Raw genomic sequence first — 144,179 nt, 5'->3', positions numbered from 1 at the left:
TCCCCGTGAGCCCCAGCTCCGTCCGCCGCGATTTGGGTTGTGTTGGAGAGGACAGCGGCGGCGCCGACGGCGTGGCCACCGCCGTCGCCGTCACTCCTCCCCTGGGGTCCCGCACAACAACGGCAGCGGCTGCCCTCTGGGTGACTGCGTCGCGGCGGGTAAGCGGCTTCGCGACGAGGTGGGCGCGCTCGTTGTGGCTGGATGGGGTGTCGGTTCTTCGGCCGTTTGATGAATGTTTGTACAAAGACCACCTGCGGTGTATGAAACCGAGGCCAGTGTACTCCCAAGAATAATAGAGGCTGGGGAATGAATATGTTTTACAATCTTCTAATAGGGGTTTCGTACATATTTAGGAATGTTTGCACCATCAGCAAGCGAAATCAGCGCAATATTGAAGGCAACCTTACTTCTTGATGTAATACTTATTAACAAAAAAATTCGGTAATCCGAAGCACAATCTCAGGGCTTCCCGCTCAAGCAGAACAAGGGGGCATAACCAATAAGCTGACGCACCAGAATATAGTACGCATCCAAATTCTAAAACGGGCCGCACATACATTTTATATATCACAAGTTGTGGGTCTCTCCGCATCCCCGACTGACTGTTGCGTAACTGACATCGCATGCCAGCTGCTCTCACTCTTTTTTTTAACTATATTGCCAATGTGGCCAAACGAACCGAAGGAACATTCATTGACTACGCCTAAGTATTTCACCGTCTACACTTGAGGTATAGACTCGAGATGGTAGAATATCGATATGGTAACGGGATCATTAAAAGAAAGAAACCAATATCGAACACACTCCAATGTTAAGTGAAAGGCGAATCTTTTTTAACCAGATTTCTATGACATAGAGCTATTTCTGCAGTCTATAATATAAGGAATGAATATCACTGTCTGATGCAAAGAAAGCAATATCGTTTGCGTATGCATGTTTGTACATCTGGTTGCCGCGGAATGGAACTCATCAGAACGCGTAAATAGTAATGACGAAGTGACAGCGCCTTGAGGAACACCACGTCATTGATTACGTATGCACGAAGAATAGCCTCCTAAAGAACAGTGGAAGTTCCTCACATTTAAAAATTTGCATATGCAGTTTACAATATCATTTGGAAACTCTAGGTTTCCTAGTATGTCCAATAAAATTACGTATTCCAGGCTATCGTAGGCTTTGGAGTTGTCTAGTGTCACAGGCGCACTTATCTGCCTTTGGCGCCATGCTAATTATTATTCTATTTCATAATTCCACGTAAGCATGCCCGATTGAACATGATGGTCGGAATCCAATTTCGCAGGAATTAAGCAAGTCTTTGTTCTGTACAAATTTAAGCATACGAGCATATAGGATTCCTTCAGTTCACCAAATTTTCACCAAAGTTACCAAAGTGCAACCGGTCTAATCTTACTTGTTGTATATCCTTCGCCATGATTTTCAAGAATTTGAATTATTTTAGCAATTTTTCATGCAGATGGTATCTACGAAAATCTATTTGAGCGATTTACAGTAGTTAAAAGGTCGTCAGGAGCATCCTTAAATAAAATGCTCATCATGACAGAGGTTACCCTATCTGCGCCGGGCACTGAATCTGGCAGTCGCTCCATGATTTCAGACAATTCTAACATGGTAATTTCTACAAAGTCATTTGATGCGCTTTGTAGGCTAGAACAATTTGGCAAAACTGAAACAAATCTCATGTCTAATCCCTTCTCAATTTCTTCTAGTGATTGGTTCATTTCATTATGACTTAAGACTATGGAATCAATATTAATTGGACGCGGCAGAGCTTTCCTACTGAAGAGGAAACTGAACAACGCTCGTTCATTTTTATTGTTAGTGAGGAAATTGCTAGCAGTCGTATTCGTCTTCGGCTTTTGGAAGTGTATGTTTAAAGACGGCTCGAAAAAATTTATAATAACTCTAATTTTTGGGACTCTGGTTATGCAATAATTATTTCCAAGCGGCTTTTCTCTTTCTGTAATCACGAGCGCATTCTTCATTCCACCAAAGGCTGTATGACTGTTTGTTATTTAGACAAATCTAAAAGTCATATTTTTGTGTGAACTTTCCATAGCCGAAAAGATAATTTCGGATTTCTGCTCAGTGCACGCATCATACAAAGATGAAAGAGCATTTTGTAAGCATTTAAAAATTTTGTTATTAATGAAAATTCGCACTTGATCAATCATGTTACAGGGTGTGCTACTTCAAAAATTTCTGGAAGGTGATCACTTCGTTTCGCACAATGAATACTTGGCAAAGAAGATAGGGAGAGACTCGGGCTACAGAATGTAAGATCTATTGCAGAGTGAGATCAACCCCGCATAAACTTAATAGATCCGGAGTTTACGCACGGTAGCCCACTGTCCAATGACCAGTTCCAAAATCTGGTGCTTCACAAATCTGTTCTTAATCCCCATGATATATGGTGAGTATTGAAGTCACCTGACAGTAGGATGTCCCGTTCACAAGAACTAAGAATCCTATCCAGCGTGCGTGTGCCCTGTACGCCAAAAGGGATATATGCACTTACAACGGTAAAGGGGCAACATCCAGGGAGATTCAGCTGTGTCGCTAGGATTTCACGCTCAGGAGTAGAAAGTTGAAATGGAATTTTGGCCTAATGGCAAAATTGAAACGAAATTAATGTAATTAATCCGCCACGTCTAGTAGGACGGTCCAGACGAAATGAAAAATGATCTGCAAAGCTTTATTTAAAAATGTTTTGCAGAATTTGAACAATTTTTTGTAAAAGAATTAAACCAGGATTAAGTTGAGTAGTTAGGCAAGATAAATATGCTGAAGCAGAAATAAAGAGCAACAGTTCCACTGAAGCACTTTCAGCGACCCTATGGTTTAGAAAATGCCGCAGCCGACACTGCATTCTGTAGAGTGCTTTCTTTTGGTATAGCACTGCGCTGAGTTTTCTTGACTTTTGAGTGAGGACCGGAGGAGAAATCATTGACGCTAGAACATTTTGTTCTACATCCGTCATTTACAAATCTGTGTTAACCAGATTACCATTAGCAGGCCCCGCGGAAGAGGAAGGCGAAGGTTCGATACCGTCATTAGAAGGATGGGTACCTGAGTTTCTATCACTAGTTTGTGGCTTGGGATCAACTGTTTGGGTCATTGCAGCACTTAGGCAGTTTGCATCAGATGAGATGAGTGACTAGAGATGTCCTGCGATATACATTCCCCAAGGCTCATTGCCAGCCGTTCCATGGCTTTTGTAACTGCCTTTTCCACAGCGGCCTCTAGTTGCTGTTAGCAATACGTCCGAGGTAAGCGTTTGTTTTCCGTGTAACACTCGCATAGCCAAGCGCCCTTTCTTTCAAAATGGTTATCGTCCCTTCCTAGAGCAACATCGTCTGTCAATCATTTCAACCACCTGCAATTCATGAGCCCTAACAGAGCAGTTAGAATAATTAGCTGGGTGACTTTCACCACAGAGGCAGCATCGCTCATCTTAGGCACTACAATCACTTTGAGCGTGGTCTTCCACACATTTAAAACAACGCTGACTTGACTTGCACCTTGCATTATGACCGTGTCGCCAGCAGTTACGACATTGTAGCGAACGCGATGCCAGATGTTCAACTCTGAGCACAAGGGGCCACATCTTTAGTTCTGATGGATAGGAAGTTCCTGCAAATGTTGCAATTACTGATTCCGTTGGGACCATTTTATTGTCTACCACTCGAGTGCAACGATAAACAGAAATTACTCTAGTCGCAGACAATCTCTTTAATGTTTCTGATGGAGATAGGTCAGCGTCGACACCTTATTCCCTTAGTGCATGCGAGTTGAGCAGAGATGAAGGCACTCACCGGCAGTGACGCGAATGATGAACACTTAAGCAACGCCACAACACAGGTCTGGCCTGGTGATCTGCGCACGGTAGCTCCGCGACTAAACTGTCTCACTTTTGTGATGTTCTGGCATGCAGAGGTAGCAGCACGTAGATATTTCTGGATAGCCTGGGGTTTGTTCAGCCGTATAGAGCCTCCGCTGGATGGAACCAGAGACACCGGGATGCTACTCACGCCGGTGCGGATAAACAAGTCCAGAGGTAATTCGTCTGTCGGAATAGAGGCCGTACAAGGGGAAGAACCCTGCTGGGGAGTTTTTGGACATCAGCCTAAAATGACTCAGACCCAAGAATAAATTAGAAACCAACCAACAAGCCTAGACAAGTCTAATACCACCCAAAACCTGGCGAAGTAACAGGAGCCGCAGACGTGTCCTATAGGAACGTTCGAACGCAGCTAGCGATGCTTTCTTCGCGAGCCGTCAGGAACCATCAGCACCTTCTTTTTCCTTCCTCCACGGTCGATGGATGTACTGGATGTAGATGGATGTATATGGCTGATGTACCCGTGAGCACAGAAGCCTTCAGTTCTGCAATATCTAACATTAACAGGGTCAACAGCTCTACTGACAGGGCTAAAGCCACTCTTCAAAGGTACAGCCTGATAAAAAAGGCTATAAAACGCTGCACTCTAGAGACACAGAAGAGAATGTGGGAGGACTCACAGCATTCTGGAAGGCATGCATCAGCCACCGTGAAGTCGAGGTGAAATGTGGCAGACGGTACAAATCACAGCAGGAAGGACCCCCTTAGAGCGCGTGTCAGCCATCGTGTAGTCGAGGTGAGACGTGGCAGCAGGCACAGTCAAGCAGCGACAGTGAGAACACCCGGGAAGCGTGCGTCAGCCATCGTGAAGTCTAGGTGAGACGTGGCAGCAGGCACAATCAAGCAGCATCAGTGCGGACGTCCGGGAAGCGTGCGGCAGCTGTCGTGTTCTCGATGTGAGACGTGGCAAGTGGCTCTGTCATGCAGCAGCAGTGCGGACGTCTGGGGAGCGCGCGGCAGCCGTCGTGTTGTCGAGAGAAAACGTGGCAGCGGGTGCAGTCAAGCAGCGGCATGCAGGAGACCTGGGAAGTCTGTGTCAGCCATCGTGTAGTCGAAATGAAACATATGCCAAGTGGCACTGTCATGCTGCAGCAGTGCAGACGTCTGGGGAGCGTGCGTCAACCGTCGTGTAGTCTAGGTGAGAGATGGCAGCGGGCACAGCCAAGCAGCAGCAGCACTGAGGACATCTGGGGAGTGTGAGTCAGTCGTGCAGTGAAGGTGAGACGTGGCAGCGCCTACAGTCAAGCAGCAGCTGTGAGGACATCTGGGGAGCGTGCGTCAGCCATCGTGTAGTCTAGGTGAGACGTGGCAGCAGGCACAGTCAATTAGCAGCAGTGAGGACACCTGTGGAGCGTGCCTCAGTCATCGTCTGGTGTGCCAGCTTACTGCAATGGCTCAATGCCAGAGAGTTCCGATTCAGACGTGCTGTTGTCACTTCCCCGGTTGATCATGATTGGCTCCATCTTGTCAGTATAACCACGCATCTGTCAGAAGTGTTTCAACTCCCTCACATGCTGCACAGCCTTGGCCCAGTTCTCTGGTGTGATTTTCTATACTTCAGCAAGCAGAAGGTTGCGCACAACCTTGTTCTAGAATACGTTGTTCATTGCCTCAATTACATCTTTAATTTATGGCCAAACGAGTGCTGCGCAGTTAAACTCACAGTGATATGGAGAAAGCCTGAAGTCAAGAAAGCCAGCTCTTTCAGCTGCCGCATCAGCCTGTTACTTGATAAATTTAGTCTTGACGGTGGCAATAGTGTCAAGCAGCTGCTTTTTGGTCACGGCGGCATGGCACGAGATCACCTTCGAGGCCACCCAGTCTTGGATGCCATGACAGCGACGCGATTTCATCCACGTGTCTGGAGTGGTAGGACGCTTTGTCCATGAAAATGACGCTTCGCAGAGTCAGCCTATTGACGACTGAGCTGAACCACGTCTGGAAGCGGTCACTATCGATTTCTTCGTTGTAGTCACCTGTTTTCATTCCCAGGAACACATCCAGGCAACCATAAACAAACCCGTCCTCACTACCAACATGAGTCGCGATCAGCCGCTGTCCTTTTCCTGACGGCTGCTGGAGCCTCGTTTTAAGCTGTGCAAGTACGCGTCGCGTGACGACTTGACTGTCTTATCAGCTCGGACCTCACTCACTGTGTGACCAGCAGTGACGCATGTTCCATCAAAACAGAATATCTTGCACAGTTCTTGTCTGTACCGTGCAATATCGTAAATATGCTTGTCGACCCAATGCAAAAAGTCTTCCCGCTTAATGAGCAAGGAGTTCCTCCCACCTTTCTCGCTTTTAAACCCGATGTCCAGGAGGAGGAGGCGGATGGACCACGGCTGAAGGGTAAGCAGCTCATCTGGGTTCGCAGATGCTAATTTCGCAGCGATCTTCTGCACTGTTGGGATCTCGTTGCGGCGGAAAGAGCCGTGAATGAAGTTTCTTAGTGCGGTCAGTGTGAAGCTGTCGTAAGTATGTAGGCGCCTCTTATAGCCTTCACCTCTAGGCCACTTCCGTGGAGGCGTCCGTAGTTCTCCTTCCATGTCTTTGCAGTGCATTTGATATAAAAAACTCCGTGTAAGCTCACACCGGTTAGTTTGCTCATTCTCTCGCAGATCTACGTGATCGCAACATTGGGTTGCTCTTTTTGCAGCTTCATATACACATTCAGTTAGATTTGCTGAATGCCACTGCTGAGGGCAATCCAACTGCTGTTCTTTTTTAACTGGCTCAATATCGTCCGAGTACCTTGGTACGTTTGAGGCCTCCCTGATGACGGTGCAGTGGATAAAGGCGAGCTCGATGAAGCAGGAACGACAGATGCATAATCGCTCTCAGCGACAAACGCTTCCGCAGGAGAGACGTCCATGTTGGAAACTGGAGTATGTCTAAGCCCCGATTCGCTTTGTTCAGGTAATTTTTTTTTATAACGCATAAACGTTAATAATATGTATTGGACATACACGTTTATTGTTAAAAAGTTACAGCATTTGCAATCTTGTACAAAACTGTGACAAATTGTAGCTTTTCCTTCCTATGAATATTGACACGTGTACTTGTTTATCTTTACGGGCGACCGCGTTTCACCGGTTAACAAATATCGCACAGCGCAGGACGCGCCTGCATGTATCGGAAGTTTCTGGAATGTTATCGCTGGTTCCATTCGATGTCTGTCACCTAACCTTGTTTAATCTGATTGCATGTATGCACTATGCGAATAGTGTCCAACTTTCTGGAAGACCCGCGGGTCCCAGGAACCCATGATTGCGTAGTGTACCCGTGATTTCCATTGCGTTACGATGTTGTAGCATGTATGTTGTGGTGATGACCGAAGTCGGAACGTTCGACGAATGATTTATAAAAGCCGACGCGCTTGACCCGCTGATCAGATTTTCGACGATCGCCGACTGTGTTCGCCGATTTCGTTGAGCATTGAGTGTAGTCAGTTTTTTCTGGGCAGAGGTAGGCCCAATAAAGTTAATTTTTCCATTCACAGTTTTGTTGCTGTGTCCTCAACCGTCACTACCACGTGACATCTGGTGGAGGTGCTGGTTCGCTCATGTACCGGACGCCTCTGACAAGCCGCGATCCAAGCCGGGACCGCAAAGACAAAACCTACGTCGTCCCGGAACATCAAGCAAGTCCGCCGACTGCAACAGCTACCCCCCGAACACGAACTTCTACCTGAAACGACCAAGAAGATCTTGACCTAGACAATCCCAATGGCTGCCCCAGCGTCCCCCATTATCCTGCCACAACCTCGGCACCCACATACCTTCCATGGAGCAGCGAATGAAGACCCGGGATGCTAACTGGAGACCTACGAACGAATCGCGACTTTCAACAACTGGCACTCGGACTACAAGCTACGGCATGTATATTTCGCCTTGGAAGACGCCGCCAGAACGTGGTTGAACCGGGAGTCGATCTTTACAACATAGGACCAGTTCCATAGCGGCTTCCTGCGCACCTTTACGAGCGTCGTGCGCAAGGAAAGGGCCGAAGCTATGCTGGATGCCCTAATGCAGCTACCTAACGAGAACGTTGCCATCTTTACGGAAGAAACAAGCCGTCTGTTCCGCCACGCCGACCCACATATGCCCGAGGAGAAGAAAGTCCCACTCATGCGTGGTGTGAAGGAAGAACCTTTCGGCGCAATGATACGAAGCCCACCGAATACCGTAGAAGAGTTTCTTCGCGAGGCCACCAGCATCGAGAAGACACTCGAAACGCGGAACCTGCAATTCAATTAACCGCCGCATCAACTCTACAAACTACGCCGGAATTCAATCGCTGGGCACCGACGATCTGCGCGATACTATCAGAGCGGTCGTACGGGAAGAGCTGCAGAAGTTGTACCCGATGTCGCAGTCTCAAGTGGCCTCAATCGCTGAAATCGTCAAAGAAGAGGTTCAGGGATCCCTTGAAGTTCCTTGGTGCAACCAAAATCATTGTAGCTCCAGCCGGAAGCGATGACCTACGGCACCGACCATACACTGGCCCAGCCCGGGGCCGGTCTGCGAGCACATACCCGGAAAACTAAAAGCAGCAACCGATGGAGGCGCGGTTGCTCTTCGTCGAACTGAAGAAAATGCTCCGCCGCCGACGAAGACGCCGAAGAGACAACCTCTACGACATAACATTGACACGCAGCCGCCCCGACGAAGTCTGGAAGAAAAGAATACGCCGACGAAAGGCGACCTGATGACGCCACGTACCAGCCACAGGTCAACGCGACGCAGCCGTGATCCGACGCCAAGACCTAACTGTAACGCAAGACAAAGAACCACCGATCTCGACGTGCTTCTCGACGGCCACGTCGTCACCGCCTTAGTAGACAGGAGCCGATTACTCCGTCATGAGTGGACCCATCGCCGCCCAGTCGAAGAAAGCTAAGACTGCATAGGAAGACCCTCAAATTCGGACCGCTGGAGGACACTTCATCACGTCGACTGGAATCTGCACGGCAAGAATTACCGTTCATGACCGGACTTACCCTGCCACCTTCATTATCCTCCAACAGTGTTTACTAGACGTCATTGTCGGCATGGGCTTCTTGAACCAACACGGCGCAATCGTCGACCTGAAGTCGAGGTTGATTACGCTGTCGGAAGATGCGCTGGATACCGCCGGAGAGCTCTCGTAGTCACTATAACTTGAGTATGCTCGAAGATCAAGTGAACGGCCCGCCTCACTCCAGCATTGTCATTTACGTCGGCACCAAAACACCTGCCGACGCAGAAGGCGTAATGGAGGTGACCAACGTCTACTGCTAGGCCGTGAAATTTGCGGCGCAAGAGGGATCGCTCGACTGCACGGAGTAAAAACGAAAGTGTTGGTGGCAAATTTCAGCCAGGAGTTTAAGTACATCAACAAGGGCACGACGATCGCGTAAATCGAGGAAATTCTGGAAACCAGCAATGCCTTTGTCCTCTCGGATTCTCCCGCATCTACCCCGACGACCATAGTTCCCGAACCAGGCTTCGACATAAATCCAAGTCTTCCCATAATTAAGCAGCAAGAGCTCAGAAGTCTGCTCCGACGATACAAAGACTGGTTTTCGACGTCAACAAGGATTCGACAAATACCAGTCGCAAAGCATCGCATAATCACCGAAGAGCGCGCTCGACCACTACGCCAGAACCCTTACCGAGTTTCGACGCGAGAACATAAGAATATAAGCTATAAGAGAACAAGTCGACAAAATGCTGCGCGACGACATCATCCAGCCATCGAAAAGCCCATGGACATCCCCTGTTGTCTTGGTGAAGAAAAAGGACGGAAGCTTACATTTCTGCGTTGATTATCGTCGACCGAACAAGGTCACAAAGAAAGATTTATACCCCATACCACAGATAGACAACGCATTAGATCGGCTCTGCAATGCTAAGTACTTCTCGTCGATGGATCTCAAGTCTGCCTTCTGGCGAATAGAAGTCGACGAGAGAGATTGCCAAAAGACCGCCTTCATCACGCCAGACTGCCTCTACGAGTTCAAGGTCAGGCCATTGGGACTGTGCTCGGCATCTTCATTGTTCCACCGCGTCATGTACATGGTGTTAGCAGGATTGAAGCGGCAGACCTATCTTGTTTATTTGGATGAATTCATCGTCTTTGCCGGAAATTTTGACGATCACCTTAGGCGGCTTGCAACAGTACTTAGAGGGCATGAAATCATCAGGGCTCACTCTGAAGCCGGAAAAGTGCCGCTTCGCTTACGATGAGCTTCTGTTCCTAGGCCACGTCATCAGCAAGTCTGGAGTCCACCCCGACCCACAGAAGACTGCTGCCATCGCAATGTCCCCACAAGATGGCAGTGCGTCGATTCCTTGGCATGTCTGCCTACTACAGGCGCTTTGTCAAGGACTTTTCACGCATCACTGAGCCGCTGACAAATCTAACTAAATGTGATGTCGAGTTCAAATGGGAAACGCCGCAGGCCGACGCATTTGAAGAACTCAAACGACGCATGCAGTCGCCCCCAGTACTTTCGAACTTCGACGAGGACGCCGATACCGAAATCCACACTGACGCAAGTAGCCTAGGCCTCGGTGCCGTCCTAATCCAGAGGAAAAACGGACTTTAACGGGTGATATACTACCGGTCGCTGTCGAAAGCGGAAGGCAATTATCAGTGTCCAGTCACAACTACGCGATATGGCACCATGGAACCACTTTGTGGCCTCTCAGCAACCTGCAGGACCTCATGAGGAATAGCATAAGTCGGGCAATATTCCTCACGTCGTAAGTTGCCGAATCAGTTTCGGTTTATTTCTGTAGTGTGCCCATGAGTTACATTGTGTTACGATGTTGTAGCATGTATGTTGTGGTGATGACCGAATTCTCAGTACATGGGCAAGTGGAAGTAGTGCTCTGCGTTGCTGTCATCATCATCATCATCATAAGCCTGGTTACGCCCACTGCAGGGCAAAGGCCGGGATTTTGGTATCGACCTCCACTGCCTTCTCTGAGGCGCTGGATGATCGATAGCCAGGCGCGGGGACCCGCATCTCGGGCCTTGGCATTCGGTTTAGCCTTGGGACCTGCAGAAGAGCTGTCTTCAGGGCCGTCTTCGGTGATGGTGGAGCAGCCCTGACTGCTGCCAGCAATGGGGCAGATCGAGTTGCTACTGGACCACTGACTGTGACCCCTGTAGACTCCTGTGACCGATGTGGTACTACCCCCTGCCGCGCCACATTGGCATAGCTTATTTCTGGTAAGAGCGAAAGCCTTTTCCTCGCTTCCAATAATTAAATATTTTACTGTGAGGGCAATCAACACTTTCTTTCAACAGGGACATGATCGTGAATAGGATGGATGATCCCCTTTGGAGTTTACACAGCGTAGGGGAGCGTTGCAGTTTACAGTCGGATGGTCGTCGGCACTGCACTTCGCGCATGTTTCTTTGCCTCTGCATGATTGTGATGCATGGTCGAACTTCTGGCACTTGAAGCACCACCTTGGGTTCGCTACCTATAGTCTGACATGGGTTTTTACATATATCCTGCGTCGAGAGAGGTGGGGAGAATGCTAGTACAAAAAGTAAGAATCTCATGTTTGGTGGGGAGTTCATTGTTGCTTTAAATTGTAATTCTTTGAACTTTGATCACATATTTTTGAACCCCTCCTGGAGATCCTCGTCACTCAAGCTGACAAAATATTCCTCTGAGATAACGCCCCTGCAGGTGTTTAGAGAGCGATGGGGGAAAATCGTGACTTTAATTTCAGCAATACTGCGAGATCTGACAGCTTTTGCACTTGTTCTCTGTATATTATTTCTATTACAAGGTCTCCACTGGTCAATTTCGAGGCATTGTATTCTTTACCAATTTTTTTCTACGAGGCATTTCGTTACAAAGAAAGGGGATAGCTTATGCATACTTGTTTCTTCACTATGCAAGACGTGGTATCGTGGGAAATTGTCTAGGTCGGTTCGCAGGGTGAATTAAAAAAAGTACATGGGCGCGGCCTCTTTCCAGAGGCCCATCCTGAAGTCGGGGGCGCTTCTGCAATAACACGCTTTCGAAATTTGGCGACGTTGGTAGCCACCATCCACCGAGCCCAACAAGGTGACGCTGCAAGTTCCGAGAAACCTGCAGACGTCAGCTATGCACCGCCACTATAACTTAATGTATATACCCAGCACTGGATAAACAACAGACGGTTGACCCTTACCACCAGGAACTTCGGAAGTAAGAAGTGAAAAGAAGACAGGAAAGATGAAAAGGCTAGAGAAAAAGACGAATATTGGAGAGGAGGATAGGAAAAGGCGACTGCCGATTTCCTCCAGATGGGTCAGCCTGGAGGCTCCGTCTATTTGAATCAGATGCCAAAGGTATTTTTTAACACAGTGCTGTTGTTTCTAGCTCCGATTTATTTCTGTGAAAATCTAAGTGCATACGCTGGCCCTCGCTCCCTGCTCGGTCGTGATGGAAATGGACAACCCCGCACGTCTGCCGGTGACGGCGGCGTTAGCGGCGGCTGCCTCCAGGAAGCTGATTGGTCAACAAAGCGAGAGCGACAGCGAGGACACATATGTTTACTCCCTCAGCAGTGAGGAGACTTCGCTCACGAATTCCAGCTTGTGCAGAGCGAAGAGAAGGAACACCAGGACGTATTCATCGTGAAACACGCAAACAGGAAGACACACGCAGAGACCGGACGCCAATACCATCATATTTGTGCCCGTGCTTCCTACCATCAACATGAAGCTACTTAACAGTCAGTCTGCGTCAATGTCACTGGAAGCCTTGGTGCCAAACGAAATATCGGACATTCGACTGAACACCTGAAAAAAATATACTGGCGGTTGATGTCCGCTCTATGCATCATAACAGACCTCGATGGAATTCAGGTGCGCTCTTACATCCCTCTGGGATCTGATGTAGTCACTGGAGTTACCTACGACGTAGACGCGGCCATCCTTAATAAAGACTTGCCGATGCTTGTCAAGCCAGCAAATGATGAGGCCATTGTTGATGTTACTCGGCTAGGCAGTTGAAGCTCGGTGAAGCTTTCATTCAAGGTTAAATGTATACCCTCGCATGTTAAGGTGGGACACTTCAAACATGCTACGTGGTGTTTCATTCGGAAACCTCTTCATTGCCGCAAATCAATGAAACTGGGACACGTTAGCAGTGTCTGCGAAAATCAGGCGGCATGCCCGCGCTGCGTCGAGCCCCTCGCTGCAGATACATGTGGCGTTACTATAATGAGGTTTTCGAACTGTGGTGGGTCACAAGAAGCTTCATCGAAGAATTGCCCACATATTAAGAAGGAAATGGCCGTCTTGAAAGAGATGGTGACAGATCATTCATCTTATCGCGAAGCCGCGGATAAAATCAGGAAGCGACTTTCCCGTAGCCGACGTTCCTCAAGGAAGGCTGTTGCCTCGGCGACGCGCATGCCACTTCCTACAACACCACCTCTTCCTCTGCTGCCTAGGCCAGGCACTGTGGAAAGGACCACAAAGAACAAGGCCACTGAGAAGACCACATCTTCCGAATCTTGGCGGGCTATACAAAAACGAGATCAATCACCAACAGAATCACAGCAAACTTTTCATGCACAACCTCCGGCGTCTGCTGTCGGTGATTTGTGCGATCAGGACACGCAGGTGGCTAAGTGTTGCACTCGCTAATTAATACAATCCGCATGATACTTAAAAGGCTGCAAACACCAGCAGCTCGAAGTGCTCTGCAAACATTGAATGTACTGAATCCGGTGCTTGCTAGCATCGTTTAAGCAGCATGCCTCGACCAATAGTCCCATTCCGCACTGAACTTAAAGGTACGCGTCGATTTTTCAGTGGAATGTCGAAGGTCTCAAGGCTCGTATAGCAGACTAGCCTATTCGTTTTTACAAATCGTTTTCCCAGACTGGTCATTTGCGAACCAAATACATCAACATCAACTTCACTCAGGGTGTCTGGTTACGAATCTTTCGTCTCATCCACATGCGGTGCGCGCACCAAAGTAATCATTTACACACGGACGGAGCTTATATATGTCGCTAACGCAGTAGAGTCTCAGGACGACAACCAATATGTCTGCCTGCATGTCGAAAAGAAGGCTGACGTCTCATCTGCACTAATTGGAGCCTACATATCCCCAGCGGGTTACTTTGACGACAAAAGACTTAAGGAAATATTACTAAGGGCCAATGGTGTGTGGCTTATCACAGGTGACTTTAACGCGCATCACCAGCTATGGGCAACCACTAAAACTGACTCGAGAGGCAGGAGTTTTGCCTCCTTTGCTGCCGACCATGATATGCGCTGTGTGAATGACGGCAGCCCTAGATTTCTGCGAGGCACGACCTAAAGTAGCTGCTTCGAATTAACTTTGGTGTCACGGCGCTTTGCCTTGCGCGTCCAGTAGTTTACGGACATAAAAACACATGTAAGCGACAATATTCCCACATACATAATTATTAGTGGAATTAAGCAATGCTCCTCTACTCTCTTGCGTACAGTTGATTGGTCAAGGTTTAATGGATGACGCAAGCGAGAAGGCCTTTCACACAATATCGAAGATGCAATCACAGAAGCAACGAAAACATTCATCGGCTCACTTACAAGGTCAGCAAGGCGAACAGACTTGGATATAGAACTGGAGAGGATGCATGCGGCACGCCGACAGGCGGAAAGGAGGTATCAGCGCACGAAGTCTGTTTTGGATCTGAGTGCTTCTCGACGCATACAAAAGAAATTCCAGCGTCGAATGAATTGGAACACAAGCGATGGAAAACTTTATGTCAGTCGCTTCATTCCCGAAGATCGCTATCACACATATGAAGAACGGTTAGGTGTCTTAGCTCATGTCGGCATCAAAGAAAGCCCTTTGCTGCTTTGGCCCTCTACCAACACCGCTCGCAGCTTGAAGTGGCTGAAGAGTTCTGTGCTCGGGTTGCTGGGCCCGTGGTCATCCGTACTGACGCAGCACTGAATGACATCCCTGAAGCACATATACCAGAAATGAACGTGCTATTTTCACTTGAAGAGCCCGATGCTGCGTTGGCGACCTACAAGCGTTCTTTGTCACCAGGACCAGATGGCATCACGTAAAGTGCCCCATACCACCTTGGACATGACCTACGTGGTGAGCTGCTCAACTACCACAATGAGCCTTGCCACAACGACGCCTTCCTAAACAACGGACATTGAGCCACTTGATCCCAATTCGGAAACCTAGAAAGCCTCTGCTTGATCTATCATCATATCGTCCGATTGCGCTTTCCAGCTGCGTCGGCAAAGTGATGGAAAGAATCACCCTTGCTCGCTTGGAATGGCACCTCGAGCGATTCAATATCTATCCGGACGCCATGGAGGGCTTTCCTCGAGGTCCTTTGTCCATCGACGTCATTTACATGGTTACCTGGGTTCAAGGACAAGAAAACCTCAAATGCGTATCAGTGACACTTTTTCTAGATGTCAAAGGAGCATATGACAACGTCGCCCATGAGGCCATACTGAACTCACTTGAGGCTGTGGGAGTTGGTGCCGGATGTATCAATGGATTCGGGACTATGTGACTCAGAGGAGATTTTTTCTTTCTTACAGACCGGAACATTACATCTTCATCAGAATCGTGATGAACCCCCGTCGAAACGTCAATAAATCGCCTCATAGGCGCGTCTACTTCAATATATATATCTACATGGTGTTTCAGTGCACACTTTCAAAATGTTTTAAGGGTTGCCTGTGGCAGATAGCTCAGATCTAATTTATGAGCCGGTCTACTCGAAGCGGCGTACTCTATTTGCACAAAAATTGAAATCCAAAGTCGACTAATTAACAAGAATCCGCTAATTAACTGTTTAGCTAATTATCTTATGACCCATATTGAAATTTACAAATTCTAGCAGTGGACTTCGCAAGCCGGATCCACTTGGAACGAATTCTCAGGACGACACCAGTTTGGAGATATAAATTCCCTAACTTTGCGGAGAAATGCATTGGCGTTCCAGTTGTGAGCTTCAGTGCATGAAACGACGTTTTGTTAACAAATTAACTGGAGTGCCAGTGCATTTCTCCGCAAAGTTATGGAATTTATATCTCCAAACTGGTGTCGTCCTGAGAATTCGTTTCAAGTGGATCCGCCTTGCGAACTCAACGGCTAGAATTTGTAAATTGCAGTATGGGCCATTATGTAATTAGTTACAAAACCTAATTACATAATTTTTATTAATTAGTCGATTTAGCCTATCAATTTTTTGTGCAAGCATTGTCTGCCGCTTCTAGTAGATCAGCTCATAAATTGCAGTTGTGATATCTGCCACAGGCAGCTTTTAAATATTTTTGAAAGTGTTCGCTGAAACGCCCCGGATATATTGCAACGGACAGTTCATCATCATCATCCTCATCATCATCGGCCTGGTTACGCCCACTGCAGGGCAAAGGCCTCTTCCATAATTCTCCAACTACCCAGGTCACGTACTAATTGTGGCCATGTTGTGCCTGCAAACTTCTTTATCTCATCCGCCCACCTAACTTTCTGCCGCCCTCTGCTACGCTTCCCTTCCCTTGGAATCCAGTCCGTAACCCTTAATGGCCATCGGTTATCTTCCCTCCTCATTACGTGTCCTGCCCATTTCTTTTTCTTGATTTCAGCTAAGATATCAGTAACTCGCGTTTGTTCCCTCACCCAATCTGCTTTTTTCTTATCCCTTAACGTTGCACATATCATTATTCTTTCCATAGCTCGTTGCGTCGTCCTCAATTTAAGTAGAACCCTTTTCGTAAGCCTCCAGGTTTCTGCCCCGTACGTGAGTACTGGTAAGACACAGCTGTTATATACTTTTCTCTTGAGGGATAATGGCAACCTGCTGTTCATGACCTTAGAATGCCTGCCAAACGCACCCCAGCCCATTCTTATTCTTCTGATTATTTCAGTCTCATGATCCGGATCCGCAGTCACTACCTGTAGATGTATTCCCTTACCACTTCCAGTGCCTCACTACCTATTGTAAACTGCTGTTCTCTTCCGAGACTGTTAAACATTACTTTAGTTTGCTGCAGATTAATTTTTAGACCCACCCTTCGGCTTTGCCTCTCCAGGTCAGTGAGCATGCATTGCAGTTGGTCTCCTGAGTTACTAAGCAAGGCAATATCATCAGCGAATCGCAAGTTACTAAGGTATTCTCCATTAACTCTTATCCTCAATTCTTCCCAGTCCAGGTCTCTGAATACCTCCTGTAAAGACGCTGTGAATAGCATTGGAGAGATCGTATCTCCCTGCCTGACGCCTTTCTTTATTGGGATTTTGTTGCTTTCTTTATGGAGGACTACGGTGGCTGTGGAGCCGCTATAGATATCGTTCAGTATTTTTACATACGGCTCGTCTACACCCTGATTCCGCAATGCCTCCATGACTGCTGAGGTTTCGACTGAATAAAACGCTTTCTCGTAATCAATGAAAGCTATATATAAGGGTTGGTTATATTCCGCACATTTCTCTATCACCTGATTGATAGTGTGAACATGGTCTATTGTTGAGTAGCCTTTACGGAATCCTGCCTGGTCCTTTGCTTGACAGAAGTGTAAGGTGTTCCTGATTCTATTTGCAATTACCTTAGTAAATACTTTGTAGGCAACGGACAGTAAGCTGATCGGTGTATAATTTTTCAAGTCTTTGGCGTCCCCTTTCTTATGGATTAGGATTATGTTAGCGTTTTTCCAAGATTCCGGTACGCTCGAAGTCATGAGGCATTGCTTATACAGGCTGGCCAGTTTCTCTAGAACAATCTGCCCACCATCCTTCAACAAATCTGCTGTTACCTGATCCTCCCCAGCTGCCCTCCCCCTTTGCATAGCTCCCAAGGCTTTCTTTACTTCTTCCGGCGTTACTTGTGGGATTTCAATTTCCTCTAGACTATTTTCTCTTCCATTATCGTCGTGTGTGCCACTGGTTGTGTATAAATCTCTATAAAACTCCTCAGCCACTTGAACGATCTCATCCATATTAGTAATGATATTGCCGGCTTTGTCTCTTAACGCATACATCTGATTCTTGCCTATTCCTAGTTTCTTCTTGACTGCTTGTAGGCTTCCTCCGTTCCTGAGAGCATGTTCAATTCTATCCATATTATACTTCCTTATGTCAGCTGTCTTACGCTTGTTGATTAACTTCGAAAGTTCTGCCAGTTCTATTCTAGCTGTAGGGTTAGAGGCTTTCATACATTGGCGTTTCTTGATAAGATCTTTCGTCTCCTGCGATAGCTTACTGGTATCCTGTCTAATGGAGTTACCACCGACTTCTATTGCACACTCCTTAATGACGCCCACAAGATTGTCGTTCATTGCTTCAACACTAAGGTCCTCTTCCTGAGTTAAAGCCGAATACCTGTTCTGTAGCTTGATCTGGAATTCCTCTATTTTCCCTCTTACCGCTAACTCATTGATCGGCTTCTTATGTACCAGTTTCTTCAGTTCACTCCCCAGGTTTAGGCTAATTCGAGTTCTTACCATCCTATGGTCACTGCAGCGCACCTTGCTGAGCACGTCCACATCCTGTATGATGCCAGGGTTAGCGCAGAGTATGAAGTATATTTCATTTCTAGTCTCGCCGTTCGGGCTCCTCCACGTCCACTTTCGGCTATCCCGCTTGCGGAAGAAGGTATTCATTATCCGCATATTATTCTGTTCCGCAAACTCTACTAATGACTCTCCCCATCTATTCCTAGTGCCTATGCCATATTCCCCCACTGCCTTGTCTCCAGCCTGCTTCTTGCCTACCTTGGCATTGAAGTCGCCCATCAGTATAGTGTATTTTGTTTTCACTCTAGCCATCGTCGATTCCACGTTTTCATAGAAGCTTTCGACTTCCTGGTCATCATGACTGGGTGTAGGGGCGTAGACCTGCACGACCTTCAATGTGTACCTCTTATTAAGTTTCACAACAAGACCTGCCACCCTCTCGTTAATGCTATAGAATTCCTGTACGTTACCAGCTATATTCTTATTATCAGGAATCCGACTCCTAGTTCTCGTCTCTCCGCTAAGCCCCGGTAGCACAGGAAGTGCCCGCTTTTTAGCACTGTATATGCTTCTTTCGGCCTCCTAACTTCACTGAGCCCTACTATATCCCATTTACTGCCCTCTAATTCCTCCAACAGCACTGCTAGACTCGCTTCACTAGATAACGTTCTAGCGCTAAAGGTTGCCAGGTTCATATTCCAATGGCGGCCTGTCCGGAGATATATGAGCGGACAGTTAAGGGAGTCCAGATACAACTATTTATTGTGGGCTAACTTGTGCCCTGGGGGTAAATAAAAAGCACTGTCGTGTTCTAAACAGGGTATCAGTAATGCCTTCTTCTCTCTCGAACGTCGCTTCACTTTGTCTTCTTCTTGTAGGCGCTGACAACGGCCACCTGCGATGCGAGTGCGTGCGGCGAAAACACGTGCCATTATTTCGTCGTCTTTTCCTCCAATACGCCGTTGTCCTCTTGAGGGAGCGCACGAACCTGCGCTCGTTGTTTAAATATGTTTCTGCCTTGTATCATTATCCCCCCTAAAAAACGCATCGTCCCGATGCGTAAAACGACGAAATTGTTCACAAGCTGTTGTCCATACTAAAGTGGTATATGGCACAGAATAGATGTTTGGTTGAATATTCACTGCCTGTCATAATATGACTTCAGTCTGACCACATGTACAGTTTCTGTGCGACGCCGGCATCGTGATGAGCTCACTTGTCCTTCTGGCATAACTTCGTAGTTCAGGGGACTGATGCGGCGAAGTACTCGGTAAGGGTCGAAATAACGGCGCCAAAGCTTTTCGTACAGGCCGCGCGTCCGCACGGGAGTCCACACCCATACTTTGTCGTCTGGTGCATACTCGACTTCCCTGCGCCGCAGGTTGTATCGGTCCGCGTCGATGCGCTGTCTTTGTTGAATGCGATTTCGCGCCAGATGACGTGCTTCTTTGGCCCTCTGTGTAAAGTCGCTGATGTCAGGGTTCTGTTCTGTACTGTCGATGACAGGCAGCATTGCATCCGAGGGTGTGGCAAGTGTTCGACCAAAAACAAGTTGGAATGGGGTTACTTGAGTGGTCTCTTGCAATGCGGTATTGTAGGCGAATGTTGCATAGGGTAGGATCTTGTCCCAGGCACGGTGCTCTAAGTCTACGTAAATTAACAACATATCGGTCAGCATCCTGTTCAATCGCTCGGTTAGCCCATTTGTTTGAGGGTGATAGGCAGTTGTTTTCCTGTGGCTGGTATGAGTCAGTTTTGTGATGGATTGCGTCAAATCGGCTTCGAACGATGTTCCTCCGTCCGTGATAATAATTGCAGGGGCACCGCATCGTAATACTATCTTGGTGACAAAGAATTCAGCCACTTCAACGGCCGTTGCACTAATTAGAGAGGATGTCTCGGCATATCGGGTTAGGTAATCCGTCGCTACTACAATCCATCGTTTCCCTGATGACGATGTGGGAAAGGGACCGAGCAAGTACATTCCTAATTGTTCGAACAGGGCTCCTGGGGGTTCTATTGTTTGAAGGAGGCCTGCGGGTTCTTATGGAGGCGTTTTGCGTCTTTGGCAATCCCGACATATTCGTACATAATGCTGTACTGAATTCAATAGCTTTGGCCAGTAGTACTTAGCATGAATTCGGGCGAACGTTCTGCTCACTGCGAGGTGTCCTGCTGATGGGTCATCGTGACAGGCTTCCAAGATTTCGGATCGCAAAGCTGAAGGAACGACGAGTAGAAATTTCTCTGTGCTGTGCTCAAAACTTCTTTTGTACAGGACGCCATTTCTCATCACATACGAGACAATCCCCGGCAGAAAACTCGCGGAACATGGACGGGGTGTCCCTTGAGGTGCCTGATCAGTAGGAGCAACTCGGCGTCAGATTGCTGGTATTTGGCCATCTCAGATATGGTCACGGCTCCAAGAAACGGAAAGTCGTGTCCATCTTTCACAGGAGCAGATTCGACCGGCGCACGTGATAAACAATCAGAGTCACTGTGCTTGCGACCTGACTTGTACACGACCGTTATGTCGTATACAGGCAGCCTCAGGCTCCATCTAGCAAGTCGTCCAGAAGGATCTTTCAGGTTTGCAAGCCAGCACAATGAGTGATGGTCGCTGATTGCTTGGAACGGTGTACCGTATAAATATGGTCGGCATTTTCCTATGACCCATATTACTGCGAGGCATTCTTTTTCTGTGGCTAAATAGTTGGTTTCAGCCCTCGGAAGAGTGCGGCTAGAGTATGCAATCACTCTTTCCTCTCCATTTTGCCATTGAATGAGGATGGCAACGAGTCCTAAATTGCTGGCGTCTGTCTGGATGTCTGCTTCCGCTTCCTCATCAAAGTGCCCAAGGACCGAGTGGTTTTGAAGTCGCCGTCGCAACTCATTGAATGCATCTTCTTGTTAACTGTGCCAAACGAAAGGCATATCTTTTTCCTTAATCGCGTTAACGGCTCGGCAATCTTCGAAAAATTTTTGACGAAACGCCTGTAGTAGGCACAAAGTCCTAGGAATCGCCTAACGACCTTTTTATCGGTTGGTCTAGGAAACTTTTCTACTGCTACGGTCTTCTCAGCCAGGACAGATGCCTACGGAGGTAATCACATGGCCGAGGAAAAGGAGCTCATGGAAGCCGAGGTGAAATTTTTGTGGCTTTGTCGTCAGCCCTGCTGAACTAATAGCTTTGAGCACAGTACGTAGTCGTTCCGCATGCTGAGCAAAGGTGGTTGAAAAAATCACGACATCGCCTAAATAAACCAGACAGGACTGCCACTTCAACCCGGAGAGCATAGTGTCCCTCAACTGCTTAAAGGTGGCAGGTGCGGAACAGAGGCAGAACGGAAGTACCTTGAATTCGTATAGTCCGTCTTGTGTGACGAATGCTGTCTTCTCACGATCCCGTTCGTCGACTTCTATTTGCCAGTATCCACTTTTGAGGTCGCGAGAGGAAAATAATTTCACATCCTGTAGTCTATCGAGGGTGTCATCGATCCTCGGAAGTGGATAGACATGCCGTTTTGTGACGACGTTTAGCTTCCGATAATCAACGCAGAAGCGCAAGATCTGATCCTTTTTCTTTACCAGCACCACAAGCGAAGCCCACGGGCTGGTCGATGGTTGAATTACGTCGTCTCTAAGCATTTCTTCGACTTGTTTGCTGATGATCTCTCTCTCCTTGGGTGACACTTGGTAGGGATGCTGGCAAATAGGCCTCACAGCTTCGTTGACAATGATACGGTGTTTGGCGATGGATGTTCTCTGGACTTTCGATGTCGTTGAGAAACACCAGGCGAATTCTCGTACAAGGTTCTCTATTTGCTGCTTCTGGCTCGGTGATAGTGCTGCTTCGATGTTGACAAATGCGAGTATGGACTCTACGTTGTCAGACTGCAGTAGTGCAGCATCGGAAGGGTTCAAATCCGTAATCTGTTCATAATCATTAGGGCAGTCAATGACGGTTCCCTTCGAATTATGCTGTACTTCATTTCCAAGATTAGTCAGGAAGACATTTGAACACCAGTCACGCAGCCATACAGATTCCTTTTTCGAGTAAGAGCCCAGTGTTACTGTCTGCTATTCCTTCATAGTCGCTGAATACGGTGCTTCTTACGGCGACAGCTATGCTGGATCTTGGGGGTATCGTGACGTCGTCGTCTATAATCTGAAGCGCATCGAATTGTTCTTCACATTCGAACTTCGCGATGGCGTGCTTCGTTTAGAACGACACACAGCATTCCTGCAAGTTGATAACTGCACCGTTCGCCTGCAAAAAGTCCATTCCAATAATTAAATCCCTTGAGCATTCTGATAGGACAATGAAACTGGCGACGTATGTAAAGCCGCGCATTCCGATTCTGGAAGTGCACTTGCCCACCGGGTTGATAAGGTGTCCTCCGGTGGTTCGAATTTGCGGTCCTCTCCAAGGAGTCAGCACTTTTTTCAGTCTTCTGGCAAGTACTTTACTCACAACGGAATGGTCTGCGCCTGTGTCTACTAAAGCAGTAATTTCGCAGCTGTCTACAAATCGGAAGTTATGTCACTCTTTTCGCAACTGCTCTCGCGTCCGTCGTCATATTTCAGAATCAGCGCTGGAGGCTGTGTTCTTGTGTCGACAGCGTCCTCACCTCCACAGGTCGCCGGTATTAGTTTTCCCGACGTGGGCTTTGGGGGCGTCGCCTTGGGGAGCTTGAGGATGGACTCGGGCTCGGTGATCGATACCTCAGCGGCACTATTGACCGAGGTTGGTGTTGGTGTGAAGTCTGCGGGCTTTGGCGCGTTGACAAGTACTCCTGGATCTCGAAAGGGCGTTCACCGTTTCTTGGGCAAGGAGCGTTTACGGAAAACCACCGAAGTCCCGCTCTGCGGTATTCGCACATCCTGTAGAGGTGACCAGCTTCGCCGTAGCGTTAGCACAGTGGGATTCTATCAGGAGTGCGCCATATGTCAGCCTTCCGGAATCTCGTCTCCGGCGGAGACGGCAAGAACCGAGGTTCGGGTACATACGTAGTTGCCGCAGCGAAAGTACGTCCAGGAGATCCTCTGAGTACCTCGGCGTACGATACCGTAGGCCGTACCGGTGAGGACGCTTGCGGCTGTGCTGGCCGGTGCTGTTCGCGGACTGCTTGTCTCACTTCTTCGCGAACCACTTCTGCTAACGAAGAGACCGCTGTGGGGCCGTTGTTCAGCTGTAGCCTCTGGAGCTCTTCTCGAACCACAGATCTTACGAGTTCTCGTAAGACCTCGACGCTGTTCCCGAACATTGCCGACATTGCATCCATAGAGGCGACATTCATACCGTGGTTGTAGAGTCTCGCACGCTGTTGAAGAGTCCTTTCCATAACTCGCCTCGGAGTGGAATTCGGCGACGGTGCGTGGAGGGCTGCGAACCAAACCAGCAAAAAGATCCTGCGTCACACCGCGCATCAGGTGCCGAAGCTTTTTGTCCTCGCTCATGCTCGGATCGGCCCGACGGAATAAGCGGGACATATCTTCGAGATACATTGCCACGCTTTCGTTGTTTCGTTGGCTTCTTGCTTGCAAAGCGGCTTCAGCTCTTTCCCGGCGGTCTGTGCTCGGATACGTGGCCAACAGCTCCCGTCAGAAGTCATCCCACGACCTGAGGACAGCTTCGTGGTTTTCAAACCAACGCGAAGTAAACGTTGCGTAGCTTCCGGTTTTCGTCCCATCCATTGTAGTCAGCGACGCGCTCGAAGCCTTCCAACCACTCCTCGGCGTCTTCGAAGGTGTCGCCGTGAAAAGGCTCGGGTGTTCGTGGCTGATCAACAACGATGCGGGTTGAGGCGGTCTGGGATGTCATTTCAGTACTGTTTGCTGCTGCTGTTATAGTTTGCTCAGGCAAAAGAGGAAACTCAGGCGGCTCACCACGTAGGCGACGGCTCGTGCGCTGGTGGACAGACGTGAGCTCGTTGCGTCTGAGATGGCGTGGTTCCGGGCTGCTTTCTCCAACTCGAATTGGGCTGGAAATCATTACCCAGCACCTCAACCAGAATTGTAACGGACAGTTAAGGGAGTCCAGATACAACTATTTATTGTGGGCTAACTTGTGCCCTGGGGGTAATTAAAAAGCACTGCCGCGTGCTAAACAGGGGATCAGGAATGCCTTCTTCATCCCTCTCGGGCGTCGCTTCACCTCGTCTTCTTCATGTAGGCGCTGACGACGGCCACCTGCGATGCGAGTGCGTGCGGCGAAAACACGTGCCATTATTTCGTCGTCTTTTCCTCCAATACGCCGTTGTCCTCTTGGGATGCGCGCGAACCTGCGCGAGTTGTTTAAATATGTTTCTGCCTTGTATCAATATATAATGATGATGATGTGTAGTTTTATGGCGCAAGGGCCAGGTTTGGCCAAAGAGCGCCATGACAAGTGGTAGTGTTAACGATGTATTATGGAAGATGCGACTTGGCTGTAAAGTGGCCTAAAAATAGTCGCTGTAAAGTGCGTAAAATCTACGTGCTATAAAATTATGGCGATGATTAATGACAAATACTATGAACATTAAAATCAATCGTAGGAGAATGATGCAAAATAGAAAAATATAGGATGGTAAAATTACTTGGAGCACTGCTGCCTCGCCAGAGCCCTTGAAGCACAAGAGCCTAGAGGCATGTGCTGTATGAAAGAGCTATCACAGCGGCATCCTCTGAAGGGAGGACCCGCTACGAACATGTGGGGCTAACAACATGCAAGACAACATCTTTCAGAAAACTTAGGACTGTGTTGGTGTTAAATAAAGGTTCTGGGCCGAGTAGCATTACGGGATGTAGGGGGATGTGCTGCCGGTATGCTAGGGAAAAATGTTTCCTTCTCTCAGATTCGGCTGCCCGACACTCCAGGAGGACATGGAGGACGGTCAGCCTCTACCCGCATCTACCGCAGGTTGGAGGCTCGTTTCCCGTGAGTAAAAAGTTATGTGTGCCAAAAGTGTGTCCTATTCTTAGACGGCAGAATAGGACATCTGTCCGGCGGGATATTGTTACAGGAGGCCAGAAACCTTATTGTGGCTTTATTACATGCAGTTTATTATTTATTTCTTCGTCCCACATGCGTTGCCAGCGGTTTCGTAGTTTCCTTCTTAACAAAGGCTTCAGGTCTGTGACAGGGACCGAAGCAGTAGGGTTAACTGCATGCAATGAAATTGATGTGGCCATCTGGTCGGCGAGAACGTTTCCCTCGATGCCCCTATGTCCAGGCACCCAGCATATAATCACATGTTGGTTAGATATGTATGCTTTACATAGTGCGGAGTAGAGTTCAATAAATACTGGATTTTTGTGATTACAGAAAGACATCAAGGCCTTCACAACACTGAGGGAGTCCGTATATATAACTGATTTCTGGAGTTGTGATTTATTTATATGCTTTACGGCCGACAGCAGTGCGTAGGCCTCAGCCGTAAAGATACTAGTTTCCGGATGCAGTACGTCGGATTCCGAGGAGGATGGACCGACGGCTGCATAGGACACCCCGTAGTGTGACTTCGATGCGTCTGTCTAAAACTCCGTGCAGGAGTATTTGTGCTGGAGTTCTCGGAAATGCATTTGGATTTCAATCTCTGGAGCGTGTTTTGTAACTTCCATGAAGGATATATCGCACTGTATCAGCTGCCACTCCCAAGGAGGTAGCAGCTTGGCTGGATGCATTGGGCGAAGCTCGAGGATTGGGACACGCATTTCATCACTAAGCTCCCTCACACGCAACCAGAAAAGCTGTCTTATGGAGGGACGATTATGAAAGAGTGTAGCATATGTCATCTCGTTAACGGCAGTATAGCAAGGATGTTGAGGATTAGAGTGGACTTTAAGGAGATATGTAAAGCTGATGTATGATCTCTGTAGGTGGAGAGACCATTCATAAGATTCGGCATATAAGCTTTCAATCGGGCTTGTTCTGAAAGCGCCCGTGGCTAAACGGATACCTAGATGGTGAACAGGGTCTAGCATCTTTAGCGCGCTCGGGACGGCAGAAGGATAGATCACGACACCATAATCTAATCGTGACCGAATCAGGCTCTTATAGAGATTCATTAAGCACGTCCTGTCACTACCCCACGTAGTCTGCGATAGGAGTTTCATTAAGTTCATTTTTTCAGACACTTTTCTTTAAGATGTTTAATGTGTGGGACGAAAGTGAGTCTACTGTCAAGTATAACACCTAGAAATTTGTGCTCTTTGTTTACAGGTATCTGTTGTCCACACATTTCCAAGCAAGGATCCGGAACCAGGCCTCTCTTCCTTGTAAACAGCACGCAAGAACTCTTTTGAGGATTGATTTTAAAACCATTTTTCTCTGCCCACCCTGACACCTTGTTCAAACCATGCTGCACCTGTCTGTCGCATACTGCGAGCTTACAGGATTTGAAGCCTATTTGAATGTCGTCCACATAGACAGAGTAAAAAATGGCCGGTGGTAAGGAAGCACGAAGCGTTGTCATCTTAACAATAAAAAGTGTGCAACTGAGCACGCCTCCCTGGGGTACACCAGTTTCTTGTGTAAAAGAACATTGCCGACTTTTACCCGGAAGGTACGATTGGACAAGTAGCTTTTTATTATGTTTAGCATGTTACCGTGAATGCCCATTTCTGACAAATCTCTCAAGATTCCGTAGCGCCATGCTGTATCGTACGCCTTCTCCATATCGAGGAATATCGATAAGAAAAACTGTGTACAAACGCGTCACGAATATGTCCTTCAATACGTACAAGATGGTCGGTTGTGGAGCGCCCTTCTCGGAAGCCCCACTGATAGGGATCAAGCATTTTGTTTTGTTCAAGGAAATGGATGAGTCGCCGGTTTATCATTTTTTCAAATACCTTACACATGCAGCTTGTGAGGGCTATCGGGCGGTAACTTGCCACTGAGGAAGGGTCTTTCCCTTGTTTCAAAACAGGGACCACAATGGCTTCTTTCCATGCCGTTGGAAGGTACCCTGCGCCCCAGATAGTGTTGAAAAGTGTAAGTAGTGTATCTTGCGTGTCATTGTGTAAGTTTTTGAGCATTTCATACATGATTCTATCAGATCCCGGTGCAGAGCTCTTGCATGCGCTGAAGGCAGCTCTCAACTCTGCAATACTAAAAGGACGGTTGAACGGTTCGTTCTGCTCGAACTTTCTTATGAGTGGCTTGCATTCTTCTATTTATTTATGTTTGAGAAAGGATTTTGAATAATTGGTGGAACTTGAAACGCTCTCAAAGTGTTCCCCAAGTGAGTCTGCCTGATCTTGCAGTGTATCGCCCTGTGTATTTACCAGAGGGAGTGAATACGTTGGTCGTCCTCTAATTCTATTTACCCTGTTCCAGACTTTAGCCTCATCTGTAAAAGAGTTAATTCTCGATAAAAAGTTCTGCCAACTTTCTCTTTTGGCCTGTCTGCGGGTTCTCCTGCCGTGGTACTTTACTTTCTTAAAATTGATAAGATTCTCTGCCGTGGGGGAAGCGCGTAGCAGCCCCCACACTTTGTTCTGTTTCTTACGAGCGATCCTACATTCGTCGTTCCACCACGGGACGCGCCGTTTGCATGCGAAACCACTTACTTCAGATATGCATTTTGATGCGGCATCTATTATAAAGGCTGTAAAATACTGAACGGCAGCATCAATTCCTAAAGAGGACATGTCATTCCATGAGATCCTGGTGAGAGTTCGGAATTTCTCCCAGTCGGCTGTATCGATTTTCCACCTAGGAGCCTGTGGTAGACATTCGTTTTCTTTATATGATCTTAGTAGTATAGGGAAGTGGTCGCTCCCGTAAGGATTGTCGTTAACTTCCCATTCTAGTTCAGACAGTAGTGACGGGGAGACTAGGCTACGATTTATTGAAGAAAATGTTCTGTTTGCAAGAGAATAATATGTCGCTTCCTTCTTATTCAGAAGACAAGCACCAGAAGAGAAAAGGAACTGTTCAACAACACGTCCTCGCGCATCTATACGAGGGTCGCCCCACAGGTAGTTGTGTGCATTGAAGTCGCCAAGAACAACATAAGGTTCTGGCAATTCATCTATAAAGGACTGAAATTCATGTTTAGTTAATTTGTCATGTGGGGGTATATAAAGCGAGCAAATAGTGATGAGTTTGTTTAGCAGAACAATTCGCACCGCCACTGCTTCAAGGGGCGTTCGTAGCTGTAAAGGTTGACGTGCTATACTTTTATGAGTGAGAATCGCAACACCACCCGATGATGCGACGCCATCATCGCGGTCTATGCGAAACGTAACATACGTACGGAGGAAGTTTGTGTGTCTGGATTTTAAGTGAGTTTCCTGTAAACACAGCACTTTTGGATCATGTTTGTGGATGAGTTCTTGCAAATCATCAAGGTTTCTAAGGAGACCTCTGATGTTCCACTGAATAATTTGTGTATCCATATTTAATGTATTTGTATTTGGATCCATATTTAATGTATACTGGATTGCGAAAACACTTATAGTTTATACCGATATGACCGCGACATTCGATCAGGAGGGGGAGTTCTTAACGGTGTCAAAGATGCTCTTGTTTCTCACATCATTCCGATTACATCGTCATTAGAACTTGTGTGTGTACGGGTTGTCATTTCCAATCGCGAGTTTATTTTCTGTGCCTGTTATAGACCACCCGCTGCCCCTATTTCGTTTTGCCTTGAACTTCATGATGTGATTAATAACCTGATTGTTAGATACCCCACATCACCCTTGTTTATACTAGGGGACTTGAATTTTCCCAATGTTGTGTGGTCGAAGGATGACGTAGTTGTGAAACAGAGTTGTCCTCAATTTTTAGAATTTTTGGACCTGTGCCGCGATTTTAACCTTATTCAACTTGTGCACTACCCCACGCGCACTGCACTGACTTCTGCCAATATCCTGGATCTCATTCTTACCACTGCCCCCAACTTGGTTTCACCTCTAACGTTCCTGCAAGGTATAAGCGACCATGTAATGATCCACTTCACTCTTAACGCGCATGTTACTACTAAAAAAAGCTCAAAGATTATACTAGATTACAACAGAGCTGATGCCTCGTCAATAACAGCCGAATTTGAGTCTTTCATTACGAGCTATTTAATGAACTTTTTGCAACGAACAGTTGATGAAAACTGGTCTCTCTATAAAAACAAACTTCTATCGATAATTGACCGCTACATACCTAAAAGAAGAGTGCCTTCTAACCCCCGATCACCATGGTTTAATAATGCACTAAAGCGCCTGCGCAAAAAAAAAAAGAAAACGGGTGTTTCGCCGCGCTAAAGCTACAAATCATCGTGATCATTGTTCTCGATATCACCGCATTACCAGTGAATATTGTTCGGCAATAGCCAGTGCCAAAAACACATTCCTAAATAATACTCTGCCCTCGTTTCTGGTTTCTAACCCACGGAAGTTTTGGTCTATTGTTGCAGGTACTAAAAAGAATGTTCTTCAATTAATCCAATCAGACGTGCCAGTTCCAACTCACGAGTGCTGCGAAATTCTGAATAATACCTTCTCGTCATTTTTTCAGCGATCAGTACAGCCAAATTTTCCATTCTTATCGTCCCCAAGTTTTCCGCCTATGGATCCTATTTCGCTTGACTGGATTGGCATCGGCAAACTTGTCAGAAATCAAAAAATTTCTTCATCTTGTGGTCCCGACTTCATTAATTCAAGAATGCTAAAGTGTACTGAAGTTTTTTTAAGTGTTATTTTATCAAAGATTTTTGACCAGTCCCTACAGCTTTCTACCTTGCCCAAAGACTGGAAGGTGGGAAAGGTGGTTCCGGTCCATAAATCAGGTGACACTCATTCCTCCAATAATTATCGACCAATTTCATTGACATGCATTCCAAGTAAAATATTAGAGCACATAATTCATTCACACCTCATTAATTTCCTCGAGATGAATTCTTTCTTTAACAACGCACAACATGGATTTAGAAAATTCTTTTCCTGCGAAACCCAACTCTTGTCTTTTACCAATGACTTGTTTATTAATGTAGATCAGCAACTTGATACTGACTGTGTATTTCTGGACTTCTCGCGAGCTTTTGATTCTGTTTCTCATGATTTACTTATTTTCAAACTTTCTCTTCTGAATATTGACCCAAACGTATTTGCATGGATTAAGGATTTTCTCTCTAACAGGACCCAGTATGTAACCGCTAATGATTATACCACTAGACCTTGTTCAATTACTTCCGGTGTACCGCAAGGATCCGTACTGGGGCCCCTGCTTTTTCTCATCTATATTAATGACCTTCCTGACTGTATCTCTAACTCAATCATTAGGCTGTTCGCGGACGACTGCGTCATCTACCACAAAAGAACTAACCTTAATGATTCCAGTAAGCTTCAAGATGATCTGGTTAGTGTATCAAATTGACGTAACAAATGGCAAATGCAGCTTAACACAAATAAATGCAAACATATGCGTGTCTCCTGCCGCTCTACCCCTTCTGATCCGCCCCCCTATTCTATTAATGGTACTGTCCTGTCGGTTGTTAACTCTTATAAGTATCTTGGCCTGCATATTACTAGCAATCTTTCGTGGAACATGCATGTAGAATATATCACTAACAATGCTAACCGAACATTAGGTTATCTAAGACGTAACTTTGCATCCGCTCCGACCTCACTAAAGCTTACCATGTTCAAAACGCTCGTCCGTCCAAAATTAGAATATGCGTGTGCCATATGGGACCCTGCTCATTCCAATCTCATTAATTCACTTGAAAGCATTCAGAACCGCGCAGCGCGCTTTATCCTCCCTAATTATTCACGTCATTCTAGCGTAACATCCACGAAAAAAACATTAGATCTACTTGACCTTTCACTACGTCGCAAGCATTCTCGCCTTTGTCTTTTTCATAAAATATACTACCTCAATCCTTTCCTGAAAGAAAATCTCTTCACCAGACCCAGTTACATCTCATCTCGCATCGATCATCAACACAAAGTTGAAGTGCCATCTTGCCGCACTAATTTATACCATTCTTCATTCTTACCAAGAACCGCCACTGCATGGAACCGCCTTCCCGCCTCCTTAGTCACCATTTGTGACAACACCAATTTCAAGCTTGCTGTTCAACGTGCCTTATAGTTCCTTCATTATTTTATTATTTTTCTCTCGTTCTGCAAATAATGTACTCTACCACTCCTTTCTGTTGTGCCTGCCGGCCTTGAAAGTATGTACAATAAATAAATAAATAAATAAATAAATAAATAAATAAATAATGTAAATAAATGCTGTGTGTACGGAAAGGGAGGTGATGCCTTAGGTTACGGAGCTCTTTCTCGAGGCCCTGTAACGGGGGTTCTGCCCTTTCTAGAGCGTTCGAGGGAGCCTCGACGCTCCTTAGGCGTTTGGTGCGCTTTCAGGACAGGTGTAGTGTCCATTGCCTCTTGTGAAGCGCCGGACACGTGCTCTTGCGAGCGAGAAGTTACAAGGGAGGGTCCTGCCTTGTAGGGCAAGACCCCTGCGCCCACCAGCACGGAGGTCGATGGGGCACCCTGCGGGATTTGGCTGCGCCGGCTGTTGCCAGCGCTGGAAGGGGCCGGGGAGGTTGGGGCAGCCTCGGCTGCGCCCACCTTCGGGGTCGATGGCCCCGTTTGCTGAGTAGGCGGAGCAGCGCTAGCTGCAACCACCGTGGGGGCAGATGGCGTAACTGCCGACTCACTGCCTGTGGGTCGGACAGCCGCCGGAGACCGTTGTGGCGCTGCCCCCTGACGCGCCACTTCGGCAAAGGTGTTCTTTGGCAGGAAGGACACCCGCCTGCGTGCTTCCTTAAAACTTATATTTTCCTTTACTTTGATCGTTACAATCTCTGTCTCTTTTTTCCAAGATGGGCACGACCGCGAGTACGCGGCGTGCTCCCCATCACAGTTCACGCAGCGGAGAGTGTTTTCACACGATTCAGCGGAGTGCTCATGAGCACTGCATTTTGCACAGGTTTGGCGGCCGCGGCAGTTCGATGAGCTGTGGCCAAATCGCTGGCATTTAAAACATCTCAGAGGGTTTGGGACATATGGTCTGACCCGGAGCTTCACATATCCTGTCTCAATACTCTCAGTGAGCACACTAGAACCAAAGGTAAGAATTAGATGTTTTGTTTTGATCTCTTTTCCATCGCGCCTTAGCAGAATTCTCTTAACATTGATTACGTTGTGATCGCTCCAGCCTTCTAATAATCAGGTCATCATCCGAAACTACACCACGGGTGGTGTTCATCGTGCGGTGCGTGGTAAATGTGACTGGGACATCTCCAAATGATAGAAGGTTAGGCAGTTTCTCGTGTTGTTTTTTGTCGCGGAGCCCCAAAAGGAGATCACCGCTAGCCATCTTCGATGCTTTATAACCTGGTCGAAATGCCTGAGTTAGGGTTTTTGAAACAACAAAAGGTGAGATTGTTATTGCTTGTTTTCCTTGTTTTTCAGAGTGGATTACATGAAATCGCGGGAAAGTTTCTTTTTTCACGTCCAAAAAATTCAAAGATTTCTTCGGTGCGCCCCCTTTTCAGGGAGCGATCAGATAGTGGAGGGAAAGAACTAGCCATAAGTGGGAGTGTATTTTTCGGTAGTAGCGCCAGCCACCCACCATGGAGCCCAACAAGGGGACGCTGCAGGGTTTGTAAAACAGGGCCTACAAACGCCAGCTGTACGCTACCACTATAACCAAATATGACGTAACCCAGGTTGGCTACTCACACAAGGTTAACCCTTGCTGCCAGGAACATCGGAAGTAATAAAGAAATGAGAAGGAGACAGGAAAGATGAAAAGTCAGAGAAAGACGAAGGCTGGAGGGAGAGAGAGACAGGAAAAGGCAACTACCGATTTCCCCCGGGTGGGTCAGTCCGGGGGGCCGTCTATGTGAAGCAGAGGCCAAAGGGGTGTGTTGCCTCCGCCGGGGGGCCTTAAAGGTCCAAACACCCAGCATCAGCTCAACCCCCAGGATTCCCCTTTCCCCAGACACGGCTAAGCCGCGCACGGCTACACGCGGGAGGGTCCGACCCTCATGTGCTCGGGTCCGTGGTGTCGCAACACACCAAACGCCTGCTGACGCAGACGCCCCTGCGGGGATCAATATATATATATTGGAAATTAAAGTGGATGAAAAAACAACTTGCCGCAAGTGGGAACCGAACCCACAACCTTCGCATATCGCGTGCGATGCTCTACCGATTGAGCTACCGCGGCGCTGTTTTTCCGTCCACTTTCTTGGGCATTTGTGTGTCCTAGTAGAACCCCGGGAGTGTTAGCCACTCTCACAGACCTTGGCGGCGGACGTGGAACGTCCTTTTTGCCGCAGGCGTCACGAGAACGTGATCTTTTAGGTCTATATATATATATGTATATATATATATATATATATATATATATATATATATATATATATATATATATATATATATATATATATATATATATATACCAACAGTTCGACTTCACCTACCTGCTCAACAGCCGCATTCGTCGTTCTAACTAATAACTAAGCAGGTTACAGTTAAATTCAAATTGTCACACATGACTACATCTACGTCGGCAGAACATGCAGCTGTCCACGCTGCTATGACGTACGCCACCGCAGAGCCGACAAAGAAATGGGTCGTATTTTGTGACTAAGTATCAAATCTGAATAGCATCACAGAGCTGAAGAGCAGGTGATATGCGATATCAGGGAAGTGAACCACCACGCATTGGAAACAAGGCACAACATAATCATTCAGTGGATCCCTGCTCACTGTGGCATCGTTTCAACGACATTGCTGACAGGGCTGCCCGGTTTGTCCACGAAGACACCCAGACGCGTCCCATACCTTTGGCGAGGTCGGAGGCTGCCGGAGAACTTCACCTGCTTGCACGAAAAAGTCACAAGATTTCTGGAGTTCAATGCAATCCATTGCCGATTGGATAAGCTGAACCTCATGCTACGGCTAAAACTGCCATTGAGCCTTTCCCGCGGCGAAACAACCTTGCTGTGCCGCTTGTGGCTGGGAGTGGCGTTCACGAACGCTTACTGCTATCGTATGGGAATGGACGAGAGCCTTATGTGCGACTCCTGTAGCTGCGAGGAAACTATCGCGCACCTATTATGTACCTGCCCTTGTTACAACATACAACGCCTCTCTCTGCAGACAACTTTAAACCGACTGGACTCGAGACCGTTCTCCGAGTCATAGATACTCGGACCGTGGCCACACCCGTCACTGGCACGAAAAGCGATTCGTGCACTAGTATACTACTTGAAGTGCACCGGCTTAAGAGACCGCTTATAGTAGTCTCTTAAACACTCAGTGCTCACTTTCTCCCTATTTTCCTCTTTCTATTCACCTTTACATCATCCCCAATGTAGGATAGAAAACCGGGTGTTCGTCTTGGCTGACCTTCCTGCATCTCCTGTACTTGCTCTCTCTCTCCCTCTCCGCCGGGGGGCCTTGAAGGTCCGAACACCCGGCATTTGCTATACCCCAGGATCCCCCTTTCCCCAGACACGGCTAAGGCGTGCATGGCTATACGCGGGAGGGTCCAACCCTCACGCGCTCGGGTGAGTGGTGTCCCAACACACCAAACGCTTGCTCACGCAGAGGCTCCTGCGGAACTGTCCAGAAGCGACACCGGTTCCTCTCGGCCACTCTAGAAAATGTGCGTTCGCGAATACGACGCAACCATGTAGGGCAACTGTGGACTGACGCAGTTCCGCCACGACTACAGCCTGTAGTACGGCACACCGCCGTCTGGGTCCTTGTGCATGCTTCCCAGCGGGTATTCTACCCTCTACAATATACGCAATGGATGCTGCTCTACGATGGCGACTCGACGGACGTGGTGTTGAGGATCACACGGGAGGGAAGCCTCAGTGTGCACGTTTGGAACTATAGCTCAGCGGTGGTTTCGCCTTGAGAATAAGTTCCAGCTTGGCCTGCGACGTCCTGGCGTGTAAGAATTGTGCGCTGATTTACGATGTGACGATTCTGAAAAAGGTCGTTTAGGCGCCGTGGAATACAATGCACCACTGTTGGTTCACATAAGTTTAAAGACGCTGGTTGTACGAATATGCGATTAGCATACGCGGCGCCTTGGAACCTTTGTTAGCCAACAGTGACCCATTATATTCCACTGCGCCTAAACGACATTGCAATGTGATTGCTTGCTCGCATCACCTGCTTTATCGCTATTTCAATTCCTCCTTTACCAATTTACAAGGGGCACATTTCCCATAACATATATGCAGAGCATAGCTTTGCGTGGAGCGATGTGAACGGGCAGAAGGAAGCCACTCCATGCATGAAAAGAAAAGCGTCAAAGCAATGACAAGTTCCATGTTTTGTCCCTCTTTCTTTCTTTTACCGCTATGTGTGGTTTTTCTTTGTCTTCTAAACATGCAATACACAAACGCCTTAAAACGTGGCAAAAGCGCAGGTGTTGCCTGCGTCTGGACTGTACACACGTGTACGGATCAAGCTGTCTACAACGAGTTCATCCGTAACGAGGATCCGCGTCACTCCAGGAAAACAATGCACCCGCAGGTTTTTTTTTTTCTTTTCTTCTTTTTCTTGCGTGTCCGAGATTCGCTCCCTGTGTGTCGGCGCCGCACAAGCTGCGTCGAAAATACGGCATAGAGAAACGTCGAGCGCTTCCTTCCCGCCGAATGCGCAGCTGTTCACTGCGGGTGGCCTTGTCGACTCACGACTCTCCGAGCAGGCATGCAGAGAAAACGCGGCAACAGTCGTGTAGTACACACACAGACACGACGCATCGGCGGGCGACTGTGTAATGCTTCTCGTTAATAATAGTTCTCCACGGAGCAAGGTGCTCATTGCTAGCCGCCTATCGTCCGCAGCTATTTGGCTACCGCTGTGTCCAGACGAGCAGCCGTCGCGAAGCGAAGATGGTCCGCGCAGTGCGGTCACTTCTTTGTTTATTGCTCCTGCCAGTGACGGCATTGGGATCATGGCAGACACCGGTTGTGTCGAGTTGCTTTGGAGCTGACGGCAGTAAGTATATTTGGTTGAGTTTTGATGAATCCATTGCAGTGCAAATAATATAGTCACAAACTATGGGACACTACGGCCCCTATAGTGCCCTGTCTTTTGTTCTTTCAGTCTATTTCATTGGCGCCACAATTGCTTGCACAAGTATCAACCGACTTTCCCGGCAACAATTCTTGGTTGCGTTTTCTGGCGGCAGAGCATGTCCTCCAATCAGCGATTGAAAAGGTTGTTAGCTTTGCTTTGCGTTGACTCTTAAGCACTGCTTTCACGTGATCGTCACTACCGTTTGGAATGCCTGGGGGAGAGCCGAGAGCTAAAGCCAAGCAAAGAAATCGGCTAACAGCAGAAACACGTGAAACGCGGTCGTTAGGGTAAACTATTCCTTCTAAAATGGTCTCCCCACCGGTAGAGGCGTCATGAAGTCCCAGCTCGATATTCGTATTTAACTCAGGAAATTGTAAAAATCTATGTGCATTTTAAGACAACGCTCTGTGTGCGTCGTACACCTTGCGTTTCGTTCCTTTGGCGCCATACAGATATACCTACATTTTACAGCGAGAATGTTAGTGCGACTAGAAGTGTTCAAAAATGTCATAGATGCGTGTTCCCCTAGTCTGCTCACAAAAATAAGCGATGCACCGAGATAAAATGTGGAGAAAATGGGTTGAAATGTTCGGCGTGATGTGCGGCAAGATACTGAAATTTTATTAGGGGAAATCGCTAAGTGAAAATTTCTGAACACTCCTTTTCTACTTGTTGGAGATGTTATAACAAACGCTAGAATGCTCCCTCGGTGTCCTGCGAGATCCACATGTAGCAGAGACTTTATACAGACAAGACACAGGGGGGAGGGGGAAATTATTGGTGATGTGCAACTAAAGTTTAAAGCATTCAGGTTAATAAATGGTTTTCTGAATAATTAATAAATATTTATTTCCTTCTCGTTCAGATGCGTTATACGAAGTGCATTCCTTCTTTACTCGGTATGCCGAAAGAAGTAAACATAGCCCCGAGTTTAAATCTGGTGAAATTCCGGGGCACATTACGACCGACGTGTCTGTAAGATGACGACGTTTATCGTGAATTACCTGTGTGAGTGCTCGAAAGCGTTATGCTAGCAGCGGTTATGCGTGCTGTGTCCCAGTGTTTAGGGTCAACTAAGGGAGGCACCCAGTTTGCTCTGCAGAAACAGGGCGGGGGGGGGGGGGGGGGAGGGAGGCTTGGTGTGGGTTATCAGGGTATAAAGTTTAATGCCTGTGTTAATTACGGCCTTTACAGGTACTTACTGAATACCCGCTTTCCCCCTATTTTTCAGGCGTTATGGAAGGCACGTAGAAGATTTCCCTAATGTCCTCAGTAAACAAACCTGTCAGCTTGTTCACATTTGGTGGAAGTGCAGGATAGGTTATGGGTGTTTAGAAAAATACAATGTTGGGCTATTTGGTGAATAGCTGTCGACGTTTGTTAAAGGACGCCAAATGGGCGCTCTTTCTGTCCAGTTTTTAACATTATTAACCTTTCCGCCACAAATATCGATGGGTTATGGGTGACACGTACATCCAGATCGCCCTTGAGTAGCTTTTCGAAAGCGTTAATGCAGCCGTTATGCGGCAGTATTGTGGGATGTGTAAACGACGCACCGTTACCATTTTTGATAAAAATGGAGGAAATGTTATGGCTAATTTATGGCAAATATTAAGGTTTGTGGGGTACTTGCAAGATTTTCAGTAAACTGAGTAATTTACAGCTTGAAAGCGTTACGCAAGCGCAATATACGCCTGTTCTCGCGTTGTCCTCGGTGAAAGAAATCTGATGTCTAGTTAAAATTTGAAGGAAATGGCAGGCAGTCTATTTTCGGAAGTGTGAATTGTGTAGATAATAAATAAAGAAAAAAAAAGATTCTCCGACGATTACGATGCTCCCTAATGCGAAACTTGAGCGCAGCTCCACACGTGTGTTTTCAGTTCGCGATGTATTCGCTGGCGCGGGCAATCTCTCCCGTGCGGCACATTTGCAAATGGAGCGAAGTGCGGCACGACTGCCTCGCTAGTCTGGAGATCGCGAGAGCCAGCACGTGGGCGACGCGTGGGCGCGATTTACAGCAGCCGCCGCCGACAGACCTCCCAGACGGCGCGCGGTACTCTGGCGTCATGTCGTAGCTATTGTCGCCGCACTACGCTTTTCTTGGCATGCTTTCGCCATACCCTCCACTGCTTTGCGTCTCGTGGTTCCGCTGCTCCCCCCTCACCGCTCACCTGGGGCGCGATCGGAGATATTTTGTTCGATGCGCGTTCTGTTCAGTTGCTGCAACGTCACAAAGTTGCAGTATGTAAAATTTGTGACAGCGGGGCGGAGAGAGAAGCCAATCAGGAAGCGGTGACCTCCCCGGAAGTTTACCTCCGTCGTTTGTCGTCTGCTTGCAAACAGTATACTACAAAGCCAAATATTTCTCGTCTTCCAATTGAATGAAATCTTTATCTAAAAAAATGTAGTTTTTCTTCTCAAGCCCAAACACGTTTTCAAATAGTAGTACGTGTGACTACTGCAATTTATAACTATTAGGTTCTTTGCGTCGTCCCTAGGTGGTGTCGCGCAGAGCGAGAAGGAAAAAAAAAAAAAAAGACGGGAAGAGTGGCGCACTTTTCAAGAGGCAGCGACAACATCCCAGTGGCTCGCAGGCACCGATGATGTTGTCGATTTCTCTGTACAACCAACGAATTATTTGTTTCGAGAAACAAAAACGACGCCGGAATTCACTTTCTGCCATTTCTTCAAACGCGTTTCGCACCGCCACCCGCTCTCCTCCTTCCTCTAAAAACGCCAGCGCAACAACCGAAGTTTCCAACGGAAGCGCCATTTTCTAGAATTAAACTATGAATTGGATTCAAACGTGCCATACCGCAGCCGAAAAGGCCGCCTGTTGGATCCAATCCAATCCACCAGACGCGCCATGCGAAGCCGTATGATCGCTCCAAACTTCTCAACTCCTGTCGCGTTCGGACGAAATGCTCGGTGGGCGGATGATTGACAGGAGCGTGTCGTCATTTTGACGTCACTAAAAAGGGGGCGGCGCCCCGCGGCTGGCGACGTCGGCGCGGAGTAGGCCAATCGCGCGCGCCGGTAACCGAACGAACGCGCCGAACAGCCATCTCCGATCGCACCCCTGTTCGCGCCTTTCATCTCCCCGCCGTGCTCCGCATTCGCCTTCATCTTCGCTGTGCTCGTTCGCTCGGTTACGCCGACGCTCGCTGCAAGAACGGGCGCCTAGGAGCTGCGCTCTAATTTATGAATACGGACACGAGAAAGCAAGTGGAACACACACACGCAGCGCTATCTTTAGTAACAGTCAAAAGCGAGCTGTACTACATGCTTATTGCAAACCGCTTCCCAGATCACGTACAAGTCAATTTTCTCCCCCCCTTCCCCCCTAAAAAAGTATTTAAAAAATGCAACTAAATACAAACAACCTTAAATTCCTAAAGTCACAATCTTGACAAAAATACCTAAAAATGTCGTCACATGCGCAGGAATTACCGTTTTGCCAGGTGTCAACGCAATCGGGGAATTGCGATTAAGCAAACCATCCATATCGTTGTATACTACAGAGTTGGAATTGAGTGCCGACACCGCGACTGACAAGATGGGTCGCATGGCTCTGTCGTGGGAAATCTTGTAGCGCATCTGGCGTTCCAAAACTCAAATGAGTAAAGAGCGCAGGCACGGGCAGCAGCAAAACTATTCGGAATGTGTTTGCTATTCGATTCAGTTTGTTTCTGCCACTATTCGATCCCTAATCGATTAAAAAATATTCCAGCATCCCCTATCCAATCTGAACCTGAATTTGTACAGCTTTCCTCAAGATAGAACAGTCCGTAAGAGTACCTGACAGCCAATCGCGCTGTTGGACGTGCTGTTAGCGAAGTCGAGCGGCCAAAACAAACAGCCCTTATATGAACCACAGGCTTCATTAACTTCGTCCTAGAGCTTCGCGGCAACAAATTTTTACGGGGCTTATTGCACTGACCTACCTACAAGTCCGGTTACGCGCAAAATTTTTGTTCAAAACGTTCGACATCATATCGCAGTGATATGCCGCGGCTTGTGTCTTGGTATATCCCCCCTTCCTACATTGCCCTCGATATCTTCCTGCTTGTAAACTATCTCTCTATGGCCACGAAATCACTGGTTTGAAATCCCCTCCGCCAGTACAGTTCCTTGTGTGTTAATAAATAATCGTCAGATAATGCTGACTTGGTTTTTCCGCCGGCGGAATATTTCTTCAAAGATGATAGTTGTTTAAGTATTCTGTGCATGCTTCACGGGGAAGTTAAAGATATAAATTTCGTCAGCGAGCACTGCAAATGTTCCTCCTTGATTTCTTTTCAGGGGAAATGCGTATCAACTTTTTGCAGAGGGATTGCTTTTATCATTTTACACTGGTCGTGACCTGTTTAGAATCCTAACGAAATTCATAAGCAACGCTTGGCCGAGCTTTACAATCCTTTAATACTCAGTGCCTAAAATAGTAAAGCCAAGCCTTGAGATTTCTTGAAATAGATAACCCTGTGTGACAACTAAGCTCGAGCTCCGTACAGTTGCAGAGACAGGTGCTTTGCCATAAATGGGAAACTATTAGTAACCAGCGAGGCCATTGTCAGGATGTAAGAAGGCAATACCTTTTTGTTTAAGAGAACACCGCCTGCACGCATTTTATTGTCCGCACATGTTCTGGCTTTCCAGGCACTTATCCGGTTCGGTTCAGTGCAGTGAGGGTATCGAATGTCATTTATGGTCAGGAAATGACGATGACGTTCACAATAACAAGCGACGACGAGCTCGGCGACCAGCCAACGGCGACGATAGACGTGCTGAAGCCCTCCGCCTACGATAGGTCCTGCCAGAAAAACTTCGGTTCATGGTAAGCAGACGAGAACTTCAGAAGGCTCAGAACTAAAGCTATTCACGGTGGTCTTCTCTTTTAGCCCCGCAAAGAGCAATCGTAAGAATGCGGTGTACGTATTCGGTTCCTTCTAGTATAGCTGCTGCTAGTGTAAGTTCACCAAGCGTTCCCATTTAGGTGAGACAGGTCGTCTCACTGCCCGGACCAAGCTGTGTTTTTTGACACGCTCCCGTTGTGCTGTCGGCACCAAGCTACAGAACAAGGCATGTCTGTAGCCAGCACGGTTATGGCTTGTTGCTTCACTGCACCCGAACGCAACTTCTGGCGTCGAACCCTTCGCGTGATTTCTTTCATGGGGTGTATGTAACGTACCAGATATATATACTAGGGCTACGAGATAGAAGGGGTGGGGGTGGGGGGGGGGGTTCTGGATTAATTTTGAGAACGTGTGGTTCTCTCTCCTGAACCTAAGTCTCGATATACACGAGTGGTCGCTATGGTTTCTCTTAGAACCCGCGACCTCGTGCTTAGCAGCTTATGATGCCATAGCCACTGAGCCAACACGGCCGGTTGAGTGCGCCAAATGGGCGATTGATTTTGCGCCGCTGAATCGCCAGCGTGGGTAACGTATGTTATCCAGGGCGCATTAGAGCAACGGACAAACACAGGATAGGCGAATTCGCACATTGTTCGTACGCGCCGTATAAATATGTGTGCATTCGTGTCGTACCGTGCAACCAACCTGTCAACGTCAAGCCAGCAAGTGGTTCACGAATCTCATTCCCATGGCCGACTTGAAGGCATCGATGAAGCCCACACTCTAGCCTCTTTTCGACCAATCATACCAGCAGCCCGCTTCGCCAGACGGTCGTGCCCTCGAATTTTCGTTCGTGGAAAACACATATGCGTCATGCCGCAAGTAAACGGGTTTCACACCTGCTTAGGCGCGTGCATACAGGGGCCGCATTCTGCACCAGGTCGCTTTGGAACCGGTTCGCTCTCACGAACGCCATTGGTCGGTCGGCGCTTCGTTGTCGTCATCCCTAGTGGGTGTGGCAACAAATTTTGTTGTCGTCACACAGGTTGTCAATCATCTGAAAAGGAACCCGGCGTCTGCTACGAGAGGAACCACGGAGAAGTGGTTCGCTCGAGGTTCGCGCGCGGTGGCGAGCATGATTTTGAGGGTTGCTGGGGCAACCGTGGCGGTCAGCTAGTCTCGCGCTGGCCGGCGCAACGAGAGCGACGCTGATATCGGCTTTTTTGGTTGTGTTGCTGGTGAGCGTTGGCAAAAGACAGCGACATGACCAGAGGCAACGGTGCGAGGCGTACGAGATGAGCGAAGGCGAGTTCGGAAGGCATTTTAGGCGCCCCAAAAACCGTATGCGATTAATTTGGCGACGAGCTCGATTATCACGGACCACAAGAGTTAGCGTTGACACTGCGACGTAAGTGCTGTGCGCGAACCTTATTATTTTTTTAATTATTTTTCTTTGCTACGGGTTGTTTTCAGCAGTGCGTCTGGAATGTAGAAGCTATTAGGTTGTCGCAACCGTCAGTCAGTCGCATCATTACCGCCGTCGCTATGGCCATTGCGGCTGAGGGAAAAGAAAAAGGGTGTGAGATTTCTCTCCACGCTGCAGGAGAAAGCTGCAGTCAAGAACGCTTCCTTGAGCGCGGCAAGGTTCTCGATGTTGTGGGATGTGGACGGAACTCTCGTCGCAATCATCCACCCTAAGAAGCATAATCTAACCGCGCAAACGACAACGGACGAAGAAGGAAACACACTGGACAAGCGTGCTTGTCCACTGTGTTTCCTTCTTCGTCCGTTGTCGTTTGCGCGGTTACATTATGCATTCTATTATCGACCACCAATTAGCTCGCCTTTTTTGTTACATCCTACGAAGCTCAGCCGCGGCTAAACGAAATCCTATTACAGCCGAGGCCTACACACAGAGACCCGTTTTGATTGCTTAATGTATGGTGCACCTTCTAGCGACAAAAAATAAATAAGGAAACGCAGAGAAACTGAAAACACTAGCTGTCTGCGTCGGTAGCTCAGTTAATACCACTCTTTCTCCGAGTGTCGTCACCTCGACGTAGCAGCCAGACCGAACCGGTTCCAAAGCGAACCGTTACAGAATACGGCCCATGTAATTTCCTCATTGCATTCACCATGCAAAACATTGTGTCGATGTGTGCGCTTGCGTGTTTTATGTGCGTGTGCATGTATGAAGAAAAAAGAAACGTAACATAAAATTATAAAAAGATGTGACAAATGCTCGCTTTACCGCACACACAAAAAATGTCTTGTATATTACGTGCCAAAACTACAATCTGAATATGAGGCAGACAGTAGTGGCAGAGTCGGCAATAATTTTGACACCATGGGGTCCTTTAGACATCCACTCATATCTAAGCACGCGAGTGTTTCTTTTTTTTTTTTTTCATTTCGCCCCACCGAAATGCGGCCACCACTGCCAGGATCGAGCCCGTGACCTCGAGCTCATCCGGTTTAACCGAGGAAGATTGTGTGCGCTATTAATAAACCTCTGGACATTCTATCTTCTCATCTGAACTCTTTGTGTTTCAAGCTATCCAAACTGTCCGCGTATGAACTGAATGAGGATCAACGCGTTTTGCTCTTCGTTCTTTATTTGGTAAATACTTTGTAGCAGCGGCTTGTCATGTTTCTGACTCCGTAACTAAGTTCTTCAGTGCGGTCACTATCTGATTAGTTTCTGACTAATCGCTCTCGGGTGTGCTTAGTTCCGATAGAGTTGGCCTTACTGCGCAAAAGGCTGGAAACGTAGCTTTTCTGTGCACTTTAATACCTTGTAGCAAACATGTCGCTAGTAACTCGCTAGTAACTCGCTACTCTTGTGGACCGTGACGAAACATTCAGCTTCGACCGTTCGTGTGCTGTCGCTGTAATCCGTCATTTATTGCATGCATAAAGTGCGCACATATTCAAGTCTGCACGCATTCACTTATGCTTGATATGATGGCGACAGAGTGGGCATAAATTTGCATGCCAGTCGGGGTAGATGTGTGCAGATAACGTGCGCGAAACTTACTATGACAGGAGGCGGCGCTGCTCCCTTTGTCATTGCTTAACGAGCGTTACTTACTCTTGCCGACGTTCTGCGGTTGAAGTACTTTGTAGTTTAGCGATACAACGCTGGCGGGTGTGTGCAGTATTCTATTCTCGGGGAAAGTCGTGCATCGCGAAGGGCCGGCAACACAAGCTGTCCTCATGTAGCAGCGGTCCGTGAGCTTGGTTGCACAAATTCATTTCATTCCTTAATATGCCAGCCACTATTTTCGCAGCCAACTACTGCATACGTCTTAAATCCACATGATTAAGTCCACCGCATGATTGAAGCACAGTACGTTAGCGAAAACTTAGTTGCATTTCCGACAGCTGATCGCACAGAAGCAACGTAGAAGCTAGCGGTTTGTTGGGCTGCTGAGCACGAGGTCGCGGGATCGAATCCCGGCCACGGCGGCCGCATTTCGATGGGGGCGAAATGCGAAAACACCCGTGTGCTTAGATTCAGGTGCACGTTAAAGAACCCCAGGTGGTCGAAATTTCCGGAGTCCTCCACTACGGCGTGCCTCATAATCAGAAAGTGGTTTTGGCACGTAAAACCCCAAATATTATTATTAAGCTAGCGGTAATGGTTCCGTATGCGTGTGCTGCCGCTGAGGCCACGTGCGGCGCGCCGCCGAAATCGCCATCTCGTTTCTCTAGAACAAGCTGCTCCCCGAAAAGAGCCAATGAAGTCAAAGCACAGAACACCTATAAAATCGTCGCCGCGCGCCGTATGCTGTATGTGCGGGTGAAGGTGTGCGAGGGTGAGTCGACGATTTATGTGAGGGAGGGAAGGGGGGAGGAAGTGGGCCGTCCTCAATCGAGCGCAACGCTCCGGGGGGAGGGCAGGGAGGAGGGCGTGTTCTACAACTCCGGGCTGCGCGGGAGGCCGCTCGCGCCCGGGCCGTTGTATCTTGAATAGCCACCTGCGACGGGGACAGAGTCCGCCGCGCACTGTTTTCGCGGCTTAATTCGAGTTGATGCGAGACGCAGCACGAAGGTCAATTCGCTCGCCGCTGCTGCTGCGCTTCCTCACTCCAGCGTTCTGACAGCGAGTTTCCACGGTCATCGAGTGAGATGTGTTCGTGTTTTCTTGTGCGCGCGTGACACCATGCTTGTTAATTCAGTTAGTATGCCTATGTTTACAAGTTTATACGGCCGATAAAACTGCTATCCTTACTTCGTATAGATGTCCACTAATTTTCTATCGTAATCCCAATCGATGCTTCGCCTTTTAGGGCGAAACTGCGACTTTTTTATCCTCGAGGAAAGCCGTGCATCACGAAGGCTGGCCGGCAATACAGGCAGTACTTATATACCAGCGGTCCGTGGACTTTGTCACACAGGTTCATTCCGTTCCTTAGTATGCCAGCCACTATTTTTGCAGCCAACTATTGCACGCATCCTCCCTCTGCCGCTCAGCATTTAGCAGCATGAATGGAGCACAGCCCGTTGGCGAACAGCCAGTTGCATTTTCAACAGCGGATCGCTCAGTAGCGAGGCAGAAGTCGTAATGGTTTTGCATTAGTGCGCTTTCACTGAGGCAACAAGCGGCGCGCCACCGCAAGCGCCATCTCGTTCTTTTGGAGCGGTGCACTTTTGAAAGGTGGCGTGGGCTGGGTCAAAGGGTGACCCCACCCTGAATGGCGGCGCTGGTATACTCGCGGACAACTTTCTGTGTCTATGAAGGGAAAACTACGGGGGCGGAGCTTCTGCACATGTGTTACCGCGCCAAGTAGACCGCCAGCGTGTGACAGTGCTTTTGGTTGCCCGGAACAGACGCTGAATCGACGCAGCTTCCACGTGCGACGGCTTCGCATTTGCCCAGACGGGGAAGAGAAAAACCGCAAAATAAGTAAACATTTACATTCAGTGGTGTGATTTGTCTTATTTAACTGTTGCTAATAAGGTGTCCACGTCTTCTCTTCCCCTGCTTAAACTAACATGGATGAAAACGCGGGACTCTTTTCCAAAGCGCTCTCACTTGTGCGCGCTTTGCCTCTGCAACTTTCCCTTCATAACCGGAGAAAGTTGTCCCTGAGTATAGTGAGGAATCCTAATCTTTCTAGACACGCTGCGCCAACTAGTGCCGCTGCCGAGAAATTCCCGCGCAGCATCTGAGACTAGAGGCATGGCGCGCCGATGCCTGCAAACGCTGAGAATTGTTCCCTCGTTTGCCGCACACCCAGCTTCACATACTCAGTGACCCAAGTTGACGAAATGTTCATTGAAGAGCGTCACATGCCCAGTGGATTCATGGCGCAGCTCCCTAAAGCGTTGGCGTGAAACACGTCTCATGTGCATCTATGGCGCAGCCAGCTAAAGTTTCGGGTTGGTGTCTTTGAGGAACCCTTGCGACGTGGTTCGATTCCACCCAGCGTCGGATAAATTTAAAGGAAAGTTTTCGTCATTCATATAGGAGGTTGAATGACGATGAATGACGAATACTTTCCTTTAAATTTATCCGACGCTGGGTGGAATCGAACCACGTCGCAAGGGTTCCTCAAAGACACCAACCCGAAACTTTAGCTGGCTGCGCCATAGATGCACATGAGACGTGCTTCACGCCAACGCTTTAGGGAGCTGCTCCATGCACCCACTGGGTATGTGACGCACTTCAATGAACATTTCAATGAACAGGCCGCCATTGGAATCTGAACCTGGCAACGTTTAACGTTAGAACGCTATCTAGTGAGGCGAGTCTAGCAGTGTTATTGGAGGAATTAGAGGGTAGTAAATGGGATATAATAGGGCTCAGTGAGGTTAGGAGGACAAAAGAAGCATATACAGTGCTAAAAAGCGGGCATGTACTGTGTTACCGGGGCTTAGCGGAGAGACGAGAACCAGGAGTCGGATTCCTGATTAATAAGGAAATAGCTGGTAACATACAGGAATTCTATAGCATTAACGAGAGGGTGGCAGGTCTTGTTGTGAAACTTAATAAGAGGTACAAATTGAAGGTGGTAAAAGTCTATGCCCCTACATGCAGTCATGATGACCAGGAAGTCGAAAGCTTTTATGAAGACGTGGAATCGGCGATGGGTAAAGTCAAAACAAAATACACTATACTGATGGGCGACTTCAATGCCAGGGCAGGCAAGAAGCAGGCTGGATACAAGTCAGTGGGGGAATATGGCATAGGCTCTAGGAATAGCAGAGGAGAATTATTAGTAGAGTTTGCAGAACAGAATAATATGCGGATAATGAACACCTTTTTCGGCAAGCGGGTTAGCCGAAAGTGGACGTAAAGGAGCCCGAATGGTGAGACTAGAAATGAAATCGACTTCATACTCTGCGCGAACCCTGGCATCATACAAGATGTAGACGTGCTCGGCAAGGTACGCTGCAGTGACCATAGGATGGTAAGAACTCGAATTAGCCTAGACTTGAGGAGGGAACGGAAGAAACTGGTACACAAGAAGCCAATCAATGAGTTAGCGGTAAGAGGGAAACTAGAGGAATTCCGGATCAAGCTACAGAACAGGTACTCGGCTTTAACTCAGGAAGAGGACCTTAGTGTTGTAGCAATGAACGACAATCTCATGGGCATCATTAAGGAGTGCGCAATAGAAGTCAGTGGTAACGCCGTTATACAGGAAACCAGTAAGCTATCTCAGGAGACGAAAGATCTGATCAAGAAACGCCAATGTATGAAAGCCTCTAACCCTACAGCTAGAATAGAACTGGCAGAACTTTCTAAGTTAATCAACAAGCGTAAGACAGCGGCCATCAGAAACTATAATATGGATAGAATTGAACAGGCTCTCAGGAACGGAGGAAGCCTAAATACAGTGAAGAAGAAACTAGGAATAGGCAAGAATCAGATGTGTGCGTTAAGAGACAAAGCCGGCAATATCGTTACTAATATGGATGAGATAGTTCAAGTGGCTGAGGAGTTCTATAGAGATTTATACAGTACCAGTGGCACCCACGACGATAGTGGAAGAGAGAATAGCCTAGAGGAATTCGAAATCCCACAGGTAACGCCAGAAGAAGTAAAGAAAGCCTTAGGAGCTATGCAAAGGGGGAAGGCAGCCGGGGAGGATCAGGTAACAGCAGATTTGTTGAAGGAGGGTGGTCAGATTGTTCTAGAGAAACTGGCCACCCTGTATACGCAATGCCTCATAACCTCGAGCGTACCGGAATCTTGGAAGAACGCTAACATAATCCTAATCCATAAGAAAGGGGACGCCAAAGACTTGAAAAATTATAGACCGATCAGCTTACTGTCCGTTGCCTACAAAGTATTTACTAAGGTAATCGCAAATAGAATCAGGAACACCTTAGACTTCTGTCAACCAAAGGACCAGGCAGGATTCCGTAAAGGCTACTCAACAATAGACCATATTCACACTCTCAATCAAGTGATAGAGAAATGTGCAGAATATAACCAACCCTTATATATAGCTTTCAATGATTACGAGAAAGCGTTTGATTCAGCCGAAACCTCAGCAGTCATGGAGGCATTACGGAATCAGGGTGTAGATGAGCCATATTTAAAAATACTGGAAGATATCTATAGCGGCTCCACAGCCACCGTAGTCCTCCACAAAGAAAGCAACAAAATCCCTATAAAGAAAGGCGTCAGACAGGGAGATACGATATCTCCAATGCTATTCACAGCATGTTTACAGGAGGTATTCAGAGGCCTGGAGTGGGAAGAATTGGGGATAAAAGTTGATGGAGAATACCTTAGCAACTTGCAATTCGCTGATGATATTGCCTTGCTTAGTAACTCAGGAGACCAATTGCAATGCATGCTCACTGACCTGTAGAGGCAAAGCAGAAGGGCGGGTCTGAAAATTAATCTGCAGTAAACTAAAGTATTGTTTAACAGTCTCGGAAGAGAACAGCAGTTTACGATAGGTAGCGAAGCACTGGAAGTGGTAAGGGAATACATCTACTTAGGGCAGGTAGTGACCACGGATCCGGATCATGAGACTGAAATAACCAGAAGAATAAGAATGGGCTGGGGTGCGTTTGGCAGGCATTCTCAAATCATGAACAGCAGGTTGCCACTATCCCTCAAAAGGAAAGTGTATAACAGCTGTGTGTTACCAGTACTCACATATGGGGCAGAAACCTGGAGGCTTACGAAAAGGGTTCTGCTGAAATTGAGGACGACGCAACGAGCTATGGAAAGAAGAATGATGGGTGTAACGTTAAGGGATAAGAGAAGAGCAGATTGGGTGAGGCAACAAACGCGGGTAAACGACATCTTAGTTGAAATCAAGAAAAAGAAATGGGCATGGGCAGGACATGTAATGAGGAGGGAAGATAACCGATGGTCATTAAGGGTTACGGACTGGATTCCAAGGGAAGGGAAGCGTAGCAGGGGGCGGCAGAAAGTTAGGTGGGCGGTTGAAATTAAGACGTTTGCAGGGACAACATGGCCACAATTAGTACATGACCGGGGTAGTTGGAGAAGTATGGGAGAGGCCTTTGCCCTGCAGTGGGCGTAACTAGGCTTATGATGATGATGATGATTCGTCATTCTAGAGTGGAAAATTCCCAGGGGCGTATACCTAGTTGCCCAAGTTGGTGTCAACAATGTTCATAGAAGAGTGGCACGCACATACTGGCACATTCACGGTGCTCCAAGTGGGTGTCATAGAGGTTCATTAAACAGTGGTACCTACACAGTCCCGCATCTGTAGTAACCCATATCGACGTGAAATAGGTTCGTTGAAGAGCGGCACATGTTTACACATTGTCGCAGACTGGTGACCCAAGTTTGTCGGACGGTTGGTTTCGAACCATGTTCCCTCAACACAGCAACCAGATACGCTACCCATTCGACCATGGAGTGCCGAGTTACCAGCTGAGCGGGAGAACTGCTAAGCCTGTTTCACATGCAAGCGAAAATGTTCGCTATTCCTGCCGCCGCGACAGCACTAGCGGCTAGAGCAGCGAGGTTCGGGCAAGTTGGAATTTCATCGCGGCGGCAGAGCGGCAGCACCGCTTCCGAACCAATGACGGCCCGCCTCGCCACGTGACCAGTGGAGGACTGGTGCGGGAAAGCCTGCGCATAGGACGATGTTTATTTACTTGCTGCTTGCTAATATCAACTGTGGGGATTCCCACTCTGAATGCCAGGGAGACATCCTGAATTTGTATCCCCGATGTCATGTACCTGGAAGAAAGCGCAGGAGTAAATCTGGCGTACTCGGATCAGCGATTTATCAATGAAAGGCGGCGGACTACCTAGTACCTAATAGTGACTGCAAGTCTTGCGCGTGGCGGTATGGGTTCCCGCACAACGAAGGACTTCGTGAGGGGCTGTTCAACAAAGGCATGGAGCGCCTCAAACTTTTCTGCCAACATCTCATAATACTCCTGAAAACAGTCGGTGTCGGCGTTCATGAGCAGCGGCATCTGTACAAAAATATTGCAGAGTAAAGCACTATTTCCGTGCAAACACAACCCACCGCGGTGTGGAACTCGGATTCCCCCTTCCAATTCTCCCAGATAGGTCTCACCCATCAGCGCTGTAATTCGGAGTTCGAGCAAAGCCTTCTTTTTTTTAAAGGCGAGCAAAAGGAGATGCGTGTAAGAATCATCTTGTGGCGCACATAAATCCATCTCCGTTGACACCATGATCGTGGTTGACGTGCACGCTAGCGTTTGTTATGTCAGAGTTTGCGCGCCGCATATGCGCATTTTTTTTTTTTTTTACAAAAACAACACAAAAGATGAAAAGTAAGCATGATTTAGATACTTAGAAAGCAGGATATGTATCTATAAAATAAATATTTGAGAAGTAGGGACGAAACAATGCTTATGTTGGTAGTCGCAACTACTGAAACTGGCTGAAAGTCCCGCGTTTTTTGCCAGCAACATTGATATTCACAGCGGCGTAAAACGCGCGGCGTGAATGCGTGTGAAACGAAACCTAGCGAAAAGCTTCGCAGCACCGCGCCACTGTTCGCTCCATTCGCTCAATCGCTTGCATGTGAAGCAGGCTTTAGAGACAAACATACGAAGATAGCTAGCCTAGTAAGTGCGTGAAGTACCCTAAAATGCTAACGAATTGAAAGAGAACGGAAAGCCATACATGTTCCTCATTTTTATTCGTTTATTTCACAATGCTTAGTTATCATTAAGGTAAAACCCGACTGTAGAACGTTGATTCATTATTGTTACTACGCATTGTAATAAAATGCAGCAGATCCACCGAGTTGGAATCTATATACAGCGAAGCTTTGTGTCAATGCAGAAAGAGTCAAAACACAAGTAGAGATACACCAACACACGCGCGCACAAACACACACACAAGTGCGGACCAGACAAATTATACCGAGCCGTTTCTTAAGCGGAGTTACTGACTGCTAGTGAGCACGACGGTCGCCTTGAACGCATCATGGTTTCAGAGGCAGCGTGCGCATACCTACGTGGCACAATTTGAATCCTTTCTATCCGCAAGGAGCGCTTACTTCCTCATTACTCTGGAGCCCCGGAATCGCGATGGCGAGCTTTCTGGTTCGTTTGTTTTATTTACCCCCGCACGGCCGGAGCCAATGCGGTTGCGTGGAGGCGAGATTCATCTGCTGGTGCTGCATGGAAACCAGCGGCGCTGTGGTTAGTTGGCCCATTCGGTAAAGGAGCAGCTTTTTAGGAACAGCCAGACCGCAGCGCCCACGGTCACAAAACCAAGCGAGGTTCGCAAAGAAAAGCTTCGCGTTTAAAACGTTTTACCCCTAAAACGGGCTAGTTTGTCCCATGGCGAACACCTTAACTCTAAATGAGTGCTTGCATGATATTTTTGAACGTTCATTTCTTTTAATGCGTTAGTATTCTTAGGGTACCCCGCGCACTTTCCAGGAGGCCATCTATCTGTCTGTGTGTTTGTATCTATATGTTTGTATCCGTTTTCCCGCGTTCCTGAGTCACTGGGCGTACCCGTCCGTGTGCAAATGGCTGGCGCATCGTGCTGCTGTGCTAAGGTAAAAGGGTTCGAAACCAGCCATGGAACCAACTTGGGTCACTGAGTATTCGGCAATGTGTACATACGTACCGCTCTAAAACGGATCTCTTTCACGCCTACATGGATCACTGTAACATGCAGAACTGGGTAGGTACCATTGTTCGAAAAAACTATTTGATGTGAACCACTGGGTATATGCCACTCGGTCCGTGCTGGTGTTCATGAACCTCTTCGTTGCCAAAGTTGAGTGATTGGGTATATGCCAGTCGGCCTTTGCAGCCCTTCAATGAAGGTTGTGTTGAATTTCCTGGCGACGCATCGAAAACGACGGCGAAGCACGTTAAATATATGCAAGCACGTGCGCTCGTGCAGTGAAGAAAAATAGAAGACAAACACCTACGAATAAACAAGCGCCACAACAGAGCGCTTAGCGAATAGGAAAAATTGCAGGACGCTTAAGCTTCGCCTTCAAGAGTGGAACGCGACAGCGTTCCCGTCGACCCGCCAAGGGGTGCAAGACAATGGGCTACGGCGCAGCGACTACGCGCCCCGCATCGGACACGGTGAGCGTCGAGCAACGCAGCGTTCGGCGCGACAACTAAATGTGCACCTGAGCAAGCGACGCACGCCTGAGCCTTACCCCGCAGGGGCGTCTGCGTAAGCAGGCGTTTGGTGTGTTGCGACACCACGTACCCGAGCACACGAGGGTTGGACCCTCCCGCGTGTAGCCGTGCGCGGCTTAGCCGTGTCCGGGGAAAAGGGGATCCTGGGGGTTGAGCCAATGCCGGGTGTTTGGACCTTTACGGCCCCTTGGCGGCGGCAACACACCCCTTTGGCCTCAGCTTCACGTAGACGGCACCCCCGGACTGACCCACCCGGGGGAAATCGATAGTCGCCTCTTCCTGTCTCTTTCTCCCCAAATGTTAGTCTTTATCTCTCACTTTTTTATCTTTCCTGTCTTCTTCTCTCTTCCATTTACTTCCTTTCTCCACGGCGGCAAGGGTTAACCTTGTGTGGATATCCTACCTTGGGTACACCATATTTGGTTATAGTGACGGCGTACGGCTGGCGTCGTGCAGGCTTGTACACAAGCTCTGCCGCGTCCCCTCGTTGGGCTCCGTGGTGGGCGGTCGGCGCTGTTGCCGAACATACACAATTTTCTCATGGCAGCGCAAACCTCTATTCTCTATGATCGGCGTCTGAAAAGATGCCGCACCGAAGCAACGTTCCAGCTCTCTTTTCGGAGCAATGTTCCATCATTTCCTAAATTCTATGTACTGCACAGCGAAAACAACGTACCAGTGAGAAAGCTCTCTCCATTCCTAGTGGCCAAGTGTCTAAAAGAAAAAATCGGACCTACATACAAAGCTTCAAAAATGTCTAGCGGGGACCTCCTCCTAGAACTCAATGACAAAGACCAAGCGCAAAAGCTCACAGAACTTACCAGTATTGGTAACGCAACAGTGACAATTTCACCGCACAGAACATTAAATACAAGCAGGGGTGTAATATCAGAGGAAGATTTTATTGGCTTAAGCGACGAAGAACTGCTGGAAGGTTTCCAGGAACAAAATGTTACCAAAGTCCAAAGAATTGTCATCCGCAGGAACGACCAAGAAATCCCCACAAAACATGTAATACTCACCTTTGGAACGAGTGTAATGCCTACCTCGCTGGATGCAGGTTATGTAAAGGTAAATGTTAGACCATATATTCCGAACCCCAGACGATGTTTCAAATGCCAAAGGTTTGGACATGCTTCGCATGCATGTCGAGGACGAAATACTTGTGCTAAATGCAGTTCGAACGATCACCAAACTGACAATTGCACCTCTTCTCCACTTTGTGTCAACTGCAAGGGAGATCATCCCGCTTATTCGCGGTCCTGCCCTTGCTGGAAAAAAGAAAAAGAAGTAATTGCTTTAACAGTCAAAGAAAAAATCTCGTTCTATGAAGCTAGAAAGCGGCTGTCGTACCTTCCGCGAAGAAGTTACGCCGATGTGACGCAGATGGGGGCAGCGTCACAGCGGCCTCAGGAGTCCTCCGAGCCCACGCGCAGTGGTCCCGCAGTGACCCCTCCCGCCCCCGTGGTGGAAGCAGCCGACGCTGCTCCATCCTCTTCAAATGCCCTGCAGACACCAGTCCCGCAGGGCCCTAAGATCAAGCGAACCCCAAGGCCCGAGACACGTGTCTCGGCGCCTAACTCTCGATCCTCCAGCGCCTCAGAGAGAGCGATGGAGGTCGACGCAAAAACCCCGGTGTCATTGACACCAAAGGACAAGCGCTCTCTTGAGCGCGGTAAGCGGGACAAAATCCCAATAACAACTCAGATTAAGAAAGCGATAACCTAAAGGTTATCGCTCATTTGTATAAGCCTTTTAAATTCCATGTCACCTAACATCTCACCTCTTATTCATTCCATAGTGCCAATTCTTACCTTTCAATTTCAAAATGGCTTTTATTATCCATTGGAATTGTAGAGGTCTCATACACAATTTAGGTGACATCAAAGACATCATCAACACCTTTTCACCAGTTGCTGTATGTCTTCAGGAAACGAATCTCGGCGCGAAAAATAGTCAAATTCTCAAAGGTTTCACCGTTGTCCGAAGGGACCGCGAATGTTCCACCCGTTTGTCAGGCGGAGTGGCTATAGTCGTACAGGGCGGCACTCCTACCCGAAATGTCCAATTGAATACATCCTTAGAAGCCGTAGCTGTCACCATTCTATCTTATAAAACCATCACCATTTGTTCACTGTATATTCCACCTCACACCCACTTCACTACTAAACAGTTAGAAAATTTAACAGAACAATTACCGGAACCATTTGTTTTAGTAGGCGATTTTAATGCTCATTGTACTCTTTGGGGCAGTGTCAAAACTGACCAAAGAGGGCAACTCGTTGAAGATTTTATTCTGTCAAACGATATCTGTCTTTTAAACTCAGGTGCGCCAACTTATTTTTCACCAAGTTCACGCAATTTTAGCTGCCTCGATTTAGCCTTTTGCTCTCCGGACATTTTTACAGATTTTAAATGGGATGTACTCGAGACTTCATATGGCAGTGATCATCTACCTGCCATAATCAACCTCACCTCAACGCTACCCATTATATCCTACAGGCCACGCCGATGGAGGTTACAAATGGCAGACTGGGCTGTTTTTACAGAAAGTGCCAGGCTGGAGGAGCTCACTTTAACAAACTTAAGCATCGACGAAATTAATGAAAAATTTACTAACTGTATTATTTCTGCAGCTGAAAAGGCCATTCCACAATCTTCTGGCGTTGTTCGCAAAAAGCTAAATCCTTGGTGGACACACGAGTGTACCATAGCAAAAAAGCTGCAAAATAGGGCCTGGGGAATCTTACGCAGGTACCCAACACATAACAACCTTCTAAATTTTAAACAAGCCAAAGCGAAAGCTCGATACATTCGGAGACAGGCAGAAAAATCTTCATGGCAAAAATATGTATCAACAATTAATAGCACCATCACATCCAAAAGGATGTGGGAACAGGTCAGGAAGTTTAAGGGGGACTACACACCATACACGATACCCATACTCACACCTTCAGGCACTCAGACAACACTACAAGAACAAGCGAATATACTTGGGGAACATTTCTATAACGTCTCTAGCTCGGCTAATTATACAAACAGGTTCTTAACTTACAAACTATCCGCAGAAAAAGAAAAACTACCAACTACTTGTACGTCAAGGGACGAATACAACGCTCCATTTACGTTACAAGAGCTTAACAGGGTTCTCTGTGCTGGCAAAAAAACTGCAGTAGGTCCTGACCAGATCCATTATTCTATGCTCGCACACCTGTCCCAAGCATCCGTAGATGCTCTCCTTAAATTTTTTAACAAAGTATTTGAATCCGGAAGCATGCCAAAATGTTGGAAAAATGCAATAGTTGTGCCTTTTTTAAAAACAGGAAAATCCCCCACATCCCCAAGCAGCTTTCGACCCATTGCCCTGACAAGTTGTTTGTCAAAATCGTACGAGAGTGTCGTAAATGCAAGGTTAACCTTCACGCTTGATAAACGGAACTCCATTGATTTTCACCAGTGTGGCTATAAGAAAGGGTGTTCAACGACAGACCACCTCGTCCGACTTGAACACGAAATACGTGAAGCATTTTTACACAAACAGCACTGCCTGGCGGTGTTCTTCGACATTGAGAAAGCGTACGACACCACGTGGAGATTTGGAATCTTACGTGACCTCGCCGCGTTAGGAATCCGTGGCAAAATGCTAAACTGTCTCGCTGATTTTATGTCCAACAGAACATTCCAAATACGTCTAGGCACTGTGCTCTCGCGCACATTTATCCAGGAGAGCGGCGTGCCACAAGGTTGCGTACTTAGCACAACACTCTTTATAATAAAAATGAACTCTGTCAACAATGTAATTCCCACCTCTGTTATGCACTCCATATATGTCGATGATCTACAAATAGCGTGCCGCGGCTCTAACTTACGAACATGTGAAAGGCAACTCCAGATAACAATAAATAAACTAATGGAGTGGGCTGAGAAAAATGGCTTCCGCTTCTCTACTCAGAAAACTGTTACAGTGCTATTTTCGCAAAAACGAGGGATGTACTTAGACCCGGTTTTAAGATTGAATGATGTCGCGCTGCCGGTAAAACAAGAATATAAATTCCTGGGAGTAACCTTTGACAAAAAACTAAACTTTCTTGCCCACATTAAAGCACTAAAAATTAAGGCAAATAAAGCATTGAATATCCTCAAAGTGTTATCTCATAAGCACTGGGGTTCCGACCGAACGTGTCTTTTACGTATTTACCGGTCTCTTGTTCGTAGCCTTTTAGATTACGGCTCCATTGTTTACGGCTCAGCCAGACAATCCTACATCCAAAGACTTGATCCAGTACATAACCTTGGACTGCGACTGGCGAGTGGTGCCTACAGAACTTCACCCATTGAAAGTTTATACGTCGAATGTAATGAACCCTCCTTACAGCAGCGCAGAGCATTACTCACTCTTTCCTACGTACTCAGAATTCAGTCATCACCGCAACACATATGCTACAACATCCTCACACAATGCAACTCACGCTTACACTACACGAATAAACCGAACATGATTAGGCCACTTGTCCTGCGGTATGAGCAATACTGTCGGGATTATGACATTCCCCATGAAGTCCTCCAGGTTGCCAAGAAACCACAACGGCTGGCCCCGTGGTACGATTTCACACAGTTGTGCGACTGGACATTGGCACATTTAAAGAAAAGAGATACTCCACGCGAACACATTATACAAGAATTCAATGCTCTTCAGGACAAATATCAAAATAACATGCAATATTACACTGATGGCTCTAAAACAAAAGATCACGTGGGTGTGGGGGTCGTAGCGGAAAATTGGGAAACAAGTATTCGATTACCACAACATGCTTCTGTTTTCACGGCTGAAGTTTACGCTATCTGGGTTGTTGTTAAAAAGATTATAACTGATAAACACAAACATGCAGTCATATACACAGATTCTTTAAGCACACTGAAGGCACTACATCTGAAATCTGAGTGTGAACCCCTGATAGGAGACATTTTAAACATGTTGGTGCTTAACGAATACGGGAGGTCAATTCGTTTCTGCTGGGTCCCGAGCCATGTTGGGATACCAGGTAACGAAGCAGCTGATAGATGTGCATTGATGGCAGCGCACAAAGATATTACAAACACGACACTCCCATATAGTGATAGCATCCGTGCAATTAGAAAAGCCTTCACGGTAAAATGGCAACGCGAATGGGACCATTGTGCTGACAACAAGCTACATCTCACGAAACCCATAGTTGGCGAGTGGAAGTCGTGTTATCATCAAGAGCGGTTCATCGAAGTAGTTTTATGCCGGCTACGCATTGGGCACACACACCTCACACACAATTACTTACTTACGAAAGAAGACACACCAACATGCGAGAAATGTCAACAGCCATTAACAGTTATGCACATATTACTCACATGTACGCAGACTGAAACACACAGACGAACACTTTTGCACAAATTATATCAACTACACATACCTTTACACCCTGCTTTAATTTTAGGTGATGACCCGCTAGTCCCATTATGTGACGTCCGTAAATTTTTAGACGACACTGGATTTTTACATAAAATATAGATTATTAACACAGGCTTTCACTTTATAAACTGTATTTTAGAACACCTCGTGTTTGGCGCAGCATAGCCTTAGCTGCTTTTGCGCCATTAAACCCCATTAAACTAACCTGAGCCTTAGAAACAGCTCGTTTCTAAGGCAACACCGCGTTCACTAGAGGCGCTTTTGTACCGCTTTGAAGCATCGAACTCGTGGCTCAGTGGTAACGTCTCCGTCTCACTCTCCGGAGACCCTGGTTCGATTCCCACCCAGCCCATCTTGCAAGTTGTTTTTTATTCATGAAGTGCCTGCTGGGATTTATCGCTCACGGCCAACGCCGCCGACACCGGCTTTTCTGCGACACGAGCTCCTTAACGCTGTCGCGTTAAAATTACGCGTGGCTCGAGAAGCCTACAGAACTGGATGAGACCACGTCGGCAGACAGATGGAGCTGAGAATCGGAGCAAGGAAGACGCGTTGGCACGGGTCGGACCTCAACTCGGCGTTGGGGAGGCCAACCGCTGTCGGAGGGACCCGGTCGAGCGCCGACGCACGAGGATACGTCTTCCGCTCCCGTCAACCAGCCGACGCAGGAGAGTTCGCTCGTGCATACTCGCACAGTTCATCGAGCGACGCACCACGCCAGGTTCTTGGGACATCAAACTGTGAGTCCGCTGTGGTAGTCGGTCTGAACGTTTTGTAAAGACGCTTGGCATCGCTTGTCCCTGCGTCCACGTGTTTGCGATAGCAATTGTATGGACAGTCCAGGCGCATTCCTGTTCCGTATAAATTCCGTGGGCGATAACGTCGTCGTCGCGCGCCGTTTGCTGTATGTGCGAGTGAACGCGTGCGAGCGTGAGCCGGCGAACGCGGCTCAATCTTGCGTTCGCGAGCGAGGAATGCGGGCCGGATGCGCGCCCTCTCCTCTCGCACACGAGGTAGGGGGGTCAGGCGAGGGAGGAGTGGCATTCTTCTCCGGCTGATACTAAAAGGTGCCTCGATGTCCTCCTCGCGCACCGCTCCGTACAGAGTGGAGTCAAGAATCTCCTTCTCAACCGCAGCGTCTACTACGGCGTTGACACTCGATTGGTGGACGCCGTAGTACACGTCGTAGTAGACGCCTTTGGCGTATGCCGTAGGCGCGCGTTGCCCGCGCTCATATGTTTTGACGGCGATATGCGATGTGGCCAAACTGCGCGTCCAGGCGGGCCTCATCCTCAATGCAATCTGCGAGAGACAGAGAGAGAGAGAGAGAGAGAAATAACGTTTATTTGCACCCGCAAAAAAGAGCGGCGAGGAGTCAAGAGTCTTCCTGTCTCTTCGGCTTGCTCCACCCTTTTCAGCTGGCTGATGCTCCTTGGAGCTCAGCGGTGTCCAGTGACATGCGGATGACTTCTCTTTCATCATCTTCCTTCGAGCTGGTCATTAAAGTCTCCCAGGAGTGTCTATCGCTATCGGGTTTATTGTATCTAGGACATGTCCATATTATGTGGATCATGTCCGCTTTTGCCCCGCAGTGTTTGCAATTCAAGTTCTCAATGCTATCGTGCCATCTCTTCAGAATGTAGGGGTTGCAGATCACCCCCGCTTGGAGTTGCCTCCATGTTATCTCTTCTTGCTTACTTAGTTTCTTATGCGCCGCTGGCAGTGTTTTCGTTCCCATTCTATAATAATCGAGAATATCACTGTAAGTGTTTATGCCTTCTTCTTTTTGTAGGGGCTCCCTGGCTGTAGAGGCTGCACTGGTGTACCGGTAAATAAGCTCTCGGGCCAATGCGTGCACTTTCTCGTTGCCAGGCAAGCCTTCGTGGGCAGGAGTCCATATAAGGTTTACGGATTCTTCTGGAATTGGTCCTTTCTCCAATATGTTGAGGACCTCTTTGGAGATTCTCCCTGCGGTATAATTCCTGATAGCTTTTGGAATCTGACACTATGATTTCGACCCCTTTGTGAGTCAAAGCTAGGGCTATGGCCACCTCCTCTGCAACCTCCACTCTGTTTTGCGGGGTACTGCAGCTCTTTGAGTTCTCACCGTTAGCCTGGGTCGTCACTGAGACAAAACCTGGTCTGCTTTCATATTCTGCTGCATCCGTGTAGAACACCCCTTGCTTTTTATCTAGTGATTTTTGTAATGCTTTAACCCTGTCTTTCCTCCTGTCCTGGTGGTGACTGGGATGCATATTCTTCGGCAGGAGTGGTATGCGTATCCTGTCTCTGATTTGTGACGAAATGGCTCCCGTGTTTCTTACTTTGTTGTTAGTTTTGTATCCTAGTTTCTCTAGAATTCTCAGACCACCTCTGCTTCTCATTAGTCTCTGTTGCTGGGAGACTAGTGCGGCTTCGATCAACTCTTCTAGGGTGTTTGAAATGCCCATGTTTAGTATCCTCTGCGTAGATGTGCATGGTGGCAGGTTTATGGCTGTTTTAACTCCTTTCCTAATGAGAATTGCTATGTTGTTTTTCTCGGCCCTTGTTAGTTTAAGGTACGGGGTTGCGTATGTGATCTTGCTTATCGCGAAGGACTGTACTATCCTTAATAGGTTAGCCTCCCTCATGTCTGCCTTCTTGTTGGCGATTCTTCTGAGGAGTCTACATGTTTGGATTACGCTCATTTCACGCTTTCTAATCGTTTCCGTATTTCTTTCATTGTCCTGAACGTGCATGCCTAGCACTCGTATAGCTTTAACGTTTGGAATCGCGTCCCCATTTAGTGCGAGTTTTATCCCGTGGTTAGGGATTTTCTTTCGCTTTTTCTGTGGACTGATGAAGAGAGCCTCCAACTTCGTAGCTGAACATTTAAGTCCGGCTTTTTCTAAGTGCTCTTCAATTATATTGATGGCATTTTGCAGCGTTTCTTCTATGTGGGCGTCACTGCCTCTATTTATCCATAGGGCGATGTCGTCCGCATAGATCGTATGTTCTTGACCCTGTAAGTCCTTAAGTTTGTGCGGGAGTCCCATAATCACTATGTTAAAGCGAGTGGGTGAGAGCACAGAGCCCTGCGGTGTCCCCTTATTGCTGAGCTCTATCCGTTTCTCTTCGTTACCCCCTAGACTAACCGTTACTGTTCTGTCAGTCGGAAAGTCCTTTATATACTCGTAGGTACGTCTCCCTACGTTTAGGCTACTCAATTTTTCTAAGATTGCCTTGTGGTCTACGTTGTCAAATGGCCACGTCTAAGCCAACGATGGCTTTCGTGTCCTTCGTTTGGTGGTCGATAATTTGCTCTTTAAGCTGTAGCATGACATCGCACGCAGATAGGTGTGCTCTGAAGCCTATCATTGTGTCAGGGTACATGTCTTGGTCTCCCAAGTATCTGCTGATTCTAGATTGAATCACGTGTTCCATTAGTTTCCCGACGCATGACGTGAGGGATATTGGTCTGAGGTTTTCAAGACTGAGCTTCTTCCCCAGTTTTCGAATTAGGACTAATTTAGCCTCCTTCAATTCTTTGGGGATGTTACCCTTCTCCCGACACTCTTGCATAAAATTCGTTAGGTTTACAATTGTCCCGGTCCCCTCTTTTCCTTGAAAAGAAGAATAAACGTCACTTCACTTCACTTGTCGTCTAGGTTCCTCAACATCCGATTGCTGATTGTGTCCGGTCCTGCAGCTGTTTTCGTTTTGAGTCGATTCAGCTCGGCCCTGACTTCTCCTACCGTGACGGGGCTGTCCAAGAGGGGGTTCTCTTCGCCTTTGTAGTCCGGGAATGCTTGTTGCGAACCACATTTAAGATATCTATCCTTAACTTCAGCGAACAATTGTCTATTACTACCTTCATATTTATACACTAGTTTCTGCATGTTTCTATGCGTCTCTGATTTGCTGCTTTGGGGATCTAGCAGGTGCCTCAACAGCTGCCATGTATTTGATTTACCAATTTTGTGATCCATCTGTTCGCATATGTTATTTCAATTTCGTTTCGTGAGTTCAAGTGCATAATCTTCAATCTCTCTGTTCAGGTGCGCTAATGCCCTTCTAATGTTTCTATTGCTTCTGTTCTCTTTCAATTTTGGCTCTAGCTGCCTCTTTTTCCTCCATAACCCGACCATTTTCCGGTCTACTACCTCTTGCGTTTCGTCTGCCTCCACCTTTTCCGTGGCCTCTTCAACCGCTTCCAAGAGGGCTTTGCTGCAGCTGCCTACATCCTTAAGCTCCTCTTTTTCGGCACATTTCTGCCTAAAGAGGTTCCAATTTACCGCTTCGATCTGCTTGGGTGTGGGAGTTGGTGTGCCGTGTTCTACCACCGTCTCTATTATTCTGTGGTCGCTCCCAAAGTCTTCTCCCGTGTTACACCATCGTGCGGTTATGTGTCCCCCTATGAGAGTAAGGTCCGGTGCGGTGTCCCTGGAAACGCTATTTCCTTTTCTCGTCGGAACTTGAGGATCTGTTAGTAGAGTTAGTTCATGCTTGGAGATAGTATTCCATAATTCTCTGCCTTTTTGTTGCTAGGTTTTGTACCCCCAAGCCGTGTGTGGCGCGGTAAAGTCTCCGACTATGACTATGGGGTTGTTCCCTGCTATGTTTTTGGACCTTTCGATGAGCTGATCGAAGCCACAATTCTTCTTTTTTTTTTCCTTAGGAGAGCTGTATACGTTGAGAACGTACAGGCTGCTATCTTTTCTTTTCCTCGGTACTAGTTCAATTAGGACGTGATCAATCCTATTTGTGTCAGTCTCGTGCAGGACTGCTGCTAAGTTTCTTTTAACTAAAATAGCTGTCTGCCGATTCTCTCCTTGCCCAGTGTAGGCTGTGTAGCCGGCCAATTTTGCATTTTTCCTACACTCTTGCAACGCAATAACATCTGGTTTATCGATGTTAGTTAGGAATGTTTGTAGGATTGCTCTCTTTTTCAGGAAGCCCCTACAATTCCACTGCCAGATCGTGTTATTTTGCCAATGCATTTTGAATGTTAATTAATTGTGTTCTAAACCAATCGAATTCCGCTTTTAAAGCGAAGTCGCGTTTCTCAAATTCTGCTTTGAGGGCAATGTCGCGCTTTTCAAATTCCGCTCGAGTTTGTTCCATGAATTGCATCATAGCTCCGTTCATCAGGGTAATATCCTGAGTAACTTTGTCCATCTTGCTGTCTGAGTCTGTCTCTCCCGTTCTCTTCTTTTTGAGCGGGGGCCGATCTGTTTTAGATTCTTTGTCCCTTACACTCTCTTCCTGTCTCGTACTGTTTCCACTCTTCTCTTTTTTCATCTCCTCGATTATCTTTAAAAATTCTTCTCTCTCCTTTTTCCTATCCTCAATCAGTATTCTGATTTGCTCTTCCTGCCTCTTAATAAGCTCTTTTAGCTCCTGGTTTTCTCTATCCTTTTCTGAATCCTGGGAGACTTTGTCTGACCATGTCACCTTGTTACTTGTTTCCTTCTGTTGTGTCTGGTGTTGCGGCGTCTGTAGCCTCGGGAAGGACTCCCAGCGGCTCCTGGTCCTGCTGCTCGATCTCTCGCTTGGCCTGCTTTTACGAAGTTCCTCTTGGTTCGCCTCCTCGGCTGCTTGTTTTTGCTCCCATTGTCTCTCCTTCACGATGTACGGGGTGCGGAATACCTGCACTTCTTATCCCCGGCGACGTGGTTTTTGCCGCAGAGCTGACACCGTGGCTCGCATTGATGTCCTTCTTGTGGTCTGGTTACCCCACAACCTCTACACCTCGGTTCGTCATTGTCACATTCGTCTGATCTGTGCCCGAGTCCTCCACACTTGTAGCATACTTCGTACGTCTTCTTGTATAGGAAGCACCGTAGAATAGCACCCATGAAGAAAACCTTGCGTGGAACTTCCTCGTCGTCAAAAGTTAGGAGGACAGTTCTGGTTTTGCCCATTCTTCTTGCTTCTAGGATTGTAGGGTTGTCTTCATCTTCGTTTAGGTTGATTGCGACTTCTTTGTCGGAGTACATTTCCTCTATGCCGTGAATAACTCCACGCCCACAGCTTTCCGGTGCGTTCACGTACGTGACGACCCCGTAATCTTTGTCTCAGATTCTGATCTTATCTATCTTGCTTATTTTTTTAGCATTCTCCATCGATAATGTGTGGTAGATAATCGTACCTTGTTTGGTGTTTATCACGAAGCGGTCTCCCTTGGCTTCTTGTAAGCTGACGCCCGCGCTTTCTCGCACTGCTCTTCCGAGGCTCACTTCCGGTGCCTTCTGAAGCACCGAGAGGCCTTCTCGTAGTCGTAGAATCACTTTACAGCCCGTGGCAGGTAGTCTCGGTAGGTTCGATGCTACCGATAGCTCCGCTTCCTTCTTCCCTGCTCCCTTCTTGAGCGCGTCGCGCCGAGCGTCCACCGAGCGTCCGAGCGTCGTCTCCGCGCCAGCTGGCACGGTCTTCTGCTTCCTTTTCGCCAAAACGGTGAACCATCCTTCGTTGTCGGGTCCCTTAGGATCCTTTTCGTTGCCTTCCACCGTCACTTCCATGTCGCCGCTTCTCTGGGAGCCGCCGCTGGCTTGGGGGTGGCCGTCGACGCCGTCCACGGCCGAGGCCATGCCGAAGCCGAGGTGAGGCCTAGCGTGGAGTTGTGCTCCGGTCACAGTTTTTTAGCCGTAAAATAACTAAAAAGCCACTCACAGGCACAGACAATTGTGTCCATAGGGTCCTTGTCACTTCTGAAAATCAATTTTAGCACTTTCGCAGATCATTTTGCCAGAAAAACCACCAGAATCCTTGGTTGTTCGCGGAGCCGGCGTAAACACGTCCTCACTCCTTGACGCTACCTGGCGCTCCCCCCGCGATCTGCGATGTTTGCAGAGTGCGCGTAGTGCAAGTAGCTTGGTATGCGCTGTGCTTTCGACGCTTCGTTCGCGTTCATGCGAGAGACGCACGAACCGCTTGCTGCTGCCGCAATTCCTCCCTCTAGGATTTTGACAGTAAGTTTCTGAGCTCATCGACCGAGAGGTGTTCATGTTTTCGTGTGAGCGCGTGACACTGCGCTTGTCAATTTAGTTAAAACACGTCGGCGGGCTAGTTGGTTTGAATCTGTGATATAATGTGCAAGCGGGACTGAACAAGGACGTAGAAAGAAGGAGACACACAAAGACAGCGCTGTCTCTGTGCGTCTGTTTTTTCCTACGTCCTCGTTCAGTCATGCTTACATACATATTCTATTATTTATAATTTCATTAGTAAGCAAATGTTTACAAGTTTATGCGGCCGGCAAGAAAACTATCGTTATTTCGCACAGCTATCCACTAATTTGCTATCGCAATTGGTGCTATGCCTTTCGGGCGAAACTGCGACTTTTTATGTTTGAATGTATGTTTGTGTGCTGTCATTGATGCCATCCCTTCTTTGCTGCCCTCCGGAGGTGTCTCTGAGTCTCAAAGTTAAGCTTGCTTCCCGAACCACTTCGTAACAAACGTCTTTTATTCCAGCTTGTGTAGCTCTAGGTATGCGCCCCTGGAATGTGTCGCTCTAGCATGACGAAAACGATTATTTAAAGTTCTCCGAAGCTGAACGTAATCGAACACACGTCACAAGGATTCCTCAAGAACAGCAATCCGACGCATAAGCAGGCTGCACCACAAATTCACTGGTATGTGCTGCATTTCAAAGAACGACTTTCATGCAAAGCTTCAGCGCGCTGTGCAATGAATGCACTGGGTATGTACCACTCTTCAATGAACCTCTCGCTAACTTGAGTCACTGAGTATGTGTCACTGAGTGTGTGGCAAGCGAGGGAACGACTCATTCTCAGCACTCGCAGGCGCAGGCGCGCCACTGTTCTCGTGTCGGAGACCACGCGCGCACTTCTCGACAGTGCCACCAGATGGTGCAGCTTGCCCCGACAGAGTAGGGTGTCTCGACGTCCTCCTCGCCGATGAGGTCATCGAGGCACCCTACGGCAGAGGCGCTAAAGAGGTGTCTGGTTGCCGCATGACGCGTTTAACAGCGCTCGCGCGTGCCTGCGCACCATACATTTCGTAGGCCAAGCGAAGTCTTCACGGCGACGGCGCTAAACGGCGCCGATTGTTCTTAAGGAAGCGCGAAGTAGTCCCGATGCAGAAGACGCCTCATACATAACTCGTTTCAACGGTGGCAGTAGGTTATGTCGCTATATTGATGCAATTTTAAAGCATTACCGTCGACAGTCATAGTGAGATGGGTTCTACCGCAAGCTGTAAGGCTATATCCGACTAAAGATCCGACTGTTTGCGGACGATTGTGTCCTTTATTCCAGCATAAATCAACACGCTGATCAAGTCAGACCAAATGATTCATTGCATTCAATCAGTGCATGGTGTGATAAATGGGGCTTGAAACTCAATACTTCGAAAACGGCAAGCGTAACATTTAGTAACAAAAAAGAACCTTTACAATTTGCTTACGCCATTAAAAATGCTTATATTAAGAAAACTAGCCAGGTGAGGTATTTGGGTGTTACACTCACAAGTAATTTGAGTTGGGAACCCCATATAGATAATGTTTGCAGTAACGCACTGAAAAAAATGGCATTTTTAAAACGAAAACTACGTCATGCGTCACCTGCTTGAAAGTTAACAGCATACAAAGCACTCATTAGGCCAAAATTAGAATATGCGGACCTAATCTGGAGTCCGTATCAGCAATATTTAATTTAAAAAATAGAAAGGGTGCAGAACATGGCCCTGAGGTTCATCTATTCTACCTATTCGCGCTTCTCGAGCGTATCAATTCTTCGCGATAAAGCGAAGGTGAAAAAACTCGATCATCGCAGATTGGTATCCAGATTAAAATTTATCTATCAGCTTTACCATGGTCACTTTACCATACAGCGTGAACGTCACATAACCGAGCCGTCAATACGCTTTGCCCGTACAAAACACAACAAAACAGTTAGGCAACCATTCAGTCACCTTAACATGCATCAATATTCCCTGTTTCCTCATGCTATTTCATTGTGGAATAAATTACCACAAGAAATAGTTAGCGCTAATACCACACAATCGTTCGTTCATCTTGTGAATGGTTTTTCTTTTGATTAATAGCGTCATGCACATAGGGAAATAAATTAATTAATCATCGTCTGTGTTTTGTAATAAAATTAGGTGAAAATGCTGAATTGAGTGATCTGTTGTGTATACATGGTTTGTCAGTACTTTGTTGTTAAGTTGCAAACTACAACTGTTGTACTTATATCGTATTTATTGTTGATAAGTCTAAATTTCAAAGGCTGTTGTTCCTCTATACTATATTTTATATATTTTTATTATTGTTCTGTATTCTATTTTTTTTTTTTTATTTCCAGCCTTGATTCCAGCCTATTGGTGTAACCACTCCTGCTTAGGTCCGAATAGGGCCTGCAGTATTTGGAAATAAATAAATAATATATATATATATATATATATATATATATATATATATATATATATATATGCGTTCAATTAATCTTCCAGGTCTCGAACCTCAGCAAAAATATTAGCTAGCTTCAGCTGCCAGGAAATTACAGCGCCCTGACGTCCTGACGCAGAAGGTGGTCACGTGAGACCGGCACAATATGATGTTTTGACGTCCGCTAGTGCCCGCTGGGTCGCCTACTATACTGCTACTCATGTGAGGCTATATGTATCAGCATAGCGGGCGACCGAACAAACCAAAGCGATTGCTCTCAACAACCAAAACTGGCTGTTGAGAAGCTAGTGTATTAAATTGTTTACGGCGCTTTGAGGCTTGCTAGCATACATTTCTGTTACTAAGAAGTCCCGGACCTTCATTTCACACAAGATAAATAAAAAGACGAAAATGCCATGTCAGTGAGCCTTAAGGCGGTAAAATATTTCACTGTACACGAGAGTGAGCTCCAACTTGTGGAAAGCTACTGTATTATGAGCACCTGGTGCACACCAAAATTTCCGACCATGAGCTTGACAGCGACGGCTGTTAACGGTTATCTCAAGCAGCTTTCACGTCGTCTGTCACAGCTGTCATCTTGTTTACTTGCCACAACGTGGCCAACAAATAAAACACATTTGTCCGCATTAACGATTCGATTTTACCTTTTTATGTGTAACTCCTTAAGGGTAAGCAAAGGCATTTAGAGTAGGGGCATCTACCCGAAAGGCGTTCACGTGGGCTGACACAGCGAAGGCGTGCCTCCCCCACTTTTTTTGACAAATGTCCCTTGCAAAAGAAAATATATCCGAACTCCCTAGCTCTTCAACAGCACAAATCTTGACGAAACACAACGGACCCTTATATATAGTTTTTAGTGCTCGCGAAAGCGATATTATACTTAGCAGCTAGTAACGCAATTTGAGCATAATAAACTACTTTTTAAAATGTTCTGTCAGTTCCAGTTCAAAGAAGGAGCGCCGTAGCTCTGCTACGCTGCTCTGAAAACAGCTAAAGGAGAAGGCATCGTGCCTAGTATCAGCGGCGAAACTCCGTATGGTAAGGGATTCATCAGCTTGAAAGAAAGGGGTCTGCTCCAAAAAGCTTTAGTTCGCCCGTCTGTCAGGAGTGTTAGCCATGATACAAATTTTTTGCACCATTAAGGGCACGAAAATTTTTACTGTGTACCTACCACGTGACGATTTTCATTATTGAATTGTTATGCGTCTTGTCGGATCATGAAATGTGTCAAGGCTTTAGTATAGCAGCATTTGCTAGTAAGCGCCTTCGCAGTCTCTTTTACTTATGGTTTTCAAGCTGGTGTTCGTAGCGTTGGCTGCACGTTTTTGTGCGTTGTCAAATATAACTGAGCAATGTGAACGTGCTTGCACCAGATCAAATGTCGTAAACTGCACATATCTATCCTGCATATTTTGTAGAAAAGCGCAAGTAAGCATCGTGGTTTTCCTCCAGTGAATATCCTATGTGCGACCTGTCTGGAAACAGGGAATCTAATGACTTGATGGATTCCATGGACACAGAATGTCCGATTCACCCTGGCGTGTACACAGTGACAATCACAGCGACCGTGCCAAGTGCGGTGGACCTTAGAAAACGTTTCAAGGTGAGTGTGAAAAGAAATAAAAAAGAAGCTAAAAGTCAAAGATGAGTTCATTTATTTGCTGCTTTTTTTCAAAGACTTGCAGAGGCGACGAGAAAGGAGATGAGGCTGTCTGTTTGGCTAAAGCCACAGATCATAATGCAGAAAAACTGCGCAGGGTACAACATATAAGGGCAAGTATTATGAACTTCTCACATTTTCGTGGCGTAATGTGCAAGTCATACTTGTAACATAAATCGCACAAGCAGACACAATCGCATGAGTCTTCTTTCTCTTCCTTGTAATTGTGCCTATTTTGGCGCTACCTTCTGGTTATATAGTGTTAAAAGCATGTTGTTGACGTTTTTACACGTGCTGTTTGATAATAACGTTGCGAAAATTTTAACTACTGAGGGCACGTGGCAGTAGCAGACGGATTTTCAGAGCACGGCGCAGAGGGAAACAGATCCGTTGGTTCGTGGCCTGATGGCGCTGGTATTTTGAACCCTCTCTTCTCTCTTTTCTGTGGTGCTCGATTTGTGGTCTGTGTGCCCTAGCGGCACACAGGCCTGTTGTGCCGCTAGGGCAGCACTTCGGAGCCACCGGTCAACAGCACATTTCAGGCCACGGCTCTCGGCTTTGGGTAGCTGCAAACCAGAGCATCTGCTGTAGTGAATGCATATGCGGGGCGACCATTTCTAAGCACGCCGAAATTTTTAAACATCGACTGTTGCAAATGACCTCATTCTTCTCCTTAGCAGCATTTTTCAAAGCGGCCGACATTACTTGCACGAGAAATCGAAACATATCTAAGTAATGTACAATAATTTACAGATTAAGTTAATCAATTTACGCCACATGTTGCAAATTACGAATTCTAGCCGGTCAGTTAGCGAGGCGTATCCACTTGGAAGGAATTCCCAGAATGACACCAATTTTCAAGTGCCCGCCACCAAACTCGCCGTAAAGATGCACTGTTCTTCTACTTAGTTTTTAACAAAAAGCTATGCATTGAAGCTCAAAAGTAACTGAAAAGCCTATGTAATAGGCTATATCTCGAATAATACGTTGAAACTGGTGATATCCTGAAAGTTAATTTCAAGTCTATACGTCTTGCAAACGCACTGGCTACAATTGCAAAATTACAATGTGTTCCGTAAATTAATTAATTAGGAGGTTATATAGTGAATTTTGTTGATTAGTTGAAGATGTGTTTCGATTTCTCTTGACAGTAATGTCCGCCTCTTTGCACATTGCAGCTCAAAGGCAAAAATTACGCTATATGCCACAGACGATTTTTAAAGATTCCGTGAAACTTAGAAATTATCTCCCCGTATAATGCTGCTTCATATTGTGTGCTTGGGTGGAAATATTGTAGAATCACGTATATGGGGGGCTGTGTCGCATGCACTGTACATATACCATAAGCGTTTCAATCGACGTCTGTCTCTAGTTAATGAATATAGGAGAACCTAAGGACAATGACGCTTTTCGCAGGGCAAGATTTGCAACATTGCGCTTACAAAAAAAGCAAAACAAGAAGAAACGAGAAACTTTCGGCTGGATCATTTAGCAGCAGCGTGAACTAACATTCGCTACTTACCTTAACGTTAGTGCGTCAATACGAGTTGGAATTGTTTAGCCAATGGCGAATTTAATAACAAATCGAATTTAATAACGAATAAGCAGCCCTTATTTACCCTACGCTGGCACACAGAGTTCTAATTTAATTGTCAGTGCGAACGCGCACACGCATGCGCACCAGATGATTTTTTTAGATTATGAAACATTTTAAAGATCGCCTATCACAGATAGGAAAATTCTAGTTCTTGAGTTTGATTATAGAAATAGGCTGACATCATTTGCAAGGAGAATATAAATATATAACGAACAACTTATTAAAATTTTTGTGATTACGTATTTTGAAAGAAGTATTTTACAAGACAGCTAAATTTACGTATTTTAACTGGCAAGTCCGCAAAGTGTAACCGCTTGCAACGAATTCGCAGAATGGCACCAGCTTTTGCGATGTTCAATGCGTAGGCATTTCTATGCCTACCCAACGAAGAAACCTGTCCGACGCGCATGACGAATCACGATAAAGAAAATAATGTATAAATCATTGTTTCTATGAAGGTTTTGGTGAAATATTTGGTGATGGTGGAATAAAATCCATCTCCAGAACTACATGCAGAGCCGAGTTGGTGCATTGTAGACATTAGGAAAATTCCTATTTTGTTAAAATTTAAATACAAACACGCCACATCCCCGTTGCGTTTCGGTGGTCAGGTTATGCGCCTTCAATTGGGGCGTTCCTTCAACGACCGTAATGCCACCGATCTTTGAGCGCTCATGCGCTTCACATCGTGCAACATAGACCGATAAGCAGTCAATTAGTTGATAAGGATGATAAGGAGAGATGGCAGGGTATGTGGGTCTCATCACTGTTGACAGTGGTTCTACGCGGATGCATAAGGCGCTAAAAAGCGCTAAGGGCTTGTAATGATCGAATCAAATCTGATAATGTTAACAAGCACTGACAACAGTTGATAACGGTGGGATCAAGTCTGATAAGGGTCGGATCATGTCCAATAATGTTGATAATGATAGGTAAGGGTTGTGATATGCCGCGCACCTAGGCCATGAGGCGTCACAGCTAGGCATGCGCCTTGGCAGCGGCGCAAGCATTATCACCCTTTGGTTGTACTCAAAAAGCGCCGGCATCTAAGCTGGCGCGGAATTTCATTTCTGCAACATAGAGCCGGGCAGTTCGCTCGCCGCTGTAAAGTTGATGGATTGTTTTCGCCCCACCGTTGCGCTGCCCTTCCGTTTGACATTACGTAGACTGGCGACGAGGATGTGATGTTGCCAGCAAGGAACAACCTCCTGCCTGACAGTAACGGAGTTCGCCTTCTGATGGATTACGCTCGGAGAGTAGAGAAGCAGCCGCGTCGGACAGTATGGCGAAGGCGACCACGAGTCTGCAGCTGGGGCAAGTAGAACGTTTCGAGAATTATACGAGCGACTGGACTGGCTACGAAGTGCGTGTGCAGGCTTACCTTCGAGCCAATGATGTCCCGCAGGAGAGGAAGGTAGATGCGTTCATATGCATATTGGGTCCACAGACATATTCGCTTCTCGAGTCGCTTTCCGCTGAAGATTAGCCGTCCTCGAAGTCACTATAAAGCTTGTACGAATTGCTTCGTAAACCTTTGGCCCTCGAACGGTCCGTCATAGGCGAGCGAGTGAAGTTTCATCGCCGAGGGCAGAAGGAACATGAAACGATACCACAGCACGTGGCGGAGGTATAGGCATTGGCTCAAAGATGAGAGTTTGGTGCGTCTTCTGACGAGTCACTTCACGACAGATTTGTGTGTGGTTTGCTCAGAGTCGACAAGGCACTTGTTTTTGGAAGACAAGAATCTAACGTTTCGGTGAGCCATTGACCGCTCAACCACATTAGAAGCTGCACTGGCTAACGCTACAGCTGTTCATTCGAAGCCTCAGAGTTCGAGGTGCAGCTTTTGCCTACCAGCCCTATTGCAAAAACCAGCGCCACTGGGAGCCAGTGCGCCGGATTATGGGCCCAGTGCAGCGCGCTGGACGCTGGGGCGCTGGGAAGGCGCTGGGAAGGCGCGGTGTACTGGGAGCCACTGGCTACTCGTGCGAAAAACAGCTCTAGCGCGTTAAATATGCGGTGCCTGGACACCGTATATATTTTTTTGAATGCAGAAAGCAAGGAAGAGCGCTTTAGTGCAATAAAAAAAAGAAAAAAAGACGTAAAAATAAAACCGCTCTGACAAGGATTCGAACGACCGACCTACAGATCCCAAGCCCGGCACTTAACCACTACGCCACGCCAACAGACGGCAATTCGCGGATAATTTGCCATGTCAAAGCCGAGAAGCACTTTGTTTCGCAGAGCTACGTCTAGTACAGCCATGGTTGATGCGCTATCGCCCAGCAACTAAAACTCACGCCAGTACCAGAAATAAAAAGTTGCTGTCCGTGTTCAGCAGTATGCTTGGACGTGCCACACCATCGATTTTCACTTGCGATTGCTATTTTAACTACCCGCGCCGAGATCGCTCCCCACCGAAGCTTAGGCCTATCGTATCCGCCGAGTCCGTCCTCTGGGCGTGTCTAGGCGCAGGAATCAAGAAATCTAACAACGATAAATCACTCTGTATATCAGCTTTCGCATCGATGTTCTTAAATAAACATTTTTTTTCATGTCTACAGTGCCAGCATAAAAAGCGATGACCGCAGATGTGACGCGTCATAAACACAGGTATGTGTGCTATCGCCGAAGGCTCCCGGCACTAGCCCGCGCTTCTCTGACGAAGATCTATGACTAGCCAGGCGTCTTGACTGAAAGGCACCACTGCACTAAGGAAACGGTGCATATCCTTTACGTGAAAAACAATAAATGGCTATCGAAATCGGCAGTAACAGGCCATACACCATCCCGGGTCCGTGGTTCATTTAGGACTTTTTTTCGAAGTTAAAACAGCAATCGCAAGTGCAAATCGATGGTGTCACACTTCCAAGCATACTGCTGAATACGGACAGCAACTTTTTCTTGCTGGTACAGGCGTCAGTTTTAGTTGCTGGGCGATAGCGCATCAACCATATCTGCATGAGACGTAGCTCTGCGAAACAAACTGCTTCTCGGCTTTGACATGGCAAATTATCCGCGAATATCTGTGTGCTGGCGTGGCGTAGTGGTTAAGTGCCGGGCTTGAGATCTGTAGGTCGGTCGTTCGAATCCTTGTCAGAGCGGTTTTATTTTTACGTTTTTTTTTCTTTTTTTTTTATTGCACTAAAGCGCTCTTCCTTGCTTTCTGTATTCAAAAAAATATATACGGTGTCCAGGCACTGCATATTTAACGCGCTAGAGCTGTTTTTCGCACGAGTAGTCAGTGCCTCCCAGTACGCCGCGCCTTCCCAGCGCCTTCCCAGCGCCCCAGCGTCCAGCGCGCTGCACTGGGCCCATAATCCGGCGCACTGGGTCCCAGTGGCGCTGGTTTTTGCAATAGGGAGGGGAACCACGAATTGCTTCCGCTGTAACTATGCTCACACTGCCAATGCGTGTCTGCACGTCAGTGCGACTGCTTTTCTTTTTTCAAAAACAAGTGGCGTATACAGAACGCCTGCCTAAGGAGGCAAAGAAAATTGCAGCCAAAGCGGAAGCGAACAGTACAGAACGTTTAGGTGTTACAACCATCATAATCACCCCTGCAAAGTGTTGCATCTAAAGAGGTAGAGACAGGAGACCCCGTCATGCTCGGCTTAACCATCGAAGGTATACCCGTGCAACTGGAGCTTGATACGGGTGCCGCCGTTTAGGTAATGTCACTGGGTCAGTTCCGCTCACATTTTTCGACAACACCTCTGAAGGAAACTAAGTGGACGATCAGGACTTGTACGAGCGAACCTGTGAAGCTATGTGGTATTTCTCAGAGTTGAGCACAACGACCAGGGCCAGCGCTTCCCGCTGTAGGTGCTTCCTCAGGATGGTTCAGCTCTGTTCGGGTGCAACTGGCTCCAGCAACTGCACATTGATGGGAAGCAAGTTTGCGGCCTGCAACAGCTACAGTGTGCGCCATGACTCAGCGTTGAACGAGTGCCCGAGCTAAAATCCTTGCTTGGCCGCCACAAAGCCCTCTTCAAGAACGAGTTAGACACCATTTGAGATGAGAAGGCAACACTTGTTTTCAAAGATGGGAAGACGTCAAAATTTTTTAAAGCTCGAAGCGCTCCATTTTCCCTAAAGATTTAAGCTTTGCTAAGCAAAAGTTGACTAGATGGGCATATTAACACCGTTAACGAGCAGCGAGTAAGCCCCTGCGGTGGTGCCTGTTTTGAAGCGGCATGGATCAATAAGAGCATGCGGCTATTTGACCCATCTAGAAGACGTCTACATTTGGGCTTCTCATGTCAAAAGTTTGTCTGCAATCCGGTTTGTACAAGCTGAGCAATAGCCCTAGAACTCCGCAAGCGCTCCTGAAGCCAAGCTAATGTTCCCTCCGTATTCGTTTTGGGGAAGTCTTGACAAGTTGGTGGTTAGACTATGCGTAGAACTCCCGTATGAAGGCTTATTCGCTTGCCCGAGAAAATATGCAATTTGCACTGTAAAAGAAAAGGTTAACTTATGCATATGTTAATCGTGCGCTAATGCAGATCACTGGCACTGGTATGCTTTTTTTGGAAGCAGTGTCATTATTCAGGATTTCTAGTAAATGGACATCTATTGAATACGACTGGTTTTAAGTTAAAAATTAAAGCACGCCAGAATCTACTAATCCGAAAAACATTCAGTATTGTGAGCTAAATGCGTACTTTTGCAAATGCATTAACGGCATACATTATTATAAGCCCCTATTCTACAGTCTGGAATAAAATATGTGAAGGTATAAGAGAGCCTTTGTATGACACGCGGACATGTGCACATATGGCAGTCGTGTCACTTCTGCATCAAAATGAAATTCTTCACGAATGAATAGTTTTGCAACATCATAGCACTTTCAAAGTGAACAGCACTTTAGAAATCTGGGCATAGTGCTAACACAAGAAAAATACATGCAGCACACACAGGTGTCGAATGAGGCACATTGAGAAGACACGTTGTAAAAATACTGTAAAATGCCTTTCCATAGCTAGCATTTCATAACAATGTTTAGAAGGCAAAAAATCTGCAAAATACAAAATTTTATTTTTGGAAATTATGTACATCTGCTTGCCTTGCATTGATTGTGACCAACTTTATATATTGGTTATGAAATACCTGTCGTGTTTTACATTGATTAACTATTACGCATAGTTATGAATGGCATGTCTAAAAAAACTGACCCCGCATCCGCATCCTATGGTACATGAGGAAGGAGGACGAAGAAAGCCATGTCAGATGGTCGCAGGTCCACTGGCTTTTGAAGAACCTGCACCAGTCAAAAAAAGGGAAAACAATTCAGTGCCATTCCACTCCGTGAAGGTGGGTGACCAGCCAAGCTGTTTAGCGAACGACACATAGGTGATCCAGAGTACTGAACAAAGGTACGAACATATTTAATGTCCTAATCTGTGGTCGTAGTGGCGGTATAGGTACGCACGCACATTCGCATGTCACCTCTCTTATTAAATGTGTCCGTCATGTAAGACAATAAATGGCTCATACTCCCTTAAAGCAATGGCGCCTACCCCCGAAACGCGGCCTCCCCATTACAACACGCGGCCTCCCCATTACAACAGAAGTGAAATGTTACACTTCAACAACAGGCAGCGGCAACGAAGCCAGCTGTGGAAGACGACGGCGCTCGAGTCATTTCTGTTGATGGTAGTTTTTTGCACAACAGAGCCAGCTGTGGAAGATAACGACAACGACGAACCTGCGAGCAGTGGCACTAACGCGTTTGCGCGGCTAGCACCGAGAATTTTTTAAGAATCCTTTTTGAAAAAGTTGTACAAAACATTTTTTCAAGGACGTCTGCTCTTGCCCTTGTGCCTGGGACCTATTTGGGTCCCACACGTGACAAAGGTAGATCAAGGGCGCGTTACAGGTCCCCGAGCCCACAGGGGTATGTGCCATTGAGCTTGGACCCTTTCTGCGCTATCAGCCGTATCGGCGGACATGATTTGTTTTTGGTCAGCATCTCGGGGGGGGGGGGGAGGGGGGGGCTCATTTATTTCCAGATCCTAGCCATAGGCAGCTTTACTGTGAAAGGATATTCATTTACAGTAAAACCAGCAAATAAGAGTTGAACGCTTAGCGTAAACATGATTGAGAAATAATCTCTACACATTAAAGAAATAGCGATGACACTATCTAAAAAAAGAGATACTCTTCCAAAATGACAGCTGTCAGGTGTGTATAGCTCTATAGTTTCTCTAATGCACGCACCATTTTCAGGCAATATAGGACTGATTCCATGCTAGTTATGAAATTACAACATTTTAGGACCTCAGTTAGCACTCACGATGCATAGTTGCTTGTTTTAAGCCTCGCTTTTCAGTGGCTGTCCTCGCAAGACTGAATGGCATAAAAACAAGTACAATACTAACAAGCACCATGATTCAGGGACCAAATATATAAAAGTGCAGGCACGAGCATAATGCCAGAAGGCCGGCATAATTCACTCTATAATGTAGAAAGCCTATTCAGGCTCGCCTAAAGGATCTCCCATGTTCTTTTGCTGCTTGGAAGTTAACAGTTATAGCTTTCTCTTCGCATCTCGTTAGCAAGTGACCCTAACACCAATTACAACTGCAATAACTGCATGTATTACTCTAATTGGTGTTACCAAAACTTATCTGGCCATTATGAATAGGTATTTGAAGATCACATGTGTCAGTTGACGCAAGGAGAGTTTAGAACCCAAAGACGACAGATCAATCATATACCATGCACTTATTCTTATGTAGAACCAACAATTTTATTGAGATGTAAACATGCACCACAATTCTGACTCAGTCAATAACATTAGCATAGTTAAAATTTCTGAATAAAGCCAATTGAAAAATAAGCTTAAAGTAACATGCCGTATTCTTACCCTCTCGCAAACTGCAATTCGTCAACCAGGCGACTGGTGCTTGGCAAATGGCATGGGTTGTCGCATTTTCCCACGTGGAATGACTTCGAATGGTTTCTGGAATACCAATTCAAACAATGCAAATAACAAACAGTATCAATAGTTTTGGCTGATATCCCATTCATTGTCACATACAAACAGGCAATAAGTAACATTTGCGCAAATTCATATCTATAGAACTACAAGGGGGAGATGGTTTTATAAAAAAAAATTGGCATCCACCCAACTGTTGCTATTCAGGGTGGATCGCAATTTTCTCTTTAAAATGTGGACATTCTTTTTTCATTCTTATCACCATGAATTTTGGGAGTAAGTCACTGCGCTTATGCCTAGTCAAAGAACGGCCCTCTAAAGTGACCTTAGACATTCAGGTCCTAGGCTGTTTTTCTGCCACTGGCCTTGACGGCTAAAATTTCCACCCAAGCTATCTGAAAGTACGGGGTAGGATACCCGCAGTAAAACATCTTATGTCCCAGACCCCTATAAGAGAGAGCAGTCGTGTGAAAGAAAAAAACATGACAGCAAAAATAATTCAAACCTAAAAGCACTAACATACACAATGTGGCTGTTACAATGGCTGCATTAAGGCAGAAATGAAAGCCCGTAAAGGTAAGGCAGAACAGCATATGGCACTGGATTATTGCGCATTGCAGAAATATTATTGCAGCAACATGCAAGCACAAAAACTGCATCACGTAAACAGCCGTAGCATAAAGAAGTGATAACTGAACCTACTGTGTAGACAACTCAAGAACATGAAGCCACAAAATGTCAATAACATAATGAAGTCCCTTCAGCATGCATATTGGCACGTGAACTCATTTATTTTTTACGGGTGAGCGTTTTTACCGTCTAAGCAATGTGGTCGCTCAGCGCAGGATGCGCCTACATGTATCGGAAGTTTCTTCAATGTTATCGATGCTTCTATCCGCTGTCTGTTGTCGCCGAACCTTGTGTTATCTGATTGCATGTCTGCGCGACGCGAATGGTGTAGAACTTTGTGGAAGGCACGCGGATCCCAGCGATTACTCTCGAACATTCAACGACTGATGTATAAAAGCCGACGCGCTTGACCCGCTGATCAGATTTCGACGATCGTCGACTGTGTTCGCCGCTGTCGCCGTTCTTTGAGCGTAGCCTGTTTTTGTGGGCAAACGTTCGCCCAATAAAAGTTAGTTTCGTCTTTCACAGTATTGCTACTGGGTCCTTTACGGTCACTACCACGTGATATCTGGTGGAGGTGCTGGGTACATGAACGCAAAGCCGTAATACCCTCTCCCATAGATGACGCATTGGATCAGCTCTGCAGCGCTCAATACTTCTCGTCGATGGACCTCAAGTCTGGCTACTGGCAAATAGAAGTCGACGAAAGAGATCGCAAAAAAACCGCCTTCATCACGCCAGATGAGTTCAAGGTTATGCCATTTGGTCTGTGCTCGGCGCCTGCAACGTTCCAGTGCGTGATGGACATGGTTTTAGCAGGATGGAAGTGGAAGACCTGTCTTGTTTACTTGGATGACGTCGTCGTCTTCGCCGGAAGTTTCGACAATCACCTTAGGCGGCTCGCGACAGTGCTAGAGGCCATCAAGTCATCAGGGCATACTCTAAAGCCGGAAAAGTGCCGCTTCGCTTACGTTTCTAGGCCACGTCATCAGCAAACGTGCTGTCCGCCGCGACCCGCAAAAGACAGCTGCCATCGCAAAATTTCCGCACCCCATCAACAAGAAGGCAGTGTGTAGATTCCTTGGCATGTGTAGTTACTACAGGCGCTTTGTCAAGGGACTTTTCACGTATCGCTGAGCCGCTGACACATCTAACTAAATGTGATGTCTTGTTCAAGTAGGAAATGCCGCAGGCCGACGCATTTGAAGAACTCAAAAGACGCATGAAGTTGCCGCCGGTACTTGCGCACTTCGAAGACGCCGATACCAAAATCACAGACGCCAGTAGTCTAGGCCTTGGTGCCTTCCTAGTCAAGAGGAAAGATTGACTTGAACGGGTGATAGCTTACGCTAGCCGGTCACTGTCAAAAGCGGAAGGCAATTATTCTACGACCGAAAAGGAATGCCTCGCCATCATTTGGGCTACAGCTAAATTCCGCTCTTACCTATATGGCAGGCCATTCAAAGCCGTCAGCGACCATCACGCGTTGTGTTGGCTAGCTAGTTTAAAGGACCCTTCAGGACGGCTGGCGCGGTGGAGCCTCAGACTGCAAGAATTTGACATCACCGTAATGTACAAGTCTGGACGAAAACACTCTGATGCCGATTGCCTATCACGCACCCCCACTGACCCGCTGCCGCAAGACGACGAGGATGACGACGCCTTCCTTGAAATAATAAGCGCGGAAGACTTCGTTGAACAGCAACGAGCATATCCGGAGCTAAAAGGCCTCGTCAAGTATTTGGAACAGAATACCGACGTTGTCCCGAGGTCATCTAAGCGCGGATTGTCTTCGTTCAGGCTACAAAACAACCTGCTCGTGAAGAACTCACCAGTGCGCGCCAACTAATTTCTTGTTGTTCCGTCGGCGCTGCGTCCAGAAGTACTGCACGCCTTACAAGACGATCCGACCGCTGGGCACCTCGGACAATCCCGCGCTCTATCGAGGATACAGGAGAGGTATTACAGGTCGCGCCTGACCACTGACGTCGCCCGTTACGTCAAGACATGCCGCGACTGTCACGACAAGGCCAGCGGGATTACTACACCCGATAAAGCCTCCTTACCGACCTTTTCAGCAGATCGGGATAGATTTGTTGGGACCGTTTGCGACGTCAACATCCAGAAATAAGTGGACCATCGTGACGACGGACTATCTCACCCGCTTCGCTGAAACTAAAGCTATGCCGAAAGGTAGCGCAGCCGAAGTGGCGAAATTTTTCATTGATAACATCCTGCTGCGACATGGTGCCCCAGAAGTCCTCATCACCGACAGAGGAACGGTCTTTACAGCAGAGCTAACCCAAGCCATTCTGCAGTGGGAGGACAACTGCCTACCACCCGCAGACGAATGGTCCCACGGAGGGCCTGAATTAGACCCTCGACGTCATGCTAGCAACGTGCGTCGACGTCGAACACAAGACCTGGGATGCCGTTCTGCCGCACGTAACCTTCGCTTACAACACGGCGGTGCAAGAAACAACACAGATGGCGCCGTTCAAGCTAACTTACGGCAGGAATCCGACGACTGCTGTCGTCGCCATGCTGCGGCTCGTCTGCGACGAAGAGAATCTTGACGTCGCCACCTATCTTTAGCGCGCCGAAGAAGCCCGTAAGCTCGCCCACCTGCGGATCAAGAACCAGCAGAGGACCGACAGCCGACACTACAACCTTCGAAGACGCTACCTCGAGTACCAGCCCGGCGACCCTGGTTGGGTTTGGTCCCCTATACGTCGACGAGGACTCAGCGAGAAGCTTTTACGCAGCTATTTGGGACCATACAAGGTCATCCGACGCATTGGCGCACTCGACTATGAAGTCGTGCCAGACGGCATTTCGCTATCACAGCAGCGCCACTGACGATTCGAAGTAGTTCATGTTGTGCTGTTTAAGCCGTTCCACCAGCGCTAATGAACTTTGGCGACTTCGCATAGCTGAACTTTGGATTTCTTTTGGACTGTGTCACCTTGGAATTTTTTTTTCGTTTTGCTACTTTGTTTAATGAGTGTCCTTTTGTGTTGCACTCTCCTGTTGGTAGCATCGGGACGATGCCTTTTGAGAGGGGGAAATTGACACGTAAGCTCGTTTTATCGCTCAGCGCAGGATGCGCCTAGATGTATCGGAAGTTTCTAGAATGTTATCGATGCTTCTAACCGCTGTCTGTTGCCGCCGAACCTTGTGTAATCTGATTGCATGTATGCGCAACGCAAATGGCGTAGAATTTTGTGGAAGGCACACGGGCCCCAGCAATTACCCTGGAACATTCGACGACTGATGTATAAGAGCCGACGCGCTTGACCCGCTGATCAGATTTCGGCGATGGCCGACTTTGTTCTCCGCTTTCGCCGTTCTTAGCCTGTTCTTGTGGGCACGGGTTCGACAAATAAAGGTTAGTTTCGTCTTTCACAGTATTGCTACTGTGTTTCTTACGGTCACTACAACGTGAGAATATATCTTTATAACATGTACCAGGTGTAACTTCGTAGTTACACTTGGCAAGAGTTATAAAAAATGTGGTCATGTTGTAAATTCGTAAAGCTTTTCTTTACAAGGTGACATCGAAAAGTGGGATCGGAGCTTAACCTGAATTCTAATATCACATTTTCCTAGTTCTCTAAGGGCATGTTATAATCGGCCATTGCTATTGTGCAAGTTTCGTTGTGAACACTGAAAGCTGCTGGGAGCCTTTCAATTTGATGTCTCATATATAGTGTTCCCATTTTTTTTCATTAGTAAGCAAATGTTTGAGAGCACTTGAAAAAGACACAAGTCATAAGCATTTTGACACCTTGGACGGTAGCTAACATGCCGCATGACACGCCTTCAGCATGTATAATTACGCTTTTTCAATCCTGGTGATCCATACTCTTGACAAAAACTGTCATCATTCCCCGTCTGAGATGCATTCTGGCTCGAGACTGTGCTACTGTGGTTCGTATTTTTCGCTGAACCGCTTTTTTCACTGCACCGGGCACCAGTGACCCGGAGGAGCGCTTGTATTGGGCAGGATGTCGTACCTTTGCGGTTCCAAGGCTATGGGGTGCTACAAAAAAGAACAAAAGCGTGTTTTACACAACGGGCAACAACGGCGTTCGCACGAAGCCCCATTTTGTTGTGTTGTGCCATGTTGCTTTTTCTTCTTCACAAAATGAACGCAACGGACACAGTAAACACACTCGCTTAGGTATCGATGCAATTACTCGGAGGGAGGCAGGCATATTACTCGCATCCCGATGCCGTTTTCACACTGTCAACTAAGTAATTTATGTTAACAAACGATATAGCTCACGCTTATATAATTACAACACCATCTTAATATGTAGGCAGTCTTGAAATATGAGGAAACTACGCGGGGTCTTAGCGAAAGTAGGTTCCCGATTAAACAATTTTAGCACGGAGAATCGATACTAATGGCATTGAGTGATCTTACACCAACCAAAATGTAATCTGAACTAGACGAAATCATTAAGTTGTGTCCGCGAGATTGTACATGCAAGTAAGCAAATTCGAAACAATAACAGACATGCACTAAATGATGTGAAACAATTAACCAAGTTTATCATGGTGCTAAAATCGTGCAACAAATCTTCCAAAATAGGTCAAAGGTTTGATAACTTACCCGAATGAAGCCGCGCCTTCAACCCTGCGAAACAAAGAACAGGCGATGCGTGCACGGAAAAAACCCGCTGAACACGTTAAAAAGCACGGTAGTCAAGCGGACGCAATGCACGGGGGTGCCAGCATAGGGAAGTGGCCAAGCCACAGTGGCGCACCTACTGTTTTGCCACGCCATGTTACATTAGCTTATGAAACAATATTCAGATAGCTTTATTAAAGCTTTTACTGGATAAGTAATAACTTCACACATTTTTATTGAAAGTTTTTGTTGTATTGTGATCAAGTCCACACGAAACTTGGCCCCGCCTTTAGGTACAGATGGCGCGGCAGATTTGATGTGGCAGATATTGATACGCACGCTGGCAGTGGTCTTCGAGAAATAGCCTCATGCGCAAGCCTTGTAGTACACTGGTTGATTATTTTGTTTTGTGGAGCACTGTTATATGACGATAACATAGCGATTTAATCATTCCACTGGTGCTGTTGTCGAACGAATCGTTGCAAGCCGGAGGTAAAAAAAAAAATATGCGCGCAAATTTGGATTGTAGGACCTGGAGATCGACTTTAAAAAAGTACTAGAGCGTTTACGTCTGCATCAGATCTCATAGCGGAAATCATGAAGACATCTTAAATAATCTGTACAGAAGACATCTAATTTGGAGCTTAGCACTAGTTGGGCCATGGGGGGCCAATCCGAGTGGAACGCTCGTAGCCGACTTTTGCTTCCTGGGAAGTTTGCCAGCCAACGTAAGGCGTGGTGATCGCCTACCAATTTCAAGATCCTGCCTTATATGCCAAGGTCGAAATTTCACCGTAGCCCAAATGGTCGCAAGGCACTCTCTCCGTAGTAGAATAATTTGCTTCCGCTCTTGACAGGGACGGGCTAGCCTAAGCTATTGCGCTTTCAACTCCGCTCATCCTTTGAACTAGCACGCCACCGAGGCCTACGCTATTTGCGTCGGTGTGGATCTCCGTCTCGGCGTCTTCCTCGAAATGTGAAAGCACCGTCGGTGACTGCCGCCGTCACTTCAGCTGCTCAAACGCTTCGTCCTGCCATTTTTCTCATTTAAAGCCGACATCCGATTTCACGAGATGGGTTAGTGGTTCCGAAATGCTTGAAAAGTCTTTCAGAGCACCTGCAATAGGCACACAGGGCAAGGAATCTGCGCACTGCCTTCTCGTCGACGGGTCTCGGGAACTTAGCGATGGCTGCTGCCTTCTGTGGGCCAGGACTGACTCCAGAATTGCTGATGACGTGGCTAGAAGAGGAAGCTTTTCGAAAGCGAAACGGCACTTTTCCGGCTTCAGGGTGAGTCCAGGGGATTTGATCGCCTCTAGTACTGTCTGAAGCCGCCTTAGGTAACCTTCGAAGTTCGTGGCAAAGACTACAACGTCATCCAGGTAGACAAGCCAAGTCTGCCGCCTCAGTCCTACCAATAGTGTGTCCATCACGCGCTGGAAAGTCGCAGGTGCAGAGAAAAGGCCGTCTCATGGCGTGATAAAAGCGGCGTTCTCTCGATCACTTTCGTCAACTTCAATTTGCCAGTAAGCAGTCTTGAGATCCATCGACGAAAAGTGCTTAGCATAGCAGATTCAGTCTAATGTGTCCGAGGGGGCATATGCCCTTCTTCGATATTTTCTTCAAGCAGCAATAATCGACGCAGAAGCGCCAAGTCCCATCCTTTTTCACTAACACCACAGGAGACGCCCACTCGCCTTTCGATAGCTGGATGATGTTGCGCAGGATTTCGTCGACGTGTTGCCTTATAGCTTCTCGTTCTCGCGTCGACGCTTGCTGAGGGCTCTGGCGCAGTGGTTGAGCGGGTTCTCCGGTTATTATGCGATCCTTTGCAACTGGTGTTTGCCGAATCATCGATGACGTCGAAAAGCAGTCTTTGTATCGTCGGAGAAGACTCTCGAGCTGTTGCTGCTTGCTCATGAGGAGACTTGGATTTATGTGGAAGTCTGGTTCGAAAAATGCGGTCGTTGAGGTAGATGTGGCAGAATCCGAGAGCACATACGCATTGCTGGTGTCAATAATTTCCTCGAGATATGCTATCGTCGTGCCTTTGTTGACGTGTTTGAATTACTGGCTGAAATTGGTCAGCATCACTTTCGCTTTTCCTCCGTGCAGTCTCGCGATCCCTCTTGCAACGCAAATTTCGCAGTCGAGCAGTAGACGTAGGTCGCCCTCGACGATACCTTCTACGTCTGGGGGTGTTTCGGTGCCGACGGAAATGACAATGCTGGAGTGAGGCGGGCTGTTCACTTGATCTTCGAGCGCACTCAAGGTCTAGTGACTACGACAGCTCTCCGGCGGTATCGCTTGATCTACGCACAGCGTTAAGTCTTCGACTTCAGATCGACGATTCCGTCGTATTCGTTCAGGAAGTTCATGCCGATAATAGAGCTTTAGAATAGGGGTCCCTATAGTTTGGGGTCCCAAAGAGCTTTGCGGGTGATAGTGTTGAGGCACACAGGAGTAAAGAGCTTTAGAATAAGACTTTACGTTTGCGGATAGAGTCTTGCGCTGACAGCGCCATTACGGCGTCAAATAAAAGCTATTAAAAATATTACATAAAGCATACGATTTCATCTTAAGAATAGTACTTTCGACTTAAGTGTTTACGCAATTTAGAGGTTATTCTATTAGCAGCAAGCAATTATTTGCGCTTAGTTTTGATTAACTAACTTTACATGCCGTCACCAAGCTAAGCCGTGTTACGCCTACGAGCCATGAAATCTACCAATTCGGAACCAGCGGCGTCCATTGAATCAATCTTCATAAGACACGCTAGTTCAGAGAAAACGATAACCTCAGTCACTTCTCCTAGCTTGCGAACTTCACGCGTTACTACGATCGAACCGAGTTTGGTGCTAGGTTAGAGCCGTCGCTTCGATTGGCTCCATCATGTTTGTCTACGCAAATCTTTTGGAGCAGCTTTTGGGGTTGCTGCTACAAGTGAAATAGCGTGCCCGACGCAAAACCCAAACGCAATTTGTGTCTCGCGCATGCGCAGTGGCTTCGACGCTATTTCTTTGGGGTTCCAAACGCTTCAGGCCCCTATGCTAAAAGTCTGTAATGACGTCTCGTGAGCACTGTTGGAGGATAGCGAAAGTGGTATAGGGTAGGTGCGGTCATGAACGGTAATACTTCCCGTGCACATTCCGGTCGGTGATATTAGTGTCTTCCAGCGCTCCGAATTTAGAATTTGAGGGCCTTCCCATGCAGTCTTAATTTTCTTCAACTGGGCGGCGATGGGTACACTCATGACGGAGTAGTCGGCTCCTGTGTCCACTAAGGCGGTGACTGCGTGGCCGTCGAGAAGCATGTTGATGTCGGTGATTCTATGCCTAGCGTTGTAGTTAGGTCTTAGCGTCGGATCACAACTGCGTCGTGTTGACCTGTGGCTAGGACGTCGCGTTGTGGCGTCTTCTTTTGTCGGCGTATTCTTTGCTTCTAGGCTTCCTCGGGATGGCGGCGAGATAGTATTTCGGCGTCTTCGTCGGTGGAGGAGGATCAGTTCGACGAACACAACCCAATTTCCATCGGTTGCTGCTTTTAGTTTTCCGGATATGGGCTTGGAGACTGACCCCTGGCTGGGCCAGTGTATGGTCGGCGATGCGGCGACAGGTAGCGGCCTGGTGACGGTGACGGTATGGTCGTCGAGGGCTCCACTGAGTGGCGGACAGGTAGTCGGCGAGGTAGAGGGGGAAGCGCTCTACTCCTGGCTGCGCGAGCGGTCGCGTGCGCCCGGGCCCCTCTACTTGAAAGCCATCTGCGACGGGGACGCAGTCCGCCGCACGCTATTTTTACTGCTTAGTACGCGTTGATGCGAAACGCAACCTGAAGGCCAGTGCGCTCGCTTCTGCTGCCGCGTTTCCTCACTCCAAAGTTTTGACAGCGAGTTTCCGCGGTCATCGAGGGATTTGTGTTCATATTTCCTTGTGCGGACATGACACCATGCTTGTTAATTTATATAGTATGGCTATGTTTACAGGTTTATGTAGCTAATAAAACTACTATCCTTATTTCGTATAGCTGTCCACTCATTCCCCATCGCCATCGCAGCTTCACTTTTCGGGTGGAACTGCGACCTCTTTTAGTCGTTTTGTTCTTTTGTGTGCTTTTGTCTTTGTGCGCTGGGATAAGACAAATATATAATCTATGTATGCTTCTCAATAAACATTGAAGTCAGCGCCTGCGACGTGCAGTTCTTTTCTTAGTCTCCGTCTAACTTTAGTAACCAGTCGAACTTGACGCACTTTACTGTGAGAACAAATAAAAGGATAACATTCCGCAAAAATGGTGTATAAATTGGACAAGCATTCAATTTTCACTCATATTGGATGGATCGAATAAGTTTAATGAAAGGTCCTGCGAGCTACGGGGCGCAAGGCCCTATAGAGCGGACTACTCCCACGTTGAGACGTCAATAAGTCAGTATTGCATTCCAAGTAAAAACACGGCATATAAAGCATTTCATGGTCTGTTTGGCTGGAAACTTGTCCAGAAATTTAGAAGTCAGTGTATTTTGTTGTAAGAAGAAAAAAAATTGAAAGCATGAATCACAATAGTGTGCAAACCTATTTATCTTATACGATGTTCCTTTACTTGAGAACTTATTAGATAAAAAGTCTAGCGTTTATCCCCACGCCTTTAACTTGTGTCAGTTTTTGCGATTGTAAACATGCAGTTCAGCAGAAACAAACTAGCGCAACTTATTCGCCTTACTAAATCTATCTCAACCCGCCGTGGTTGCTCAGTTGCTATGGTGTTGGGCTGCTGAGCACGAGGTCGCGGGATCGAATCCCGGCCACGGCGGCCGCATTTCGTTGGAGGCGAAATGCGAAAACGCCCGTGTACTTAGATTTAGGTCTACGTTAAAGAACCCCAGGTGGTCAAAATTTCCGGAGTCCTCCACTACGGCGTGCCTCATAATCAGAAAGTGGTTTTGGCACGTAAAGCATAATTTATTTTTTTAGCTCTATCGCCCTCCCTACACAGTCCGCTGGCCAGCATGTTAGACGGGCTTGTTTCATATACCTTATCCAGACTGATTTCTAAAAACACAGTTGTTTTCCGCAGATTTAAAGTAAAATCTCTAATATTAAGCAGCGGGTGGCGAATAGGAACGGTGGCGGCATTCCGAGCATGGTAATATTTAACCGCAGTGGCGCCAATCACCGGTCTTCTTGAGTGGTGATGGTGTTTGTACGCTCAGATGTCCACGTATTTGTATACATTGTCATCAGCATGATCAGCGTAGCTATGTTCCCGACAGCACTCAGGCCTCTCCCAACGATGTCCAATTACACCTACGTTAGGTTGGCTTAATACATGGTATGCCTGCAAATTTCGTCGCGTCATCACACCACCTAGTTCTCTGCCATGTTGGACTGGGATTCCCTTCCCTTGTACCCATTCTGTAGCTCGAATCGACCGCTGGTTATCTGCCCGACGCATTACATGACGCGTCCAAGTCTATTTCACCCTCTTAATGTCAACTATAGAACATCGGATGGCCCCGCTAGCTCTCTAACACACACCAATATGTCGAGGTCTCTTAATGTTACACCTAATGTTCTTGTCATAAGAAGCCAACAAACATTGACACCAAGGACAACATAGGGGAAATTACTTGCGTTTTAATAAATGAAATAAAGAAACGATAAATTAATGGAAATTAAAGTGGATGAAAAAACAACTTGCCGCAGGTGGGAACCGAACCCACAACCTTCGCATTTCGCGTGCGATGCTCTACCAATTGAGCTACCACGGCGCCGTTTTCCCATCCACTTTCTTGGGTATTTATGTGTCCTAGTAGAACCCTGGGAGTGTTAGCCAGTGCCACCACTCACAGACCTTGGCGGCGGACGTGGAACGTCTTTTTTGCCACAGGCGTCACGAGAACGTGATCTTGAAGGGTGAAGGCAACTGGTCGCGAAATGCCAAGGTTGTGGGTTCGGTTCCAACCTGCGGCAAGTTGTTTTTTCATCCACTTTAATTTCCATTAATTTATCGTTTCTTTATTTCATTTATTAAAACACAAGTAATTTCCCCTATGTTGTCCTTGGTGTCAATGTTTGTTGGCTTCTTATGATATGACTAATAAAAATCGGGCCCCTCGGTTAACCCCCTTTCTTCTCGTTATTACATAACCAGGGTCTCGAATCCGGCAACATTGATGCCTTCAGGTAGCATATGTGGGTTTATTGACCAGTTGCCTTCACCCTAAAAGATCACGTTCTCGTGACGCCTGCGGCAAAAAAGACGTTCCACGTCCGCCGCCAAGGTCTGTGAGTGGTGGCACTGGCTAACACTCCCAGGGTTCTACTAGGACACATAAATACCCAAGAAAGTGGATGGGAAAACGGCGCCGCGGTAGCTCAATTGGTAGAGCATCGCACGCGAAATGCGAAGGTTGTGGGTTCGGTTCCCACCTGCGGCAAGTTGTTTTTTCGTCCACTTTAATTTCCATTAATTTATCGTTTCTTTATTTCATTTATTAAAACACAAGTAATTTCCCCTATGTTGTCCTTGGTGTCAATGTTTGTTGGCTTCTTATGATATGACTAATAAAAATCGGGCCCCTCGGTTAACCCCCTTTCTTCTCGTTACCTAATGTTCTTGGTTATATTGCTCGCTCTGGGTTCCTTAACGTCTCCTCAGGCTTCTTGGTTAACCTCAGAGTTCTGCTCCCTACTTTAGCATGGGTGTAATGGAATGATTGCACTTTTTTCGAGGATAACGGTAAGCTTCCGGTAATTAGTTGTTACTGTCTGCCGCACGCGATCCAACCCGTTTTTATTTATCTGTTATTTTCTTACCATAATCAGGGTCCCCTGTGAGTAACTGGCTCAGATAAACTTAACCATGCATGGATTATAGAGGCTGAATGGCAATCAAAAATAGTCATTCTCTTGCCAGGCTATTGAACATTACATTGTTCTTCTGTTATATCAGTCTTCAGTCTTTTATACTTTGTCGGCCAAGGTCCTAAACCATTTGTTGCGAGTTCACATTGTAAATATACGTTGTAACAACGGTTGAACGAATGATAAGAAATGAAGAGGATCAAGCGAAAGGAAGTCTGACATTATACCGGCTTTTATCTGTCTCTACCAACTCCTGCGCACAATGAACCACTTGTGCAGCTTGAAGTACAAATTTATTTTCAGGAAACGCGTAAGCTCACATCATACGTGCGTAGCAAAGCTATCACGTCAGTGTCGCGACGAAGGAGACACCAGATAGTGCTGTCTTGTTCGATGCTGCAGGGCACTGAGGCCTATAGTAGTGCGCGAAAGGAATCCTTTCAGCCGTGATGGTTGGAAAGACAGTGTGCACTCGCAATTCTCGACAGAGAAAAAGAAAGCAAACAACAAAGCATGAACATTTCAGCTGCGAATGAGCCTGGTGATTTCTGTCGATATGATATACATTATCATTATTTTATCCATTTTTTTCGGCTCTTGCGTGCGCCGCTTATCGCTGCTTTCCAGCGCCTTGTATGTTCCTGTGTGATACAGCACGCGTGATCTCGCAGACCATGGTTCTCGAATGCATTTAGTGCATCTTCGTGTTCAGTGTCAGTTATCCTGTTCTTAGACTTTTTTGCCGTGCCATAGCCTTCGCACAGACCACAACCAGTATTCTGTTAATTCAGCTGGGAGTGTGTGTAGTGGTTTTGTGCAGCTGAATATACTAATTAGTCGTGTGAATAAGTCCGACATGCCCATGCCCTTCATTGTCTTGGGTGCCTGGCGTCCGGTTAGCTAAAGAAGGCCTCGATATCAAAAGTTGCGGAGCAATGCCAAGAAAGGTCTTATAAAAAAAACAAAGCTGCCCTGCAAACCAGGAAAATTTTAGTTAAAAAATAGCTCATTTGTTTCATGCAAAAAAAAAGGGGGGGGGGGTGCTGACAGCATCGCGAGGGTTTCGGATCAGCAAATCTGGGACAGCCCTCGAAGCTGTCTTGAAGAATAATAATTTTCTTTCATGTTTCAAATATTGTGTTGCTCAAAAAGCGGTCGCGCTTTAATTTCTCATTGCCATACCTGCATTTGCAACAGAAGTTTGAAGGTCCCTTTATAACTAAGAAACGATTAAGTAAACAAAAAAATACATCGCACGTAAGAGCTCGTGTTGCTGGGAAAGCTTTGGACAGGCGGGCAAACAGAACAATTTTACAGTGTCTTAGAGAGACGTGCGGTGTTAATCGAGCAGACGTACTGATTTATGGCCCGCGCGGTACTGATAACACGTGCCGCATTGCCTCGCACCGTGACCGGTCATGTATCATTTCAGTGAACTACATAGGCATGTAACTCTGACAAACAAACATGCTTGTTTTGCCACTACCCACCGACTACGCTGCGTTGCTTCGGAAGGACATCTTAAATTGAACTGTATCTTTTTCAGGTCCGCAGCGTGAGCGAACTAAAGAAGGACGAAATGGAAAAAGTGGACGAAGGGAGGAGGAGGACGAGTCAGCTTAAAGGTGACACTCTGGAGGACAGTGGTCAACTCTCACGTCCTGTCGGCTGCGCCATTGTACTAAGGGACGCAGACAGGCTGCCGTCATCCAGAGCGCCTCATTTATTATGACTATTATTCTTTCCTTCCTCCCTTCGTCCGTTGTTCGCATGGTTCCTTTTCAGAATATACTAAAACTCTCAAAGTTAGGTGTTCGCCATTTTGCTCGTGTTCATCTGTTACTATAAACTTTAGATACCTTGCCTTAAATGTGCCACACTAGAAGCGTGCATTATCAATACTTTGTGGCAAACCCCTTTTTAGAAAAAAAGTATGTGTACAAATATCGCGTTTTGGAGCTGGAAGGGCGGGGTTTGGGTGGGATGCAACATAGTAATCGCGTGCCGTGCTTTGGATACAGCGATAACCAGGTTATCGAAATAAATCTCTAACGACGTCCCGCACCCGCAAATAGCTGACGCTACACCACATAATTTAATTTGAGCTTCACCTTTTTCTTTAGGGAAACTCGTGGTTGCTTGAAAACCGGGCATATTTGTTTACAACCCCTCACATGTCTTCAAAAGTGAGTGCTGCTGGTATGGCGACTTCTAACTCTACCTTGTGATGACTTCGTGGTTGTCCAGTTGCACACTAATCTTTCATTTTAAGAGTGATGCTTCTTGGCTAGTTGGAAATGCATGCTGCGCTGGGGCCGCGCGCTTTGAAGACAAGGACCAGACTAAGGCATACAGATAAACACACGGGAGCAATCCCGTATGTTTATCTGTGGACCTTATTCTGGGAGGTCCTCGTCTTCAAAGCAAACCCCGGCACCATTAAACGTTTACAGTAATCTACGGTGCGGCATCCAGATGACCTGACAAAACGTGGCTGTGCCTGTTAATTTTTCAGAACAGTGTCCTTCCTGTCCTGCTGACTCTGCAGAATGGTGGGCAACCGGTCGGATGCAACGTCTTCTATATGACCGTCTCGGAGTAGGGGCTTTACTTCATTGAACAAATACGAAGATACTGCCTTCCTCTGTTCAAATCACCTATACACCAGAACACCGTGAATTCAAAGCGCGCCGCCATATTGATGAGCGCTCGTCGCGCCATCTATCCCAAGCGCCGCGAAGTAGCAGGTCTGGGCTGCCACGCCGGGAGATGCGACCCGGCGCATAAGCGAAACTTGGGCTTTTCGGCTGGGCTGAAGGCGTGTGTCGCGTTTTTTCTAACCTGTAATTTTCGCTGTCTCGATCCAATCAAACTTCAAGACCTCATGCAAGTCCGCAATGGCCACACTGAGTGATGTGCAGGCTGCAGAAGCGAATACAGGCAAGTACGATATTACGTTTGTACAAACCGCGCGCTATTTGCTAGAACACGTGTGAGCTGTAATATCTCCGCATTTTTGGCACGTAACCTGTGAAGAAATATACAGCACTGTGTTGGTGCCATATATTAATAAAGCACGCAGAACATTGTCCTCTGCACTTTCAGTTTGGTCTTGTTTGTCATGGTCACTACAGGGTTGGCCGCGTTTGGCAACCAACTGGCGAGGTCGTATGACTGGGCTTATAGACTGCCTGATTAGCAGACGCCTGCCGTTCACCACCTGCACATTGAAAACAAAATATATGTTATAGTAAGAACGGCTGTAGTTCTTTCCCATGCCATCACTGTTGCGAAGATATAAAGTCCTCTCAAAATGAAAAATACACCAGGCCAATTGTATCGAGCAACCACTTAAGAGTACAGCATTCAGAACACAAGCCTACAGCACTCGAACATGCAGAATACGAAGCTAAACCTGCACTCAATGGAAAATGAGGAACTACAGTAGTTATAATGCTCAACATGTGCAGTCAAAGCCCGTATAACAGGGTCAGCATGACAGATGCAGGTGTTGTACAGCTGCTGCAAAAACCATGACAGGGCACATAAAATTACCATCCCTACTTTAAGCTGCATCATCAGGGACCCCTTTGTACAATACAACAACCGCACCTGCATTAAATTAGCCCCACCAAATGCAGCTACCTGGTATCAGACCTGTTTCGCCTGTGCGAGGCCATATCGGATTGTTGGCGCTCCCTTAGAAAACAGCAAAATAAAAAAAAACTGGCGAGAACGAGCAAAATTTTGTTACAAAATACAACAATAACTAACCACCTTATTTTCCTCGCTATATGAACGGAAAAATCTTGCACTTTACCCCGCATAACAGCCCGCGCGCAGTTTAGAGCTCAGAAAGCTGCAATGAATTCGTCACGAATGGCACCTGCAACACCAGCTCGTAAAAACAGGCGCGCTGCACGAGCACCTTCGGCGACGAGCAGTCGTCTACGTTTTTGTGGACGCATGCTACGTGACGAGCAGACTTCGGTTTACTTTCATAGCAATAACGCTCACCAGCAGGGCAACATTCTATGGCCTACAACTTGTCGTTCACGCTTAATGGTCATGCCGTGCACCAGCTGCAAGTATCGCTAATGTTGCGTTTCGCCTGCGACACGTGGTTTTGCCGGCGCGACTGCGGCGGGGCGGCAGACATTTTGGCCCGATCGTCGTCGCCGCAACACTCATCGCCAGGTGTTTCCAGGCGCGACTGCGGCGATGCGACCGCCTAGGGATCATCCTCTCATTCCAGTTATTGGGCCCGAAACAGGCGATGCCAAAGCAGGGATCTCGTTCCAGTCATTGTGCCCGAAACAGGCGATGCCAAAGCAGGGATCTCATTCCAGTTATTGGGCCCGAAACAGGCGATGCCAAAGCAGGGATCTCGTTCCAGTCATTTTGCCCGAAACAGGCGATGCCAAAGCAGGGACCATCCTCTCATTACAGTCATTGTGTCCGACCGGCAGCGCCACGACAGGGTGCTACGAGATCGTGCTCAACATGGTGCTACGGCAGCGCTACGACAGTGTGCGTCACCATTAGCCCATTGTACATTCACGTGCTCGTCTTTTGAGGGGTTCCTTCTTGCCCTCAACTGCGAGAGTATAAAAACAGCTGCCCCCGGACGCCAAAAGGAGGGCTCCAATTTCTTCTGTTGAGTGAAGTGCTCTCCCGTCTCTCTACTTCGGTCAAACCTGACCACCAACTCTTTGCGATGTTAAAATAAACAAGTTGTTTCGTTGTTACCAGTCGACTCATGCTTTGCCGGGACCTTCGGATGCTTCGAGTTGTACCCCAGGCCGCCAGGCCAACGCTACCCTTGGGGCTTGCGACCCAGGTACAACCACGGGCGTCAGCGCCGAGTTCCCAACAGATCGTACCAGCAGTCAGATCCCAAACATCTGGTTGGCAGCGGTGAGATCGCCTACGACTTCAAACAACTGTCTGCCAGCGGTGAGATCGCGACAACGGAGGCCAGCAGCGAAGAGATGCAGTTGACGGTATGCTGAGCAGCTCAACGACGATCCGGGAGCAGTGCAACGAGCCCTGTGTGACGACTGGTTGCCTGCAGCGGAACGACTGCGCGGAATTCCTGCCTGCGAGGTTTGGTGAGTGCGGGACTTTCTTCTTCTGAGCTTTGCCAGGCTTTTGTTAGTGTTAGAAACAGAGCTGGTAATTGTGGTTGTCGTTGCTGCCGGGTTAGTTTGCGGCAAGACAATAGTAAGCAGTAGAGAAAGCAGCATTCAGAGCAGCCATGGATTTGAAGTCGTTGCGCAAACCGAAATTGTTGGAGCTTGCAAGAGAGTTGGGTCTGGATGTCTCAGACAAACTAAGAAAACCTGAACTGCTAAAGGCTATTCTTGAGTTAGAGGCTGAGGATGACGAGCTGTCGGAATGCCTTGAGACTATTGAGGAGAGGTCAAAAAGACAGGAGCGCGAACTTAAAGAGCAAAAAGAAAAAGAAGAGCGTGAACGTAAAGAACAGAAAGAAAAAGAAGAGCGTGAACGTAAAGAACAGAAAGAAAAAGAAGAGCGTGAACGTAAAGAACAGAAAGAGCGAGAGCAACAAGAGAAAAAAGAAGAGCGCGAACACGCTTTGGAAATGAAGCGTCTCGAGGTAGAGATGGAACGCGCTCGTAATGGAAGTCAGGCACACGGTGCAGGAGAACGCGTATTGTTCAAAATGACGGACCTGATGCGGCCGTTTAAGCTTGGAGAGGACATTGGTTTGTTCCTGGTTAACTTTGAGCGAACGTGCGAGAAGCAGGGGTTCTCTCGGGAAACGTGGCCACAGCGCTTGCTCACTTTGTTACCCGGCGAGGCGGCCGACGTAGTCGCTCGCTTGGATAGAGAGGAGGCAGAGGATTTCGACAAAGTAAAATCGAGTCTGCTAAAAAAGTACCGGCTGTCTGCGGAGGCGTTCCGTCGGAAGTTTCGGGAAAATGAGAAAGGCAGAAGTGAGTCATATACAGAGTTTGCGTATAGGCTTATGTCGAACATGCAGGAGTGGCTCAAAGAAGAGAAAGCGTTTGGTGACCACGATAAAGTTCTGCAGTGTTTCGGGCTAGAACAGTTTTATAGTCGGTTACCTGAGAACGTGCGATACTGGGTCTTGGATAGGCCAGACGTTTGTACGGTGGCTAGAGCCGCTGAGCTAGCCGAGGAGTTTGTGACGCGTCGAGCTCGCGGAGCTAAGGACGGTCAAAAGGGTGAATTTGGCTCGAAGTTTGAGAGGCCGAAGTTCACGCCCATGAGATTAAAGGGGGACACGCGTAGTGCGGATGCGAGCGAAAGCAGTCCGACCAAACGTAAAGAGACGGCGGCAGCCAAACGCAGAAAGCGGTTCGAGATGAGGCGAGCGCGCTTGTGTTATACGTGCCAGAAGCCGGGTCACTTTTCGGCGCAGTGTCCAGAAACAACACCAAAAGTTGTGTTTTTTTCAATAGGCAGCACTGACGAGAACATGAAGCTTCTCGAGCCTTACATGCGAGACCTCCTCGTGAACGGGAAAGAGTGCCGAGTGCTTCGCGATTCCGCAGCTACGATGGATGTAGTTCACCCGTCTTACGTAGAACCCCATATGTTCACGGGCGAGTGCGCATGGATCAAGCAAGCCGTGGAAGCTCATAGCGTGTGTCTGCCGGTAGCAAAAGTGCTTATTGAAGGACCTTTCGGAGCGCTTGAGACAGAGGCGGCAGTGTCATCTATGCTGCCACCCCAGTACCCGTACCTATTTTCAAACAGGTCCGATCACCTCCTGCGCGAGAAGGGGCTTTTGTTTGGTGAAGCTAGTGTTCAGGCCTTAACCAGATCGAAGGTTCGGGAGCTCGCTGCAAAGGCGGTAGTTGCGGGGCCGACGTTATCAAACAACGAAAAAGGGTCAGAGGCGCAGCAAGCTGATATTCCGAGCACGCCCGAACTGAATAAACTTGAGTCTGTAACGTTAAAGGCGCCAGATACTGGAGAGGAAACGCCCGACGCGGGAAAGTTAGAAGAGCTATCTACTGATTTGCTCATCGCGCCGACGTCAGACGGACTTGATAGGTTGCTAAAAGTCAGCCGGACGGCTTTGATAGCCGAGCAAAAAAAGGATGGCAGCCTGGAAAACGTGCGCTGCAATGTCAAAGAAGGTATCGCCAGGAAAACTGCGCGTTTTGTGGAAAGAGGTGGAGTCCTGTACCGGAAGTATCTAGACCGAAGAGGAGTGGAGTTCGATCAGCTGGTCGTGCCTCAATGCTATCGTCAGGATCTGTTGCGCTTGTCACACGGGGGTTCGTGGTCCGGACACCTAGGAGTTAAGAAAACTAAGGACCGTCTCTTGCAAGAGTACTATTGGCCAGGGTGTTTTCGGGACGCAGACCATTTCGTGAGGACATGTGACACTTGTCAGCGGGTGGGCAAACCAGGGGACAAATCGAGGGCGCCGTTGAAATTGGTACCTATCATTACGGAGCCTTTTAGACGGCTCGTTATTGATACTGTGGGACCTCTGCCGGTAACAGCCACGGGGTACAGACACATTTTGACTGTGATCTGCCCAGCGACAAAGTTCCCTGAAGCAGTGCCGCTTAAAGAACTCAGCTCAGTTGAGATAGTCAATGCACTACTGTCCATATTTGCGCGAGTTGGTTTTCCTGCGGAAATCCAATCAGATCAGGGCACAGTGTTTACTAGCGCTTTGACGACAACTTTTGTCGAAAGGTGTGGGGTAAAGCTGCTACACAGCTCAGTGTACCACCCACAGTCGAATTCCGTTGAGAAGCTCCACTCCGTCATGAAGCGCGTGTTGAGAGCCTTGTGTTTTGAACATCAAACTGACTGGGAGCTGTGTCTGCCTGGGGTGATGTTTGCTTTACGGACCGCGCCGCATGCAGCTACGGGGTTTTCGCCAGCTGAACTGGTGTACGGTCGCTCGCTTCGATCTCCGCTTCGCATGCTTCGAGAATCGTGGGAAGGTAGGGGCGACGACCCAGTCGTGGTGGAGTACGTACTTAAGCTCCTCGAACGCTTAAGAAGGGCACAGGAGTTGTCAGGTGAAGCAATGACAAAGGCCCAGCAGAGGGCCAAGGTTTATTATGATCGGACAGCCAGGGCCCGTCGTTTTGAGGTTGGCGATGAGGTCATGATATTGCGCACATCGCTAAACAACAAACTAGACGTGCAGTGGGAGGGCCCAGCGCGAATTGTTCAGAAACTGTCGGACGTTAACTACGTGGTAAGTCTGCCAGGAAAGCGGAAAGCACAGCAAGTTTACCACTGTAATCTGCTCAAACCTTATAGACAAAGGGAAGCAGTGGTGTGCCTGATGGTAAACGTTCCTGAAGAGCTTCCGGTCGAGCTTCCGGGACTAGGCTCAGTGACGAACAGGGAAGACACCGGTCAAGTCATTAGTGACCTTATCAGTAAAGCACCGCTGTCGCCCGAGCAGAAAACCGAACTACACCAGCAATTACAAGAGTTTCAAGGTCTGTTCTCTGAGAGGCCTGGTAGGACTTCTGTACTTACTCATGATATAGAACTTACCTCCACAGAGCCAGTACGATCCAAGGCGTATCGGGTGTCACCCCGCCAGAGCGATATTATGGAGGCTGAGGTAAAGAAAATGCTACAGCTCGGTGTTATTGAGGCAGGTGAGAGTGATTATACCTCCCCTTTGATTTTAGTTGAGGTACCGGGCAAGGAACCTCGTCCTTGCGTCGACTACCGCAGGCTTAATTCCATCACTAAGGATCAAATTTATCCGATCCCTAACATCGAGGAGCGCCTTGAGAAAGTTAGTAGCGCTCAGTTTATTTCCACCCTAGATCTTGTCAGGGGTTATTGGCAGGTTCCACTTACAGAAGAGGCTAGTAGGTATGCGGCGTTCATTTCACCAATGGGAACATTCCGTCCTAAAGTGTTGAGTTTTGGTTTGAAGAACGCGCCATACTGTTTTTCAAGTCTCATGGATAAAGTGTTGCGGGGACAGCAAGAATTCGCTTTACCGTATCTAGACGACGTAGCGATATTCTCCGCATCCTGGTCTGAGCATATGACACACTTGCGGGCAGTGCTAACCCGCCTGCGCGAAGCGGGCTTGACAGTCAAGGCTCCTAAGTGCCAGATAGCACAGGCCGAGGTTGTCTACCTCGGTCACGTGATTGGTCAGGGTCGTCGCCGCCCCTCTGAAATAAAAGTGGCCGCTGTGCGAGACTTTCCGCAACCGCGCACCAAGACCGATATTCGGTCGTTCTTGGGTGTCGCCGGCTACTATCAGAGGTACATCCCTAGGTACTCTGATATCGCGGCTCCCCTGACGGATGCTCTAAGAAAGACAGAGCCTCAAACAGTCGTCTGGGACGAGACCAAGGAAAGAGCTTTTAGCGCCCTAAAGAGTGCCCTAACAAGCCAGCCTGTGCTACGATCGCCAGACTATACAAAAGGTTTCATTGTTCAGTGCGATGCTAGTGAGCGAGGCATGGGCGTTGTACTGTGCCAACGGGAAAATGGAGAAGTAGAACACCCCGTTCTGTATGCTAGTCGTAAGCTGACCAATCGTGAGCAGGCGTATAGCGCCACCGAGAAAGAGTGTGCGTGTCTCGTGTGGGCCGTTCAGAAATTGTCATGCTATCTAGCCGGCTCGAGGTTTATCATTGAGACGGATCACTGCCCTCTCCAATGGCTGCAGACCATCTCTCCCAAAAATGGCCGCCTCCTGCGCTGGAGCCTCGCTTTACAACAATATTCCTTTGAGGTGCGTTACAAAAAGGGGAGTCTCAACGGTAACGCCGATGGCTTAAGTCGAAGCCCCTAACGTAGGAATCAGCCTCAAAATTGTTTGTTACTGATGTTTTTCTTCCTGAGGCAGGATTTTTTTTAACATATTGCTTTTGTTTAGTGTTTCAAAGTGATGATATGCTTTCTAGTGCAATTTTTCAATTTGTGGACGCGTTCTGAGTGATGCTAGACTACTGTAAGGAACTAGGCAGTGGTATAAAAAGGGGAAAGAGCCTGGCAGGGCTTAGTGAGGGTTGTGCCGTGCTTGCTGACTGAGCGGTTGAGTTTCAGCGTAGTTCTAACGCTTGCCGGGAACGAGAACAAAAATGTGAACTCTCCCGAAGTCACTTTGCAGTGTCCCGTGCGAACCTGAACAAGAGAACGAGGCCTTCTCTGTGCGCTGCGCTCAAGAAACGTCAAGGGACGCCCGACTTCGGTTATGAGCATCATCGAGCGACATCCCTCCGGACAGCGGATGCAGTCCCCTGTCCATCGGGATCTCCTTCCCCCGGCGGGGCGGTCTGTTGCGTTTCGCCTGCGACACGTGGTTTTGCCGGCGCGACTGCGGCGGGGCGGCAGACATTTTGGCCCGATCGTCGTCGCCGCAACACTCATCGCCAGGTGTTTCCAGGCGCGACTGCGGCGATGCGACCGCCTAGGGATCATCCTCTCATTCCAGTTATTGGGCCCGAAACAGGCGATGCCAAAGCAGGGATCTCGTTCCAGTCATTGTGCCCGAAACAGGCGATGCCAAAGCAGGGATCTCATTCCAGTTATTGGGCCCGAAACAGGCGATGCCAAAGCAGGGATCTCGTTCCAGTCATTTTGCCCGAAACAGGCGATGCCAAAGCAGGGACCATCCTCTCATTACAGTCATTGTGTCCGACCGGCAGCGCCACGACAGGGTGCTACGAGATCGTGCTCAACATGGTGCTACGGCAGCGCTACGACAGTGTGCGTCACCATTAGCCCATTGTACATTCACGTGCTCGTCTTTTGAGGGGTTCCTTCTTGCCCTCAACTGCGAGAGTATAAAAACAGCTGCCCCCGGACGCCAAAAGGAGGGCTCCGATTTCTTCTGTTGAGTGAAGTGCTCTCCCGTCTCTCTACTTCGGTCAAACCTGACCACCAACTCTTTGCGATGTTAAAATAAACAAGTTGTTTCGTTGTTACCAGTCGACTCATGCTTTGCCGGGACCTTCGGATGCTTCGAGTTGTACCCCAGGCCGCCAGGCCAACGCTACCCTTGGGGCTTGCGACCCAGGTACAACCACGGGCGTCAGCGCCGAGTTCCCAACAGATCGTACCAGCAGTCAGATCCCAAACACTAACCGCAAACTCAACTGTTCCGCTTAACCGTCGGGAGCTCTGCATGACTGAAAACACGAAAAGGTTTGTCTTTTTGTTATAGCCAAGGCGAAGCACCGGCACGGGATTCTGCTCTGTAGGCTTGTTGCCCAGAAAGTGCTCGGAGCAAACCTGCGTGTTACACATATTACGTTCGTAGGGCGCAAAGTTGAACGTGACAGCAAAATATACAGAGATCGAATACTCACTCGTGCATTTTCACTGGGTTGGTAGTTCTTCCTATTCACTGCAGCTATCCACTGGTGGCGCAGCTTGGCATTCTTCGTGGCGGATGGAAATAGGTGCAGGCTGAAAACACCGCACCGGCACGATTCCCTACGTGTGTTGTGCTCTTCGCAAACAGCGCTAAGCAACCTGCTCCTTTTGCACTGGTTGTTTTCGCATCCAAACACGACGCAATGATGCCCAGATGACTTCCTGTACTTTGGATCCGCGTGAACGGGCACATTTCCGCACTTTGCAGTCCTAGAGCTGACGCTCGCCATGTGTGCCGGTCGCCGGCGAACACACTTTGGCAGCCCAGTACAAAATGGCGCCGGTCGATCGGGCAACCCGGGTGCGAGAGTATGCGTTCGGTTAGTCTGGGTGCGAGGCTGTTGTGTTCTGGTCTATACACTATAGCATCCAAGCTGTAGTCACAGTGTACACATTTTTGTACGGGGTCATTTGTTTTCACTATTTCTGTCCAGTAGTGACGAGAAGATAAACAGACAGTGAGCGTGGGTCAAATGATCCCTCTACTTGTCTAATGTGACTTCAGCTCCCAATAAAAATGTCCAGCTTTGTAGTCTCCTCTAAAATGGCATCATCATCATCATCATCATCCTATTTTATGTCCACTGCAGGACGAAGGCCTCTCCCTGCGATCTCCAGTTACCCTTGTCCAGCGTCAACCGATTCCAGCTATCACCCACAACTTTCCTAATTTTGTTGCACCACCCAGTCTTCTGCCATTCTCTACTGCGCTTCCCTTCTCTTGGTACCCATTCTGTCACCTTAATGGTCTAACGGTTGTCTAATCTGCGCATTACATGACCTGCCCAGCGCCATTTTTTCCTCTTCATGTCAATTAGAATATCGTCCATACCCGTTTTATCTCTGATCCAAACCGCTCTCTTTCTGTCTCATAACGTTATGCCTAGCATTCTTCGTTCCATCGCTCTTTGCGCGGTCCTTAACTTGTTCTCAAGCTTCTTAGTCAGTCTCCAAGTCTCTGCCCCATATGTCAGCAACGGTAAAATCTACTGATTGTATACCTTACTTTTCAATGATAACGGTAAGCTTGTAGTCAGGAGCTCACGATGTATGCCGTATGCGATCCAACCCATTTTTATTATTCTGTGAATTTCCTTCTCATGGTCAGGGTTCCCTCTGATTAGTTGACCTAGGTAAACGTACTCCTTCACAGACTCTAGACGCTGACTTGCGATCCTGAACTCTGGTTCCCTTGCCCGGTTATCCATCATTATCTTTGTATGCTGCATATTATTCTTCAACCCCTCTTACTGTTCCTTGTTAAGGTCCTCAATCATTTGTTGTAACTCGTCTAAAGTGTTGCTTATTAGAACAATGTCATTGGCAAACCGTAGGTTGTTGATGTATTCGTCGTCGATCTTTACTCCTAAACCTTCCCAGTTTAATAGCTTGAATACTTCTTCCAAGCGCACAGTGTGGCAAATGGCAAATGATCGCTAAAGAAAGCGGCCCTCTTCGCAATTCATATACGAAACCTTCGCTAAACCGAGTCCCACAGTACGAGGGATTACATACCTTTTTCTTCCTCTTAACGCCTTCAGTCAATAATTAGGTTGATCATGTGGTTTGTGTCAATAATTCAAATATTTTAAAGAAATAACGCGATATGAATGACTGCACACTAAGCCAAAATTTATTTATTCTGTATACGACGACTCAATAACAAATGTGCCAAGGATCGTACTACTACCTCGGCTTTCTTCCAGTGAAGTATGCAGCACTTCGGCATAAAATGATGTAACCTTGAGAAATTTACTTACAGTGCATAATTGAAGGAACTACACTCTAATGAATACTGGAACTACACTCTAATGATAGATGCCTCCCGCCGGTTATTGTCATTTTTCTACGAAAGCGTGAAATGGCTGATTGAGCAAGAGAGCCGCCGTCTATCCTCTGGAGCGTTGAAGCGGCTCCTCAATTCCCATTGGCTGCGAAGTTGCGTCTCGAGCTCGTCTCGACGGCAGTGTGTCGGAAAGAAAACAAAAACGAAAAAAAAAACGATATTTCTGACCTGAACAAAAACGTAACCGAAATGTTATTTATTATTTTATTTGATTTCTCCAATTCCGGCGAGTACACTCGTTGACATGCTGCTTCTGAGATCATAACTGAAAATTAAATTATGGGGTTTTACGTACTACAACCCCGATCTGATGATGAGGCACGCCGTCGTAAGGGACTCCGGAACAATTTCGACCACCCGGGATTCTTCTTTAACGTGCACCTAAATCTAAGTACACGGGTGCTTTCGCATTTCGCTTCTGAGATCATGCTCAATGCGTAATTGACTATGAATTATGAATTCGGAGATCATGCTCAAATTCAAGGCACTGAGCGTGACCTCAGAATATCATGTCAATTACTTGCAGCAATACATATTATGTTTTTATCGTTGCTCTACAACGAAAATTTTAGCATGCAGACAAAAACCGTTATGAGCCGTTACGGATCATTTTTTCCTTTACGGAGCAGAACTGGAATCGAACGTCTTTTTCAGTGAAACGCAACTACATCCAGAATGAAAAACATTTCGTTCCAACACCCTACTCGACGGAGAAGAGTGAGCGAGAGGGAACGCTTGCTGCAACGCTAGCGCGCCAGGTGTTGCGTGAGGGGAGAGTCTCTCGTCCCACTTGATGTCGGTAGCACGCAGCATTGGCCCCGCAAACTGCTGCTGCTTGCTGGCCCGGGAAGCACGTGCTACTATGGCACATTACTCGTAGCGCAAAACTCGAGGGACTGCTCAATGGTGTTCAATTGGACATTAATACTTTCGCATTTACATCTCATGAAAAGTGCTTAGGTGTCCTCGAAGTTTTTTCTTTTTATCTCTATTCGATTTTCTGCATGTGCGGACCGTCCTCCAATTAATAATAAACATTTGTGAGCAAAGGCGCCATCTTGTCTGCGTAATCATGTTTTCGCTTCGAAACAACGACTCCAGCCAGCTGCAAGCTATAATCCTGCAAGCCAATGCTTAGTGTGGCATCTCTTCCCGACTCCGTAGTTTTAAATAAGAGAAACAATTTCGCAAAGGTTGGATCTAACTCGGGATCGCGGAAATACTCCATTCGCCATACCCGCGTGAAAGATAATTTTGTTAAAAACCTCGAGCTTTAGGAGCAGCGAGACACAAAGAAATGTGACATACAGCACAAGCGTTCTAGGTAATTCCTCACCCTCTTTGTATTTCGTGTTTTCCTGTGCTTTATGACTTTCCGAGAATTGAATGCCAGCTTCCTACCGCGGACACAAAGACGTGGAAAGACGGCTCTGGAATGTGCCTGCCAAGTAGCCGAACTATCGTCCCTATGAGGATATTAGAGTCAGTAGGAAGGTTAAAAAGAAGCTGAAATTTACTACTTTAAATGCCTAAGCGCTACTAAATGCTTTATAAAATTACATGAAGAGTTACAAAATGAAGCTGTCACTAATCTATTGATAGCATTGTTGGAAGCGCGCAACAAAAGATACATAGTCAAATAAGGCACAGGGGACCGCGAGATGGCTTGAGCTGTCAAGTTCTCGCCGAAGATCAGGAGAAATATACGAAGGGGACGGCGTTGCGTAACGGAGACAGTGGCTGGCCGCAATAGGTTTACTGAGATGTGTTTGTGGGAGGCGGCGCGGAGGAGGTAGCGGCCGCTGCCACGGTTTAGGACGGCTATCTATGGGGCCGCGGAAACTCGGGAGCGCCGTGTGGGCTAGCGTGTTGTATTCTCACGCTAGCTGGACGAGAGCACTCTTCTTCTTCACCGGCTCCGGAGGCGATAGTCGCGCCGCTGCAAGGCCTTCCTCCTAGTGCGAAGCACGATGGAAGTAGAAGTCCGGGTTAAGAATTCCAACCTTGATTCGGCATATCAACAGTGGAATCAGGAAGAGTGCACACAGGCGTGCCTGACTGCGTGCCTGTCTGGAAACAGTGCCGTGGGCACGCATGGTCCGGACACAGGGCGCATTGTCTTGCGCGTTGAGGACGTCGTGTTGCGTTGGTAGCGTCAGGTTCACGCAGCCCGATCGAGAGCGGTGTACCAGGCAGCACCGACAGCGTAGGTTGTGAGCTAGGCGGAGCCACAGTGATGCCGTAGTGCGAAATCACGACCGGCCGCACGTTCTCGTAGATGCCCAGGACTGATAGGAGTCGAAGCTCCGAAAAAAAAGACCCTCTAGGAGCTCGCGACTTGCGTGGAGATGGAGCAAGAGTTGATCACTCACATTGTTGGCGTAGAAGTGATCCTCGAGCTGGAGAAACAGCGACGCCTGCGAAACTTTGGTAGGCCATGCATTCGCGGAAGGCACGAACACACAACATCGGAAAGCTCGCCTGCTGCTGCTGCGGCGAAGTCGCGAATGCCGATGGCAATAAACATTGTGGTGGTCGCTGAAGGCATTGCGAATGAATGAATGTATGTGGTTTAGTGGCGCAAGGGCCAGATATGGCCAAAGAGCGCCAAGACAGTGTTAGTGATTTCGCGGTGGAATGATGAGTTCTGTGACGAAGATGTGACTTGGCTGTAAAGTGGCCTAAAAATAGTCGCTGTAAAGTGCGTAAAATCTATGTGCTATAAAATTATGGCGATGATTAATGACGAGTACGATGAACATTAAAATCCATCGTAGAAGGATGATGCAAAATATAAAATATATAAGATGGTAAAATTTCTTGGAGCACTGCTGCCTCGCCAGAGCCCTTGAACCACAAGGGCCTAGAGGCATGTGCTATTCAAAAATAATTATCATAGCGCCATGCTCTGAAGAGAGGAGACGCTACGAACATGTGGGGCTAAAAACATGAAACACAACATCTTTCAGATAACTTAGAACTGCGACGGTGTCAAATAGCGGTTCTGGGCCGAGTAACATTACTGGATGAAGGGGGATCTGCTGCTGGTATGCTATGGGAAAATGTTTCTTTCTTTCATATTCGGCTTTCCGACACTCCAGAAGGGCGTGGAGGACGGTGAGCCTCTCCCCGCATCTACCGCAGGTTGGAGGCTCGTTTCCGGTGAGTAAATAGTTATGTGTGCCGAATGTGTGTCCTATTCTTATACGACAGAATAGGACATCTGTCCGGCGTGATTTTGTTACGGAAGGCCAGAATCCTAACTGTGGCTTTATCACGTGGAGCTTATTATTTATTTCTTCGTCCCACATGCGTTGCCAGTGGTTTCGTAGTTTCCTTCTTAAGAAAGGCTTCAGGTCTTTGACAGGGACCGAAGCAGTAGGACTAACTGCATGTAATGAAATTGATGTGGCCATCTGGTCCACTAGAACGTTACCCTGGATGCCCCTATGGCCAGGCACCCAGCATATAATCACATGCTGGTTAGATAAATATGCTTTACATAACACGGAATAGAGTTCAATTAAAACAGGATTTTTGCGCTTACAGAACGATATCAAAGCCTTCACAACACTTAGGGAGTCCGTAAAAATAACTGATTTTCTGAGTTTTGTTTTCCTTATATGCTTCACGGTCGACAATATTGCGAAGGCTTCAGCCGTAAAGATACTAGTTTCCGGATGCAGTACGTCGGATTCCGAGAAGGATGAACCGACGGCTGCATAGGACACCCCGTCGTGTGACTTCGATGCGTCTGTGTAGAACTCCGTACAGGAGTATTTGTGCTGGAGTTCCCGGAAATGCATTTGGATTGCAATCTCTGGGGCGTTTTTTGTAACTTCCATGAAAGATGTATCGCATTGTATCAACTGCCACTCCCAAGGAGGTAGCAGCTTGGCTGGATGCATTAGGCGAAGTTCGAGAAGTGGAACATGCATTTCATGACTAAGCTCCCTCACACGCAGCGAGAAAGGCTGTCTTACGGAAGGACGATTACGAAACAGTGTAGCATATGTCATGTCGTTAATGGTGTTAAAACAGGGATGTTCAGGATTAGAGTGGACTTTCAAAAAATATGTTTGGCTGATGTATGTTCTCTGGATATGAAGTGACCACTCATTCGATTCTGCATATAAGCTTTGTACGGGACTCGTTCTGAAAGCTCCTGTGGCTAAACGGATACCCAGATGGTGAACAGGGTCTAGCATCTTTAGCGCGCTCGGGGCGGCAGAGTGATAAATCACGGCACCATAGTCTAGGCGTGAACCAATGAGGCTTTTATAGAGTTTCAATAAAGTCATCCTGTCACTGCCCCATGTACTCTGGGATAGGAGTTTCATTATGTTCATCGTTTTTAGACATTTTTCTTTAAGATGTTTAATGTGGGGGACGAAAGTGAGTCTGTAGTCAAGTATGACACCTAGAAATTTGTGTTCTTTGTTTACAGGTATTTGTTGTCCACCCAGTTCTAAGCAAGGGTCTGGGATCATTCCTCTCTTTCTTGTAAAAAGAACGCAAGTGCTTTTGTTAGGATTGATCTTAAAGCCATTCCTGTCTGCCCACATTGAGACTTTGTTCAGGCCATGCTGTACCTGTCTCTCGCACACTGCGAGGTTACAGGATTTGAAAGCTATCTGAATGTCGTCCACGTAGACAGAGTAAAAGATGGCCTGAGGTAATGAAGCGCGAAGCGTGTTCATCTTCACGATGAAGAGCGTGCAGCTGAGCACGCCTCCTTGGGGTACACCCGTTTCTTGCGTAAAAGGACGTGAGAGTGCATTGCCTACTTTTACCCGGAACGTACGATTTGACAGATAGCTTTCCATTATGTTAAGCATATTACCGTGGATGCCCATTTCTGACAGGTCTCTTAAGATTCCGTAACGCCACGTTGTGTCATAGGCCTTTTCCATATCGAGAAATATCGATAGGAAGAACTGTTTATGTATGAATGCCTCCCGAATATTTGCTTCAACACGTACGAGATGATCGGTTGTGGACCACCCTTCTCGAAAGCCGCATTGATAAGGATCAAGCATTTTGCTCATTTCAAGGAAATGGATCAGTCGCCGATTAATCATTTTTTCAAATACCTTACAAAGGCAACTTGTGAGGGCTATCGGGCGGTAACTTGCCACTGAGGAAGGGTCTTTACCTTGTTTCAAAACAGGGACCACAATAGCTTCCTTCCATGCGGTTGGAACGTACCCTGCATCCCAGATGGTGTTGAAAAGTGTGAGTAGTGTAACTTGCGTGTCATCGTGTAAGTTTTTGAGCATTTCATACATGATTCTGTCAGATCCGGGTGCAGAGCTCTTGCATGAGCTCAAGGCAGCTTTCAACTCAGCAATACTGAATGGGCAGTTGTAGGATTCACTCTGTGGACATTTTCTTTTGAGTGGCTTACATTCTTCTATTTGCTTATATTTCAGGAAGGATTTCGAATAATGTTTTGAACTTGACACACTCTCAAAGTGCTCCCCAAGTGAGTCTGCCTGATGTTGCAGCGTATCACCCTGTGTGTTTACCAGAGGGAGTGAATATGTTTGTCTCCCTCTAATTCTATTTACGCGGTTCCAGACTTTCGCCTCATCTGTAAACCAGTTGATGTTCGATAAAAACTTTTGCCAGCTCTCTCTCCTGGCCTGTCGGCGGGTTCTCCTGCCTTGAGACTTAACTTTCTTAAAGTTAACGAGATTCTCTGCAGTGGGCGAAGCGCGTAGCAACCCCCACGCTTTGTTTTGATTCCTACGTGCGACTCTACATTCATCGTTCCACCACGGGACATGCCGTTTGCATGCCGAGCCACTTACTTCACGTATGCATTTAGATGCGGCATCTATAATAAAAGCTGTAAGGTAATCCACAGCAGCATCAATTTGTAACGAGGACATGTCATCCCATGATATGCTAGTTATGGTTCGGAATTTCTCCCAGTCGGCTGTGTCGACCTGCCACCTAGGAGCCTGTGGTAGATATTCGTTTTCTTTAAGTGTTCTTAATAGTATGGGGAAGTGGTCGCTTCCGTAAGGATTGTTCGCAACTTCCCACTCCAGTTCAGGCAGTATAGACGGGGAAACTATGCTGAGATCAATTGAAGAAAAGGTATTATTTGCAAGACAGTAATAAGTGGGTTTCTTCTTATTCAAAAGACACGCACCAGAAGAAAAAAGGAACTGTTCAACAAGACGACCTCGCGCATCTATACGACAGTCACCCCACAGGGAGCTGTGCGCATTGAGATCGCCAAGAACAACATAAGGTTCTGGCAATTCGTCTATAAATGACTGGAATTCATGTTTGTTTAATTTGTAGTGTGGGGGTACGTAAAGCGAGCTAATGGTGATGAGTTTGTTTAGGAGGACAGCTCGAACTGCCACTGCTTCAAGAGGCGTTTGGAGCTGTAAATGTTGACATGCAATGCTTTTGTGGATAACTATAGCTACACCTCCCGATGATGCGATAGCATCATCGCGATCTTTGCGAAAAGTTATATACTGTCGGAGAAAGTTTGTGTGTTTTGATTTTAGGTGTGTTTCCTGTAAACACAGCACTTTTGGATTGTGTTTGTGTATGAGTTCTTGTACGTCATCCAGGTTTCTAAGAAGACCTCTGACGTTCCATTGGATAATTTGTGTATCCATATTTATTTTAAATAAGTACTGTGTCTACGGAAAGGGAGGTGATGCCTTAGGTTACAGAGCTCTTTCGAGGCCCTGTAACCGGGGTTTTGTTTTTTCTGGAGCGCTCGAGGGAACCTCGCCGCTCCTTAGGCGCTTGCTGCGCCGTAATTATAGGTGTTGTGTCCATTGCCTCTTGTGAGGCGCCGGACACGCGCTCTCGCGAGCGAGAAGTTTTTCGTGAGAGTCTCACCTCGGAAGGCAAGACACCTGCGCCCACCAGCCCTGAGGTCGATGGGGCTCCCTGTGGGATTTGGCTGCGCCGTCTTTTGCCAGCGCTGCGAGGGGCCGGGGAGGTCGAGGCAGCCTCGGCTGCGCCTACCTTCGTGGCCGCTATCGGTCCTGCGGGATCGCTGCGTGCAGCGCAGGTTTCCGCAGATAACTCTTGTGGGACCGGCAACCCAAGGGTAGCCGGGCCTGGTTGCTGGTTGGATGGAGTAGGCTTACCTACTTCCACCCTGGGGGCAGGAGCCAAAGGTGCCTGCTCGCTGCACGCGGGCATGGCACTTTGGATTGGCCGCTGCGACGCCGCCCCCCGACGCGCCGCATCAGCATAAGGTGTGTTGTGGAAAGGAGAGCACCTTTTACGGGCTTCCTTAAACGAAATATTTTCCTTGACTTTAAGGGTGATTATATCTTTTTCTTTCTTCCAGTTTGGACAGGAGCGTGAGTAAGCGGGATGGTCACCAGTGCAGTTCACACAGTGAGGTGTGCCACTGCAGTTGTCGGAGGGGTGGCCCTGAACTCCACACTTTGCACAAGTTATTTGACCACGGCAGCTCTGCGAGCCATGGCCGAACCTCTGACATTGGAAACACCGTCTAGGGTTGGGGATGAATGGTCGAACATTTAACCTGATGTATCCTGTTTCGATTGTTTCTGGCAGTACGCTGGATGAAAATGTTAGGATAAGATGTTTAGTGGGGATTTCCTTGTTGTCTCGTCTAATTTTAATGCGTTTTACGTCAGTAACATTTTGTTCTTTCCACCCTTCCAGGAGTTCAGTTTCTGTCAAGTCTAGGAGGTCTGCCTCTGACACGACTCCCCGTGAGCTGTTCATTGTACGATGTTGTGAAATAGAGATTGGTATGTTACCAAATGTCACTAGACTGCCAAGCTTCTCGTACTGATGTTTCTGAGGGATCTCAAGAAGAAGGTCTCCGCTAGCCATTTTCGTTACCTTATAACCTGACCCTAAGGCTTCGGTCAAAGATTTTGCTACTGTGAATGGAGAAATAAATCTAGCTTGTTTTTCAGGATTCTCACTGTGTACTACGTGGTATCTTGGGTAGGTCTCTTTCGTGCGGTTGAAACAAGTGCTTAAGTCTTCGGTGCGTCCCCTCTTCTGAGGGTGACGATCAAGTAGGCGGGGAAATGCGGGTGTTCCCATAGTAGTTTTGTATGTTTTCAGCAGCAATGGCGGCCACCCACCATGGAGCCCAACTTGGGGACGCTGCAGGACTTAAACGGGTAAGGCTGCAGGCGCCAACCGTACACTGCCACTATAACCTAATATATTATACCCAAGGGAGGGCACATACACAAGGTTAACCCTTGCCGCCGTAGAGAAAGGAAGTAAATGGAAGAGAGAAGAAGACAGGAAAGATCAAAAAGGGAGAGATAAAGACGAAGGTTTGAGGAGAGAGAGACAGGAAAAGGCGACTACCGATTTCCCCCGGGTGGGTCAGCCCGAGGGTGCCGTCTATGTGAAGCCGAGGCCAAAGAGGTGTGTTGCCTCCGCCGGGGGGCCTTAAAGGTCCAAACAACCGGCATCAGCTCAACCCCCAGGATCCCCTTTTCCCCAGACACGGCTAAGCCGCGCACGGCTACACGCGGGAGGGTCCAACCCTCGTGTGCTCGGGTACGTGGTGTCGCAACACACCAAACGCCTGCTGACGCAGACGCCCCTGCGGGGGGCATTGCGAAGGTTGTTCTTGTGGTGTCGCCCTGTAATGTCATTTGGGGTTGCCTACAAATGCCTCGTTCACATATTGAGAATGAGAACAGTACGTCTCGACTTAGACAATTCATTACCATTGTCAAATTAAATCTCAGTGACAAAAGTTTACCGGCGCCTACTTCACTCTACTGGAAACAATACGCACTGGGTTTTCTTCGAGTAACGCAATCGCTCTTTCTTTAAATCTTAGTGCATGATAGTTGGGACACCTTGTATACATTTATGACCTCTGCATGCAAGTAGCGATGTTTCCATCCCTAGTGAATGTTGTAAATTATTAGAAGAGTTTTTTCATGAGTCCTTAGTATTGCTTACTGGAAAGAGAAGCAATATTAAGATATCCTTCGCGTGTAATCCACACGCCGTTGATAAAAGAATCTGCCAAAGGGTTTACTGAAGTCGGCAGGTTTTTCTCTGGGTCGAAAATGCACGCAAAGTAATTTGAAGCGCGGTGAACATACAGCAACATATTCATTCTCTAGGCATAAGTTATCCATATCTTGAAGAATAATTGTTAATTGGGTACCTCCTCCTACTTCAAAAATATAATAAACTTTGTCCTGTGTGTATATTTAAATATGTTGTGTAGGTGGATGGTCTTACAGTGGAAACTTAAAACAATGTTTAAGTGAGAAAATACGGATGAGGCAGCCGCCGCTAGTGCTTCTAATGCGCTTGTCCACTTATCGTCAGTATTTGCAGAAATAAAGCAAAATTATGAATCAAAAGCCGTGCACGTCCGCGCCAGCAATGATGCAGTAAGCTATTAGTCACAATAAAATTTTAAGTGAGAAGGTCGAGGCAATTCAAGAGAAGCCTGAAATTATTTGGGCGACAAAACTCTGGTAATGCCATTTTAGGTGTGCGTGCGTGTGTGTGTGCGGGGATGGGGGGGGGGACGACAGAAGCTCTACCACCTACGAAAAACTCCGGAGAGAGCTCGGGCCTCGGAGCCCTTCCCGTAGTCGGCGTCAGTGGTGATGAGTGAGGTTTTTCCCAAAGGAAAGCGGATAGCTTGCGGGATCGTCGAAGGAAGGAGAGCGGCGGGTCATAGAAAGAATAGCCGAAAACACTTGCGTTTGGCCCAGTGAATTTGCACGAAAGAACCGTCGCGCAGCTGCCTTTGTGATGGGGAGGGGGCTCACGGACCGAGCAGAGGTTCGATGCTGGCGCTGGCGCGCGCTGATGATCGGCGGGGGTGGACGCAGGCGATGTGGGACAAGATGCGGAATGACGGGCGGTTCGAATGGCGAGAGCTGTTTTGACGGAGCGTTCGAGGTGGCGTAGGGAGCTAGGACGGCTGCTCGCAAGTCCTTGTAGAAGTCGGGGCCGGGGTGCGGCAGCCGGAGCCTGGAACATTGTTGATACGGAACTGGCGGTCTAGCTGGATGACCCGGATGTCCGGCATGTCGATGTAAAATCCCGTGACAACCTGCAACCGCGGGACGTCTCCCGGACCGCGTGAGGCCACGTCGCTCTCGCCTTGGTAGAGTCGGTGCGTTGACGCTGACATGGCTCCGCTCGGTCATCTAGGTCACCAATTTGTGGGAGGCTACGCGAACAGGTGGCCGCTGCGGTAACGGTTTACTTAGGCCCGCCAGCTACCGCGGTCGAAGTGGAGCGCGCCAGCGCCGTCTACTGTCGCGCTACTTGCACGACAGCCCTCTTCTTCACCGGCTCTCGAGGCGATAGTCGCGCCGCTACGTGTAAGTGCCAACAAGTTTTAGTGTAAGATATTACGAGCTACTGAAATATAGGAGGCAGTTCAGTCAACGTTCCAATACTTTACCACATGCAGAGTTTACACATGCGGCTCTAAGAATTAATTGAACGTTAAAATCGTCTGCCGTGTGTCTGACTGAAAATTAAAACGCCCACTGCGCCGACAACTTGAGAAGTACCGTAAATGTGATCCCAAGTAAAAATTTAAAAGAATAAGAATGCAGAAACACTCCCTTGCAAAAAAAATTGTTGAAAGATCATTGATAAGTTTCGTGCAACGTTAACATATGGACTTGAAAGCACATTGAAGTTTTGTTGAAACATCATTGTATAAATTGTTGACAGGTGTTGATAATGGGCCCGCGACATTTTGTAGAAACATTGGGGCCCCTCAATTTGAGAAGTTGTTGATGTATTGTTGAAACCATGTTGGATGTCAATGTTGAAAGCCCGTTGAAGATGTGTTGAAAGTCAAATTGAAAGACCATTGAGGAATTCTTGAAAATCAATTTTGAAACCCCATTGCCATATTGTTGGAGATATGTTGAATGGCAATATTGAAACCCTGTTGTCATTTGTTGGAGATGTATTGAACGGCAATATTGAAACCCCGTTGTCATATTGTTGGAGATGTGTTGAACGGCAATACGGAAACCCCGTTCTCATATTGTTGGAGATGTGTTGAACGGCAATATCGAAACCCCGTTGTCATATTGTTGGAGATGTGTCGAATGGCAATATTGAAACACCTTTGAAATATGCTGCCTATTTTTGTTGAGTACTGTTGAAAACTGCACTCGACTGTTTTTAAACTGCCGCTGAGTTTTGTGTCGCAGCATTACTGTTGATGCCACATTGGTATGGTCCTTGCACACTAGAGGACAGGTGCAAATTTAAATACAGGCACTTCTGTGTTGCAGGCCTGTGTCACCCTGGAATCAGAAGTACACTTTTATATAGCCTGTAATAAATGATATTATAAATCTGCAAGCAGAACCATTATGCCACTTTAACTGGCTTAACACAGCAAGGTCAATGCTTCAGGAAATCAACAGTGCAATATTGATGTGGACAAAGACCATTTTTCTAGATAAAGTGTTTATTTTCGCCAAACATTTGTTAAATGTACAAACACTGGTGGCTTGAGATAAAAGCTTCTCAAAAAGTACTGCAATCTACAAACTGCCTGCAGTTTGATACAATAACGATGTTTTCCTAAAGCAAAGACAATTTCTCAGATAATAAATAAATAAATGCACAGACTGGCATTACAGTAACCAAGATTACTAAAAAGGTACTCTATTTCTCTATTCGTTAGCCAGTGACAATAATCATGGCACAATTTGCATGAGCTCACAGCAGACAGGTATAATCTGCTCTTATTGATTGAATGGCGTGTGCCAATTTTACTAAACATCTAGCTCTGAAAGAACTTGGCAATTGGATAAGTATCGCATGGCAGCAGTTTCTTGCACCATATTGCTTGTCGCACGATGCAGTTGAGTTTTCTGCCATTACTACAAGTTCTTGGGCAGGGCATTCTATGCCAAACTTAAGATTTCGATCTGAAAAATCGTGGCTGTTAGTGACCTGCTGGAAGACGTTAAAAAGTTTTTTTCCTGCGAGTGCCACTAAAGAAGTTACAATGAAAGAATTTGCAAAAAATCTGGTTTCATGCATACATGAAAAGCACATCTTTGTCATTAGCCGAGAGCTTTTGTTGAACTTTGAATTTCAGCAAATTTTTGCCTTTTAATTCTTACTGATCTTCTGGGGGAGCAAAATAAACAATTACTGCGTACTGTCGTTAATATGTAGACTTTCTTAAAACTGCTGACAATGGCATAGATGCCACTTTAACGTGTATGCATGGAACCGAATTTTTCTAAAATTTCTGATTGTACCTACTTTTGTTTTATAAAAAAAATGAAATAGTGTGCTGTCGGGAAAGTTTTGGATAGCTGGATCGTTAGGCATGAAATGACCCAAGATACCTAAGAAACGCAATAAAGGAACACTATTTCTGGTAGAAATATATTAAAAATTAACATAAAGATGTACTAAAACACTACTAAGCACAACACAACGCTTATGTTTGAACCATCGAACCTGTGCTCTTCGGGTGACTAGAAATAAATTAAAATAAAGAAAATGTAGAGGACTACAAAATCACAACACTTGAATCGTCCAACTTCGACTCTTCCGGACACTTCAAGTCCCTTGAAAGGAGTGAGGCCAGCGTGTTTTTGATGTAGGCCATGTTTGTCCCAGGAAAGTTGTGACAGGTAAAGCCTGCAAAAAAAAACAGCATGAGATTTAAACTAACGTTCCACATGTAAGCGCAATACATACATTACACCGTCCTTATATCTGAACTAAATTATTTGCTTTGCTTTATCGAATGGTTTCGTAGGTGCAACTGCTGAGAATGACCAGCTTTCAAAGTGGAGTGGCGTTGGAGGACTCCACTTAGTACAATTTGCGGGAGAAGGCAAAAAGAAAAGCCCACTGTGGCAGAATAACTTTATCAATATTCTCGGTGTGAAAGATGTGAACTTTGCTTGCTTGGGGACAAAATGATAAAAAAGACTTCATGACATCCGTAAAAAAACTTATGGGTAGACTACTGGTAATTAAAATTATTTCTTTCAACCTTCATAATTAAAATGTGCAGCACTTCCATTGCACATTTCCTTGCTCCGAATACTCTCATGTCAGCGGAATTAAGTGTGGCTTCATTTGAATTTACGTCTTTGGAGCTCACATGCTAAAGGAGTGCACTTCTCGCATTGCAATGGCCGTTCTTATGCCTCTCTACTTTAAAAAAAATCCTGCTTGTAATGAAGTGCATTTCCTGCCTCAATGGCTCCGTTGTAATGAGGATTTACTGCAGTTGTGTGCCAACCTGGTTGCACTAACATTGGCAGAACATGACAGCTATACGAAAAACTGATCAGTCTCCTAAGAGAAATATGCAAGTGGTCTAGTTTCATTATCCTGTGAGGGCCACTGCCGTACATATACAGTGGTGGAAACAAATTGTGTGGTCACAGCCATACATATGTGGCAGCAACAGAATGTTTGAAAAAATGTGCCTTTTCAGAACGAAGTGTCACCCACCATAATATTAGATTCTGCAGCTTTCTGAGAAGATTTATAGACAAATTCTTACTGTGCCCTCACCCCTTGGCTTTCGCCAACACTTATTTTTCTATTTGCTTCAAGGCCGATGCCACCACACTAGGTTCAGAGTATTGCTGCTTCACCTAGTTTATAAAGTATAAAGTTTTATTTATTTCATCATTCATCTTTAGCACAGAAGGCCCCGCAGTTACAAAAACTGTCTGGGGGACCTGCTATTAGTAATTTAACAATACAGTAACTAATACGTTATGGCAACTAGCAGTGGCAGACATCAGAATAAACTAGGCTAATGAAGCAAATAATGAAATACAAGAAAGGTGCTCACAATAGTTGAACTTCAAGTCAAACACGAGCAAATTAAATAGATACTGCATATCAGTAAATAAAAATGTAGTAATTGACACATTAAGAAAACAGGAATGACATATACCTAGTTTACCAACGTTTTGGGAATGTCATATTCTATCCCCACACAATTCATTAGATTTCGCCCTCGCCTTTCAACTCAAGACGCTATGTTGCAGTTCAAACATCAAGTACTAAACGACCATTCCCCTAATACGAAAGCCATCCTTGGACTCGACTTCACTCAAGCCTTTGACAGCCTTTCCCACACACCTATCCTTGACCAGGTCTCCCACATCCACCTGGTATAGTGAGCCTAGAATTGCATCTGTGACTTCCTCTGCAATCGCACGGCCACCCTCTCAGCCGGGGATTTACGATCAGACCTGCTTCCCCTTGGCAGCAAAGGCACCCCGCAAGGTTCAGTTATCTCTCCTATGCTCTTTAACTTAGTCATGATTGGCCTTGCCCAGCAACTACGAGTCGACAATATCAACCATACCATCTACGCCGACGACATCACCATCTGGGCGGAACGAGGCAGTGATGGTCAAGTGGAGTCAGCCCTCCAAATGCCGATGAACACGGTTGAAGTCGATCTCCAAGGAACCGGACTGCGCTGTTCGCCGGCTAAATCGGCGCTTCTCTACAAGCCCATTCAGCGGGGACGCCCTCCCAAGCACCAATCTGGTCACCGACCCTGTGACGCCATCACCATATGCCTTCAAGATGGCAGTCCTATCCCACACGTCCCTAGTATCCGGGTCCTCGATCTCACTATCTCTACCAACGGTTCCAATGCCTTGGCTCTCAACAAGATCTGTGCCCAATCTCAAACACCCTACGCCTTCTTAAACGTATCTCCAACCGACCAGGGGGACTCAAAAAAGAAAGCCTTCTCCGCCTTGTGCAGTCCTTTGTCATATGTCACATTACGTAAGTTGCTGCGTACCTCAACTGGTATTGGGCTGAGCAAAAAATTGGAGGACGCTTAAGCTTCGCCTTCAAGAGTGGAACGCGACAGCGTTCCCATCGACCCGCCAAGGGGTGTAAGACAATGGGCTACGGCGCAGCGACTACGCGCTTCGCATCGGACGCGGTGAGCGTCGAGCAACAGAGCGTTCGGCGCGACAACGAAATGTGCGCCTGAGCAAGCGACGCACGCCTGAGCCTTAGAAACAGCTAGTTTCTAAGGCAACACCGCGTTCACTAGAGGCGCTTTTGTACCGCTTTGAAGCATCGAACTCGTGGCACAGTGGTAACGTCTCCGTCTCACACTCCGGAGACCCAGGTTCGATTCCCACCCAGCCCATCTTGCAAGTTGTTTTTTATTCATGAAGCGCCTGCTGGGATTTATCGCTCACCGCCAACGCCGAAGACACCGGCTTTTCTGCGACACGAGCTCCTTAACGCTGTCGCGTTAAAACAAGCTCAACACCCTCAAACGAGGGGTCTACAAGCAAGCACTTGGCCTCCTGCATTACACCAGCACTGAACTCGTCAACCAACTGGGAGTTCACAACCTCCTTGCTGAACTCATTGACGCCCCACAACGCTTTCAGCTTGAATGGCTCACCCATACTGAAACGGGACGCTTTATTCTGTCCACGCTTGGCTTCACTTACCATCAGCAACAGGGCACCAAACAATCGATCCCGACTTACATCCGCAGCTGGATCCACACAGACCCTGCCCCGAGAAACATGCACCCTGAATATAACAGGGCCCGGCGACAAGCTCAGGCCGGAGCTATGAAAAAGCCCTTGCTCACGTACCTGGAATCACATTTGTTGATGCAGCCCAATATTCCCCATGGCACACAATTTGAAGCCGTCGCCACACGCGATGGAGTCCTACACCACACCTCCAGCGTCACTACCCCCACTACCGAGATGGGTGAAGTGGCCATCGCCCTGGCAACTCTAGATCCCACCTGTCACACCATCGCGTGTGACTCTCACTCAGCCGTCACTAACTTCAGCAAAGGCTGTATTTCTCCTCAAGCCCTTCGCATCCTGATGATGATGATATGTAATGTTTAATGGCGCAAGGGCCAGGTTTGGCCAAAGAGCGCCATGACAAGTGGTGATGTTGACGATGTATTATGGAGATGTGACTTGGCTGTAAAGTGGCCTAAAAATTGTCGCTGTAAAGTGCGTAAAATCTATGTGCTATAAAATTATGGCGATGACTAATGACGATTACTATGAACATTAAAATCCATCGTAAATGAATGATGCAGAATAAAAGATATAAGAGATAGTAAAATTACCTGGAGCACTGCTGCCTCACCGGAGCCCTTGGAACACAAGGGCCTAGAGGCGCGTGCTATACGAAAGAGATATCGTAGCGGCATCCTCTGAAGAGAGGACCCGCTACGAACATGTGGGGCTAAAAACATGCAGGACAACATCTTTCAGGAAATTTAGTACTGTGTTGGTGTCAAATAAAGGTTCTGGGCCGAGTAGCATTACAGGATGTAGGGGGATGTGCTGCCGGTATGCTAGGGAAAAATGTTTCCTTCTTTCAGATTCGGCTGCCCGACACTCCAGGAGGACGTGGAGGACGGTCAGCCTCTCCCCGCATCTACCGCAGGTTGGAGGATCATTTTCAGTGAGTAAAAAATTATGTGTGCCAAATGTGTGTCCTATTCTTAGACGACAGAATAGGACATCTGTCCGGCGTGATTTTGTTACGGAGGGCCAAGAACCTAATTGTGGCTTTATCACGTGCAGTTTGTTGTTTACTTCTGCGTCCCACTTACGTTGCCAGTGGTTTCGCAGTTTCCTTCTTAAAAAAGGCTTCAGGTCTGTGACAGGGACCGAAGCGGTAGGATTAACTGTATGCAATGAAATTGATGTGGCCATCTGGTCTGCTAGAACGTTACCCTCAATGCCCCTATGTCCAGGCACCCAGCATACAATGACATGCTGGTTAGACATATACGCTCTACAGAGAAAGGAATAGAGCTCAGTAGTTACGGGGTTTCTTTGTTTACAGTGTGACTTCAAGGCTTTCACGACGCTTAGGGAGTCTGTAAATAAAATTGTTTTTTGAATATTTGATTTTCTAATATGTTTCACAGCCGACAATAGTGCATGGGCCTCAGCCGTAAATATACTTGTTTCAGGGTGCAGTACACCGGATTCCGAGAAGGATGGACCAATGGCTGCGTAGGACACCCCGGCATGCGACTTAGAAGCGTCTGTGTAAAACTCTGTGCACGAGTACTTGTACTGGAGCTCCAAGAAATGCATTTTGATATGTGTCTCTGGCGCATGTTTAGTGACCTCTACAAAGGATGTGTCACACTCTATCAGCTGCCACTCCCAGGGCGGTACTAGCTTAGCTGGAGGCATTAGGCGTTGTTCGAGAATTGGGACATCCATTTCCTTGCTAAGTTCTCTTGCACGCAGTGAGAAAGGAAGTCTCATAGAGGGTCTGTTATTAAAAAGTGTTTCACACGTGAAGTCGTTAATGGTTGTAAAACACGGATGTTCCTTATTAGAGCGAACCTTGAGAAAATACGTTAAGCTGATGTTGGTTCGCTGAAGATGGAGTGGCCACTCATTTGACTCTACATATAAACTTTCAACAGGGCTTGTCCTAAATGCGCCAGTGGCCAGACGGATACCCAGATGGTGTACGGGATCTAACATCTTAAGCGCGCTCGATGCGGCAGAGTGGTATACTACGGCACCATAATCTAACCGTGATCGAACTAGGCTCCTGTAAATATCCAATAAGCACTGTCTGTCGCTACCCCACGTTGTGTGGGATAGTACTTTAAGTATGTTCATTGTTCTAAGGCATTTTTCTTTAAGATGTTTTAAGTGAGGAATGAAAGTGAGCCTGGAGTCAAGAATAACACCTAGGAATTTGTGTTCTTTGTTGACAGGAATTTGTTGTCCGCCCAGTTCTACACAAGGATCTGCGACCAGGCCTCTCTTTCTTGTGAAGAGAACACAAGAACTTTTGTGGGGGTTGACCTTAAATCCGTTTTGGTCTGCCCATTTGGACACTTTGTTTAAGCCCTGCTGTACCTGTCTTTCGCATACTGTGAGGTTGCAGGATTTGAAGCCTATTTGTATATCGTCTACGTATACGGAATAAAAGATGGCAGGTGGTAGTGAAGCACGTAGTTTGTTCATCTTAACAATAAAGAGAGTGCAGCTGAGCACGCCTCCCTGGGGTACACCAGTTTCCTGGGTATAGGGACGTGACAGTGCATTGCCGACTTTTACACGGAAGGTACGATTGGACAAATAGCTTTCAATTATTTTCAACATATTTCCACACATGCCCATTCCCGACAAATCTCGCAAGATCCCGTAGCGCCATGTTGTATCATATGCCTTCTCCATATCGAGGAATATGGAGAGGAAATACTGTTTGTGTACAAAGGCATCGCGAATATGTCCTTCAATGCGCACAAGATGATCTGTTCTGGACCGCCCTTGTCTGAAGCCACACTGATAGGGATCGAGTATATTGTTGAATTCAAGGAAGTGTATGAGTCTGTGATTAATCATTTTTTCAAAGAGCTTACACAAACAATTCGTAAGAGCTATTGGACGATAACTTGCTGCCAAGGAGGGGTCTTTTCCGTGCTTCAGGACAGGAACGACAATCGCCTCTTTCCATGTAGATGGGAGGTATCCCGCAGCTAAAATAGTGTTGTAAAGTGTGAGTAGTGTAACTTGTGTGTCAGCATGTAGGTTTCTGATCATATCATACATGACTCTGTCAGGTCCCGGTGCAGTGCTTTTGCATGTCTTCAAGGCAGCTCTCAACTCGGCAATACTGAAAGGCCGGTTATAGGGTTCATTCTGTCTGGAGTTCCTAATTATTGGCTTACATTCTTCTATCTGTTTATATCTGAGAAAGGACTGAGAATAATGGGTTGAGCTCGACACGCTCTCGAAATGCTCCCCAAGTGAGTCGGCCTGATCTTTCAGTGTTTCACCTTGTGTGTTTATCAGAGGAAGTGAATATGTTTGTCGCCCTTTTATCCTATTAACTTTGTTCCATACTTTGGCCTCATCAGTATAGGAATTTATACTTGATAAGAACTTTTCCCAACTTTCTCTTTTAGCCTGTCGGCGGGTTCTCCTGCCCTGGGAGACGCGCGTAGCAACCCCCACGCTTTGTTCTGTTTTTTACGAGCGATTCTACAATCGTCGTTCCACCACGGGACACGCCGTTTGCATGCCAGGCCATTTATTTCTGATATGCATTTTGATGCGGCATCTATTATAAAGGCTGTAAAATATTCAACAGCAGCATCAATTTCTAACGAGGACATGTCATCCCATGATATACTAGTTAGGGTGCGGAATTTCTCCCAGTCAGCTGTGTCAACCTTCCACCTAGGAGCCTGTGGTGGATATTCGATATCTTTAGGTGATCTTAGTAGTATGGGGAAGTGGTCACTTCCGTAAGGATTGTTGTTAACTTCCCATTCAAATTCAGGCAGTAGTGACGGGGAAACTAGGCTAAGATCTATTGAAGAATATGTTCTGTTTGCAAGAGAGTAATATGTGTGTTCCTTCTTATTCAACAGGCACGCACCAGAAGAGAGAAGGAACTGTTCAACAAGTCGTCCTCGCGCATCTATACGAGGGTCGCCCCACAGGTAGTTGTGTGCATTGAAATCGCCAAGAACAATATAAGGTTCTGGCAATTCATCTATGAAGGACTTAAATTCATACTTAGTTAATTTGTAATGTGGGGGTATATAGAGCGAGCACACAGTGATAAGTTTGTTTTAGAGAACAGCACGAACCGCCACTGCTTCAAGGGGCGTTTGTAGCTGCAAACGTTGACACGCTATGCCTTTCTGAATAACAATGGCAACACCGCCCGATGATGCGACAGCATCATCGCGATCTTTGCGATAAGTTATGTACTGTCGGAGAAAGTTTGTATGTTTTGATTTTAGGTGTGTTTCCTGTAAACACAGCACTTTTGGATTGTGTTTGTGTATGAGTTCTTGTACGTCATCAAGGTTCCTAAGAAGACCTCTAACGTTCCATTGAATAATTTGTGTATCCATATTGAAGGTTAATAAGTGCTGTGTGTATGGAAACAGGTGATGCCTTAGGTTACAGAGCTCTTTCGAGGCCCTGTAACAGGGGTTCTGCCCTTTCTGGAGCGTTCGAGTGAGCCTCGCCGCTCCTTAGGCGCTTGGTGCGCCTTGGGAATAGGTGTAGTGTCCATTGCCTCTTGTGAGGCGCCGGACACGTGCTCTTGCGAGCGAGAAGTTACCAGCGAGGGTCCCGCCTTGGAGGGCAAGACCCCTGCGCCCACCAGCCCGGAGGTCGATGGGGCTCCCTGGGGAATTTGGCTGCGCCGGCCGTTGCCAGCGCTGGAAGGGACCTGGGAGGTTGAGGCAGCCTCGGCTGCGCCCACCTTCGGGGTCGATGGTCCCTTCTCCTCGGTTGACGGAGCAGCGCTAGCTGCAACCGCCGCGGGGGCAGATGGCGTAACTGCCAACTCACTGCCTGTGGGTCGGACAGCCGCCGGAGGCCGTTGTGACGCTGCCCCCTTACGCGCCACATCGGCAAATGTTTTCTTGGGCAGGTAAGATACCCGCCTGCGTGCCTCTTTGAAACTTATATTTTCTTTTACTTTAACTGTTACTATTTCCTTTTCTTTTTTCCAGGATGTGCACGACCGCGAGTACGCGGCGTGCTCCCCATCACAGTTTACACAGTGGAGAGCGTTCTCACAAATTTCAGTGGTGTGTTCTTGGGCACTGCATTTAGCAGCAAGTTTGGCGACCTCGGCAGCTCTGCGAGCTGTGGCCGAAGCGCTGGCATTTGAAACAACGGAGTGGGTTTGGCACGTACGGCCGGACACGGAGCTTGATATAGCCTGCCTCGATTGACTCGGGCAAGAAACTTGAACCAAAGGTGATTATTAAGTGCTTCGTCTGAATCTCTTTACCATCTCGCCTGATCTTTATTCTTCTAACATTGATAACATTTTGCTCACTGAAGCCCTCCAGGAGTTCTGCTTCAGTCAGCTCAAGCAAGTCATCGTCTGACACAACGCCGCGGGTGGTATTCATTGTACGGTGCGGGGTTACTGTTATGGGGGTCTCTCCAAATGACACTAGTTGCGGTAGTTTCTCATACTGTTTTAAATCACGGAGCTCCAAGAGAAGGTCGCCGCTTGCCATCCTCGACACCTTGTAACCTGGACCAAAAATATCAGTTAGGGACTTTGAAACAAGGAATGGTGAGATGTTTCGCACTGCTATGTTTGGCTTTTCGGAATGAATAACATGGAAGTGGGGAAAGTTCTGGGTTTCGCGTCCAAAAAACTTGAAGACATCTTCGGTGCGCCCTCGTTTCTGAGGGCGATCAGTAAGGGAGGGGAAAGAAGTTTCCATGAAAAAATGTATGCATTCGGCAACAGCGCCGACCGCCCACCACGGAGCCCAACGAGGGGACGCGGCAGAGCTTGCGTACAAGTCTGCACGACGCCAGTCGTACGCCGTCACTATAACCGAATATGGTGTACCCAAGGTTGGATAGCCACACAGGGTTAACCCTTGCCGCCAGGAGAAAGGAAGTAAAAAGAAGAGAGAAGGAGACAGGAAAGGTCAAAAAGTGAGAGATAAAGGCGAAGATTCGAGGAGGGAGAGACAGGAAAAGGCGACTGCCGATGTCCTCCAGGTGGGTCAGCCTGGAGGTGCCGTCTATGTGAAGCCGAGGCCGAAGAGGTGTGTTGCCTCCGCCGGGGGGCCTTAAAGGTCCGGACACCCAGCATCGGCTCAACCCCCAGGATCCCCTTTTCCCCAGACACGGCTGAGCCGCGCACGGCTACACGCGGGAGGGTCCAACCCTCGTGTGCTCGGGTCCGTGGTGTCGCAACACACCAAACGCCTGCTCACGCAGACGCCCCTGCGGGGCCCTTCGCATCCTCTGCCAGGCACCACACTCTAAAGACAACGTGATCTCCCTGACATGGATCCCACCCGATGCGGGCCCTCTCTACACCACCCCCCCCCCCCTACCTCAACGAGTTCACCTACTCCATTGTGCGAGGCCTAGTCAACCGCGCAGGAGTCACTGGAGACGAGTCGAACACCAGAGACAATCTGACCACTTGTAACGACTCTCATTAAGGCCTTTTATATCGCTCGCCGAACCTTCCTTCCACCTCACCCCCAGTACAGTCGGGTGCAGGCTACCACCCTGCGTCTGCTACAAACAAACACGTACCCTTCACCTGCCCGCCTCCAAATTATATTCCCACACGTTTACACTACCCCCAACTGTCGGTGCTGTGGCATTGACCCGGCTACGCTTCCGCATATGCAGTGGGAATGCCCAGCACAGTACACACACATTAACACCTTGACCCTCATCGAGGTTGCGTGAGGCTCCGCGGGGCTCCGCCCTCGACGACCAAACCTGGGCGACCCAGCACGCCCGTGAGGAAAGCCCTCGATATCCCCTCAAGGGACGCTTAGGCCCGGCCATCATAAAGTACTGATTCTATAATAAAAGTTTATTCCTCCCCCTGTCATTATATTAAAGTAAGTCTTATGCTACATTGTCCTGCATGCCACAATAAACAGGGTGTAAAACTGAGGACACTAGAAAATTTTTGTCACTTTGTCACCTAAAAAATTATTTTCCCATTTTTTTTTCTTAAAAAGTCAACCTGCAGAACCTAAATCCACAATAAAAAAATATAACCCTTAAATTGGGGGACATAGTTCCCCCCAAAATGTGATCCTGAATTTGTAACACATTCATTTTTTCAATAAATGTAAACCCATAGTACTTCAGCAATCGTTTATAACCCTGTAAACAAGCAAGGAAGTAAGCAAGCAGGAGCCACTTGCAACAATTTCTGAATGGGAGCTGTGAACATGTCTCATAGTCTAAGCTTTAGGCAGCTGCTAGGGGCCTATTAAGTGCAGTTCAATTTATTTAAAAATGTAGGAAAAGGTCACACAAATGTGTTTTTGCAACATCCTAGAATGCAAAGTGATAAATTGCATGTTAATAAATAGATTGCGTGTCTAGAATCAATAGATGTTTGCTAAACATAGCAGTGTTGACAAGGATGCTGGCAACTGTCCCCTATTGCTGCTTTGATTGAAACAACCAATCAAAAATGCCACGTAACTTAAGCTCCCTCTGCTGAAAGGCTGCTGTGTGCCACCACATGACCTCCTTCAAGACAGGAGCAACTATAGTTCAATGTGGTCTGGTAAAATAGGTGAAACCTGTGTTTTGCCTCAGAGAACCGAGAGGGCCATTTTGATTGCTGAAGATTGGTGGCAGTGCTGCCCCTCGAATTGAGCAGTAACTGCACTTAATCATAGCTTTTTCACAATTCCAATAATATAACACTTTCAGGCTCCTTAAGCATATCTCCGATGCCACTAGATGGGTAGCATGCTTCACGAAGAACTCTTCATTGCAATCACACTCAGATAGCCCTACCAATGTGCAAATGCAAATTTTGACTGGTGCGATCAACTTCTAGCAGTTGAGGCAGCTTTTAAAGTTTAGGAGCATTCCAGTATGGATGGATTAGCCCCTTTAGCTCATATGAAGAGCCATTCCAAATGGTAGGCTATCGTAGCATGCAGTTGCAGACACAGGCTACTTGAAAGTCATTTGCTATGCTAACGGCAAGTTGCTAATTTAAGATACAAACAGTGAATGAAAGAATGCAATGGGAATGCATGTAGGGTACTTGCCTATCACTGCGTTCACTCTGATGGGGTCAAGAGCCTCTTTCTGCCCCTTTGAGTCCTTACTTCCAAAGAGCGAGCGGCCCATCAATTCCTCTTCACTGAAAACATGCCGCAGCAACGCCCTGGCAAATTTGCCTGGCCCACCATGGCAGGCCGTTGTGAGCTGTGCCAGGACTGTCTCCTCGAATAACACGCCTCTGCCAATGTCAATCTGCACATTTTAAGCAACTGTTAGCATGGTAGTTTTTAGGCTTTTCAAGCATGTTTAGACGACAGCCATACAGTAAACAGAGAATGCTAATCTTACTTGACTAGTTTCATAGCTTCTTATGCTGTTTGGATGTCACATGCTTCAGAAAAACAAGGTTCTCTCCAGCACAAAGAAGAAAATAAGTACATCAACGTATCCAAAACATTCAGAAAATTCAGTTATTCTTAGGATACTTCACATACTTTCGGGTGCCTACGCCTAACCGTTTTCCTGCCAACCTGAGTCGCTGGATAGTCCATTGTCTAATGGGTAGACCATCGTGCTGCTATGCTGAGGGAAGCTAGTTCGCAACCAACCATTGGACAAGGTTGAGCCACTGGATACGTGACCCTGGGTATGTCCCGCTCTCCCATGAACCTCTTTTGCATCAACTTGGGTAACTGCTGCTTGTGTTGGTAAACACCAGTAGGAGATGAAAAGGCAAATGACTGTCGGCATTACTGCAATTACTACAACACATCGGACTCGTTTGCTGTGCCCCAGACGTAACCTGCGAGGTTCTACTCAGCTGTACGAAATGTACGTCAGCCACAAGGGCAGGGTCAGCGAACCACCACCTCATCCAACCAAATTAACTGACTCATCAAGCGCAGGCTGCTCCAGATTGTTGTGGAGTGGACACAGGAGCTTAAGACAAGCATAACTTTAAGAAGCAAGTAATCCTCACCAATGAATCGGAATTCCGTCTTGTTAGTTCCGTCATAAACAGCCTCATCACGTATCACTAATTACACACTGATCGTAAGAAAGAATGGTAATCGCATAACATCGCCAATCATCTCCAAAGGATGGTTGATTTGCCAATTTCCTTGATGTGAAAATAAACACTGCTGAAAGTGAAGACCATCTGTGGTGCAATACTAGATAAGGCCATGCTAGTAGCTATATCTCAACTTTTATAGAAACTTATATCTACTATGTTTGTTAAAACTTTATGGAGAACACTTTGAGGCAAGTTTTTGCAGAGACAATGAATGTTACAGCTTAAAGGAGCCCTAAATAGAAATTAAATTCTGGGATTTTATGTGCCAAAACCATGCTCTGATTACGAGGCATGCCATAGCGGGGAATTCTGAATTAATTTTGACCACCTGCGGTTCTTTAACATGCACCCAATGCATCGTACATGAGTGGCTTTGCCTTTCGCCTCCATTGAAATGCGGCCACCGCAGGCAGGATTCGATCCCATGACCTCGTGGTTAGCAGTACAATGCCAAAGCCACTAAGCAACCGTGGCGTGTCATCACTAAGGAGAATTCCAGATGCATTTGTAAATTACTTTCTACAATACAAATGTATTCCCTTGTACTGTGACAACAGGCACAATAAACTAAAAGGCACAAGTCAAAAGATTGGTGGCACTGCTGCCTTGAAGTTCCCGCACCAGCTTGCAGTGACATCACAGATTTTTGATGGTGGCTGCTTGGGCTTAGGTAATTTCTTTTTTCACAAATAAAGCCGCTTATCATTGTACTCTAAAGGAGCCAACTTGAACATAGAAAGCTTCAAGAACTTTTACTGAGTTAAACGACCCCAGTTCATAAAAACATGTGAAATCTATGATGTCAAATGAGCTAGAGCTTAGAGCAAAACTCGGAAAATTGCACACTGAGCATTTCCTCATCTAATAATCAACCTACTCCCGTGAAGTAAACAGAATTAGAGACCTGAAAGAATGCTTTATCAGTTTAAATTGATATAGCGCGTCTTTAGTGTCCCCTTAATACAAAACAAGGATTACACTTGGCTCAATAATAGGATAACATGCACCACCGATTCTCATTAAGATTGGATTGCCAGTATCGCAGATGGCATCCACTGGCAGGTCCAGATGGGGGAGCCTTGCCTGAATCTTACAGGGTAGTCAACATATGATGTGTGGGAAACAAAAAATTTTCAAGTTCTGTACTAAATGAGTACTGGCATGAAATTTTCTTCGTTTCATTTTTGGGGCTAAATGAAGGTCCTAGACCCCAATAACACTAGCACCGCATAATAATTTCGAACTCTGCAACCTGAATAATTTACTATAATAGCTTTTGGACGAACAGATTTGTTGTTTCCCAGGAGGTGTACGTGTTCTGACGTCACGACACAAAAGGTGGCCCTGTGGGAGCAGGGCATTGCGATGTTATGACAACCACTTCAACTCGCTTTGTCTGCTATGCCGCTTTGCGCAGCCAGATGTAGCAGCATAACGAACTACCGAGTGAGCTAAAGAAGGTGCCAAACTGCTGCAATGTCCTGCTCCAATGTAACCACTTTCTGTGTCAAAATGTGAGCAAACTTGTATCTACTGGGAAACAAACCAAAACTGGCTCAGGAAATTACAGTAAGTTATCTGGGGTGCTTTGACACTTGCCAATTTATCTCCAAGGTTTTAAGCGCATTCACCTCACACAAAAAATGAAAAACTTGAAAGCATCATGCAAATACTTCTTTAAATAATAACTAGCATATTGAGTTGTTAAAATGCACACGACAAAATTGAAGTGCAAGCAGCAAGAACAAGATAACCTTCTATTATCAGAGAGAGTAATGAAGCATTTCTGTAGAATCCACATATCTAGGTAAGGCTGATTCATAACATAGATAGTACCATTTGTATAATTACACAGGACCATTCTGTTAATCTTTATCTAGATATAATTCTGTGAAAATGGCACAGAAAAGGTTGCTGTGTATTATTATGCAGCAGTCCTTTCAGTACTCCAAATATGTGCACCATCTTCCATAAACAGAACACAACAGCTTCAACAATACAACACGGTTTCTAAGCTACAATTGTACTGCACGCACAGCATGGCACATAAGGGTGATGTATGAATAGGTGCATTACTAGGTGTAAGCCTCTGGCTGGCACTATGAGAAATACAAAAATTCTACATACAAAGATCCTAAAAGTACAAATAACCTACCCTTCCGGGTATGCTGCTGCAAATGATTGAAGTTCAATTTGTTTAAAAAGCCTTGTCTGCTTGCAGTTGAATAAGAAAAAAAAATTGTAGCTAAGCTGTTGAAATGCAGTTCTGTTTTATTCCTGTACACTCACTCATGTGCAAAGCAAATGACTACAAATGCACTTAAAGTATTGGTTACCTTAACACTGGGCACCACAACTTGCTCTCTCTCTTTTTCTGTCATGCATTTCAATCGCTTCACCATTTTGGCGGCATCTGTAACAGAGAAATTGAACAATCGCTATTATTGAAGAAAAATTAGCTTGCAGCAGTGCAGCTGCTGGCATAATTTTCATGCATTTGCAAAGAACACAAAGAGCTTAATATAAGTACCACTGCACTAACAGTTATTAAAACCCCAATGCAACAAAATTTTCAGCCACACAAAATCTAGCTTTATAGCATTCTCCATGCAAAATTGTTTTAAATATGAGTAGAGGCATCGCAAAAGGCTTTCAAAAGTAGACGTTATTGATACCGATACTGAAAAAAATGCTGCCACTATCACTAGCTGAAAGCCAGGCATAATTAGCAGCACGTGATTCCTTGGCATAACCCTTAAGATTAGGTGCCACCCATGTTGCAATGAAAAATCTCGGCGGTAACGCACAAGGATTTGCATATATGCTATCCACAAGGTGCTTGCATCACATGCTTAAAGGGGGGGGGGGGCTGACCCACCGTTTACAAAAGTTGAGAAATGCATTTGAAGTTAAAAGAGACTATTTCAGAAGTACTTTGTCACAAAAAGTACTTGAATGCATTTAGCATGAGCAGAGTTACTGGCAATGAAACATCCCTTTTGTGGTGCTCCTGCTCCTTCTTCAATGCCTTGCACTGCGAAGGCTCCACCTAGCGAACGTCACTGCGACATGCAGTTAAAATTTTATCTTGGATGTTCACGTAGATGCCACTACTTCCAATTTTGGTGCCTACGACATGCCAAATGCAATAGCCCTCAGTGAGCTGCATTGCGCTCATTGCAGTGAGCACTCATATGAACACCTCGTAGCCTTGGTATCTACCCTACATAGACAGACTACAGCGACATAAAACTGTAGTGCGTATGCGCAGCATTTACTTAGTGCACGACAGGTGCTCATATGCTCCAGTCTGGCCTTGCTTCGTAATGCGGGCCGGCTTCGTCCTGCTCCAGTTTGATCGAGATAGTTGCCACATTAAACTTGCACATTTTGAAGCGAAGTCTGCCAAGGTGTCTAACCAGGAGCGGCTAGGAGTGAGCGCACTGGCAAGAGCTTATAACACTAGAGTAAGTATATGACCTGACCTTAAGTTTCGCATTGTTCGAGCCTAGTTGAGTGTTCAACACTAATCGAAGTTAGCAAGAGCAAATGGCTACAACAACGATAAGCAGGGTGGCCAAAGTTTAATTCCTACACAGGTGGCTGTGGCTGCCCGTGTAGACGATAGCTGGTTTCTTTGGGAAGTACGTAACCATCGAAATTCGAAAGCAGATTTTTGTTTACTTCAGCCTGTTTATTCAAATGCATCATTAACTATACACAGTAACAGTAGGAAGTAGTGCACTAATCCAAACACCCTTCTTGATTGATGTCAGCTATTGGCCAATGGACCTTTTCACAAATTCCGCCGCGCCACCAAGCGGCCGCGCAAAGCACTCTGGGAAAACGGAGCGCCGCCGCGCCGCGCTCGCGTCTTTCCGTCCGCCTCTCCGACTGCGCCCGGCCACCGAAGTTGTTGACACCTAGTTACAAGCTCTGCAGCCCTTGCATGGTAACGATGTGCTGCCTCTGATGCTGGTCCCATGGAATACGTATGGTCGTAGTCTGGAATGAAGCAATTTCAAACAAATATGGTAGGCTGCATTTAGCAAACAGTTTTTATATGATAGCAAGGTCAGGTGGGAAAAGTGAAGCCAGATTTATATGAAATTGTTTATAGTAAAAATGAACATGCAAAATCAAATAAAATGACAGAAACAAGCCATAGGCAAGAGCTTAAAAGCAGGCGCAAAACACAATACCAGGATTTTGTCTCCGTGCTCTCATTTCCAATTCCTCAATCTATTCCATTCTAGTTGCATTCTTCAATAGGTCTTGCTGTACATATACGGAACATTTCATTGCGAGGTTACCTGCTGGTAGCTGGGGATGGATGCTTGATGGAGAAGCAGCTGGAAGAAGCACAGGTGAAGTAGCTGATAGGTTGTCTGCAAAGACAATTTCAAAATACTTTAACAGCGCGGCTGTAGCTGCAACACAGTACCTGAATTTAAATAACCTGAATGAGCGGAATAACGTTCCCTGTAAAACGAACTCTTTAGTAACAGCTGTAGCAGAGCCAGCTCATAGAAAGGTATAAATGTACAATCTCTAATAGCGAGAAAGCCTACTGCCACCCCCCCGAAAAAAAGTCATTGCGTCTGCTGGTCACGGCGAAACGAATCCAAACCAAAAGTCAATGATAAGACAGCACTCCGTTTGTAATGCAGACCAAATCCCATCTGTGTGTGCCTCCCTTTTCACTTGCGCCTGCTATGCAGTGTCAAAATTCAACAAGTCCGTTTACTTACCGACCATTAAACCCGCTCCCTTCCTTCTAGCGAAAGAAAGTAAAGCACTATAGCAGCGACTGGTTCGCTTTCCACATTCGAAGCACATTAAGCTTAAATGCAAAAGAAAAAAGGCTGTTACGTACGTTGCTGAGATTCCACTTCAACCGTGCCGCAGATGCAGAGTTCGTCCTGGATATAGGCCTCCTGCGACATCGCCACGACGCGCTTTATACGGCGTGGTTTCCCAGCGCCTGGCAAACATAAGGAAGCATTAGCAGCAGGCAACTATCTGCTCTCAAAGTGGCAGTCTTACCCGTAACCACAGCAGGTGTCCGTTCTGCATACACTCGGTGTGGAAAGATCGTGGGGAGACGATCCATGTATCCCTTGCGCCCGCTAGTGTTGAAATGCGCACCACATATTTTGTGGTGCTTTGAAGGCTTCCAGAAGGTAAGTCGCCCTTCCGAGCCTTGCCGATTTATCCTGCGCATCCATTCTTGCTTCAGCTTGTTGTCCTTGGGGAATCCGTGGAATGATATGTTTTTGTCCTTTCTTGTGTTGTTGCTACAGCCGGGCACGCAACATGTTTGACCGCCACCGCGATTCTCCTTTGCGGACATGTCGAACGACTAAAAAGCACCACAAAACTGCAGAAAGATTAACAGCTAACCTGCACTACAGTCCACTGCTAGATATTACTAAGAAACACCAACAACGCGCACGAGAAGACGCACAAGGCCAGAAAACTGTGGCAGAACAACGCAACACGTGACAGCAGCCGGCAGGCGAGCATAGAAAAAGGGGGAGACAATCGCTCCGTTCTCCCATCATGCTTTGCGCGGATCCGCTAGGGGATGGCGCGGCGCTGCAATCTGTGGAAAGGTCCATAGCAGCCACGCATGGGAATCTGCTATATTACAAGTTACATTATGCAAAAAAGAAGTGAGGCATGCAGACAGGACACAAGAGAAGTCGACGACACGAACGCCGACTATCAACTAAAGGGAGCACTGAGGCGAAAAAAGAAACACAAAACTCATCTGCGCATGCTCAGGAAAGGTAACACCACGTGTCAGTCGGGTACACGTGCTGGTCTACGTGAGAGATAACTGTTAAGGCACTTAATCTCTTCCTTATATAAAGTAATCGAAGGCTGACTTACGCACGCACTTCCACCATTATAGATATGCCATGCCTCTCCCATAAGACGCATATCTTCATTCTTATGCCTGTACAAAATCGCGCATTCATCTAACCCTGGCGTGCAGTTACAATCCCGGCAATGTAGCGAAAGATTAGAAGGCGATCCACCGGTTAACGACCTTTTATGTTCCATTAGCCTCTGATTGATACACCGTCCCGTTTTCCCTACGTATAACTGGCCACAGCTAAGGGGAATTTTATAAACCACACCCACACGACAGTCAGTAAAAATGTTGTTCTTATTGTGCTTCACTGGACAAATATCTGTTCGTTTTTTGCCTTTTACCCGCTCCTTTTTATTCTGTACGGCAGCGCATATCTTAACTAGCTTATTGGGAGCAGTGAAAGCAACATTAACATCATATCTACTTGCAAATTTTTTAAGCCTGTGCGACACTGAATGAATATGCGGAATAGCCACTACTCTTTTTTGCTATTACTACTTTCTGTAATCACGTCCGTCCCTCTCGAAACAGACTTCTTTAGGCGCTCAGCCACTGTGGCCACTGCTGCACTAGGATAACCTGCTTCTAATAGGCGCCGGACCTGCGCATTGAAACTGGCGCTCATTTTGTGGCTGCAGGATCTGGTGAGGGAAGATTTAGCTCAACAGGGTCTTCTTTCCCCGCTGATTTTGCCAAGCCCGTTCCCTTGGCTGTGGTTTCGCTAGATAGTAGATAGGGACAGTGGGAATCTCGTTAATCCATTCATGCGCGTCACTAATTATATGACGAGGCATTTGGATATTTTTTTTCCCAGCCTGGTCTTGACTGGCCGAGGTACGTCCTAAGGGCGTGTACCGTTGTACGGAAACTTCCTTTCCCTCGGACGCAGCCAAGATTCCAGGCGTGGAACGTTGTCATCTAATAGGTAGATGGACCAAAAATAATGTCGCGACTTGCGACTAGAAATGTGGTGCGATGTCTATACTCCCCTCAAGTTCCCATCCCTCCTCACGGAGGTCATCTGTTGGTGAGTTCTAAACGACCTTAGACCCCCTTGCAAGCATCGAATCGTCATTATCTTGAAATCATGTATACCAAGTCCTATATATCTTTTAGAATCCCCACTGACTGTGTTGCCCAGACACCTCTATAAGACATCGTTACTGAAGACACTGTCGGTCTAGGGTCCATGGACATCAGCAGTTCTGGGATCTTATATTTATTTTTCTTTGCTTCATGGGCCTGTGTAAGACCTACCCTTGTCCCCACCACCTGGACATCAAGGATCAGAGCCTGTGAATCCCTTTTGATCACCAGGTCTGGAATTCTCGTGCCTTGTGATGTGGCATAGTGAGGCTCCACTTTCACGTGCCAGCCCAAGTCATGCAGTCTTTTGGACAGGTATTTCACTAAATTGTTGTGTCTTTCTATTCTTGTGTGCTGCGTCCGGTGGCACCTTTGTTGAATGTGGCCCATTGATTCCTCCGACTCGCTCCCTGCTCTACACTTCTTCGGCACATCTCTTCCACGCTTTAGCCGGGTCAGATTGGGCATCGCACCAATATGGAATTTAGTAAGGTCAATGAACTCCCTGCCCTTGAGAAACGATGTACCTTCTCTTAGCCAGTACGTTGAGCCTTTCGCATTTTTGCATCCTTGCAATGATCTGCCGTCACTCGAGGCGTGCAACTGTGATGACCAAAAGCGGCCGGATTCTTTCGGATTCCGAAGGGTTTGTCCCTTAAAGACACACAAGCCTTCCGCTTGATGAATAGAGTCCGTCACTGTCCTTCTAGTTGCTGCAAAGGTGCAGGCTGAGTTTGACGAGTGCGTCATCTTCGCGAATCTTCGGAGCCGTAAAGACGGAATGGTCGTCCTCAGGCAGGTTATCCCCAAACCCCCCTGCTCGATTTGCGCATAGAAGAATCCCATTGGGACATCCAGCGGTAGTGCCAACCATATTCGTATGTTTGATCGTATAGTCCTATCAATTGCCGTTAACGTTTTTGCTGAAATCGGTCCCAAGGTTAACCGATGCGTCAGTCTGGGCATGAGGTAGTACCGTAGGACCACCAGTCTTTGTTGTGGTTTCAGGGGAGCGCTGGATACTCTTTGGAGTAAAGCTGCCAGCTCGTGCCTTATAGGTCCCTGTATTCTCCCAGTCGCCGAGAAAGTCACACCGAGATAGCGCCAGAGAGATGTGCAATTTTGCGAGGTCATGTCTTTCTCGTGAATCTGAAATGTTATGTTGGGGCAGATTTTGGACTTGTGGTCTCTGCCGGATGGCAGCATCACCAATGTCGAGGACTTCTCTGCGTTAGCTCGTAGTCCTCTCTGTGATAGAAAGTTTTCAAGTTTCCTAATGTGCTCTTTCAGCCCATCTTTTGTACTCGCCGCCAGAATGAGATCATCGGCAAAAGCCATCGCTGAGACCTGCAAACCTTACATCGGAATGCTAGCTCAGGGTTGAGCCCTTCCAGAAATTCATCGATCACAAGATTGAAGAACAGTGGCGAGAGGGGATCCCCCTGCCGTACTCCAGCAACTGGGTGGACCAACAACGAGTTCTCTCCGTATGTTAGAATTGTTGATGCTGTCGAGTAGAAATCTTTGATGTATCGAATAAAGTCTTCGCTCACCCCTTTTCGTCTCAATCCCCGAAGGATTGCTGGGTGTACAACTTTGTCGAAGGCTTTTGCTATATCAATAGAGGCCATCACAAGAGGAACACGTGAGTGCCTGGCCTCGTCGATCATCGTCGCCAGAAGCAAGATGTTCTCCGTACATCCGTCCACCGGAATGAAGGCTCTCTGTCGTTCATCAAGTTTGAGTTCGGCTATGAGTCTGTTAAAGTAAATCTTATGAAGTAGGCGAACCAGAACATGAGAGATTGTAATGGGCCGATGTTCTGATGGAGTAGAGGCCTCAGGTTTCTTGGGTATGAAGATTGTGCGGGCTCGGCGCAAGATTGGGAGTCGCTTCTTCAACATCAGCAAATTAAGCAAAACCCTCAACACCACCATCGGGACGGTTTTCAATCGCCTAGCAGTAAAGCCGTCCGGTCCAGATGCCGAATTTTCTTTTGGAAATGCTGCCTTTATTTCAGCCGCCGTGATCACCTGCTGTGGGTCAGTTGCCTCCTGTGGTCTTGCCACATTAGGGTCCACTGATGCTTCTTCCATTGTTTCCATTATGGCACGCCACTCCCGCCGTTTACCCGCGCTTTTCTGAATTTCTTCACGTTGACATTCAGAGCACTGGGCAGAAATCACATTGCGTCAGCACCGTCAACGGCCCTCGCAATGCTTTGTTTTAATTAGACAGTCGGATTGCCCCGGTCCGTGCCAGTTCTGAGTTGGCTGTTTTCTGCCGGCCGAAGCAAGAACCTCAGGCGCGAAGCCCACGGAAAATGCACAGCTGTGGCTTTCCACAGGAAGGTCCCGACGCTGGTCCGGGCTCGGCCGCACCGCTTTTTACGGCGGCGAGGCTCGCCCAGTCCCGGTGCAGTGCCGTTCCTGCTTCTGGACCCCAGCCCGACCGGCTCAGCCCTCAGAGCCAATCCTTTTCCCAAGGTTACGGATCCGTTTTGCCGACTTCCCTTACCTACATTGGTCTATCGACTAGAGGCTGTTCACCTTGGAGACCTGCTGCGGATGTGGGTACGGTCCGGCACGAAAATCACACTCCCTCACTCGGATTTTCAAGGGCCGACAGGAGCGCACCGGACAGCGCAAGAGCCGCAATTTAATCTGAAGATTGGTTTATAAAACCAATCTGCAGATTATGCAGCAGAGACTCTATGCCATTAATGCTAATAAGAACATCATCCATACCACTCACCACCGGCTGGAAATTCAAGGTACTCATATCATGTCTCTGTTGCAATGCACAGCTGAAAACAGAGCTAAAATACGTATTAATGAACTCAGCTTTTCCTACGTCATCATCAATAAAGCTGTTACCAGACACAAGCGGTGGTATAGTCCCAGTGACTTTTCCATTTCTCTTTGCATGTTTCCAGAATTCCTTCGGATTATCCTTTAATTTCGACTCCATTGAAATTCCAAATGAATGCTTTGCAGCTACGACTGCAACTTTAATTTTTTCGGTAGTTTCATGCAGCTTCAACCAATGATCACGTGTCGGCTTTCCTTTGTATTTACTGTAAGCTAGTTGCCTTTTGCGTGTTAGACTGCGTAACTCTCGAGTAAACCAAGGTTTACTTTTACTTCTTCTTTTCGTTAATGTTCACGCCGGAACAAAGCGCTGCCTCAGCTCAAACATCTTCTCCTTAAATATAGGCCATAATTCAGTTACTCCAGTGTAGTCGGCATATGTTTCAAATACCGTCCGGTACTCATTCAACGCTTTATTTATCTCGCATACATTTGCTTTTTCGTAGTTATATACTCGTCTGTTTGCTGTTCCAATGCTTCTTAAATGTTCAACATTCATTTCACAAAGCACAGCATTATGATCGCTTATTCCAGGTAGCACGTGAGTAGACCGGACGAATTCAGGTTTATTTGTGAATAACAAATCTAAGATATGGTTCCCACGTGTCGGTTCCAATACAGTTTGACGTAACTCAAAAAATTCAACCAAGTTAATCAGTTCCTGACTGGACCGACCCGAAAAAGAGTGAAAGTGAGGTTGATGACTCCAATCAATATTAGGCAGGTTGAAATCACCTCCAACTACCATGAAGTCTGTTTGAACTGCGTCAACTGTCACTGCCAACTGCCTAACCACATCAACGGATGAATCAGGCGGGCGGTAGAATGAACACACAGTTAAAACTTTGCTATTATTAAGCGTCAGTTTGCACTATACAGCCTCACATTCATCGGTGCCAGCATTTATCTGAGAAGAAGAAATTTCAGAATCCACAAGAATAAATACACCTCCACCATGCAAGTCTCTGTCCTTTCTATAACACTTAAATCGATCTGAGAAAACTTCATCAGCAACTTCATTTGCTAACCATGATTCAGTACCGAGAATAATAGACGGCTTTACCATGTCAACTAGAGATGCAAATTCATCAACCTTGTTCTTAATGCTTCGGCAGTTAATTACAAGAAAGGAAATATGCGTTGCATTATGCCGACGCCGTCATCCGATCGGTTCTACTCCCTTTGTAGCATCTGCTTTGTCTTTTACTACTGGTACCACCTCCTTTGTATTATCATCAAACAAGTACTTCTGACCATTTATAATACGAGTGTCGTACTTAAGACTGATCTTGTCGCCACTTTGTTGTCGCGATTTCGCGAACTGCCATAGATGCTTTCTCTTTCTACGCGAATCCCCAGAAAAGTCCTCTGAAATACTGACATTGCTTCCTTTTAATTTATAAGCACTTTTTAAAACATTTTGTTTTTCAACGTAGGAAGCGAAAGTCGCTATTAAAGGACGATTGCTACCAGACTTGAATTTGCCTAGCCTGTGAGCATTTTCCATGTTCACTGATTGGATACCCAATTTTGATTTGCACACATCAATTACACATACTCCAGAGTCCTCACTTGACTCGTTTGGTTTTGTATCTTCAACACCGAAAAAAAGCAAATTACAACGCCTCCTCTGGTTCTCGAGATAGTCTACCTTCGCCATAACTGAACCCAGCATACGCTGGTGTTCTTCACATTGTTTCTTACATTCTTTAACTGCGCAGTTAATTTGGTCAATACTAGATATTTTAGATTCTATAGACGCTACACGGGTGCTGAGATCATTCATAGCACGTTTACTTTCAACTTGGGTTAGTTCTATTGCATTTAACTTGGCCTTAATGCTATCTTGACCATCGAGGAGCCTCTGCAGCGTTTCGGCAGTGGTCGGGCCAGGGTTAAGCTCAACTTAAAACTTGGTTAAACTCAACTTATCTGTTGTCGCCACTTAAAAGTAGCAGCAACAGATAAAAGGAAATACGACGCAATAATCGAAAGCGATGACGCGAATAATCTTTCACTTGCGAGTGAGTTTTCAGGCAAGCAAATAACATTTGGGGTGGAACCGGCAAAACAAAATGCGTGCGAAAGCAATGCAAGTTCGGATTACTAACCTGCAACAGCAGCAAGAAAAACGTGAGCGGCACCGCTTCTGCCATGCCGGTTCCACGCCTCTCTGGGTGACTGCCAGATCCCGGTATTTGTAGGCTGACGATAAGGCGAACACTGCACTAGTGTTCCTTGATCGGCACAGTACATCGGCCGAAGTCAGCGGCTATGCTTGTCGATTCGTCGTCGTGAGCAGCAGACGAAGTTCCATTCGCTGATCCATCAACGCACATCCCAGACCAAAAGGATGAACTCGTAGTTGACGTACACGAAACGGCGTCGCCAAAAGACTGCTTCAAAGCTGAGATGCCATGTGCCTTGCAAAAGCAGCAAGAAAAACTTGAGCGGCACCGCTTCTGCCATGGCGGTTCCACGTAGTTGACTCGTAGTTGACGTACATCTTAGTTGAAATAAAGAAAAAGAAATGGGCATGGGCAGGACATGTAATGAGGAGGGAAGATAACCGATGGTCATTAAGAGTTACGGACTGGATTCCAAGGTAAGGGAAGCGTAGCAGGGGGCGGCAGAAAGTTAGGTGGGCGGATGAGATTAAGAAGTTTGCAGGGACGACATGGCCACAATTAGTACATGACCGGGGTTGTTGGAGAAATATGGGAGAGGCCTTTGCCCTGCAGTGGGCGTAACCAGGCTAATGATGATGATGATTCCACTCCTCCGAACACGAATGGGCTGCAATCATAGCTCTATGCCGCCCTACCCTCCGAAACACAAATGGACAGCGCCAACTGCGCCGCAAGCTGATTGCGCTGAACCGTGGTCCCGCACTCGACATTCATTTGAGGGATTGCCAGCCGTTTGTGTACAGACCCGAGTAAGAACGGGCATGAGAGAGGAAATCTCGAGGCTTTTGCTCCTCGAATGTATGAGTCTGCCTAGGCACTACGAAGGACGTTTCTTAACGCGTGTTATATGCGTTTGTCCTCTAGACATGCCGGCATTGCAGAGTGCGTTCAAGTTGGTTTACGCTCCGCCACTGGCTGCCCGCGCGGTGAGCCAGGGGGCACGGGCGCCCTATTTGGTGAAGAGCTCTCTCTGAAGGGGCAAGGTTGTGACTGGTGTTGTATAAGTCGTGGGTCGCTTTGCTGTTGCAAAACAACGACAGATTGGATTTTTACAAGCACTGCTCCAGTTGGGCACATGTAACCGGCAAACGGAGGTCTCAGGAGAGCACCTGAGGTTATAATAAAGCAGGGGGCGCAGGATCTCCAGGGCACCCAAGGGGTAGCGGGGAGATCAAAGCTGGAATCAGGGCAGCCCGTGGGTCAGGGCCGCGGAAGCCGAAGCGTGCCAGGGGTTGGTCGCATAAAGAAGTGGCTGTCTACGATAGCGGACAGCCAATTTTTTATGCGAACACCCCTGGCACACTTCGGCCTTCGCATCTGGTGCCTTTATCTGCAAAGCCATATCATTGAAAACCCACAATTTAAATATAGAGGGCGTCACTTGGGTAATTGGAGATTTCAAGGAGATGCCTTCATTCTGCAGTGGACGTCTCAGGCCGATGAAAAATTGCAGTTCTGGGCAATCTTCCTCATCTCGACAATGCATGATGTCTACACGGACTCCTCTCCTTGTTGCTTGCGATAGAATATAATAGAAAAACTTGAAGCTCTCCTACATCTCATTAGGTTTTGGGTAATAATCATTTAACGTACCTACAACTTCGTTGTAGCTGAGCGAGTTCGGCTTACACAGTGCTACTTTTGCACACGAGACTTCTATCGTATTAGACCCCAGCACCGCTATTTATAAAAGACCTATCGTATTAGACCCCAGCACACAAATTTATAAAACAAGTTTTATAAATTTTGTGCTCAGTCTGTTGCACCGTACTTGAAGATTATTTTCGAAAAATCGATTGAGGAATCCTGCCTTCCAGATGACTGGAAAATCGCAAGCGTAGTGCCAATTCACAAATCTGGTCCTCGTGACACCGTCTCAAATTATAGGCCAGTATCACTAACTTCAGTTGCGTGCAGGACTCTTGAACATATTTTGTATACTAGTATAGTAGCACATATGGACGCACATTCATTGTTTAATCCTAGGCAGCATGGTTTTCGAAGGGGCCTATCTTGTACTACGCAGTTGACTGAATTTGTGCACGAGCTGGCAGAAGCACTGGACAGGCGCCTTAGCGTGGACTGTGTGTTCTTGCATTTCGAAAAGGCATTTGATACCGTGACGCACTGTTTACTAATAAAAAAATGGCTTTTTACACTATCAGTCCTCAAGTAAGATCATGGGTAGAAGATTACCTACGCTTACGTCAGCAGTTTGTGGTGGTGAATGGTACTCAGTCACAGAAGGTGCAAGTTGTGTCCGGTGTTCCGCAAGGCTCCGTGTTGGGGCCGCTATTGTTCTTGCTGTACGTGAACGACATTAGTGACGGAATAGTGTCTCAAATGCGGTTATTTGCGGACGACTGCGTTCTCTATAGAGTAGTCACTTGTGACCGTGATGCTGAGATCTTTCAGGAAGACTTGAACAGAATCTCAGAGTGGTGCGTCAAATGGAATATGAATTTGAATTTGTCTAAAACTGTTCATATGAAATTTACAAGAAAGAAAAACCTTGATATGCAACCGTATGTTATTAGGAATGTAATGTTGGAACAGGTATTCGAATTTAAATATTTGGGTGTTTATTTTACTCCCGCTTTGAATTGGCGCCGTCAAGTCGATTATGTCACTGCTAAAGCATGCAAAATCCTGGGATTTCTTCGCCGAAATGCAAACACTTTTCCACAGTCATGTGGGGACATCTTGTACAAGACTTATGTGAGGTCAATTCTGGAATACGCGTGTACGGTTTGGGACCCGCATACTCGTAGAGATAAAGATAAGCTTGAGCGGGTGCAGAACATTGCCGCTCGTTTCGTATCTGGCATACGCGGGGCTCAATACAGTGCATCGCGTACGAAGGAAGCACTCAACTGGGAATTACTAGACATGCGCCGTAAGAAGTTGAGGCTGAAGTTTTTCCATGCTATTTATTATCCAGCTGTTCGGGTTGATCGCGAAAAGTTTGTGCGAGAGCCTTTTTATAGATCCGATCGTGTTGACCATGATTTTAAGGTCCGTGAATTTGCGTCAAAAACTGAATTGTTTAGAATGTCTTTCTTTCCTAAAACCATTAGGGAATGGAATAGACTGCCGAGTGATGTTGTGAGGGTTGAATGAAATGATGCTTTCTTTTTGATGTTGTAGATTGTAGATGTGCATTGCTAAGGGCATTGCCTTTTTTTTCGTTTTTCCTCTTTTGTTATCACTTTTAACACTGTACAGGAGCAGAGGTGTCGTATGTATTTCTTCTTGTCCCCCCCCCCCCCCACTGTAATGCTTTGGCGCTGTGGGTTCCTTAATAAATAAATAAAAATAAATAAATAAGATGTCATTAACTCGCGTTTGTTCCCTCACCCAATCTGCTCTTTTCTTATCCCTCAACGTTACACCCATCATTCTTCTTTCTATAGCTCGTTGCGTCGTCCTCAATTTGAGTAGAACCCTTTTCGTAAGCCTCCAGGTTTCTGCCCCATAGGTGAGTACTGGTAAAACACAGCTATTATACACTTTTCTCTTGAGGGATAATGGCAACCTGCTGTTCATGATCTGAATTAATGAATGAATGTTTGGTTTTTATTGGCGCAAGGGCCAGGTATGGCCAAAGAGCGCCAAGCCAGTGTTGATGAATTCGCAATGTAGTTATGAGTTCAATGAGGTTGATGTGACGTGGCTGTAAAGGGGCCTTAAACATAGTCGCTCTAGAGTGCGTAAAATCTATCTGTTATAAGATTATGTCGATGATAATGACATGTTCTATGAGCAATAAAATCCATCGTGAGAGAATGATGCATTATAAAAGATATGTGAGATAGTAAAATTACCTGGAGCACTACTGCCTCGCCAGAGCCCTTGAAACACAAGGGCCTGGAGGCATGTGCTATACAGTATGACTGTCACAGCGGCATCCTCTCAAGAGAGGAAGCGCTACGAATGTATAGGACTAATAACGTGTAGGACAACATCTCTGAGGAAACCTAGGACACTGTTTATATTAAAAAGCGGTTCTGGACCGAGAAACATTACAGGATGAAGAGGAATGTGTTGGCGGTATGCTAAGGAAAAATGTCTCCTTCTCTCAGATTCGGCTTTCCGACACTCCAGGAGGACGTGGAGCACGGTCAGCCTGTCCCCGCATCTGCCACAGGTTGAAGGGTCATTTCCGGTGAGTAGAAAATTATGGATGCCAAACGTGTGTCCTATTCTGAGACGACAGAATAGGACATCTGTCCGG

The 144,179-nt window shown here is 47.0% G+C and overlaps 1 protein-coding gene and 1 non-coding gene across 5 annotated transcripts; both read left to right on the top strand.

The window, feature by feature from the left end:
- Positions 1 to 35,982: 35,982 nt before the first annotated feature.
- On the top strand, positions 35,983 to 136,433 carry LOC142576521 (uncharacterized). Of its 4 annotated transcripts, none has more exons than XM_075686672.1 (6): positions 35,983 to 36,370; positions 41,108 to 41,285; positions 69,212 to 69,362; positions 69,437 to 69,532; positions 92,206 to 92,268; positions 136,177 to 136,433. In XM_075686672.1, exons 1-6 carry the CDS (start codon positions 36,265 to 36,267, stop codon positions 136,228 to 136,230), a joined length of 648 nt encoding a protein of 215 aa, XP_075542787.1. In that variant the 5' UTR covers positions 35,983 to 36,264; the 3' UTR covers positions 136,231 to 136,433. The 4 variants fall into 4 exon arrangements, with proteins under 4 accessions (XP_075542787.1, XP_075542786.1, XP_075542785.1 ...); XM_075686671.1 differs by lacking the exon at positions 136,177 to 136,433 and adding an exon at positions 116,086 to 116,338; XM_075686670.1 differs by lacking the exon at positions 136,177 to 136,433 and adding an exon at positions 92,598 to 93,193.
- Positions 89,583 to 89,655, top strand: TRNAS-CGA (transfer RNA serine (anticodon CGA)). Its single transcript has one exon. It is a non-coding gene; the product is annotated as a tRNA-Ser (tRNA).
- Positions 136,434 to 144,179: the final 7,746 nt, after the last annotated feature.

The sequence above is a fragment of the Dermacentor variabilis genome, chromosome 3 (assembly GCF_050947875.1).
Source record: "Dermacentor variabilis isolate Ectoservices chromosome 3, ASM5094787v1, whole genome shotgun sequence".
NCBI classification, from domain to species: domain Eukaryota; kingdom Metazoa; phylum Arthropoda; class Arachnida; order Ixodida; family Ixodidae; genus Dermacentor; species Dermacentor variabilis.
Note: the sequence above shows the minus strand (reverse complement) of the source record. Positions and strands in the feature narration are given on the sequence as shown.

What these genes read in the sequence shown, in the direction of transcription:
- LOC142576521 (XM_075686670.1), top strand. Translation starts at nt 36,265, where the DNA reads ATGGTCCGCGCAGTGCGGTCACTTCTTTGTTTATTGCTCCTGCCAGTG. An exon ending in CAGAAAAACTTCGGTTCATG is followed by an intron (nt 41,286 to 69,211) that starts GTAAGCAGACGA and finishes GTTTTCCTCCAG; the next exon opens with TGAATATCCTATGTGCGACC. An exon ending in GCAGGGTACAACATATAAGG is followed by an intron (nt 69,533 to 92,205) that starts GCAAGTATTATG and finishes CTTTTTCTTTAG; the next exon opens with GGAAACTCGTGGTTGCTTGA.